The sequence below is a fragment of the Ursus arctos genome, unplaced genomic scaffold, assembly GCF_023065955.2.
Source record: "Ursus arctos isolate Adak ecotype North America unplaced genomic scaffold, UrsArc2.0 scaffold_19, whole genome shotgun sequence".
NCBI lineage: Eukaryota > Metazoa > Chordata > Mammalia > Carnivora > Ursidae > Ursus > Ursus arctos.
The window spans coordinates 26388165-26518616 of record NW_026622863.1 but is presented as its reverse complement, the minus strand read 5'-3'; the positions used below and the strand labels follow the sequence as shown (position 1 = coordinate 26518616).

At 43.4% G+C, this 130452-nt stretch overlaps 4 protein-coding genes across 5 annotated transcripts; 2 read left to right on the top strand and 2 right to left on the bottom strand.

The window, feature by feature from the left end:
* Positions 1-28504: 28504 nt before the first annotated feature.
* LOC113252448 (haptoglobin) lies at positions 28505-32854 on the top strand. The gene is made up of 5 exons (XM_026495138.4): positions 28505-28611; positions 29734-29816; positions 30122-30223; positions 30923-30997; positions 31947-32854. Exons 1-5 carry the CDS (start codon positions 28607-28609, stop codon positions 32723-32725), a joined length of 1044 nt encoding a protein of 347 aa, XP_026350923.1. The 5' UTR covers positions 28505-28606; the 3' UTR covers positions 32726-32854.
* Positions 32855-34660: 1806 nt separating this feature from the next.
* Positions 34661-42644, bottom strand: TXNL4B (thioredoxin like 4B). The gene is made up of 4 exons (XM_026495139.4): positions 42349-42644; positions 39538-39706; positions 38042-38193; positions 34661-36265 (listed from the first exon to the last, which is right to left on the bottom strand). The coding sequence occupies exons 2-4, from the start codon at positions 39667-39669 to the stop codon at positions 36100-36102; spliced, it is 450 nt and encodes a 149-aa protein (XP_026350924.1). The 5' UTR covers positions 39670-39706; positions 42349-42644; the 3' UTR covers positions 34661-36099.
* Positions 42645-42647: 3 nt separating this feature from the next.
* DHX38 (DEAH-box helicase 38) lies at positions 42648-60312 on the top strand. Of its 2 annotated transcripts, none has more exons than XM_044382474.3 (27): positions 42648-42867; positions 45027-45366; positions 45713-45900; positions 46553-46654; positions 47203-47350; positions 47509-47627; positions 47772-47848; positions 48293-48448; positions 48968-49129; positions 49319-49426; positions 49812-49924; positions 50908-51045; positions 51443-51629; positions 51765-51950; positions 52326-52466; positions 52815-52925; positions 53013-53129; positions 53314-53421; positions 53817-53929; positions 54293-54501; positions 54593-54747; positions 55181-55336; positions 55434-55568; positions 55751-55876; positions 56391-56486; positions 58325-58446; positions 59824-60312. In XM_044382474.3, exons 2-27 carry the CDS (start codon positions 45044-45046, stop codon positions 59906-59908), a joined length of 3681 nt encoding a protein of 1226 aa, XP_044238409.1. In that variant the 5' UTR covers positions 42648-42867; positions 45027-45043; the 3' UTR covers positions 59909-60312. The 2 variants fall into 2 exon arrangements, with proteins under 2 accessions (XP_044238409.1, XP_026350921.1); XM_026495136.4 differs by having other exon boundaries at positions 42697-42995.
* PMFBP1 (polyamine modulated factor 1 binding protein 1) lies at positions 59972-107253 on the bottom strand. Its single transcript, XM_026493706.1, has 21 exons — positions 107242-107253; positions 101976-102131; positions 93620-93862; positions 90460-90681; positions 84546-84716; positions 83441-83551; positions 80344-80470; positions 80085-80242; positions 78393-78633; positions 76224-76413; positions 75932-76085; positions 74737-74904; positions 74330-74467; positions 69934-70098; positions 69226-69393; positions 68740-68907; positions 67808-67911; positions 67179-67253; positions 64761-64999; positions 61405-61415; positions 59972-60127 (listed from the first exon to the last, which is right to left on the bottom strand). Exons 1-21 carry the CDS (start codon positions 107251-107253, stop codon positions 59972-59974), a joined length of 3177 nt encoding a protein of 1058 aa, XP_026349491.1.
* Positions 107254-130452: the final 23199 nt, after the last annotated feature.

Here is a 130452-nt window from a genome sequence, read left to right as displayed (position 1 = left end):
CATCACCTCAATGCAGATTTTATTCTAAATTCGATTTCTCGGGGGCGCCTGGGTGGCGCAGTCATTAAGCGTCTGCCTTCGGCTCAGGGCGTGATCCCAGGGTCCTGGGATTGAGCCCCGCATCAGGCTCCTCCACTGGGAGCCTGCTTCTTCCTCTCCCACTCCCCCTGCTTGTGTTCCCTCTCTCGCTGGCTGTCTCTGTCTCTGTCAAATAAATAAAATCTTTAAAAAAATAAATAAATAAAAATAAATTCGATTTCTCGGTCACTCTGTGAGAGGCCCAGGACGGTAACAGCGCTCATGTGTCCCGTTGTCTCAGCATTGAATCTTGGCCTCAGCCCGGCCCTTTGGTGTCCGCTCACTCTCTGCCATGAAACCAGCAGCCAGTCTCCTACTCTCCTTTTCAAAGACCTTTCTCCTGTTTTTTTCTTTTTTAAAAATAGCCCCCAAATAGAAGTTGTGGACCTCTTTTCCCCCTTAAATAACTCCATTTCCCAGAGGTAATCACAGGTAACTCTTGAATCTTTCTAGATTTTTCCAGATATTTTTCTTTTGATATACAAACGTGTCCATAGCTCTCTTTTTATCTCTCTGCGCAGACATGTATAGAATAATTTTAGGAAAATAATACAAAGAACTGTTTTTTAATACCGAGTCGTATGAGAGTAAATTGATTCTCCATCATCCTGAGTATTGTAGTGTGGATTTCTTGCAAACAAGTGCATTCTGCTACGCAACCACAACACAGCCATCCAAGTCAGGAGATGAGCACTGATGCGTCACTTCATCTACGGGCTGTGTGGTAGGCAGCACTTCTACCATGCCTCCCCCCTTCCCAATGCCCTGTCCTAATCTCTGGAACCTAACGGCGTGATGCGATATCCCTCCCGTGACTGTTAAGTTACATGGCTTAACGGAGGAGCCGCCTTGAAGATAGATTATTCAGGTGGGTCCAGTCTAATCACATGAGCCCAATTAAAAGGAAGCATTTTCTCTGGGGGAAGAAGATATCAGAGAGATTCGAAGCATCAGAAGGGATCAAAGTGTTGTTGCTTTGAAGACGGGTGGGGGGCATGAGAAGGAAGGTGCTGGCGCCTGGCTGGTAACCAGCAAGGAAATGGATCTCAGACCTACAGCCACAAAGAGCTGGATTTTGCCAAAGACTTGAGTGAGCACAGAAGCAGATTCCAAAGTGTCTGGGTAAGAACCCAGCCTGTCCAACACCTCGATCCTGGCTTTGTGATACCCTGAGCATAGAACCCAGCAGATGGGACACCTGGGAGGCTCAGTCTGTTAAGTAGTTGAGGCTCAGCTCAGGTCATGATCTCGGGGTCCTGGGATTGAGTGGGCTCCGTGCTCAGGGGGGAGTCTGCTCTAAAATTTCTCTCCCTCTGCCCCTCCTTCTGCTGGCGGGCTCTCTCTCTAAAATAAATAAATCTTAAAAAAAAAAAAAAAAAGAACCCAGCTGAGCTTCAACTACTGATACCAAGCTGTGAGCTGGAAGCGCCTGCGGGCTCAGTCGGTTGAGCCTCCGACTCTTAGTTTCAGCTCAGATCATGATCTTAGGGTCATGAGATCAAGTCCCACGTCAGTCTCTGTGCTCAGTGTGGGGTCAGCCTGGGGACTCTGTCCCTTCGCCCCTGCTCCACTCACACACACTCTCTCTCAAATAAATAAATAAATAAATAAATAAATCTTAAAATAAATAAATAAATAAAAAGGAACTGTGAGCTGATAGTGACTGTTTCAGACCACTGAGTTTGTGGACTGCAATACACACAAGAGAAAATTCCTCCAGGCCAGTGTTTTACCAGTTGTCCCAATCCGGTCCTTCATCGTGCAAGCGTCCAGCTCAGAAGCGCATGCTGCGCTTGCTTGTCCCGTCTCTTGAGTCTCCTGTGTGGAAAAGTTCCTGCCCGTCCTTGACTGCATGTCCTTGACGCGTTTGAAGAAGATAGGCCAGTTGTTGTGTAGAGTTTCCCTCACTTGGGTTCGCCTGGTGCTCTGCCGTGAGTGGACTCAGACTCTGCGGCTATGGCAGGAACGTCCGAGAAGCAGAGCCGTGTCCTTGCGTCCTGCCGGGGGACACGCAGCCGTCTGTCCCATTGCTGGTGATGTTCACGTGGGTCATTCAGAGGTGTGTCTGCCGGGCTTGCCCACTGCAGAGTGACTTATTTTTCTTGGTAATTAAGAAATATTTTATAGGGAGGTACTTTGAAACTATGCAATCATCAGTTCCTCATCCAACCGTCGTTTATATTAGTGTGGCCTCATAGGTTTCAATTTTATTGAGAGGCTCAAAATCTTTTTTTTTTTTAATATATTTTTTTTTAAGATTTTATTTTATTTATTTATTCGACAGGATAGAGACAGCCAGCTAGAGAGGGAACACAAGCAGGGGGAGTGGGAGAGGAAGAAGCAGGCTCATAGCGGAGGAGCCTGATGTGGGGCTCGATCCCAGAACGCCGGGATCACGCCCTGAGCTGAAGGCAGACGCTTAACCGCTGTACCACCCAGGCGCCCCGGGAGAGAGGCTCAAAATCTATTACTATCATATTTTGATGCCTAATTTGTCCTCTATTTGGGGCCAATGGATGTCTCTTCAGGTGGCTTGTGTGTCCTTTTTACATGTCATCAGTATTCTTTTAGCATCTCCTTGCTTTCTGGCCCAAGATACTCCAGGCTTATCAGATAATTTCCCTGTCCCAGCCCAGGAACCAGCTACTCCTCCAAGGAGCCCTGGTTCCTTCTATTGTAGAATGATTAGAAATCAAGCTCTGGGGGCGCCTGGGTGGCTCAGTCGGTTATGCGTCTGCCTTCGGCTCAGATCATGATCCCAGGGTGCTGGGATTGAGCCCCGAATCGGCCTCCCTGCTCACTGGGGAGGCTGCTTCTGACTCTCCCTCTGCCCCTCCCCCTGCTTGTGCTGTCTCTCTCTTTCAAATAAATCAAATCTTAAAAAAAAAAAAAGGAAATCAAGATCTGGATGCGGGGGGTGCTCAATGCCACTGGGGGGTTGCTGCTCCCAGGCCCTCTCAGTGGACAGAGTTAGGGAATATACACGTGTGTAAGTGCGTGCACACACATGCGCCCCCCCAAACACACGCACCCCCCCACGTTTCTATATATTGAAAACCATGAGTTCAGACTGATGCCTTCAATTCCAATCCCAAACCATAACGTTCATTCTAGTTTCTTCCCTTCCTTACATTTGTGACTTCCCTCTCTGACAATGGAAAACCTGGCTCTCTTAATGTTTACTCTGTTTCCTTATTTGGTCCGTCCTCTCCTATAGATCTTATTTCCAGTTCCTACCCTCTGCAGTGTGTGGGCATCCTTCCCCCTGCCTGGGACCAGCCACCCTCTGCCATCCCCCAGCCCTCCTGACATTGTGCAGCTCTGACACCGGCTCTGGGCTGCTCCCCGCAGAGACATCCTCCTCACACCTTTGAAGCTCCGATCCCTGCGTTGGCCTGTCCCCGCTCTGTGGTCACTTTCCTTATTGGCCGGGACTCTGATGCTCCACACCAAGTGCCCCCTCCACTTCCTTTGTGGACACCCTCCTCGTTCTGTGTGGGCTCGATACTCTGAGCCACCTGCTCATCTTTTGGCCCGTTGCAGGCACCTGCCTTGCTCTGTGCCACCTACTGGCTTTATGACTAACTGCTCTGAAAGGGAAGGGATCAGGAAGAGTTACCCTTCGGAAGGTTCTCTGTTGGAGACTGACATTCTGTTTCTTAGCACAGTTGCAACAGGCTGCTGCTTCTCCCTCGAGGACCAGAGTAAGTAGTTGGACTGCGTTCAGGGGCCACGTGGGATAAGGAGTAGCAATTCTTATTAATTCTCAAAATGATGCCAGGAGCCCAGAGAAGCCCACAGTGCTAGGAGACATAGACTGACGATGCCTGGGTAGCCAGCCCTTTGGGGCCCAGGATCGTTGAGTGGAATGGTGCGCAGAGTTGCTGATACCATTTGCTGATACATTGTTCACCCCTAGGTTTTGTGTTCCGTGCATAACTGGCCTGGCCAGTTTTACATTAGTTACATATAAGCAGTTAATAAGTTAAATCTTATTTTGCAACTTGCTTTTTTCACTTACCATCACGGATTTTTCCAGTGTTCTTCTCTTAGATCTGCCGTGCGTTTTTTAACAGAACTGAGGGTTTCCACAGCACAGACCCACCAATGATGACTGATGCTGGGTGCGTGTAGGCTGTCTTCACTCTTTCCATCACAGGCAGTGCTGTAGCGAGTCTCTTGGTTTATGCATCTTTTGCTCTTCTAGAATTTCTGTAAAATAGATTCCCAGAAGTGTTATCATTTGGGCAAAGGTTATATGCACTCAGATTGTTGGTAGTTAACTGCTAAAATGCCATTAGAGTGAGGTATGCCAATTCATACTTGCTCTCCAACTTTGTAAGGGAGGGTCCCCTCTCCTCTTATGTTGCTCCACATGGGAATTTCCGAGTATGGGTCAGGAGTAAGCTGCTCTTCTCTACTTTCTCCCTGGGGAATAGCTTACATTATGTCTCTTCCTTGTGGAAAAAGAAAACCGGAACTGTGGGTTTAGCAAGCCACTTTGGGCTGCAGCCAGGGTGACTGTCACATCCATTTCTCTCTGTCTCTGTCTCTGCGTGTGTGTGAGAAAGAGAGAGAGAGAGAGAGGGAGGGAGAGAAAGAGAGAAAGAGAGTCTTCTACTAGTCAGACCCCAGGGAAGGAAAACAGAAGGGGAATAGTTTTCCTGGGTTCTCCCATTTTCACCTGTTCAGGTCAGCCTCCCGCCGGTGAGGCCCACAAGTGGGCACAGCATTGTATCAGAAAGGGCTGGGGTTCCTTCTGGCCGTGGTTCTCCTCAAAGGGGTAGGTACATCAAGTCACACGCATCCAGTGTTTGGGAAAAAAGCCATTTCTCAGCCAACCTTCAGATAGGCTGCTCTGGTTTAGCTCTGTAGCCAGTCATTTTGTCCAGTTATCCATGAGGATGGGAGCAGGAATGTTGGGCAAGGATCCTACTTAAAAAAAAAAAAGTTCATCTTCTTTGAACAGGTAGACTGTACTGTGTACCATTAATTTTTTAAAAAGCCTTCAGACATACTTCTCCTGGGCACTTGATTGGTCTGAAATAAGGTGGTAGAATGGGGTATGGTGATCAAAGCTCAGAGCCTGGGAAAGGCGGGGAAACTTCTGTAGACACCTCGGTGCCGGCCAGGGCTGATCCTGAAGTTCTGGAATCCAGCAGCTTGACACACTTATCATTTATTATCCCACAAGGCGTCTCTGGGTGAGGAATTCAGGAGCAGCTTATAGGGTGGTTCTGGCTCAGCATCTCTCATGAGATTGCAACCAGGACACTGGCTGGGGCTTCAGTCAGCTGAGGCTTAACTGGGGCTAGAGGATCCACTTCCAGATGGTTCACTCCTGTGGCTCGGGAGTAGGTGCTGGCTGTCGGCAGGATATGTCAGTAGATCTCTCCGTAGGACTGCCCAAGGATCCTCAAACCATGGCATCTGGCTTCTCCCAGAGTGAGTAATGCAAGAGAGTAATGCAAGGTAGAAGCTACAGTGCCTTTTATGATACGGTTTTGGAGTCATATACTGTTACTTATGCCGCTTCAATCTGTTCATTAGGAGAGGGCTGTCAGTTTTAGCAAAACTAACAAACAAAACCAACAGGATGCCCAGTTTAATTTGAATTTCAGATAAACAATGAATACACTTTTAGTGTAAGTATAACCCATGCAATATTGGGATATACTTACACTAAAAATGATTTGTTGTTTATCTGAAATTCAAATTTAATTGGGTGTCATGTATTTTATCTGGCAACCCTATGTTAGAAGCAAGTCACTTAGTCCAGCCTGCACTCAAAGGGAAGGGAAATATGGTTACATTTTTGAAGGGAGGAGAACCAAAGAATTTGTGGAGATATTTCTTTTTTTTTTAATTATTTTTTTATTATATTATGTTAGTCACCATACAGTACATCCCCGGTTTCCGATGTAAGGCTCGATGATTCATTACTTGCGTATAACCCCTAGTGCACCATGCAATACGTGCCCTCCTTACTACCCATTACCGGTCTATCCCATTCCCCCACCCCCCTCCCCTCTGAGGCCCTCAGTTTGTTTCCCGTAGTCCATAGTTGTGGAGATATTTCTAAACCACTATAAGCAGAATTTTGAAAATGTCATTTGGTCCTGGTGTCTGTGGATAATTGCATGGGAGCCTAATGGGATGAAGGAGTCTGGACAAGAAGGTCACCTTCCTAATGATCTTGTACATGTGTAAGTTTACAGAAAATTACACACGATATCTTCTTTGGGCCTCCGACAGCCCTGTGAGGTAGGGGAAGCAGAGGTCACGCTACTCATTTTGCAGAGGACGAAGCTGAAATGCTCCACAGACGTTACGCGCAGAAACGGTGGAGGGAGGGTAGATTCTTCTAGTTTCGGGTCTAGCATTTGTTGTACTCTACCCAGTAGTGTCCTAATAGAAGACCGATGCCTTCACATTGTAAGATGATTTTATGTAGTGGATTCATTTTCTACCTTCTGCCACGTTGTTATCTCCCATGGGTGGTGGCATTCCTGGGTCCTTGCTGCCATGCTGTATCCTGGGTGATGGGGGAAGGCCCTTGGAGAAGCTGAGGGCCAAGATGTAGTCCTCTCTCTCCACACTCAAAAGCTCTGGAATGTACCCTGGCTGACTGTGGGGAACCAACCCACCAGTAGACCCTCTGAACTGAGTGACTCAAGAGGGCCCATAGGAACATCATTCCCTTTCTCCAAGAGGCAGCCAACCTCACGTGAAAGACCGTGGGATGGCCAAACCAAACAGGGAATTGCTCTCGCCTAATTTTTATCATAAGAAATTCAGACATACAGAAAAGTTGAAGAATAGTATAATAAATGTCCATACCTCCTCCACTTAGGCTCAGTAATTCTTACTATCTTTTCCATGTTTTCTCTATCGATATTTTTAGCTATTGATATATTGTATTTTGATGTACCATTCTGAAGGAAGTGGTAGATGTCAGGACATTTCATTCCTAAGTACTTCATAGCCTGCATCTTCTAAAAATAAGGACATGCTCCTGTGAAACCATAATTCTGTGATCATACCTAAGGAAACCAGCCATGATTCTCAAATATCATCTAACATATTCCATTTTTCTTCATTGTCTTCAAAATATCTCCCACAGTCAGTCAAGGCTCACCTATATGTCTCTTTTGTCTTTTAAAATCTAGAACAGTAACCTCTGAAGAGATCAGGTCAGTTGTCTTGTAAACAGGTCTATATTCTACAATTATTCACAAAATAAAGGTTATATTTCTTTCAGCCTTTGAGCTGCATTGCATCTGGGTGTGGATATGTGACCACATCCTACTGAAAGAGATATAAATGAAAGTATTGTGTGCAACTTCTGGGAAGTCTTCTGCTGCCTGGAACATGGGTATGATGGCTGGAGCTCTGGCAGCCATCTTACACCTGAGAATCAGGGTCACTTCAGAGGCAAAAGCTGAAAAGAGCTTCTTTGAACTATCAACATCAGCGTTGTCAGTTTACTTTCCCACTTCTTTTGAGAAAATAAAACCTTGCGTGCTTAAGTCTCTGTTAGTTGGGGTTTTCTTTCATATGTAGCCAAATTTAATCCCAGCTAAGGCCAGATGAAGGCCTACTGTAATCTTGAATTTGCCTGTCAGATATGTTATCTGATTTCTACTTGGCTAAGACACATTTCAAGATTTCTCTCTCCTCCAGGTGTAGATCGCTGGTGCCAGCACCCCTTGAGATTGTGCTCAGACTAACATGTTACCTAACCTCTAGTGTTGATTGAATCTTGGCAGTGAAATCTTCTGTAAGAGCCTTGTGGTTATAAATGTGAGAAATGGAGTTAGTGTGGCTTGTTACGTGTAAGAGAACGGCAGGGGACAAGTGTGGGTGTGCAGGAGCAGAGCAGGGATGACCTGAACTGGTCCACAGCAGGCTTGTGAAATACAAAGCTGAGCAGCAACTCGGGGCAAGGCTCCAAAGGTCAGGGCCTTAAGGAGAGGAAATGCAGTAAGCATGCCAAGTCCGCATTTTTGCCAGACCAGGACAGGTTTCCTGGGGGTTGAAAACTCCATTTGGGAAGTGTCCCAGGGGAAACAAAAGCAGTCCCAGCACGTGAAGGCAATCTGGTCGCACCACTTGATCTCCATTAATCGCTAGGGTTGACTTGGTGGGTCCAGGAGCAAAGCTGTGCCTGGAGGGTCAGAATGTTTCCTGGGTCAGCAAGACCCGCCCTTCTCCCCCAAGGCATGGGGAAGACGAGTAACGTTGGTGCTGCCATTTTGGTCCTTGGTTATTTGAGAAGCTGGCCAGCCTTTTGAGCTTTGACCATTCTGTTGGATGCTGAATTTATAGTCCTATAGTGAATGCAGTGACATCTTCCTACCTCAACAGAGCAAAAAGTATGGATCCCACGTCTGGGGACCCAAAAGAAATCATTCTGATTAGGGGAGAATTTCAACTATATCTGAGACTCTGATATAACCAAGGAAACACACACACACACGTGTGTGTGTGTGTGTGTGTGTGTGTGTGAGAGAGAGAGACAGAGACAGACAGAGATGGAAAGACACACACAGAGTAAGGCTGACCCACATTTATTTGCTCTTTCACTTACTTGTTCTCCGAACAATCATTTACTGAGATTCTGCCTCCCGCCAGTGGCTATGCTGCGTGCTGGGGATGAAGCTGAGTTTTCTGCCACTTCTCCTCATCTCAGAAGAGACAAATACAAACACAACCAACAGGAATCCAGTGGGACGCACTCTACAACAGCGGAAGGAGCCCAGTGCTCCCCTGGCAGAGAGGAGAGTCACTTGGGGGCATAGCCTCGGGCAGCTGCAGTGATTTCTCTCTGTGGGGCCGGAAGTAATTTCATACAATTTCCCGGGGCCATAATAATGCAAATCCTAATTTTTTGCAGCTCAAAGCAGAGTTTTAACAGCATTCCTTCTAGAGAGATCTGTCACGGGACCAGAATGGATGGCTCAACTCTTCCCAGAACCTGGCTGGCACTGTGGGGACACTGTTCCCAAATGCTTCGCTACGCAGTTTCCTTGGTGTATTTCCTAATGCGTTTTGCAGCCATGGTCCACGTGGTCTTTGCCTGCTTCCGGGAGGTGATGCCCCCAGGGCCTGGCAGGATTGGGTAGGTGTGCCAGGGTGTGGGAAGGCGTGGGGCTGGGGACTGCTCATGCTTAAAGGTAGCCTCCCATTTGTGGCACCAGGCTTCTCCTGCTTCGAGTGTCAATGCTTTACCGTCTTCCCTAAAAAACAGATGTGGAGCCTGTGCACCCCCTTTGGAGTTCAGTCTCTTTCCCACTGCTTCCATGGCAGTGAGTTCCTCTCTGTTTTGAGCTCCGATCTAATTGGCTTTCCAAGATGGGGTCAATCTAGACTTACTGAAGGCTCTAACCAAGTGCCAGTCCTTAGCCCTTGGTTCAGTCTTGCGTTTCCACGTTGAAATCCTGTCGACTGTTTTAGTCCACAGTCCCTATTTATTGCGGTTTGCTGGTGTCGTCCTTTCCCCAGTTCGGGTCTGCTGTCTCCGTTAATGGAGTTTGCTGACTTAGTCCATGCTGGGAATTTCTAGAGGTGCACACAAGGGGATTATTATGATTATAATAATGTTAGAAAAAGAAAAAATGAGCCCCAAATGGAATCATCCCCCTCCCATCCCCCACGACAGCAAACCAAGACTTAACTACAGTTTCAACCAATTCCAGGAATGTGACCTTTTAACCGTCAGCCTGAAATTTCCTGATCAGCCCTGGTGAGGTCATCTGCATGATGAAAACCTTGCCTCTTCCCTTCCTCCCCAAAAGAAGATGTCCTGGCCAGAAACGATCCCTTCCTCCCTCCCTCCATTCCTTCTTTGTCTTTCCTTCTTTCTTTTTGCCAATAACTTCCTTGCTCACCCTTCTTCTATAAAAACCTTGTTTTGTACAACTCCTCAGAGCATACTCTCTACTTGCTAGATGGGATGCTGCCGACTCATGAATCACTGAGTAAAGCTAATTAGATCCTCAAATTTATTTGGTTGAATTCTGTTCTTTAACAATATCCTCACACCTCTGACCTCTGACCAATTTCATACTGGCAGATTATAGTGGAAGTTTTGACAGACTCTTTGTCTGTAAGACAGCTCCGTCTGTCTTACTGATAGGAAGCCGGTTTGAGGATAATATTTGATTTAAAATCTTGGAACTTAGCAGTTCCTCATTTATAAAGTGTCAGGATTGATATTTTTTTGGAGGGGGGGTGTTGATGCTACTTTTGAGAACCTTTATAAAAAGCTCAGAACATCAGTATGTATGTCCGCCAGGGATGCAATTGTCAAGGGAATTGGTGGCACTAAGGAAACAATGTCCGTGTTCCAGGCACAGTGGGATCTCGTAGTTCCTAGTCCCTGGTGGCTGAGGGAAAGTGAGATAACCGAGATAACCTAGAAAGAGGAGGAATGGTGGGAACATGTTTAATTTTCTTATCGAGACAAACCGAAATTTTGAACATGTGCTGTTCTGAATCCAACTCTCAATTATTCATTCTGTTCTAAGGTCAAGTACGCTCCTGGGAAAATTTGGTGGTTCTCATCCCGTGGCTGCTCATGCACGTGTGTCCACAGTATTCCATCAATTCTGAAATGCTGATTATTTTGCCATTTTTTAACATCTCTGAAATTGAGATGCATCTTAAATTGATGGCATCTTAAGCATTCTGCCAGAGTTTAATTGGCAGGGTTTTCTCTTGCTTATAATTCATAGGATATTAAATTTGATGAAATGTGGCCTTGGTTCCTGATGTGCGCGGTCGAGTGCAATGGTCAAGAATTCTTGAGATGTTGTATGGTGCAAAAGCTGCTTTTATTATAGAATGGGGACGAGGCCTGTGGGCAGAAAGAGCTGCACCTGGCGACTGTGAGAAGTGACTGATTATATATTTTAAGTTTGTGGAGGAAGGGTGGGTAGAGATAACGTAAGTTTCTAAGGAATTTCTGTACGGTGAAAGGGGGGTCTACGGGACTTTGGAGGTCTCGCTTTTGTCAAGATAAGGTTGTTTTTAGTCTGTAATGAAACATCAGCACGAAGGCAGCCATGAGTTTCTTGAACAATGTCACGCTCTGCATGTCTCAGGTATTTATCAGTGGGTCACAAGCTGTAAGGAGATTTAATTTGAGCTATACTTCTCTTGTCTTTGTTCTCCTCATCAGTTTCCCCACTTTGGCTCTCTTAAAAACAAATCCTGATGACTGGTGCACACCGGCATGCATCTTTATGTAACAGATGCGGCATGACGGGGCATCAGGATTTTTAGGAACTCCCATGAGATTTTAAAGTTTGAGCAAACAGCAAAGTTTGAGAAATGTTAAAATACAGTATTAGTGCCTTATTCAGGCCTTTTTCCAACTCCTAGTTTTCATGGACGGCATCCTTACAGATTGTACTTACTACATATGGTGCACTCCTCTGTCTCAATTAATGATGTTCTTCCAACTCCATCCACTAATCATTCTTTATTTTCCCATTAGAATGTCAGCTCCAGGAGGGCAGGAATTTTGTTTGACTTGTTCTCTGTTATAGCCTCAGCACCTAGAACACCTAGACACATTGTAGACACTTGATAAAGATTTGAGGAATGAATGAATATGTCTTCTTTTATATTCAGTGCCCTGATAAACTCATTTCTTTTTTTTTTTTTTAAAGATTTTATTTATTTATTTGACAGAGAGAGAGGCAGCCAGCGAGAGAAGGAACACAAGCAGGGGGAGTGGGAGAGGAAGAAGCAGGCTCCCAGCAGAGGAGCCTGATGTGGGGCTCGATCCCAGGACTCTGGGATCACGCCCTGGGCCAAAGGGAGACGCTTAACGACTGAGGCACACAGGCGCCCCCTGATAAACTCATTTCTTACACAATTTCCAACAAAAGCAGTATTATATTTAGAGGATTTCCAAATCTGGTCGTGTTTCCAGACATGTCATCTTTTAGGCCCCAATTTCACATAAAACTCATTTTAAAACTTGAGCTCAATGCTTTTTCTTCCCACCCAAACCCTAACATCCCAGTCCCAGCCTGTCCGTATGTATCCATCAGTTTCCTCCCTGAGTCTCAAGTTTAACACCTTGAGTCATTTTCAAGCCTTGTCTTCCCCATATTTAGTTACTCACTGAGTTTTGCAATTTGCTTCTCTGAAAATTCTCTAGAATTTGTCCCTTTCCTTTTAAATTTCCACAACACTGAATTTGTCTTCTTGGCTTCTATTTATTCACATTTCAAATGACCTCACATCCACCTGCTAGCAACTGTTTTTTTTTAAATGCTTATGAGGGTTATAATATACAGATGTAAAGTATATGACAAAAATAACATAAAGGATGGGAGAAGGTAAAGAGAATTAAATTGTTGTAAAGTTCTTGCATTGTTTGGGAAGTGGTAAAGGCAGGAATTTACAGATTATAATTCAAGGATGCATATCTTGAAATCTTTGGGATAACCATGAGAAAAATAATACAAGAATATATAACAAAATAGGGGCGCCTGGGTGGCTCAGTCGTTAAGCATCTGCCTTCGGCTCAGGTCATGATCCCAGCGTTCTGGGATCGAGCTCTGCATCGGGCTCCCAGCTCGGTGGGAAGCCTGCTTCTTCCTCTCCCACTCCCCCTGCTTGTGTTCCCTCTCTCACTGCCTCTCTCTCTGTCAAATAAATAAATAAATTTTAAAAAAAGAATATATAACAAAATAATAGGGAGAAAAAAATTTAATAACTGAGTAATACAAAAAAGGCAGGAAACAAGAAACAAAAGAAGATGTATGGATTAAATATAAAACAAATAGCACAATGGTAGACTTGAAACCAGCTCTATTAGGAATTACATTAAATACAAAAAAACATTCCAATTAAAAGGCAAAGATCATCAGAATTGATTTAAAAAATTATCAGTATGCAAAGAAACATTCCTAAGACTGATGTCAAGGAGCCTACTGCCTATGTTTTTTTGTTGTTGTTGTTTTGTTTTTTTAAAATATTTTTTAATTATATTATGATAGTCACCATACAGTACATCCCTAGTTTTTGATGTAAAGTTCCATGACTCATTAGTTGCGTATAACACCCAGTGCACCATGCAATATGTGCCCTCCTTACTACCCATCATGAGCCTATCCCAGTCCCCCACCCTCCTGCCCTCTGATGCCTATGTTTTCTTTTAGGAGTTTTATTGTTTCAGGTCTTACACATTCAAGTGTTTAATCCATTTTGAGTTAATTGGTGTAAACGGTGTAAAGAAAGTGGTCCAGTCTCATTCTTTTGCATGTAGCTGTCCAGTTTTCCTAACACCGTTTACTGAAGAGACTGTCTTGTCCTGATTGTATATTCTTGCCTCCTTTGTTGTACATTTTCTGACCACACATCCATGAGTTTACTTCTGGGCTATCTAATTTGTTTCATTGATCTATGTGTCTGTTTTTATGACAGTACCATACAGTTTTGATTACGATAGCTTTATATAGTACAGTTGAAATCAGGGAACATGATACTTCCAGCTTTGTTCTTCTTAAGATTATTTTGTCTTTTTGGGGTCTTTTGAGGTTCCATTCAAATTTTAGAATTATTTGTTGTAGTTCGTGAAAAACGCCATTGGAATTTTTTGATAGGGATTGAATTCAATCTGTAGATCACTTTGGATATTATGGACATTTTAACAATGTAAATTCTTCCAGTCCATTAATATGGAATATCTTTCCATTTATTTGTGTCTTCTTCAATTTCTTTCATCAATGTCTTTTTTTAAAAAAAATGTTATTTATTTACTTGAAAGAGAGAGAGAGCAAGCACAAAGGGAGAGGGAGAAGCAGACCCCTGCTGAGAAGGGAGCCCAATGCAGGACTTGATCCCAGGATGCTGCGATCATGACCTGAACCAAAGACAGATGCTTAACCGACTAAGCCACCCAGGTACTCCCATCAATGACTTTATTAAAAAATGGTTTCCCTTCCTTCCCTCCTTCCTTTTCTTTTTTGACTACAGTTGACACACAATGTTACATTAGTTCCAGGTGTACAACATGGTCATTCGACAGGTTTATACACTGTGCTATGTTCATCACATGTGTAGCTACCATCTGTCATCATACATCACTACTATAATATCATTGACTATATTCCTTATGCTGTGCCTTTTATTTCTGTGACTTATTTGTTCTATAACTGGAAGCCTATATCTCCCACTCCCCTTCACCCGTTGGTCATCCCCCCATACCCTCCCCTGTGGCAACCATCAGTTTGTTGTCTGTGTTTACAGGTCTGATTCTACTTTTTGTTTGTTTATTCCTTTTTTTAAAAGATCCATATATGAGTGGAATCATATGACATTTGTCTTTCTCAATCTGACTTATTTCACTTAGCATAATACCCTTTACATTTTTCCATGTTGTCTCAAATAGCGTGATCTCATCCTTTTTATGGCTGCATAATATTCCATTGCATATAAATACACCACATCTTCCTTAACGATTTGTCTATCAATGGACACTTAGGTTGCTTCCATATCTTAGCTATTGTAAACAATGCTGCATAGGGGTGCATATATCTTTTCAAATTCATGTTTTTGTTTTTTAGGGGTAAGTACCCAATAGTGGAATTATTGGATCATATGTTATTTCTATTTTAAATACCTCCATACTCTTTTCCATAGAGGCTATAGCAGTTTACATTCCCATCAACAGTGTACAAGTGTTCCTTTTTTCCCACATCTTCGTCAACAATTGTTATTTCTTGTCTTTTTGATTTTAGTCATTCTGACAGGTGTAACATGTCTAACATGTCTTCCTTCATTTCTTATTTATTTCAGCCTTCTTTTCTTTTTTTTTTTTTTTGGTCTTGGTGAGTCTAGCCAAAGGTTTGTTGATTTTCTTTTTGAAGAACCAACTCTTAGTTTCATCAATTTTTTTTTTTTTTAGTTTTGTTGGTCTCTATTTCACTTATTTCTGCTATGATTTATTATCTCCTTCCTTCTACTAAATTTGGGGTTCATTTATTTTTTTTTAAGTCCCTTTAGGTGTAAAGTGAAATTGTTTATTTGTGATTTCTCTTATTTCTTGAGGTAGACCTGTATTGCTGTGAACTTCCCTCTTAGAACCGCTTTGCTGCACCCCATAGATTTGGTATGCCATATTTCTGGTTTCATTTGTCTCTAGGTATTTTTAAAATTTCTTCTTTGGGGGGTGCCTGGGTGGCTCAGTCAGTTAAGCATCTGCCTTTGGCTCAGGTCTTGATCCCAGGGTCCTGGGATTGAGTCTCGCATAGGACTCTGCTCAGCAGGGAGCCTGCTTCTCCCTCTGCCTGCAGCTCTCCCTGCTTGTGTGCGCTCTGTCTCTCTGACAAATAAATAAATAAAATCTTTATAAAAAATACATTTCTTTGATTTCTTCCTTGACCCAGTAGTTGTTCAGTAACATGTTGTTTAATCTCAATGTATTTGTAATTTTGCCAGTTTTCGTCTTGTAATTCATGCCTAGTTTTATACCATTGTAGTCAGAAAAGATACTTGATAAGATTTCAGTCTTCTCGAATTTACTGAAACTTCTTTCATCACCAAAAAGATGATCTATCGAGAATGTTCTGTGTGGACTTGAGAAGAATGTATATTCTGATGCTTTTTTTTCTTTTAAAGTAATCTCTATGCCCAATGTGGGGCTCAAATTCATGGCCCCAAGATCAAGAGTCACATGCTCTACTGACTGAGGCAGCCAGGAACCTTTATTCTGCTGCTTTTGGATGGAATGCTCTGCATATATTTATACATCATTTAAGGCTGATGGTTCCTTATTGATTTTCTGTCTGGATGATCAACCCATTGATGTAAGTAGGGTGTTAAAATCCCTTCTGTTACTGCACTGCTGTCAATTTCTCCCATTAGATCTGTTAATATTAGCTTTACATATTTTGGTCCTCCTATATTGGGTGCATATGTGTTTACACGTGTTATATTTTCTTACAGGATTGACCCCTTTATCATTATGTAGTGCCCTCTTTGTTTTTTCTTACCGTCTTTGCTTTAAAGTCTGTTTTGTCTGATATGAGTATAACCGCAACAGCTTTCCTTTTGTTGCCATTTGCATGGAATATTTTTTCCATCCCTTCACCTTCAGTTTTTGTGTGTCTTTACTTCTGAAGTGAGTCTCTTCTAGGTAGTATATAGATATGTCTTCGTTTTTTTAATCCTTTCATACACTCCACATTTTAGATTGGAGAATTCAGTTCATTTATATTTAAAGTAATTATGGATAGATACGTATTTATTGCCATTTTGTTAATTGTTTTCCAGCTGTTTTTTGTAGTTCCTCTTTTCCTCTCTTCTCTTACTCTCTTCTCTTGTAGTTTGATGATCTTCTTTTAGTGTTATGTTTAAATTCCTTTTTCATTTTCTTTTGCGTATTTACTTTGTGGACACTGTAAGGTTCACATATCTTATCCTATGTTTGTAACAGTCTATTTTAAGTTAATAGCAACTTAAATTTGAACACATCCAAAAGCTCTACATTTTTACTCCCCCTGATGTTTTATTTTTTATTTATTTATTTTTTAAGATTTTATTTATTTAAGAAGGGCATGTATCACATGGTGCACTGGGTGTTATACGCAAGTAACGAATCATGGAACTTTACATCAAAAACTTGGGATGTACTGTATGGTGACTAACATAACATAATAAAAAATTTTATTAAAAAAAAGATTTTATTTATTTATTTGAGAGAGAGAGCTCAAGCAGGGGGAGCAGCAGGCAGAGGCAGAGGGAGAAGCAGACTCCCTGCTGAGCAGGGAGCCCGACGTGGGGCTCAATCCCAGGACCCTGGGATCATGACCTGAGCCGAAGGCTGATGCTTAACTGACTGACCTACCCAGGAGCCCCTCCCCCTGATGTTTTATATTTTTGATGTCACTTTTTATATCTTTTAATTTTACATTATTGTTTTAGTTAATTTTACCATTTTTGTCTTCTAACCTTCTTAATAGCTTTATAAGTGATTAATCCAAACTTTACTATATATTTACTTTTTCCAGGACATTTTTACTTTCATATGTCTTATTATTAGTTAGTTCCATTTCTTTTCAACTTAAGTATGTCCCTTTAATATTTTATGAAAGGTTGGTTTAGTGCTAACAAACTCCTCCAGCTTTTGCTTGTCTGGAAAACTTCTCTCTCCTTTAAAAATGAATGATAATCTTGCTGGATAGAGTATTCTAGGTTGGAAGCTTTTTCCTTTCAGCACTTTGAATATGTCGTGCCACTCTCTTTTGGCTTGAAAAATTTCTGCGGAGAAATCTGCTGATAGCTTTATGGGTTTTCCCTTGTATATAACAATTTGTTTTTCTTTTGCTGCTTTTAAGAGTTTCTCTTTAATTTTAACTTTTGACATTTTAATTATAATGTGTCTTTGTGTAACTCTCTTTGGGGTCATCATTTTTGGAACTCTATGGATTCCTGGACCTAGATGTCTGTTTCTGTCCCGATGTTAGGGAAGTTTTCAGCTATTATATCTTCAAAGAAGTTTTCTGACACTTTCATTCTTCTCCTTCTGGAACACCTGTAATGCAAATGTTATTGTGCCTGATGTTGCCCCAGCGGTCACTTAAATTACCTTTATTTTTTAAAACTGTTTTTTCTTTTTGCTACTCTGTTTGGGTGAGTTTCATTGCTTTATCTTCCAGGTTGCTGATTCATTCTTCTGCTTTATTCAGTCTACTTGTTGAACCCCTCTAATGTATTTTTCAGTTCAATTTTGTATTCTTCAGCTCTGTGACTTCTATTTGGTACTCTCTTATGTTCTTTCTTTCTTTCTTTCTTTCTTTCTTTCTTTCTTTCTTTCTTTCTTTCCTCTCTTACGTTTTCTCTCTCTTTGTTGAAGTGTTCACTCATTTTTCTTCTGAGTTTGGTGAGTTTCTCTATGATCATTACTTTGAATTCCTCACCAGGTAGATTACTTATCTGCCTATCATTAAGGTCTTTTTCTGAGGTTTCATCTTATTCTTTCGTTTGGAACACATTTCTCTTCCTCCTCATTTTGCTTGACTCTCTGTGTTTGTTTCTGTGTATTAGGGGAAACGTCTACCTCTCTGTCTTGAAGGAGTGGCCTTGTTTAGGTGATTATCCTTCGCATTCAACATTGCCCTAGTTCTTGGTTGTCTCCTGAAGCTTTGTCTAAACTGCCTGATTTATTCTTGATATGATCCCATTGTGGAGGGTGTGCCAAGACTTGTCAGTGATCCAAGGGGATGAATTTCACTTAGTACCTAGTTTCAGTTTGATTGGAAGCCAGACCCTGAGGGCGCAGTTTTTAAATTATGCATATATACACAGTCCAGTGGGGCTGCGATTGTAATCTCTGCTGCCCTCCAGACCAGGAGATCTGGAGGTGTCCCCTGGGTGACAATTGCAAAAATCAGGGCTCCAGATAAGTGTATAAGCTTTCTGGGAAGTCTTGTTTAACTGTAGCAAGGCCAAGGGAGTACAGAAGGATGGTGTCTCCCTGCTTACATTCCCTGGGAGTGCCTCCTTACCCTCTAGATTTGTGGGAAACCTGAGGCCTGTCCCTCAGGCTGAAGTTCTAGGCTGAGGAAATAGGCTTTTTCACAGGAAGACTGGGATTATGTTTCAGTCTGCTGTCTGAGCAGCACCCTGGGGGTTGTGGCCTGCCAGTAACTGTTTTTCTGGTTGTTACAGTCCCATTGAACTCTGGAACACAAGTGTTCTTGGCCACCAGGGCCAGGCAATCAGGGGTGTCCCTGTGTGGGCTGAGAGTGCCTGTTGGCTTTGGCAAGGCTGCTGGAGAGTGTTGGGGGTGGGGCACACTAGTAGCTTCTGAGAGGCAGCAGGAAAGTCTTGACTCTGATCACCCATGGGCTTTAGAAATGCATTGGATAGTGACTAGTCTTTGCACAGATCTTGGCTTTAGGCTGAAAGCAGGAGAATGCCATGACCTCTTGCACTTGCCAGCCTGAGCCAGGGGGCAGCGGAGTGTCGCAACTACCTATGTTTGCAGACTTTAGCTATGGAGTGGGAGAGTGCTGCAACCACTGTGCCCTCTGACCTCAGCAAGTGTCATGACCACATGGCCCTGCCAATCTCAGCAAGGTGGCAGGACAGTGCTGCCTCTGAGCTTACCTGCCTGTGCCAGCAGGCCATGTGGAGAGAGTGCAACAATGGTGTCCTCCAGCACCTCCATCTCCAGAGACCATCTCAACTGACCCTGCCCCTGCCCCTGCAGGCAATGTCCCCAGATCAGCAAATACATTTCCCTCATGTACGGTATGGGTGCTTTTCAAACTGCTGTTTTTTGCTGGGTCTTGGGGTGAGAGAGACCTCCAAGAGGGGAATCTTAAGTTTCCTAAAGTACTTGGGAACCTCCGGATGTCAGCCCCATGGGTTTTCCCAGTCAGACATTCTGGGTCTTGTCTTTCTGGTGCAGATATGAGAGGTTGGAGTGTCTGATACGGAGCACCAACCCCTCGCTCCTCTGAGTGAAGTATCTGCCTGGTGTGGTCCCTCCCTATGGTGTTCCTGGGCTGGGGGTGGGCTTTTTTGATGGGATTGTGTCTCTGCCTCTCTTACCCATCTTGATGTGGTCTTTAATCCTTTGTTTTGGAGATTAGTTCACTTAGTTTTCAGAGGGAAATCATCCATATGTAGCTGCAGATTTGGTGTGTCTGTGGGAGGACGTGAGTTCAGGATCTTCCTGTGCCACCACCTTGGATCCTCCCCTTTCTGCCCCCTCCGATTTAAAATCTTTCAATAAGAGAACCACAGGCTTATATGGCTTCATTGGAAAATTCCTCCAAACAATTAAGAAAAATAATATCAATCTTACACAAACTCTTTGATGTAATAAAAAATTAGGGAACACTCCACATCTTGCATTAAGAGATCAACATAAACTTAATACTAAATCCTGATAAGGATATTACAAAAAAGGAAAATTATAGACTGATATTTCTTATGAAGTGAGATGGAAAAATCCTTAAAAAATGATCTCAGGATGGTGCTGGGATTGAGCCTGACATCGGGCTCCCTGCTCAGCAGGGAGCCTGCTTCTCCCTCTCCCTTTGTCCCTCCTCCCCCTGCTCGTGCTCTCTCTCTCAAATAAACAAATAAAATCTTTTTTTAAAGAAAGATTTTATTTGTTTATTTGACAGAGAGAGACAGCAGTGAGAGAGGGAACACAAGCAGGGGAAGCAGGAGAGTTTGAGAAGCAGGCTCCCCGCTGAGCAGGGAGTGTGATGCGGGGCTCCATCCCAGGACCCTGGGATCATGACCTGAGCCAAAGGCGGACACCTAACGACTAAGCCACCCAGGTGCCCCCACATAAAATATTTTTTAAAAAGGGACTTCCTTAATCTGGTAAAGAATAGCTACAAAAACAAACAAAAAACCCAGAAACATAACAGAAAAAGCCTACATAGTGAACATAATATTTAAGAGTGAAATTTTGAATGCTTTTTCCCTTCCTGAGTTTTGGAGTAGACAAGGATGCCTGCTCCCCACTTCTATTTAACATTGTAACAAAAATCCTAGTTAGTGCAATAATGTAAGAAAAATAAATAAAAGGTATAAAGATTAGAAAAAATGAGGTAAAAGAGCCATTATTTGCAGATGACATGATTGTGTACCTAAAACATTTATATTAATGAAACTATTAGATTTAATTAGTGAATCTACTAAGTTGCTAGATATAATGTCAATATACAAAAATCAAGTGTACTTTTCCATATTCATTATAAACAATTAGCAAGTTAAATGAAAATATCATTTATAATAGTCATATATATTGAACACTTAGGAGTAAATCTAATGAAAGAGGTGCAAGAGAGCTATCCTAAAATGTACAAGGCACTGAAGTTAATGACAACTTAAATAAATGAAGACATATACCATGTTAATGGATCGGACGACTCAATCTTGTTAAGATGTCAATTCTCCCCAAGTTCTTCTAGAGATTTCATGTACTCTCAGTCAAACTCCCAGCAGGACATTCTGTGAAAATTGAAAGTTGATTTCAGAATTTATATGAAATGTAAAGGACCTAGAATATAGAAAAGTCCATCAAGACAATTTTGAGGAAAAAGAATAAAGTTGCAACACTTATAATACCAGATAGCAAGATTTACGATAAAGTTCCTTATGAAGACAGAGTTGCATTGACTCAGGACAAGACAAATAGACTAATGGAACAGAATAAAGAATACAGAAAGAGACCAACACATATGGCCACCTAATTTCTAACAAAGGTACCACTGCAATTTAGGGGCAAAGGATGATGCTTTATATGGAAAAAGATGAACTTGAACTTTTATCTCACATCATATACAAACATTACTTCCACATGGATTCTACATCTAAATGAGAAAGGTAAAACAATAAGCTTCTAGAATAACATTTGGGAGAATTTTTAGGCAAAAAATCCTTAATCAGGACACAAAAATTACTAACCATAAAATTTTAAAAACTGAATAAGCTAGGACTTATTAGAAATAAGAACTTCTATACTTCCATTTATTTAAAATACATGATTAGGAGAGAGAAAAGATAAGCCATAGAATGGGAGAAGATGTTTACTATACATCTATGTAACAACGGACTAGTGTTCAGAAAAAAAAAAAAATAAAACACCAACTCCTGCAAATCAGTAAGTAAAAGACATTTCAAAGAGAGGTTATCTAAATGGACCAATAAGAATATAAAAATGCTCTATATGTCATTCAATATCTGGGAAATGCTAATTAAAGCCATCATTATATTTTACTGTGTATATACCCAAATGGCTAAAATTGAAATACACTGGCAAGGATACGGAGCAAGTGGAACTTTGTTATATTGCTGGTGGGAGTGTATACTGGAGAATTGTTTGGCAGCATCTATTAAAGCTAAACATTGCCTACCCCATGGCACAGCAAGATATTTAAAGACTTATTTATTTGAGAGAGAGAGTGTGTCTGTGCAAGAGAGAGCTCGAGAGGAGGGGGGCAGAGGGAGAGAGAGAACCTCAAGCACACTCCTCACTGAGCAGGAGCCCAATGAGGGGCTCAATCTCACAACCCTGAGATCGTGACCTGAGCTGAAATCAAGAGTTGGATGCCTAACCGACTGAGGCAGCCAGGTGCCCCAGCACAGCGAGATATTTATTCAAGAGAAATGAATGCATGTATCCATCAAAAGACATGTGCAAGAAAGTTCATGGCAGCTTTATTTATAATAGCCCCAAACTGGAATCAATTCAAACATCCATAAACAGAAGAATGAATAAATCAATTGTGGTTTATTCATACAATGGAATACTTCTCAGGAATAAAAAAGAAGCAAACTAATGTGACAATTTGGTTGATTCTCACAGACATAGTGATGGGCAAAAGAAACCAAAAAGAAGTGACTATTTGATTCTATTTATATGAAGTTCAAGAACAGGCGAAACTATTCTATCATGACAGAAGTCAGAATAGTGGTTACTTTTTGAGGTGGGGGGTTGACTGTAAGGAAACCAAAATAGTCATCTAAGGTGCTAGAAGTATTCTATATCTTTTTTTTTTTCTTTTGAGAGAGACAGAGAGTGCCTGAGTGGGGGCAGTGGGGGAGCAGAGGGAGAGGGAGAGAGAGAGAATCCCAAGCAGGCTCTACACCCAGCACGGAGCCTGAGGCAGGGCTCGATCTCTCAACCCCAATATCGTGACCTGATCCAAAATCAAGAGTTGGATGCCTAACCGACTGAGTCATCCAGATGCCCCAGAAATATTTTATATCTTGATCTGAGTGTCAATTACACAGTTGTTATACATATATATTCATTGAGCCGAACACTTAAGATGTGATGTTTATAGTAAATGATGCTGGATCAATTGTCTGTCCATGTGGAATAAAATTAGCCTGGCTTCCTACCTCACTTCCCTGAATTTATGGAAGATATTTATAACAAATTAGAATCATCTTAAAGTCCCAACAATGAGGGAATATCTAAAGTATATAGGAGGGCTGCCTCAACAGCTCAATTGGTTAAACTCAGACTCTTGATTTCAGTTCAGGTCATGATCTCAGGGTTGTGAGATCGAACCCTGCATAGGGCTCTGTGCTGGGCATGGAGCCTGCTTAAGATTCTCTCTCTCCCTCTCCCTCTGCCCCCTGTCCCCATGCTCTCTCTCTCTTAAAAAAAAAAGTATATATGACACATCCTTAAGTTAGGAATATGATGTGGCATTAAAAGTGTTTTAAAGTATTTGCCACAACACCTGTAACACCATGTAAAAAAGGCAGACCACAAAAATAATTCTTTATACAGATAAAGAATTATCAAAACTATGTAAAAATATGTACAGAGAAAAGTCTGAAAGGAAGTGACACCAAAGTGTTAGTAGTGGTTATTTGTTGTCTTGGGGTAGCAAAATAATGGGGCAGGTTTTTTCTTATTTGTATTTTTCTGCAGCGTGCAAAATTTCAAGACTTCAATAATGGCAGAACAAACTTTTAAAAAATATCTTTTTCCTTCCAAAATAAAAACTCTTCCCTTCACATTTCTCTGTCAACTGCTGTCCTGCTTTATTAATCCTTCAAGCTTTTCTGCTTTCTGTTCTCATCACAAAATGTGTTCACTACTTCCTGGGCCTGGCTACACTGAGGCTTCTCAGCTGTCACCTCCTTATCTTGTCCCACCCTAACTCCCAGTTAAGACAGGCCTTTGGGCAGGATACTCTTTATTGTCAAGTTGATAAAGGATGCCCAAGGAAGAGAGGCTGTGAACTCTCCCTTGCTGCCCAACAAAAGAGGTAGGTGTAATAGAGTTTGGGTTTTGTTCACAGGCAAATGCAAATTTTCATGCACCTGGTGGGTAAGCATTTGTTCTACAGTGGTGGTGAGAAATGTTTTATTTCTAGAAGGGGCACTTGCAGCCCCAACGGAAAACCTCCCCCTCCTACTTCATAGGACCACAGAGCTGCAGAGTCACGTTGCAGCATGTATGCAGGGATGGGAGAAGTTATGGCCACTTAAAATGTAGATGCTCAGACTCTGCTCAGACTCATTGGAGCCAATCTCTAGAAGGAGGGGCCTGGGCTTTGCCTCTTAATGTCTGTCAGGTGATTCCTACCCCTTTTATTTTTTAAACATTTTATATATATATTTAATATATATTTGATATATATTTAAATAAAGTATAATTATAAAATGTATATATCTGAACCTATCACCCAGCCCAAAGCTGGATCATTAACAATAATTTATTTGTATTTACCTACATGATTCTCTCTTATGCCTTCCTCTTGCCTCCCTATAAGAAGTAACACTTTACATTTTGTGTTTTCCATTCTACTAAAATATTAAAAAATATAGTTTTCATCTCCTTGGCATCTATGCCTGTAAAATACATTATTTAGTTTTGCTTGCTTTTTTTTTTAAAATTTTAGCATCAAGAGAAAGTTTATTTTTTTCATGAATTTTTTTATTGCGATAAAGTATATAAAACATAAATTTTCTCTTTTTACCAATTCTAAAGTGTACAATTCAATGGCATTAATTACATTTGTAATGTTGTGTAACCATCACCAGCCTTTCCAAAACTTTTTCATCACCCCAAACAGAAACTCTGTACCCATTAAGCAATAATACCCCATTCTCCCCTCCCCCAGCCCCTGGTAACCTCTTATCTACTTTGTGTCTATGAATATGCCTCTCCTAGATACTTCACATAAGTGGAACCATACAATATTCGTGTTTTTGTGTCTGGTTTATTTCAGTTAGCATAATCGTTTCCAAGTTTATTCATGTTGTAGCATGTGTCAGAACTTGTTATAGGTGCATTGTAGTCCATTGTATGTATATGCCACATTTTATTTATTCATCTGTCGAAGGACACTTGGGTTGTTTCTACCTTTTGGCTATTGTGAACAATGCTGCAATGAACGTTGGTGTACAAGCATCTGTTAAGAGTCCTTATCTTCAATTAGTTTGGGTACATACCTAGAAGTGGAATTGCCGGGTCATAGAACAGTTCTCTGTCTAGCTTTGTGAGGAACCATCATACTGTCTTCTACAGAGACTACACCATTTTACAGTTCCTCCAGCAATGCGTGGGAGTTCCAACTTCTCCACACTCTTGCCAACACCTAATGTATGTATATATTTAATTTTAATTTCTTAAAGCAATCTCTATACCCAATGTGGGGCTCAAACTCACAACCACAAGATCAAGAGCCACACACTCTGCACGCTCTTCAGACTGAGCCAGCCATTGCACCATATATATATATATATATGGGGTATATATGTATATGCGTATATAATAAATAAATAAATAAATAAATAAATATGTATATATATATTTTTTAGTTGTAGCCATCCTAGTAGGTGTGAGGTGGCATCCTGTGGTTTTTGAGTTACATTTCCCTCCCAACATTTCCAGTGACATTGAGCACCTTTTGTGCTTATCAGCCATTTGTGTATCTTCTTTGGAAAAACGTCTATTCATATCATTTGCCTGTATTTTAATTGGATTGTTTGTTGTTGTTGTTGCTTTAGTAGGAGTTCTTCATATATTCTGGATGTTGTTACCAGAGATATGATTTATAGGTATTTTCTCCCATCCATAGCTTGTCTTTTTACTTTCTTGACATTATCTTTTGATGCACAGAAGTTTCTAATTTTGATGGAGCCCAGTTTTCATTTTTCATTGTTCTATTTTTCATTGTTGTTGTTGTGATTTTGGTGTTACACAGAAGGATCCATTTCCAAGTACGTTTAGTTTTGAGCTCTATAAAAGTGGCATCTTTTTTTTTTTAAGATTTTATTTATTCATTTGAGAGTGCGAGAGAGCATGAGCCAGGCGGAGGACCAGAGGGAGAGAGAGAAGCAGACTCCCTGCCGAGCAGGGAGCCCAACTCAGGGCTCAACTTGGTACTCGATCCCAGGACTCCGAGATCATGACCTCAGCCGCAGGCAGATGCTTAACCAACTGAGCCACCCAGGTGCCCCAAAGTGGTATGATTCTTAACGTAATCTCCTGAAACTTGCCATTTTCTTTCAAAACTATAAGATTACCCATGTTCTTTCATAGTTCATTCATTCTCATAGCTGTATAATACAGATAGTCCCTGACTGGGGATAGTTTGACTTATGAGTTCTTGTCCTTTTTTAAAAATTAAAATATAGTTGACATACACCATTAGTTTCAGGTATACAACATAATGATTCAACATTTATATACACTACGAAAGGCTCATCATGATCGGTGTCGTTGCCACCTGTCAGCACAAGAAGTTATTCCAGTATTATTGAGTATATTCCCTGGGCTCAGGACTTATGCTTACATCCTTATCACTTATTAATTTTATAGCTGGAAGTTTGTACCTCCCTAATCCCATCACCGATTTCACCCATCTCTTCACCCTGACTTCTGACTTTTGACTTTATGATGATGCATTCAGTAGAACCATCCTTTGAATTTTGATCTTGTCCCAGGCTAGTGATACGCAGCATGCTATTCTCTTGTGAGGACGGCAGCCTCAGCTAGCCACAGCTCCCAGCCAGCCACACGGTCATGACGGTAAACAATCAATACGTTTAACCTCCATTCTTCACCCACACAACCATTTTATTTTTTATTTTCAGTATAGTATTCAATAAATTACATGAGATACTCAGCACTTCATTATAAAATAGACTTTGTATGAGATGATTTTGCCCAAATGTAGGCTAATGTAATTGTTCTGAGCACTCTTAAGGTAGGCCAGGGTAAACTCCGATGTTCAGTACGGTAGGTGTATTAAATGAATTTTTGACTTACAATATTTTCAGTGTAAGCTGGTTTATCAGGATGCAGCCCCATTACAAGCTGAGGAAGATCTGTACTCCATTATACAAATACACCATGTTATTTAGCCATTCCTCTATTAAAGATTTTTTTTTAAAGATTTTATTTATTTATTCGACAGAGATAGACAGCCAGCGAGAGAGGGAACACAAGCAGGGGGAGTGGGAGAGGAAGAAGCAGGCTCCTAGCGGAGGAGCCTGATGTGGGGCTCGATCTCATAACGCCGGGATCATGCCCTGAGCCGAAAGCAGATGCCTAACCGCTGTGCCACCCAGGCGCCCCTCTATTAAAGATTTTTTACTTGATTGTAGTTGACACACAATGTTACCTTAGTTTCAGGTGGACAACATAGTGCCTCAACATCTCTCTGTTATGCTGTGTTCACTGGAGTGCAGCTACCATCTGTCACCATACAACGCTAGTACGATATTATTGACTATAGTCCTTATGCTGTGCCTTTTATTCCCGTGACTTATTCTTTCCATACTGGAAGCCGTATCTCCCTCTTCCCTTCACCCATCTTGCCCGTTCCCCACCCCCAGCCATTTCCCTCCGCAGCCATCAGCTTGTTCTCAGTATTAATGGTCTGATTTCTGCTTTTTGCTTGTCTGTAGCCATTCCCCTATTGACGGACGTCTGTGATATTTCCAGTGATCTTGCTATTACATCAGTGCCACTATGAATATCCCAAAGTCATTCTTTTGTACATTCTAACCTAAGAACCACTGACCTTTTGTTTAATGAACAGAGCAGTATTTTACTAAGCTGCTATTAAGTATCAATTGAATAGTACTTGAGATATAGAGGTGGAGACATTTGACTAAAGCATATTGACTTTTCCCACCTGCTATTTGGATTAATTACTGGACTATATTTGGGGTGCCTGGGTGGTGCAGTTGGTTAAGCACCTGACTCTTGGTTTTGGTTCAGGTCGTGATCTCAGGGTTGTGAGATCGAGCCCCATGATGGGCTCTGCAATCAGCAAGGAGTTTGCTTGAAACACTTTCCCTCTGCCTCTGCCCCTCCCCCCTCAAATAAATAAATATATCTTAAAAAAATAATTACAGGACTATAATACCATGAGAACCACTGCCATGGAGTGTGGTTTGTGTCAGTCTACCCTATAGGTTGAACAATTCTGTGTGATTTCTTACAAAGAGCTATCAGAGAAGACACAATAAATACATTTTACAGATTTCAGGTTGGAGAACTTTTAAGCAATAGGAAGATGTCAACACTGGGTGGGGAAAATGATTGTGAAAAGGAAATGCTTTCTTTAGAGCCCTGTCTCAGCCAGGTTGCAGGAACGTCTATAATGGGTTTAAAACAACACACAGAAGGGCTTTGTTTTTCAGTGCTGAAAGCGCTCCAAAACAAAGACACAAATTGACGCTTCCTCCCCCAGTCCTGCACACATTGGTTGGTTTCGGGAAACCCTTTGGCAGCCACATGGGGTCATAGTGTGGCCAGGCTCCTTTGGGGTTTGTAAAGAAACACCAGGGGAAACTCAAGTGTGAAGCAAGAGCTCAACTCTTTACAGGGATGTTGTTTGTGGCTCTGTTACTGGAAAATGCAATGACCTTATTAACAAGGTCAAAGTTGTGTAGACACAGCAATTACAAAATCAAGAGGGGGTGGAGTGAGATATTGGGGGCATAAAAGCATCAGTAGGTGGCTGCCACAGCACTGCTCTTCCAGAGGCAGGACAAACCGAAGATGAGGTGAGTCCTCAGCTCTGCTGCTTCCCTCTTCCCCTAGATGACTCCGTCCTTCTCTGTATACATCCTTCACCTCCGGGACAGCCCGGTGTAGGAGAAACCAAAGGACAGGTGCAAAACAAAGCCAAAGAAATAGGGTAAATGAGTTAAATTATAGCAAATTAAGTGGTTTCGTGTGCTAAATCTTTTGCTTTTCTGCATCCATGAGAACGTGACTTACTCCAAGGGACAGCTCTTTCCTCGAAGTTACAAAATTTTCATGCTTGCAGGGGACGCCTGCCAGCAGCTCCCATGGTGGGTTTTCTGGCAATTTAAATAAATTTATTAGCAGATTTTTTTGCTTTTTAAAAAATGTATAGGACCAATAATAACACATTTAAATGACCCAATGATGGCACTGGAATTTTATCAAAATAACAGAAATGTTGCAATTGCAAGACTACAAATTTAACATAGCCAAGGTATCTCTGTAGAGCTGGGCTCAGTCAGCAAGATGGGGGGCTGGTGAGTGGGGCCTGGGCACTGATGCCCGTGTCCTCAGTCAGGCCTTCAAGAAGCCAGTTATCTGCCCGAGAACGTTTTTTGGCATTTTGGAGTTTCCCGAAGGCAAATTATCAGAAGATAGTAGGAAAACTATGTAAGTGTTTTAAATTCTGTATACTTAAAACATCTTATCATGGAAAAATTTAAAAAGTAGAGCGAATAGCGTAAGAAACCCGTTTTCCATCTTCCAGTTATCCACGTTTTATTAGCAGTACCCTGTAGCCCAGGACCTCAGGGGTGCCTGAGGGAGGCTTCTTTTTGCAGGGGAGCTCACCTATTATTGGCAATTTAATGTTTCCGAAATGCCGCCAGAAACTGAGGCCCACATATCTATGTGCCTTCCTGTCTTGGTGGCTCCTCTCTGAAGCTTAGGTAGAGTTCCCAGTGGCGCAGAGCACGGGGAACCCAGGTGTCCTGGGAAGCTGCACGAGTGTGTGTGTGGATGGTGGCAGCAGACTTCTTGGCACTAACACTTCCACAGAGCTTCTTCTCTGGCTGCCTAGCGGGAGGGGTGTGAGCGCTCACACGCGCATGTGAGGCAGGGAGACCAGTTGCTCACTCCTTCTCGTCTTCTCTTTGCAGAGCCCTGGGAGCTGTCGTTGCCCTCCTGCTCTGCGGGCAGCTTTCTGCGGCGGACACCGGCAGTGAGGCCACAGATCATGGAGGTGGGTGTCTGGTCTGGGCGGGAGCCTCAAGTCCCAGCACTGCTGTGTCCCCTTCTGACCCTATCAGATCTGAGCCCTCTTTGGTTAGAGCCGTTCCTCCTTCTGTGCTCATCTCTGGTATTTCAGTCCAGTGAAGAACACCGGGGAGCCAGCCAGGATGAAGGGGAGATGGCCTTCCATTTGGCTTCCGTTTGGGGTGGAGGGTGGCTGATGTGCACGGCAGCTTCTTCTCAACGGACTTTTCACGGTCTCTGGGATCAGTTTCTAAGTCTCAACCTCCACCTCCTATGACTTTTTCTTTGCAGAGGTCAGTGTCCCGAAGCCCCCCGAGATTGAAAATGGCTACGTGGAGCACTTGGTTCGCTACCAGTGTAAGCCCCTCTACAGACTGCGCACTGAAGGAGACGGTAAGACCTGGACACGTGTCCCCGTGCCCTCCCACCCCGGCCTTTCCACGATGAGCGGGGCCAGGGGTGATGGGCCAGAAAGCTGACACGTTCTCCTTGGACCAGAAGAGGTAGATTCTAATAAGGGTTTTGTCACCAGTGACCGGCCTTTTGGGCAAACTAACTTAGCCTCAAGTTTGCCCCTTTGTCAAGGGGAGGTGATGCCATGTAGCCTACTCATCCCAGAGGGAGATCTCCATCTCCCAGAGGAGGTAAAAGAACCAAGGGTGGCGCCAGTGATGACGGCAGGTGGCCCAGACCTAGAACTGTGCTCCCTGCACTAAGGGCTTCACATGTATCTGCTCACTGAGGTCTCATGACCCCCCCCCCCCGAAGAGATCCTGTTATTATTCTCATTGTGCTGACGAGGAAACTGAGGCACAGAGACACTGAGTAACTTGCTCCAGTTCAGGTGGCCTGTAAGAGAGTCAGAATTTGAACCGATTCCTATTCTGTACTGCGTCGCCACGACCACAGATCTGCCCTGTGGGGCTTCCCTGTTGCCCCCAGCACGTGGCTTCTAGCACAGCGCTCCTTCCTTTCCCCTCTTCCCTGCCCCTTCCTTCTCCTCTTTCTCTAATTCTCTTGAAACACCTTCCCTCCTCATGCTAGGTCCAGACTCAATTTCTCTTCCAACTCATTTCTTTCCGTTTGTTTCAGGAGTGTACACCTTGAACAGTGAGAAGCACTGGACAAACAAGGTCACTGGAGAGAAACTGCCTGAATGTGAAGCAGGTAGGAAGCCAGGGGCCCTGGGAAGCCGACCAAGGGAGGGTGTTGAGAGTCTCCTGCATGGGCGGGCATCTTGATCAAAATGTCCCAGACTGGTTTCCTCCGAGCGTATGAGAGCCAAGACGGGGAACCAGGGAGAGCCAGAGTCAGGCTGATAAGTGAACATTTAGGTGAGGACACTCCCCAGGAAAGTTCACTAAGGATCTTGCTCATTTGGACCTTCAGGATATTGGCTGAATCCACTGTCTACACTGCCCTCTAGGGTCAGGCCCTATATGTACACATAGGCCATCCAGGGAGCCCAGGGTCAAGTGTAAAGCGAGCTCCAGGAAGAATGAGTTGCGGGAGGACAGAACAAAACCAGATCCACAGAAGTGTGACGCAGGCTGGAGAGGGGTTAGCACTTCTGTTTCTTGTTATTAGGAAGAGATGTTGCTCTTTCTGTTTCCCTCCTGGGACCAGAGGATTTTGACTGCCCCCTTCTATTAGTGCTGCAGAACTACTAACCTGCCTTGAATTAACTGCAATATCTGAAATCTGATTTCCAGCCAGTGCTGCAACAGATCACTCTTTATTCAGAGAACGAACTATTACAGCTTCTCATCCTTACAAGGAATTTCAGGGAGTTGTGTTCTTTTTGTGATAAATTATTTAAACATACATCAGCCAGGGTTTGAAAATCTCAGCATTACTTTTTTTTTTTTTGAGTTAGAAAAGCAGGAACTAGAACTGTGTCTTAGTGATGTACACGACTTTATAAAAAAGAACCATTTTAAACTGTAAACAACGGAAATGAGAGGCGCAGGTGGTAAAGGCAAGGCCTGTCAATATTTCTAGCTGTGCAGAAATTAACACGACAGTTTAGACAGTAGCAACTGCCACCGCCGTCCCCCTCTTCCCCACATCGGGAGACTCACATTCCTGCTCACGACTTCCCTGCTCTCCTTGACAGTATGCGGGAAGCCCAAGAACCCGGTGGACCAGGTGCAGCGCATCATGGGCGGATCTGTGGACGCCAAAGGCAGCTTTCCCTGGCAGGCCAAGATGGTCTCCCACCACAACCTCACCTCGGGGGCCACACTGATCAACGAACAATGGCTGTTGACCACAGCTAAAAATCTCTTCCTGGGCCATACGGATGATGCGAAAGCGAAAGACATTGCCCCTACTTTAACACTCTATGTGGGGAAAAATCAGCGTGTGGAGATTGAAAAGGTGGTTCTCCACCCCGACTACTCCAATGTAGATATAGGGCTCATCAAACTCAAGCAGAAGGTGCCCGTCGATGAGAGGGTGATGCCCATCTGTCTACCTTCCAAAGATTATGCAGAAGTGGGGCGTATAGGCTATGTGTCTGGCTGGGGGCGAAACTCCAACTTTAATTTCACCGAGCTACTGAAGTATGTCATGCTGCCTGTGGCTGATCAAGACAACTGTGTAAAGCACTACGAAGGCAGCACGGTGCCCGAAAAGAAGTCACCCAAGAGCCCTGTGGGGGTGCAGCCCATACTGAACGAGCACACCTTCTGCGCCGGCTTGTCCAAGTTTCAGGAAGACACCTGCTACGGGGACGCTGGCAGCGCCTTCGCTGTGCACGACCAGGATGAGGACACCTGGTATGCGGCCGGAATCCTGAGCTTTGATAAGAGCTGTAGGGTGGCCGAGTACGGCGTGTACGTGAAGGTGCCCTCCATTCTGGCCTGGGTTCAGGAAACTGTTGCAGGCAATTAATGCTGACTGGCTGGCAGCCCTTGCCCGAGGGCAAGAACTCACGCTGGGGGAGGGGGAAGTGGATGGGAGCGGGGAGTAAAACATGGCGTGAAGCGGTGCTGAGCCAATAAAGCGCTCTCTTTTGATTCATTTCCGTGTGGTTTTCAGCCTCAGACCATTTTTGTTCTCATTTATGGTACAGCAACAGCTAGGTGGGACAGTGCTAATATACCGGGAGTGTGGCAGAAACCACCCCACCCCAACCGGAAACCCCTAAGGCGACATACAACCGTCCCGTACTGGGGTCGCCCTCAGTGACCCAGTGCCTACAAGACAGAGGCCTCAGAAAGGTCACGGTTATCCGTGTTTCACAGACAAGGAAACAGACTCGGAGAAGGCAGGTGATTGCTTAAGGCTACACAGCTGGTAAGCAGTGCGACTGAACTCCCCGTGCAGCCAGGCCGGTCTGAGCACGAGCCTCAGCTCCCTGCCCTGCACCCTCTGGCTTCTGTGCAGTGCAGTGAGCGAGGGACGCGTGTGGGCTGAGGAAGATGCTAGCTCAACGTGGGAAGAAGACGAGCGTTCTGACCCAGGCAGAATCTTACTATTTGTGCTCCCACACACCTGCCCTTCAGAAAACGAAGTAAGATGGGGTAAAGGCAGCAGTCCTGGACTTGCTGGGTCCAGATCGCAGGGTGGCCATACGTCGGCCAAGGGTCTTCAGTCCCTGCTTTCCTTCCTGAGCAGCTCGACCTGGATCATCTCTAACGTCCCTACCAACAGTCTGGAACTTGGTAAAGAGTTACAGGTCTCTTCCTCAATAGGGTAGGCTTTCCCTGGGGGGAGGAAACCTATCCTTTACCAGGAGCCAAATGCAAGCCATATGAGTCTTCCCTTTCACAAAGAGAGGCTCTTCTATTAAGGGTTTCCCAGAAGAATGGTTTCAGAACCCTTGTATAAGCAGGAAGCTCTCCTAACTTCTTCCACTCTTTCTGGCTGTTTAAGCCTTCAGAATACACTGACCTTTCACTAAGATACCTCTTGTCATATGGAGATGGGGCCTCTCCTTCTCACTGGTGTAAAATGCCCCCCGGTGTCAGTGTTCTTACACCAGGGCCCGCCCTGCACTGTGGAGCTGTCCTCACGTGCATGCTCCAGATCCATCAGTACCTTTCAACAGCTTAGAACTAGTGGACCAGTGGAGATCTTACGCCTCTATTCTAAAATCTGTGAAAGAGAGAAGAGCCAGAAATGGCAACATACTACACACACATAAACAGACTGCCTTTCAGAATAGTGTTACGGCTTTTTTTTTTTTTTTCTATCTTCAGCATTAAGTTTTCTTGAAGAAATAAACCACTCCACTTTTCTTGAAGAATTATCTGATTGCATTAAGTGGCTTCTGGCCACTGTTCAGGAGGAAAATAGCAAGAGGAAAAGCCTTTGACATTTTCTCAATTCACTTATCTTCTCTGGCTTGCTCCCCAGCAGCACCTCCTGCCCTCCTGGGCTAGCCCTTGGGTTTCAGTGACACTGAACTGCATGGAGCTCTCTGAACACGTCTGCTGTTTCCAGCATCGGGCCTTCTTCCTCCCGGCGCTCTCTCCCAAAACGCCTCCCCCCACTTTCCACACAAGCACCTCCTACCCTCCTTGGAGGCACAGGCCTTGTCTCCTCTGTGAAGTCTGTTCCGGCTCAGGAGTCACTTGTATTTCTGGAGCACCTGGCATAGTGCAGGGCATTCAGTAGGAACTAATCAGTACTCGAGGAATGGAAAGCCACTAAGGTAGGAACAAAAACACAAATCGGAACTTCAGAGAAACATTCCCTGAAGACCTCAGCAGAGGAGACAGGAGACTTTCACACATACAAGTTCTGAGTTTTTGCTGGTATTTGCACACTTACCCCATGTCAAATACCGTGTGATTAAGCTCTGACAGAAAGTCCAATGAACAGTGACAGGCAATGAAGATGTTTTATTCTGTCACAGGGGTCTGGAGGGAGGCAGGTCCAGAGCTCACTCAGTGGCTCAAAACATCATTAGGGACCCAGGTTCTTTTTATCGTTCTTCTCCGCACATTCACTTTTCACGCTGGTCCTCATGGTCCTAGGATGGCTGCTGCAGTCCCATGGATCAGGGTAACCAGAGCAGGAAGGGGGCAGAGAAGGTGGCGGCGGCTCTCTTCTTTCATCAGCGAAGGATGCAAAAGCCCCCAGCAGCCTTCCTTCTGTGCCCCATCAGTGGTCACCTCTTCCTGCCAACGAGACTCAGAAAGGAAGCAGGTGGTAAAGGAGGGACGCACTTGCAGCGACAGTGCTGGTGTGCACGGAGCTGGGCTTCTGTCAGCCAGGAGGCCCGAAACTGCCGAGCAGGTTGATGCTGCCTGGCCCACGGCCCTCCAGCTCTACATCTCCTTTCATGTTCTAGAAAGTCAGGATCCAGAGGCTCTGTGAGGTTTTGAGAGAAGCAGTGACTTGTCCAAGCAGTGGCAGGTTATGCCAGGGATGCCGGAAGAGTGAGAATTCTTCACAAAGTTATTAAAACAGGCAAATACCATAAAGACATTATTTCTAACAATTCTGACATCTCTTTCCAGTCTTGAGTCCTTGGAGTGAAATTCTCTGCCTCAGAGAGAGGCAGACTCTGACTTCTGGGAGAAACCTGCTCCTACTTAGTATAGGTAGTTAATTTTTTGTTTAGCTCAAATTGGGTGCTGGATCATAAAGGTTCAAGGTCTCACTTCTTAGGCTATCTGATAACATAAAAACTAGTAAAATGAGCAAACCAGGCTACTGTTTTAGAAGTCTAAGCCAGAAAGTTTCCAGAGTAAGACAAATTTGCCCACTATCCGTAGAGAATCATTTACCCAAGAGAAACAGGGGTAACAGGGACTGGACATGGGAAAGCACGCGATACATACCTGAGTGGAGGAATGGGCAAGGGCGGCATGCGTGTGTGTGTGTGTGTGTGTGTACACATCTAAGGTACAAAATAAGTATTTCTGTTCTTGTGGGAACGGATTTTCTATTTCACTTGTGTACCAAATAGACGTAGTTAAATTAAACTATACTAGGCAACGTTTAGAAGGATTCTGTATCATCTTAAGGAATAAAGAGAAGCACAATATAAATTTAAAAAATCACGCTGGGAAAACGGACTACGGTTGTCTTGACTGCTCTGAGGTTTGCAGGGAACAGACATTTTAGCAAAATCCTGCTCACCACGGTACCAGTGTGGCCTTCTACTCGGGGGCGGGGCATTTTCTGTCCGAGTCAGACCTCTTCTCCGCTGGAACGCTGAACACCTTTCTGAAGGAATCCAGGGAGACAGCGTAGCTGGATTCAGGAACTGCTTCAAGATGCGCCTTTGTCTTCAACTTTGAGTAGTAAATGTGCTAAATGTCTTGATAGAGAAGGTCATATTTGGGAATATTCTTGGGATCAATAGGACTTTGGACAATAAGTTTTCCCCTCATTGCTCCTCGATAAATTACTTCAATCAAATCTATGAAGTCCTGCTTGGTTTTGAAACTTCCCACAAACTTAGTGTGATCTGGAGACCTAGAGAGCATGGAAGAAAAACAACCTTGCTCAGAACTTTTGGCGATTACTCGCAGCAGAACTTCAGGATAAACAAAAGGAATCGTCGCTGTGACTTTCTTCTTGTCGGGGAGACTTAAGACATAAAGCCTGACATTGACTTCTCTGTTTGCAATTACTGGGCCCATTTGATACAGGACTAAAACCAGTGCTGTCAGCCACTGGGGTGGCATGTGGGCCCTATCATGTGAAGAGCCTCCACTTCAAAATCTATTTTAATCACTTCTTAGCTCCTTATCCGGTAGAACTCCCTGGATGCTGGCGTGGGCACAGTTTGCTGCTGCTGCTGTTGGCCACGCCGTGTAAAGCCCATTACCCGGTCATCATCTCTGAGTTCCCCTCACTTACACGTTTGAGTGGTGGGTATGAAATCTTTGTTTTTTATTTTTTTACTATTTCAAACTTCAAGTATGTTAATTGTAGAACTTTTTAAGGAAAAAAAAATTACCAGTGAGGCCAGAGGCTGCATTTCGGTACTTGTCCTTCCAATCTGTGTGTGTGCGGGTGCATATGCATTTCTTTTTTCCCAAGATCATGGCAATTATATCATGCAAACTATTCTGTAATGTGCTTTTTCAACTAACATATAACCTACTACTTTCAAAGTCATTAAACCTGCATCCACAACATTATATGAAATTGATATCTAGTATCCCTCTGTGGACATCTACGTTCTTTCCATGTATCTTGCTTTCTAAATAATGACAGGATGAATATTCATGCAGCCAATTTTGCACACTTTCATGATTATTTTTCCTTCAGAGAAATTCCTGGAAGTGCAATTGCTGGGTTAAAAATTTTACTTTTTTTTTTTTGAGAGAGAGATAGAGTGCATGAGTGGTGTACGGGGAGGAGGTGGGAGGAAAAAGGTCTTAAGCAGACTCCGTGCTGAGCCTAGAGTCTGACACAGGACTCGATCCCACAATGCAGAGATCATTAACTGAGCCGAAATCAAGAGATGGATGCTCAACTGAGCCACCCAGGTGCCCCCAAAATTTTACAGACTTTTAAGATGGTAAATAGTGTCATAAGTCACCCTTGAAAACACTGCACTGACATAATCCTTAGGTCAACTGTATCCTAGGAGAATAAAAAGCTTTAAAATACTTAAAACAGGTAATATTTAATGCACCTTCAGAAAGAAAAAAACAGGAACACAGATCTAGATAAGCAGACACCTCACCCACAGAAAGAAATGGTAAGAACTACGTACACACTGAAAATACACATTAAGTATTAAGATGCTGACTGGATGCGGCAGCAGGTGTTCAAGATTTCACAGTGCTCACTCTTGACAGAATTGGTTGAAGAATGACTTCTGAGTGGCAGAAGACAGGACAGTTGGCCAGAGAGAAGCATGTTTTAGTTTGCTGGAACTCCTTTTCCAAATGCAGTCAACCAGTCCCAGAAGTTTAAGTACAATGACATTATGTTTTAAATAAAATTCCTGGGAAACTTTTAAAAAATCTGTTATGTAGTTTCTACACTCAAGGAGGGTCAGTGCTTCCCAAATTGTACAATCTTTCACGCTTCAGTAGGAGGTTAAAATCTGCCAATCATACTGGAAACACTCTCTTTTTTGCACCCAAGTTTCACACAACAAAGGAGTGGATCGGCTGAGGGAACAGCAGCAACACAAGGCTCACAGAGCCACCAGCACAGGCAGGAGAGTTATCGCGACTACTGGAGTAAAAGAAACTCCCACCGCTATAGTAACTTCAAGTCAATCGAACTTACCCATAATCCACTTTCATATGCTGCCCATTGAAGAAAAACACAGTAGACGGAATATAACTGATGTCAAAATAGTGCGTATAAACGGGAGTTCGGTCCACATCTACCAGATATATGGCAGCCATTTTACTCAGGTCAGAGGAGGTCTTAGAAAGCTGCAAACAGAGAGAGAGACTTAGGTCACAATACGAGAGGCAGCTAAGGTTTCTCCTGTGAAACTTTTTGCTGGGATATTCTGTTTGAAAGAAATTCCTGGGGTGAGAATCTCTGCTGAGTTCCACATTAGACACAGTATAACCTTATCATTCAGAGTCTGAGTCTCTGTTGGTAGATGTGTGAGAGGGCCCTGGGTAAACTGTGTGAATACATTTCTCCCTTTAAAAAAAAAAAAATCTGTTTTTGGTTATAAAAAGTTTTTATAAGCTTTTTGTGGATTTATAAAATCCATGTTCATGTAAACAAGAACAACTCAGAACTATGTACTGTACACTGAAATTCCCCCAAATCTCTTTCCTTCCAATCCCCCCATGAATGATAATTGTAATAAAAATAGTGAAAACTTGCATGGCATTATTATGTGCTAAGTGTCGAAAGTGCTTTACACTTGTTAACGCATTCAATCTGTACAACATTCCTATGAGGTTATTATAGTCCCCATTTCTTAGATGAAGAAACTGAGGTAATCTGCCTCCAGTCACACAGATAGTAAGCAGTACAGCTAGGACTTGAACTCGGGCAGCCTGGCTCCGGGATATTCCCTCCTCTCTACTGCTGAGGGTATAATCCTCTGGCCCCTTTCCCCCTCAGGTTAACATGTCACACACTCATTTTTAATCACAGTAATAAAGATTATTATACAGGATCCACATTGTGGGTGGCAGCAACAGAGATGCTGGGAAGAGGTCTCAGTTCTGGGGTAAGTCTCTCTCCATAATAAACAGAGCCAGGAATAAACCCATTCTGTCTCATACTCCCCTCCTTAGTCATCAGAGTATGAAGATGTGTTATGAAATCGGAGATTATCATCAGGTACACACTGGAGGCAATACACTAGAAAAGCTTATCTGCAGGCAGAGAAAACGATGTTCAAACCCAGCTCTGCAGGTTAGTGGTTCTGTCCTGTGGGCAGTCACCTGACCACCCTGGCATTCATCTCCCCCCATGGGAAGAGTAATTATCCCACTGTTGTGAGCACCAGGTAAAATAATGTTCACAGACGCTTGTTAATAGTGTTTCTTCCTGGTCCTCCACGGCCTTGTTGGTAAAAGTGAACTTGGATGGCTGCTGCTGGAGAAGGACATCTAGGACAGGTTCAGCACAGTCAGAGATTTGGGGGCTCAGCTCAGGGAAGGCACATGACCAGCTCCTGGGGAAAGTGTGCCAACAAATGAAAAGCTGTTTCTCTGGGCCTGGCCACTCTCTTCCAAGCACTTTGTAGATACTGAAGTGAGAATATATAGATTTTTAATAAAAACCATTTATTTCAAAAATTCACTTACTATATCATCTAGCTGCAGACAGACAGGATCCTCATCTCTCCCAAACCTGAGGACCAACACCTTCTCTGCAGTACTTTTTATTGCTTGGTCTACTTCTTTTTTGCTAGTTAGCTTGGGCAATAGGAAGCTCATCTTGAAATAATCCAAACAGTAATCCTCACCGTCAGTCCTGAAATACAGTTGCAATATTTAAAAAAAGATGAAGTGCATGAGCCCTAATTAAAAAAAAAAAAAGCAACTTAATTTTTGGAGTAGGTAACATACACATATTTTATTCCCAGAGGAAAAAATGGAGGCATACAACACAGTATCAAAAAAAAGTAAAAGGAAAACACTAAATGCACAAACTGGTGGCAAGTCCACCAGCTTAAAAAGAAGCAATATAGAAAGGTACACTGTGAAAAATCTCCCTCCCCCTGTCTGCCCTCAACTGGCCCCATCTGCACTGGCCTATTTCTTCCCACGCACCACGCAGCTACTTTCATTCGCTTCTCATGTATCTCCCAGTTTTGTTATGCATTTACAGGAAAATATAAATATGCATTCCCATGTTTTTCCCTCTTTTACCCCAAAGATAGCCTACTCTATTGGCCAGTGTGCCAGCAGGAAAAAGATGACATTCCCAAATTTGCTAATTTGAAGAGATTTTCATGAAGGCAGGGTATAGGAAGAAAACAGGGTGCAGTGCTGTACTGGAGCTAGTATGGGCAGGGTGCTGTTCCCACCCCTAGGCCTGAAGGGGCCACGGGAGGGCGCAGTTAGCAGAAATGTGTAGTGGGGACTGCAGGGTGCAGAAGGCCCTTGTATAGGAGGTCAGCCTGCAGTGAAGGGATGCAGCCACTCTTCTCCCTCCCTCTGATCGTCTGCTAATGTGCCCACAGGCTGACTCAAACTGGAACCAGAGGGCAGGGGAGATGCAGAAGGCAGCCCAGTCTCCTGGTTCCACAGCAGTCTAGAGAAGGAGGAAGAGTGGAGCTGGAGAGGCAAATGACAGATGTCCGTACACATAATTTACCCACTCTTCTGCACTTCGTGGTGTTTTAACACACGAAGATCTTTCCATATCTCTACAAATATTGTCACAGTGACATACTATTTTGTGCATGGACCATACATTTTAAAAAAATTTTTAAAGATTTTATTTATTGAGAGACAGCCTGTGTGCACATGAGCAGGGGGGAGGTGCAGAGGGGGAGAGAGAAGCAGACTTCCCTGCTGAGCAGGGAGCCCGACAGGGGGCTCAATCCCAGGATCCTGGGATCAGGACCTGAGCAGGCGCTTAACTGACTGAGCCACCCAGCCATCCCATTATGCATGTATCATACTTTTTAAAGTCTTTTATTGATGGAGTATTATCCTGAGTCCTGGTTTAAAGATTCTTGGTGCATACCTTACTAGTTGCACCTCACCACACCGCAAACAGATCATTTAAGGGTGTGTGTGACAACCACACACAAAAAGTAAACAAGTCATAAAATACTGAGATAGAAGGGATCTAACTCAATCCCCTCGTTTTACAGAGTTGTTTGCTTACGGTTTTGGTTCTAGCTACAACAAGGACTAGAATACAAGTCACCAAATTTCTAGTGCAGTGTTCCTTCTGCTATACTAAATTCCTACTTTTATGGTTGAGAAACTCTTTGATCAAGGAGCTTTATTTTTGAGTCCATCCACAAGAAATTCCATTGAGATACCTGACATTTCCAATTTGGTCCCAAAGTTGGCTAATGCTATGAAAAGGGAGGATTTCTTTATTTTTGTGTGCGTGACAAGTCACATTTTAAGATACTAATAAAAATTCATATAGGAAATGAAATCGTTCCCATAATAAGTCCTACTTTAAACAGGCAAGCTGATTGCCAGAAGAGCTTTCATCAAATGTCAGTAGCAGAACAAATTATTGATGAAGGGGACAGTCAAAGAGAGGATGGATCTATCCCACAAGAATTCAAATAGCACCCCCAGTATGTTACTGATAAAGAGGAGGAAGTGAGGGGAGGGCAAAGCTGTTCACCGGGGTGAGGGGACTGGATAAATTTTGGAAGGAAGAGAGGAAAACCGATGCCACACCTAAGAATATGTTCATAGCAAAGGATACCAACAGAGACTTCACAAAAGAAGACGTACAAATGGACAAAAACATTTGGAAAGTTAAGCTTTACTAGTAAAGAAAGAAAAGCAAATTAGAAGATTTGACAAAGCCATTAAGTTGGTAAAGATGAAACAATAATGCGAGAGTGTGAACGAACACGCATTTCATTGTCCCCGCAGGAATGCAGGGAAGCAAAACTTTTCTAGGAAAAAAACCGTCTGAGCAACAATTCCATTTCTGAGAATTAATTCGACACGTCCACAAAGATTTATGTAGAAAAAAAATATTAACACATTCTTAGTGGTGAAAAACTGGAAAGCACCTAAATAGCTCAAAATAAGTGACTATAAACGATAGTGCAATCCTGCAACGTACTATTACACGGACACTAAATATTGTGTTACAAATGAATATTTCAGATACCGAAAAGTTCTCATGATAAGGAAATTATAAAACAGTATACAAAGTGTGATCCCACTGCTCTACAAAACCTAACTATAATACAAATGTATACTTTGCACAGAGAAACAACTGGAAATAAATAACCCCAAACACCATCAGTGATTATCTCTGCGAATGAGACAGGTGGTTTTTATTTACATCGGAGAGAGCGTTTTTCTTTTTCCAGGATATTCGAGATAAATAAATATACATATATTTAACGAAGCCTATGGCTGGGCTACTCCTGGCCTACAACTGCTAAGGAAAACCATACTTACTTTATTTGTACAAGTCACCTCCCTCTCTTCCACTTCGGGACTGTCCGCAACTCTTCTCCAAACAAGTCGGGACACGGGCGGCTCCTTCTACGCCAGGGATAACCCACAGTAGCCCAGCCGCTACCAGCAACTCTCGGTGACCACTTAAGGAAACGGAAACGGAAAAAGAAAACGCACAGGCGCAGTAGGTAAACTTGGGGGTCGATCTCCTCAGTAGTCCAACAAGTTGAAGTGGTTATTCTAGTCATAGCCCACTTTGCCAAGCTTCGGCCGGAAGCCGTAGAGTCACTTCCGCCCTTATTAAACATGACCGATCTCCTTCCCTCACCCTCCCTCTGTTCTCGCCTTTCAGACTAAGTGTGATTGGTTGCAACGAGACTCGGAAGTCTCTCTGATCAGAGTTCCAGAGGAGGACACTCTAGCCTTGAGTGCTTTCGGTCCCGCCCTTGGAGCGAGGAACCGGCTTTTTCCGGGCTGCACTCGATGGTATCTTTGGATGGATAGAGGGGATCGCCCAAGGTATTATGGGACAATAATGGCCGCGTTTAAGGTTTGGTACTGGATCTCTAAGGCCGTCTGAGTGAGGGGTGGTGGTGTCGGAGCCCCAAAATCAGGGACAGAAGGTCCTGAGAGTCGGGCTTGGTGAGGTAAGTGTCCCTGCTTCCTTCCTGACCTGCCCTTCCACAATCATGGCAGCTCCAAGCGGCGGATATCGGTCCTTCGCTCAGGTTCCTGCCCGGGTTTGCAAAGTCTTGTCCGTGCCACTCAACTTGCCTTTTTCACCTTAGGGATGCTGCGCTGGTCAGGCCTGGCCCATCCTTTCTCCTTGATCTGGTCAGATCCTGCTGCCTGGCGCGGCCTCACGGAGGTGCAGGGATGCTGTCCAGGGGTCACCCTGCACCCTTCCTTAGGTTTCTGCATTAGCCCCCTCCCAGGCAGAGGCCGAGCACAAGTAGGGATCCCCTGTCTTCCTTTTTTCTGTCATAGTGGTGTCTTTACTAGGTGATCTCCGCTACTAAAGGGCGAGGATTTTTATTTTGTTCTCTGTTCCATTCCTATTACCCAGAACAGCAGCTGGCTCATAGAAGGCAGTCAATGAAAAATTGTTGAATGAGTAAATCTAATTTTTATAAATTGTTGGGGTTTTTGTGTGTGTCTTCTCTGTGGCTTCTTTGTCTTTTATCATTATCCAGAATCCAGTCCTTTAACTCCTTATTTATAATCAGAGCTAATTAAGTATTGTCGGATGCCTTGTCCTGGGCTGTTGCTGTGTTCCTTTGCTGTCTCTAGAAATGTTTGGCTTCCCGTTCTCCATTCATCAGTTTAAATTCATTCATCCATTTAGTCATCAAACGTTTATTTGCCTGGGTACAGCAACAGCAAAGCAGACAAGTTTCTCTTTTTCCTATTATGGGAGTATATTTTCTAGTTCAGACTACTGCTGAGCAGAACATGTTTACCTTCTTATTTAGATTTCCTCACATGCACACAGATGTCACCAATATGTAGCTCTCCGTTTTCTCTTATGCCTGATGGCATTTTTTCAAAATGCAATTCTTGTATCTATGTTCATATTATGTGTCCAGTATGTTTGGCATTATTTCTCTATAGAGCCATGCATGTTAATTAGAGCTGGGCAAAACATTCTGGATTCCAGTGGTACCCAACATCTTGACAGTGCCTTTGCTTCACTGACTTGCTGAAAGAATTATCCAAGCACACAGAAATCAGTGTATGTTTATAAGTGGATGGTGTGTAATGGGGGGTAAAGAGGAATTTGTTACAAGTTGAGTGCCGGGAAATCTTACAATCACCCTAATACTTTTCGGGAACACCATTTCCTAACCTAATGTTTCTCATCAATATTTTTGGTGAACATGAATTGTTATTAAACAGATTTCAACTGCTGTGAGGTAATTTTTTTCTACAAAACACAACTGGTCCCCAAAAAGCCATTAATGTATGGATCACATGGATGGTAGCCTTATACCCCAGTGTGGCCTCTACTGTATCTGTAGTTTAAAGGGAGAGAGAGTTAGAAGAACTCAAGTAGAAAATGTTGAGCCCCAATTGGTATATGGGAGCACAGCAAATAAAATAATGTAACACCTTTACGTAACATTGTATGCTTACAGAGAGCTTTCACAAGCACTCTAGTGTTTGATTCTCACAATAACTCCATGGATTAGATAAAGCAAAAAGTATTTCTGTTTAGAAATCAGTATTTCTGATATAGAAATTATGCCTAACCATATATTATCTGCTTACAATCATACAAGTAGAAAATGTCAAAAGCTTGCATTCTAATTGAGGATTCTGACTTAAAATCTAGTGGTGTTTCCCCTCCAGTCCCTTTCTAGATGCTATGATGTTCTAGCAGGTGTCCCTTAGTGAGGTCTATTCTTGCGTGGATGATACCCTCTTGGATCCTGGTGTTTGGTGTGTGTGTGTGTGTGTGTGTGTGTGTGTGTCTATTTCTGATGTGTGTTGGGGTGGAAGTCGGAGGATCTTTTGAGATTGTCAGTAACTTAATGGAAAGGTCTTGGCAAGAGGTAGCTAAACAAAGCCTGGTCTTGATGGGGAGGTTAGCCCCCTGAATATACTTCTAACTACAGTTATCCTGGGTTATAGCAGTACATCTTACATCCAGTACAAAATGGGTTGTCTTCCTTCCACAGACATTCCAGAGCCTGTCATGGAGGACACCAGCGAGGATGCCTCGATCCATCGATTGGAAGGCACTGATCTGGACTCTCAGGTTGGCGGTCTTATTTGCAAGACCAAAAGTGCAGCCAGTGAGCAGCATGTTTTCAAGGCCCCTGCCCCCCGCCCTTCATTGCTGGGACTGGACTTGTTAGCTTCCCTGAAACGAAGGGAGCGAGAGGAGAAGGATGATGGGGAGGACAAGAAGAAGTCCAGAATCTCTTCCTACAAGGACTGGGAGGAGAGCAAGGATGACCAGAGGGATGCTGAGGAGGAGGGCAGTGACCAAGCTGGCCGACATAGCCGAAAAGACAGGTAAAGGCTCTAGGATGGGTTGACCCAAAGGGAACGAGAATGGAGACCAGAAAATAACATCTCGTGTTTATGTCTGTTTTCTTCTTGGACATGTAGACCTTTATGATTTTATTATGATTCTGTAATATTGAAGGTAGATAGGAATTGGTGTTTTCTTCAGATTTGTGGGGAACATTCAAAGGCAGCTAAAGAAGAGAGGATGGGGATTAGAAATGCTTTGGGTTGTTGCTGTAAGTAAGCCTGCAGGGAGATAAAGTGGAAAAGGACAGGTCAGCCAGCCAGAGGTCTGGGGGCAAGGTTTTTCTCCTATGGAAGGGCCTTTTACCAGTTGCCCTCCCTGTTTCAGACATTATCGATCTGCTCGGGTAGAGACTCCATCCCATCCTGGTGGTGTGAGTGAAGAGTTTTGGGAACGCAGTCGGCAGAGAGAGCGGGAGCGGCGGGAACATGGTGTCTATGCCTCGTCCAAAGAAGAAAAGGATCGGAAGAAAGAGAGATCACGGGATCGAGACTGTGACCGCAAGAGAGACAGAGGTAACTGGTCGGCATAGTTCCTATGGCTTGTTAAACATTTGAATTAACATGTCAGCCTCTTTCCTGTTGCAGGAGTTTTTCTAATGCCCAATAATTAGGGAGCCCTGTTGGCTTTGATTTTGTCGGGATTGGTAATAGCAGGCAGTTTAAGAACTGTTACTTGCAACAAAGCTGCTTTGCTTGAGTGTGTGGTCCTCATTTTATCACCACAATTGGTGGTAAAGTTGATAATGGGTAATACATCTAAGAAATCAGAATTTATAACAGTGTTGGTGATAGAGAAAGGACAGTGCTGTGGAGCAAAGCTACACATAAAAGCCAAAGCTGACTTTGCTCAGTATTGTTTTAAGTTTTATAGCTTATAGACTTGTAACTCTTAAACATCTATTCACTGTAGACTTGTAACTATTGTTTTTTGAATTCTTGCAGGAAAATAACTGTTACTGTGAGTTTGAAACTTTCTAGCCAGTTACTATTTTTTCCCCTTGAAAGAATGGGGATATGTGAGTTTCAGGAGCCCATGGATCGCATTAGAGCAGTGCAGGTTGCACCTGTGAGTGAGTGGGAAGGCCTGTCCTTTCTCTAGGGTGAAGACGGGTGGAAGTTAGGATGGGACACATATATCCTAAGCTCTGTGTGTGGCTCTTGACAGATGAGCGGGATAGAAGCAGACACAGCAGTAGATCTGAGCGAGATGGAGGCTCAGAGCGCAGCAGAAGAAATGAACCGGAGAGCCCGAGACACCGACCTAAAGGTAGACTGAGCTGTCACTTGTGGTGATTTGTGAGGGGTTGAGTGTAAAAGGCGGGGTAAGCGACTCCCGTCCTCAGTTGATTTGCTGTGGACAGAGTCAGAATTGCTGATTCTGCTATGAACTTCTTGGACTACTTGGTTCTGAGTCAGGTGGGGGGGCCCTGGCCTTGTCGAGATGCATCTGCTCCTTTAAGCTGATAGGCTGGTTGGCTGAATGGCCAGTTTGCCAAATGGCAGGAAAGAATAGGGAGCTGGGGAAGAGGATTTATTACAAATAATTATTTTTATCCAGGAGGAGTATGTTTGCTGAGAGAACTTGGCTGTTCCTTCAAATGTTGTAAATACACTTAAAAAAAAAAAAAGAAAAATGTTATAAACCCATGAAAACTGGACCATTAAAATCCAGGTATCTTTAAAAACTGTCCTAACCATCTTACCTGTTACAAATAGATACGAAGTTTATACGTCGGAAAAGAAAGAAATTTGGGGAATTGACTTTTGGCTGATAGCTCTAGATGTTTCTGGTGGTTGTGTTTTTTGTGGCCCCAGATGCTGCTACTCCTTCAAGGTCTACCTGGGAGGAAGAGGACAGTGGCTATGGCTCCTCCAGGCGCTCGCAGTGGGAATCGCCCTCCCCGACACCCTCCTATCGGGATTCTGAGCGGAGCCACCGACAGTCCAGTCGCGATCGGGATAGGTGATGTTCTGGGCAGGGCAGCCCGGTTTCCCTGGGTGGGTGGCAAAGGGTGGACGTGAGGAGGGATCTGGGGATCTGGGCTGGGCGAGCAGATGGCAGCTGGGGAACATGTCTCGGCTTAGTGACTGCTAAGTGATGCTGGCTATACTGTTGCCCAGGTCTGTGAGGAGCAGGTATTCAGATGACACACCTCTGCCAACCCCATCCTACAAATACAACGAGTGGGCCGATGACAGAAGACACCTGGGGTCCACGCCCCGTCTGTCCAGGGGCCGAGGTAAGGCAGGGAGGGAGGAAGAGACAGGAAAGTAGGATGGCTCGTCCTGGTGGGCCGAGCAAAGCAGTGCAGCTCTACAGGGATGGTGGCCCTAGGGGATGAGCTAGGGTCATTGGGACTGACCTGCTACGTGTTCTCCTTCAGGAAGACGCGAGGATGGTGAAGAGGGAATTTCGTTTGACACAGAAGAGGAACGACAGCAATGGGAGGATGACCAGAGGGTAAAAGCTGGACGTCTCTGAGGGACTGAACGAGGGGTGGTGGCCCTCTGTAGGCGAGTGGGCCATGAGTGACGCTCCAGCGGAGCTAGACTTTGATGATGGAGGTTAACACGGGGCAGTCTCGGGAGCGGAGTCCTATTCAGTCCCGAAGCCCTGGAATCTGTTTACAGAGGCACAGGCTCCCAGGGAAACTTCTCACCGGTTGCAGGGCCGACCTAACTTTCTAGTTAAGTGCTGGTGCCACCGTGTGGTAAATGTAAGATGTGCCGTCACTAGTCAGTCCTCGTAGTTCTCATCTAGGTGGCTCATCTTCCAGCAGGGCAGCCCTTCCCCGGCCCCGTCTGCACACCAGTGACTTCTTCCCAGACCTCTCCTCTCTGGCCTTGTCTTTCACGTAAACGCCATCTGTCCCTCGTTCTCATTGCTTTGCCCCCTGTGCTACAGCAAGCAGACCGGGATTGGTACATGATGGATGAGGGATACGATGAATTCCACAATCCCCTGGCCTACTCCTCGGAGGATTACGTGAGAAGGCGGGAGCAGCACCTGCATAAACAGAAGCAGAAGCGCATTTCGGCTCAGCGGAGGCAGATCAACGAGGTGGGCTGCCCACAGTCATTGGAGCTGACTCAGCTGGAGTCGGGGGCACGTGGTGGCAGCACAGCTCGCCTCCCTGTTGCTGGTGTACCGCGTGTCGCTGTACCTCTGGAGGCAGAGGAGGGGTGGGCGTGGAACTTTTCCGCAGCTTAAGATAAACTCCCAATTTGTAACTTCTTTCTTCGGCAGTCCTTCCTCCGGGGTGGCTGTGGATGGGAACTGATAGGGTGGGTCCTGGCTCTGTGTTCTTTGTGTCTCAGTGGGGCTGGGGACACTTGCCATGTGTCTGTCTGTATAAAGGTTCTGACTTAGATATAAAGGGCTGCTTCTTGGAAAAAATACTGTCTGTGATTTGGGATCAGCGACTCTGCTTTCTAAGGAGCTGCAGGGTACAGAGGCCCGGGACACCTCTGTGGCGTCCCCAGCCCCTTGGTCAGGACTCGATGGATGGACTTGCCCGGTGACCTTTCAGGATGCCTTTTGGTTGCAGTCTGAGCATGGTCTCCCTTTGTGTCATCGCAGGATAATGAGCGCTGGGAGACCAACCGCATGCTCACCAGTGGGGTGGTCCATCGGCTGGAGGTAGACGAGGACTTCGAGGAGGACAGCGCGGCCAAGGTGCATCTGATGGTGCATAACCTGGTTCCTCCCTTTCTTGATGGGCGCATCGTCTTCACCAAGCAGGTGAGGCTCCTGGGGCCCGAGAGGAGCCAGCTCAGATAGAACTAAAGTGAAAAAAGAAAGAGGGGGGAGAAAGGCCCCAGCCTGATAGGGTAGCAGTCTGTTCCGTTTACTGGGGCTGCTATGAAGTGGACCTTCCTGTTGAGTTCAACCATTAGTGGGGAACTTCTCTTCTTCCTCAACCTTCCGCAGCCAGAGCCTGTGATTCCAGTCAAGGATGCCACTTCTGACCTGGCCATTATTGCTCGGAAGGGCAGTCAAACAGTGCGGAAGCACAGGGAGCAGAAGGAACGCAAAAAGGTTGGTTTCATGTCATTTGGGGCTGGGGAGTCTCTGTTGTGAGTTTTTTGTTTTGTTTTGTTTTTGGTCTTTCTCTTTTCTTTTTAGAAATTGTATTAGATCTCACAGGTAGGGTTCCTGTTGGAAGTTCAAGAACACTCACAGAGCAAGAAAGAGCTGTTGGGGGAGGGGATTGTGTTCCTCCCCCGGGGCCTTACTGAAGACAACCGCAGGACCTGAGGCTTGGGGAGCTTGAGGTTGAAATGGGGAAGCAGGCTCAGTGCCACTGCTGCCTTGTGAGAATTTACCACCTGCTGGATGAAGCGTCTTGTCAAGTGGGATTGATTTTCCATTGACCACAGTGTGTTACACAATGGAGCCAACTTATGTTTTGTATTTTTTTCAGGCTCAACACAAACACTGGGAGCTGGCTGGAACCAAGCTAGGCGATATCATGGGTGTCAAAAAAGAGGAAGAGCCAGATAAAGCTCTGACAGAAGATGGTAAAGTGGACTATAGGTAGGAGTCTTGGTTAGCAATGGGCTGTCTCCAAAGACTGGGGCACTCAAGGACACTTGCTGGGGAACAGATAGAATTTCTGGTTCGTGAATAGGAAAATTGTGTCTTCTGGTCCCTTCTGGTCCCTTCCTGCTGGTCTTTCTCTCCTGCCATCTTTAGCTTTTCCTGAGTATTATTCCTACTGCCACCACCGCTACTGTTGTAGGCGCGACCCCTGCCTGCTGGCCTTAGTCTCGCACATGCTCTCTCCCTGCAGTCTCACGACAGTCCCATGGGGTAGGTGCTGTCCTTCCCATGTTCTGTGTGCGGAGGATGAGGCCCAGGGAGGTTAAGTAACTGGATTGAGGTCACCCAGCTAATAAGTGGTGGAGTGATGATGAGACCCAGACAGTGTCGCTTCGGAGCCCAGTACCTTAGCTGCTCTGTTTAAGTGCATTTCAGATGTTCAGTATTGGAAGGTGGGCTTTGCTCCCTTAGGTTTCAGTTTAATGGAAGGAGGAACTACTTTTAACGGTGGTTCGAAAATAGAAAGGATTGTCTTATCAGAGGGTGATATCCCTGTTCATGGAGGTATTTAAGCAGGTGGTAGCTAGCTGCTTTTTGGGGTTCCCACCTTGGGTAGGTGGCTGGACTCAAACATCTCTCGTGAGTCTCATCCTCTGAACATTCTGAAGTCTTGCTGAACTGGCATCCGAGTGAAGAGTCTCTGTACCTGTGAGAAATGACCCAAATGAGAAGTGGGTACTCCCGATCAGCCCTTGTTAGCTTGTAGTTAACCTAACCCTCTGGCATTGGTTGTTGGCTGTCCCGGGGTGACGGTGAGGAGCATCTCAGGTTACCTGGCTGCTCTGGGGTCTCAGAGATTTCTGTGTGTCTTGTTGAGGTAGTTCTCGTTCTTGGGTGTCGGAAGAAGGGCAGGAACCCAGTCAGGAAGAACAATGTGGGAAATTGTGCAGGGTGCTTAGGCTGCTGTGTGTTCTCAGGACAGAGCAGAAGTTTGCAGATCACATGAAGAAAAAGAGCGAAGCCAGCAGCGAATTTGCCAAAAAGAAGTCCATTCTGGAGCAGCGGCAGTACCTGCCCATCTTTGCTGTGCAGCAAGAACTACTGACTATCATCAGGTAATTCCTGCCCAGGGTCTGGGTGGGCCGTTGTTGAATCAGGTGTCCCCTTTGTCCCTCGTGTTTACTCGCTAGCTCTTTTGCTTTGGGGCATTGCATCTGATGGAGCAGACAAAGAATTTTTTCTTAATGTGACATGGGTGCCCTGGGCTACTTGCATGAAGCAGGCAGGACAGCACTGTTTTGTTATAGTTCACTTGTTTAACCCCCACCGTCTTCTAGACTTTCTAGGAAGTGTCTTGGTTCTGGGCTGTTTTCCCAGGGAAATCCACCTTTCTAAGCAGGCGTGCTCCTTGCATAGCCAGATGTGGGCATAGGAGGTGGCCCCATCTTTTCGGAGGCTCCCAGGTGGCCTTCCACTCAGCCCGATGGGCCCTTCGTCTTGTCTCCCTTGTAGAGATAACAGCATTGTGATCGTGGTTGGAGAGACAGGAAGTGGTAAGACCACTCAGCTGACACAGTACTTGCATGAAGACGGTTACACGGACTACGGGATGATCGGGTGCACCCAGCCTCGGCGTGTGGCTGCCATGTCTGTGGCCAAGAGAGTCAGTGAAGAAATGGGGGGAAACCTTGGTGAGGAGGTGAGTGGATGTGAGGGCTGAGCTGTGTGGCTTCCATCTGTCTGAGCTGATCTGCTAAGGCCTGGACCCAGCATGGGGTGTGCCAGCAGCGAGCTAGGGCCCAGGGCTTCTGAGCCCTTTCTCTCTGACTTTCAGGTGGGTTATGCGATCCGCTTCGAAGACTGCACGTCAGAAAACACCTTGATCAAATACATGACGGACGGGATCCTGCTCCGGGAGTCGCTCCGGGAAGCGGACTTGGATCACTACAGTGCCATCATCATGGATGAGGCCCACGAGCGCTCCCTCAACACGGATGTGCTCTTTGGGCTGCTCCGGGAGGTGAGGGCTGTAGGGTACAGTCTGTGTCCCCAGGGCTTTGAGCAGCGCGCTGTTGGTAGTTAGTGACCCAGGTGCTCCCTGGGCTAGGCTCTTGCCTAGGGAGGCTGACGGGTCTCTGACAGGCCAGAGCGTCCCCTGAGGCCTCCAGGTTGAGACCTGGTGTTGTAGTTTACTCTGTTCTTGCTCAGCGTAGTGACTTGTGGTTCTCTTGTCTGTGGCTCCCTGGCTTCAGTCTTCAGGATTCTTAAGAGTCTAATGTGCCAGTGCGTCAGCTTCGGTCTCCGTTTCATTTGGGAGTAATGTTGATGAGACTGGGCAGCAGGTGCCAAGGGTTCCAGATCTCTGGGGAAGCCTCAGACTGACCTCTTCTCTTAGGTGGTGGCTCGGCGCTCAGACCTGAAGCTCATTGTCACGTCAGCCACTATGGATGCAGAGAAATTTGCTGCCTTTTTTGGGAATGTTCCCATCTTCCACATCCCTGGTCGTACTTTTCCTGTTGACATTCTCTTCAGCAAGGTACCAAGGCCTCCTTTTTTGAACTGATCCTGACCTCTGATGGGAACCCAGCTGGAGGGCGTGGGTTAGGGTACTGAGCTGGGAAGAGTCTTGCGGGTACCATGGGGTAGATGGGGCAACCTGCAGCTAGCTCTAGGGCTCGGAGATAAAGGGCTGTACTCTGGGGGAGGTTTAGTTTTATTAGAGGAGAAGTGCAGGGCCCAGGGAGGGCAGGCAGGCCCATCTGTAGCCCTGGACGTCCACCCCCTCAGCCCCACACCAGTGACTAGCCACTGGTTCCCATAGGGGTGCCGGCCTGCATTTCCCTTGATAACTTCCCTCTGACTGTGTCCCTGGCCGGTGTTGCAGACCCCACAGGAGGACTACGTGGAGGCTGCAGTGAAGCAGTCCTTACAGGTGCACCTGTCAGGGGCCCCTGGGGACATCCTCATCTTCATGCCTGGACAAGAGGACATTGAGGTGTGTGCCTTGGTCATGACTGATGAACGGGTAGTGTCGTGCTTGTGAGGGGCTCTGGCAGCTCATGGCTCCTCTCTCTGCCCTCAGGTGACCTCAGACCAGATCGTGGAACATCTGGAGGAACTGGAAAATGCACCTGCTTTGGCCGTGTTGCCCATCTACTCCCAGCTGCCGTCTGACCTCCAGGCTAAAATCTTCCAGAAGGTGCGACAGCAAGAAAGTCTGTCCTGGGTCCCCACCTTTGGGTCTCCTTGGATTCTTCCCAGGAGGACGAGAGAGAGGGTGTTACTTTTCTGTTGGGGGAGGGGGTTGTGCTCTTTCCCCTGTGGAGTCTGTCCTACCTGCGGGCCTACAGCCTGCCCTCCCTGTATGTCCTGCCCGGCTCTAGGCTCCGGATGGCGTTCGGAAGTGTATCGTTGCCACCAACATTGCTGAGACGTCTCTGACTGTCGATGGCATCATGTTTGTTATTGACTCTGGTTATTGCAAATTAAAGGTAAGGGGAGACACGGGCACTGGGGCCGTGGGCCATCACCCACAGTAGGTCAGCAGGTGGGAGGGCAGGCCCCGGGTCCTCAGCGCATGAAGTAGGGATAGACTCCGAAGTGCTGGTGCTATTTCAGAGGCTAACATTTGAGTGCTGATTTTGCCATGCACTTGACTGATTCAGTCTTTGTGATAATACCACAAAGTAGACGATTTAATAACTCAATAAAGATCACAGAGCTGATATATGTGGGGGAGATTGCTTACGGTTCCTGGTCGCCTGCATTGCTAGAACACTGTGCTCCGTGATATGTAGCAGCCTAGGCTGGTCTGTGTTTGTCTCAGGGCTGCCTCCCCTTTGCCCCTTGCTGTCTCCTTCATCAGCTCTTTACTGTCCCCTCCAAGGTCTTCAACCCCAGGATTGGCATGGATGCTCTACAGATCTACCCCATCAGCCAGGCCAATGCCAACCAGAGGTCGGGGCGTGCTGGCAGGACGGGCCCAGGTCAGTGTTTCAGGTAGGAGCCCTGTGCTAGCCTGCTTTCTGGGGCAGTACCAGGATGGCGGACTGTGGAGCTGGGCGGTGGGCACTGGACTGTGAGCCTGCACATGGATGCTGGCCCCAGGATCCCTGAGGCTGGGCACTGGTGGCAGCACTGGCACGTGTTGGTCTTCTCACCATCTGCTGCTGAGCAGAAGCAGCAGCCTTTCCAGGCAGCTGTGGTCTGAGCGCCTTTGGGCTTCAGGCAGCCCGGTGCGGTAGGCCCCTGTGCTGGAGCACAGCACACTTCCCTTCAGGGTGCAGGGGACAGTTGAGGCAGCGTGGCTCCTCCACCTTGGCCTGCTGGAGATTCAGGAGGGCCCGGTGTTGTCCCCGGCAGGCTCTACACGCAGAGTGCCTACAAGAATGAGCTCCTGACCACCACGGTGCCGGAGATCCAAAGGACCAACCTGGCCAACGTGGTGCTGCTGCTCAAGTCCCTCGGCGTGCAGGACCTGCTGCAGTTCCACTTCATGGACCCGCCGCCCGAGGACAACATGCTTAACTCCATGTACCAGCTCTGGATCCTCGGGGCCCTGGACAACACCGGTGCGCGGGCCCGGCGGCCGGGGAAGACGTGGGCTTCTCTCTCTGTTGGCCTCACCGCGTCCCCTAATATCTGCACTTGCTCCTCTCCCAGGTGGTCTGACCTCGACGGGGCGGCTGATGGTGGAGTTCCCGCTGGACCCGGCACTGTCCAAGATGCTGATTGTGTCCTGTGACATGGGCTGCAGCTCGGAGATCCTGCTCATCGTGTCCATGCTCTCCGTGCCGGCCATCTTCTACAGGCCCAAGGTGGGGGCACGTCGGCCCATGCTTCTCCTACCCCAGTGGCCGCCGCGCAGGTTACGGGAGCTTGAGGGACTGGAGGGGACTGGTTTCTTTCTGTATCATTAACATGGGGTGGAGGGACAGGAGTCCCAAGTTTCCAAAGAATAATCTTGCTGTTTTCTGGTAAGCAGGTTGGGGTGAGGGAAAGCATGGGCTAGATCAGGGGTTTTCAGAGAGTGATTTGGAAATTGGCAAGAGCATTTTTTATCTTCTGATAACAGTTGTGCCTGAGCCCTCATGTTTTAGAGTAAATATTTTGTTGAAAGCTACGTAATTTCCCTGTGTTGTCAGGATAACATATCGACGTGTTTGAAGTTGTGTGTGCAGGTAGGGGCAGGGTCTTCTCAGCGGGCCTGGACTCCCTGTACTTGGAGTGAAGGTCCTTTTTCCTTCCTAGGGCCGAGAGGAAGAGAGTGATCAGATCCGGGAGAAGTTTGCTGTCCCCGAGAGTGATCATTTGACCTACCTGAATGTCTACCTGCAGTGGAAGAATAATAACTACTCCACCATCTGGTGTAATGATCATTTTATCCACGCCAAGGCCATGAGAAAGGTAGGGGCAGTAGCCCGGATGAGCAGGATGTTGGGGTGAGGGGTGGTAGGGAGGAAGAGGGGGGCTCCATCCTTCTCTGCTCCGTGTCCTGCTCTAGGTCCGGGAGGTGCGGGCTCAGCTCAAGGACATCATGGTGCAGCAGCGGATGAGCCTGGCCTCGTGTGGCACTGACTGGGACATTGTCAGGAAGTGTATCTGTGCCGCCTATTTCCACCAGGCAGCCAAGCTCAAGGTGAGCCCGGAGGAGCCCTTTCCTGGCCTGGTAATTGATCCAGGGCAAAGGTCTTTCTCATTGTCCAGTCCTGCAGATCTGGGCTTTCCCCACCAAGGCCTTTGTCAAGACGAGGGATGGAGTGGCTGCCCACGTGGGGCCGCGATTTTTTGATGTGGCTACCTGTTATGTCTCTTTCCTAGGGAATTGGGGAGTATGTGAATATCCGGACAGGGATGCCCTGCCACTTGCACCCCACCAGCTCCCTCTTTGGAATGGGCTACACCCCAGACTACATAGTGTATCACGAGCTGGTCATGACTACCAAGGTGAGTCTTTTCCGACAGAGCTGGTGTGATGTAGGATACCTGGCTGGGCCAGGCCTTTGTAACCCTTCATTGCCTTCCAGTATGAGCTTTGAGCTCGGGAGACTTGAGGCCACATGTGTTGCTTTGAGGGGAGTTGAGAGATTGGCTTTCAGTTGGGTTTGGGGGAAACTTATGTAGAGTTAACCTTTAGATGACAGTGGCCTCGGCGATCCCAGCGGGATTGTTTCCTGCTTCCTGCCTGGGATAATCAACCCCTCTTGGTGTCATTAGATGGGCCTTCTGAGGGGCTAGGCCTTTCCTCTTGGATACTAGGGGGCATGTTTTCGAGCATGGAGGAATTTGGGAGAAAGGATTAAAATTCCAATGTCTGGGGCTTGTGTCTGTCTTTTTCAGCCTCAGTGGGCTGGGGGTCAGGCCTTTCCCACATGGGTCCTAACTGTGGACTTGTATGGGAAGGACAGCCCAAAGCATTGGCTCTTCTGTGACCACCACTTTGTGATCCTTCTGCCTGCAGGAGTACATGCAGTGTGTGACCGCAGTGGATGGAGAGTGGCTAGCAGAGCTCGGCCCCATGTTCTACAGCGTGAAACAGGCAGGAAAGTCTCGGCAGGTAAGGATCCCACGCTTTCCATGGAGGTTCTCCTTGTGTGTGGGATCCATTTTCCCCTCACCCTAGTATTGAAGAAATGTCATCATCTCACCCCTACTCTCCTTACTTCTCTCTCAAACACAAAAACTGTGATCGGGCCAGGTTGGTCTGTTAGATTTCCACTATCTGCTCCAGTTGCTTGGTCTGCCCAGCATTCTTTTTTTTTTTTTTTTTTTTTTTAAGATTTTATTTACTTGGGGCGCCTGGATGGCTCAATTGTTAAGCATCTGCCTTCGGCTTGGGTCATGATCCCAGGGTTCTGGGATTGAGCCCTTCATTGGGCTCTCTGCTCCGCTGGGAGCCTGCTCTTCTTCTCCCACTCCCCCCTGCTTGTGTTCCCTCTCTTGCTGGCTATCTCTCTCTCTGTCAAATAAATAAAATCTTTAAAAAAAAAAAGATTTTATTTACTTATTTAGAGAGAGGGGGGGGGAGAGAGAGAGAATTTCAAGCAGACTCCACTCTGAGCACGGAGCCTGATGCAGGACTTGATCCCACAACCCTGAGACCATGACCTGAGCTGAAATCAAGAGTTGGACATTTAAGCAATTGAGAGTCCTTTAAAAAAAAACCTTATTACTGAAAAGTCCACATATTCATAAAAGTGTAAAAAACAGTATAGGGAGCCATCATGAATTCATCACCTAATTTCCATAATGATCAACATTGGTCAGTCTGGTTTGGCTTGTTCCCACCCTCTTCCACACACCATTTTTTTTTTTCTGGAAAAACTTTAAAGCATATTTCAGACACGTTATTTTGCCAATAAAAACTTGAATAAGCATCTCTAAAATGACTTAAACTTGTTTTCAAAATGTAACCTTTATGCCATTGTTGCTTAACAAAATTAATCCTTAATGTTATCTAAGTTTCCAGTCCTTATTCATATTTCTCCTTTTCTCCCAAAGATAACTTTTTATGATTGATCTGCTTGGATTAGGATCCAAACATTACAATTAGTTATTATGTTTGTTAAGTTTTTTATTCTAGAACATGCTCTGCCCCCATTCTTTATTATGGTATGATTTATTGGAGAAACCGGGTCACTTGTAGAATGTTCCACATTCTGTATTTGGCCGATTGCTTTTTCATGATGGTGTTTAACTTGTGCCTCTATCCCATGTTATTTCTACAAAATAGCAATTCATCTTAAGGCCTGGTAGGATTCAGGTTTAGCTGTTTGGGGCAAAGGTGCATAAATGCATGTGGTGTTGTGAATGTCCTTTTTGATCCTGTCAGGAAACATGTAAGGTCTGGTGGTCCTACTCTTGAGGATGCTGGGACTGATCAGTGGTTCTGCCTGATCCCTCCAGCAGTTCTCTAGCTGCTGCTCCGTCTCCTCATGGTCTTACTGTCCATGGACGGCCACTGCTCGGAGCTATGATTCAGGGCTGCAGTGTTGGCAGGGCTCTTGCTTCTCCTCTTGTCAGTACTCTCCACACTGGGCCCGCACACGTCTTCCTTACGTGTGTTCTTCCCAGCCAGGTGGTCATGTCTTCCCAGTTTCCTGTACCTCCTGGCATCACTGTGCGCTTGGTAAGAGAGTGAAAGTACTGACTGAGTTGAGTGGAGTGCTGAGACATGACAGGGTTAGGACTGAACTGTGTAGTGTCTGGCTTGAATCAATGAGGACAACAGGCTTCGGCCTCAAAAGACTAGGGAGCCTTGGTGTTGGGGCGGGAGCCATGTGGCCCCGGCTCTGAGAGCTGGCAGAGAACACAGCACCTGGCTTGCAGCAGGGAGAAGGGTGCGGACGAGGCCTCCTCACTGGTTGGTCCCCGGTATGTCTCTCTCTTTTCTAGGAGAACCGCCGACGGGCCAAAGAGGAAGCCTCTGCCATGGAGGAGGAGATGGCACTGGCTGAGGAGCAGCTGCGAGCCCGACGGCAGGAGCAGGAAAAGCGCAGCCCGTTGGGCAGTGTCAGGTGAGCTGGGATGGAGCCTGTCTGTGGGAGGCTCTGGAGGTGGAGCAGGCCCCGATGCAGGGTCACGATCTAAGTGAAGTTGACTGTAGGGCCGAATGGCGACAGAGGTTGACCGGTCCCACATGGAGGCATGGGGGGAGTTCTAGACACTGTCACGGGTGGTGAAACATCTGCAGCTCCTGGTCACTGTCACGCACTGAGGCCTGCGGTGGGCTGGAGAAGTTACAGCTTCACTGACAAGCAAGGACTTGGAAGTCACGGTGGGGACAGCAGGGGAGCCTTGGAGCCTTGGGCTTCTGTGTCTCTGCTGGTGCCCGGAGTTAGGTCAGACTTCACAGGTGAAGCGCACGGTTCTCCACAAGACTGCCTACAAGTCAGACACCAGCTGCAAGCTGGGGGGTTGCCAAAGGCCACTCTCACTTCTGACCAATTCGCTATAAATTTGGGGATCCCTGTGGACTCCCCCATTCACTAATTTGCTAGAATAACTCACAGAACTCAGGAAAGTACTGTATTTATGATTACGGTTTTATTATAGCCAAAGGATACAAATCAGAACCAGGCCAAAGGAGAGACGCAGAGAGTGAGGTCTGTGATAGTTCCTCACACGAAGCTTCCGTTGTCCTCAGGGCTGCATTACCCTCCTGGCATATTGGTGTGTGATAGATAGTATGCATGGAGCATTGCCAGCCAGGGAGGCTGCAGTGTCCAGAGCTTCAGTGTCCATGTTTATTGGGGTTTCATTCATGTGGATGAGGGGTTGAGTAAGCATCCATGTGATTGACTCACTTTCCAGTCTCCTTCTTTCCACAGAGGCTGGGCTGATACCATGAGGCTCAAAGGACAGCCCTCATCCTGAATCATTTCGTTAGGAGAAATTATCAGATGTGGTCTGAGGGCCCACCATGCGTAACAGAGACATTCAATTCCTTGGGAAATCCCAGGGGTTTAGAGATTACCTCCCTGGACCTGGGGACAGGTGCATGGGAGGTTCAGTGGTAGAAATCGTGCCTACTAGGACCTGGGGACAAAGGCCGGCTAGATTCTTTATTAGACAGATGGAGGGGCAGCCTGGTGAGGTGGCTGGGAGGCTACCTCCATAGCTCACTTGGGAGGTAGATTTTTTAACAATTCCTTTCGTACCTCCTAACAGTCCTTGGTGGATATCGGAATGAGGTGATATTTTATTCTGTTCCCCATTACAAATGAGGAAGGCAGCGGGGGGTGGAAATGTGCTGGAGGAGAAAACCCTCCAGTCCCAAAGCCTGCTCACATACCAGCTAGAAACAGCAAGACCTCAGGCGCCTCATTCTCCTGTGCTTCCTGGTTGGAGTGAGCAGCAGTGTGATTCCTCATCCCTCTTTTCTGTGTTTCCAGGTCTACAAAGATCTACACTCCAGGCCGGAAGGAGCAAGGGGAACCCATGACCCCTCGCCGCACGCCAGCCCGCTTTGGGCTCTGAGCTGAGGCTTTGCCTGCAGAGGATGCAGCTACGCATTGAGTCCTGAGCCCCTGAGCCCCGTGGCTAGAGCACCCGGGGCCTGCCATAAAACCCTTTCATCTGCGCGCTTTCATCTGTGTACATCATGGCCCCTGGGGGAAGCTCCTGCAGGGGCCAGCTCTGCAACAGAGGGAGGAGTTCCTCAGTGCAGGCCCAGGGTTGCAGAGCAGCTGAGAGCTGCTGGGGCCAGGAGAGGGGGCCAGACCCATTGTATCCGAATAAACCATTCCTGGGAGCTTGGTGTATAAATGACTTGGCCGTGACTATGGTTTTTTAAATTCTGTGTAAAGCAGCAAAATAGAGCTAGAGGGAATTGTAATTTGGTTATAATTCAGGATTTGGAAATAAATTTATTGTTTGTAAAATGTTATCGCATTTCAGACTGTTCCTTTTTGCCTCACTGCCCTAAATCATGTAATAAGTAAGAAGATGGGCAGGACTTCGACTTGACTTTCCTTGGATGGATCCTTCTAAAACCTCAGGTTGCCTTATTTCTATTCTCCAGGTAGCACCTCTTGGAGGAGGGTTAGCAAGGTGGGACACTACTGGAAGGGAAGGATAATGGCTTGGGGCCTGAGGGTACCTTGCTCTTTCCAAAGCTGGTGGGCAGGGCAAGGCTGGCCAGTGGCCCAAGTGGGAAGTTGGTGAGCAGCCGTGTACCCTCTGCCCTTCCCCAGGAGTGGGTTGGCTGCTCTATTGCTCAGAATGGCAGAAGTTTCTGCTCCGCACGTGGAAGGGTGACGTATTGGCAAAAACAGTATAAAATATTTCTTACTGATTTGCACATAAAAGATGATCCTTGCTGGATCATCTAGTCTTTTTTCTCTTATTAAGCAGCCCGTATCTGCTGAGGTGGCTTTTTGGGTATTTGGCCCTTTGCATCATCCGTGGCCCTTATTTTGTGATCCCCTGGGGTGGGGCTTCTCCCACGTGCTGGTTGCAAGATTCTGTGTTGGGGCTGAATCACTGGCAGGCTTGGCCTGGGGCTCAGAAGCACCTTGATCCCAGGCCAGCAGTGCTAAGCTCCAGCCTCTTGGGTCATACTCTTACTTCTATTCCCTTTCTCACTTTGTTCCTGGGATGTGAATTTAAAATTTAAGTGTTTTATGGATGAGTTTGGAAGCCTGGCTTCACCAGCCAGCACCAGCTACCACCTCTACTTCCATTCTTTTTACCTCTAACTGCCTTTATTGGGAATTCAGGTAGAAACTGACTTTTCATGGCTCTGGAGTGAAGACAGGGCTGCTGGCTGCTCATCTGGGAAGGCTTCTAATCTTGGCACCAGGTTGGAGGGCTAGCAGAACGTGTCTACCTGCTCTGTGGAAAGAAGTAAGCTGGGTATGTGATCTATTTACAGACTTGGGCTAGGGATGCAACAGAACAGGGCAAAAATTGAGGTTCCAGTGAATATAGCTTTGTCACTAACGAACAGGCTGTGACGTTGGTCATGAACTTACCTTCAAGTTCCCTAGGTCACAAAAATGAAGCCAGAGGTTAAGAAAACCATGGGTCAACCCCACCTTCTCATTTAAAAACAAGGAACACCTGGCAAGGACACCTGGCACATACAGGTGCCACAGGCTGTGTGTGGGGGTGCTCCCCACCCCCCAGAAGCGCTTCCTGAATGTTTTGGTGTTGGGACTTCAGCACAAGAGTCTGTCTGGACCTCTCTCTCTCATGTTTTCTTTAAATTATGGACGTTTTCCATTCAGATCCACCTTAAAGTTCCTTCCAGCTTTAATACTCTGATTCTTACCATTTCTTCCTCAGATAGTAACCAATTTCCACCCCCCTATAGATACAAAAGCATGTCTGTGACAATGGCCCTGAAGTGGGTTCTGGAGACTGGCTTTCAGGCTTCCTGATGTGAGGGAACAGCGAGGCCGCTGAGCCGGACGTCTTTCCGGGGCCCCTGTTGCTCTCAGTCACGTGCATCTCCCCTTAAATGCCTAGTTGATGGTAATGGTACTTTAGACACATGAAAGATGTCAGCAGTTGAGGGTCTCAGGCTGAGATGGGGGCTCATTCTAGGGACCCCAGAGCTTGCTTGCCAGGTCCTCTCTATGGCAGGAAGCTTCCTCCTCCACTGGGCTGTGTAGAGAAGGCTCAAAAGCCAAGAGCTTATGGGGCATCACGGTTGGTGCAGAGAGCTTCTCCTTCCCTTTTTTAGGGTGGCAGGTTGTGGTGGCTGATGTCTGCTCTGGGTTTCTTCAGCTCAGGGGAGGAAATTATACTCCAGGTGGGTAGAAGAGGATCTGCTGCAAAGGATTCTGTGGGCCCCAGGTATCAGAATCTGAGTGACATCTTCCCACTGGGTGGCTGAAGCACTTATTTTACTGACAATCCCCTTGGCTAAAGCCAGTCCTAGCTTCGTGACTCTTTCTTTCCTCTCTTTGGTTACTTCTTAGAGCAGTTTTAGGTGCACGGTAAAATTGAGCAGGAAGTACCAAGATTTCCCATTTACCTCCTGCCCCCACACAAGCACAGCCTCCCCACTATCAACATCCCCCACCTGAGTGGTTCATTTGTCACACTCGATGAACCTACATTGACACCTGATCCCACAGACCCCATAGTTTACGTGAGGGTTCACTCTTGGTGTTATATATTCCACAGGTTTGGGAAACGTATAATGACATGAATCCATCATTAATCTATCATACAAAGACCATTTCTATTATTAGCTCTTCAAACTACTTTTTTAGAAACCCCTTTGGTTATTTCTTACAGAATTATAGTTAGCTTTCTTGCCCTTTCTCTTATCTTTAGAGAAATTACATTTCCCTAAATTCAACGCCTCTACCTCATCAGATCTCCCTGGCTAGGCTTGCAAGGCCAGATGGCTGGATGACATATCTTTTTTTTTCAGCTCTGCTGCCCCTTCGCTCCACGTAACTCACTACCTGCCGTGCTCTGGTGTAATCACCCCACAGGAAGTGAAAGATAACTTTGAAAAAACATGCAACATTCAAAGTATCCAGCTACTATTGTCTTTGGCTAACATACATGATACATTTTCATAAATATAGAGACAGAATGCCTTTTTTTTTTTCAGTAGACTGTACTGGGGATTTTAATGACACTGAAATTTTGTTTGAATAAATGGGCCACAGGCTAGAAGCGGGAAATCGTTTCATTAGTACCAGGTTCTTGACTTCTTTTTTTCTTCTGGAAAATATATCCTTACTCTAAACCCGATGGAGGGGGGGTACATAGTCAAAAACAAGCATAAACAAGCAGACAACTGTCACAGCAGAGACTATCAGTGATGCCCGTCACTCCTGCCCCACGCTGCACTTTTGGTATTTGCCCTTGCCAAGTACTGGTGGGGCATGCTATGTAACATGTCTTGGCTTTTGTCTGGCTGGGGAGGGAGGCAAGAATATTTAAGAATCCTTACCAGCAAATGGGTTTCTTCACTCCTCCTGCCACCCTACCCTGAGATGCAAACTCTTTCATTTCTTTCTCTTACTTTACCTTAGTAGCTATTTCTCTCAATTTCCTACAGACCAGGAATATAAATTCCAGACATGTATTCAGTTTAACAAAATCCTACCACAATAACATAGTTTAACTGTCCTTGGAGTTTGTTGTAATGGAATTTTACTTGTATTGAGCTGGCTGGGGAGAAAAATAAAATTGTTAAAAGGAGAAATGCAATATGGCGGAAAGAAAGCAGATGGCTATCTCCCTCCTCCGTTCGGAAAATGTATCACTCATTTCTCTTCCTTTCTTTTGGATCTTGGGATTACTTTCCTTTTTGAGGTTGTTAAGATTTTTTTTCTTAAATACCAGACAGATGGAAAAAATAAAGGGGGAGCTAATTATCTCTTGTTGGTGTAAAAACTAATCCAGATAATCCAGAGGCTTGTTTTGGGAATTACAGCTCTCCCATATATATGAAAGAGACTATGTCTTTTAGAATCCAGAGAAAACAGGGATGAACATGTTGCTGGGGGCTGGAGGGGGCAGAGATGTCTGCAAGACGCCAAGAGCTCACTGAGACTGCTATGCTCATGTCTTTATTTTATAGTTTGGGTCTGGAGATGGTAGTATGGTTCCAATGCTCACTCCACGGGAGAAAGTGGGCAAAACTCAATAAAATGTTAACATCTTGCAAAATAGGCAGGGACCTTGACACATTCCTGTAAGAGCTGATCCAGGTCAAGAGAGAGGGACGGAAAATCATTGTCCTCTGAAAAACGTACGTGGAAATGATGCTCAGGGCAAGGTGCTGATTCTAGCAATATGAGGAACCTGAAGGAACAGGGAGGAAATGACAGTCTTGATTTGAGGAGAAATTAATGAGATGATTCCTCAAGGACTGGCCTCATGGCTGGGCAGCCATGGGGTGACTTCTTCCCTCTGGGATAATGTGGGGTCTACAGGTGACAGAAAAGGTATCTATGGATCCAGGCTGTACAAGGGAGCGGGATGCTCTTGTGCGGCTTTCAGAACACGTTACGGGAGGAAGATGTTTATTCTGTCTGTGCCTCTCTTGTCCCCACACTTTCCAAAAGGGACTGGGTCAGGGGAAGGGATAGGTCTGAGAGATGAGACACTTGGCTGTCATCAAAGAGTCTTAGATAAGAATGAGCCTTAATTCACTCACCTCTTCCCTCAACATACAAGGAAACAGTGATCTCTGGTCCAGAGTAGCTAAACAGAAGATCTGTCCCCCAGTTCCTACTTTGAATTCCCCATCCAGTGATCTCTTCTTGAGAAATAATATCAGGAGGTTGCTATTTCTTTGAACCATGGGACTAAGAAAGACGAGATCATATACATAGCAAAAGACAAATGGCAGACATACCTGAGCAGTGGGGTATCCCAACAAACTTGGTGATGTCCATTCTTTGGCTCACATCCTGGGTCGTCCCCCTCCAGCCCAAGGTGGCACACAATTTTCCCTTCTGTATGGGCTCTGTCTTGCTTGGACCTAGGGCTTTGGTGTATAGCCTTGGGTGCCCTGTTTTCAGCTTCTTCTCCTCTATCTCAGTCTTCAGTTTCTTGTTTTCCTGCTGCAGATGGACCATTACATTGTGGAGGTGGCTGGGGAAGGAGAGGGAAGGATAGGAGTTGTTTGGTCTGCTTCAGCATCTTGGTTTCCCACCAGAAAGGGCAGATAAAGGTGCCACAGGAAGGAGGGCCATGGACATCCAGGTCTTTTCAGAGCTGGTGCTCTCATACTCCAGAGAAATGGAGGCCTATGTGTATTTTCTGGAAGAAGCCGAGCCCAGGATTGAGGCGGACACAACACCGGTACTTCTGAGCCACTGCGTTAGGTCAGCTCAGGGCCCATTTTCATATCTGTCAGATGGGGACAGGTGACTCTGATCTGCCTTCTGCACTTCATCTAAAGCTTCAGTTTGACAAATGATAGAAATTTGATTTGAAGAGCTGGAAGGCTGTCATGAACAATCCCATGTGCCTGGGCTGTCCCGGCTGTGCCTGGGAAACACTTTCATCCAGTTCGGATGCCAAAGCCAAGTTCTTTCCCCTCCCTTTGCTGGAAGGTTGAGGGCACAGGGGATCCTAGCTCTGTTGAGAGCCTGGGCAAGTAACTTGTCCCCATCTTACGGATAAAGAAATGGTGGCAGTGATGTAGGTGAGGTGAAAGAACTTAGCATATCTCCTGTGGCTCCATAACTGGTCATATTTCTCCAAACCGATGTCGAAGGCAGTGGGTGACTGTGGGCTCTGGAACCAGACTTCCAAGTTGGAATTCTGGCTATTCATGAGGCCACGGGCAAGTTATTTAGCCTCTGGGTTCCTCTCTTTCTTCATCCATAAATGGAGACTTTAATGGTACTGAACTCATGAGTTCTTACAAAGATTAAATAAACTAATACATATAAAGCACTTAGAACCGTGCCTCGCACATGTAACAGATAAATATTATTTGTATCATTATTATTATTATAAAAAGATGGTCTTTCTTCAAACAGGTTCAAACTCAGGAACGAGTTCTTTGTGAAACAGAACCTGGAGTTTGGCACACTATAAGAAAAAGCCTGAAATGCTCTGTTACCTTCAGATTTTTACAATTTCTCTTTTAGCTAATCCCTTTCAGAAAATGCTTTTGTCCTAGTGGAAAATTTCATGGTCTTTTCTAGAGGGAAATAAAATAATTCATTCTGAACTTCTCTGGGCCTATGCTTTGCCCTCTTGCTCTCTATAAACCTGGCCAGTGTTGAAGACACCCCTGGAGCCTGTCGTGTCATCGCCACACTCCATATGCCACTAGGCCTGGAGGCGGGGTCCTCACCATGGCCTCATTCCCTGGTTCTCTGCTACTCTATCTGGTCCACTCCTGTCAGCATTCCCCATGCCTTCAACCTCCTGCACACGCTATCCAAGCCTCTCAATTCCTGACTTATGTATTCCAATGATCTTGTCTTCTCCTTAAACTCAGCCACCATCCTGTGGTCACAGCTCAGAACAGAGCTTTCCACCTGGGGCTGATGAATGAATTCTAGGTGTGCTGAGATGTGGACACCCTCAGCTCCTGGGGCAGCCACTGGTTGGTCAACTTCATCACGAACAACTCATCCCAAATTCTTCCACTGTGCCAAACAAATGTGGTTATTTTCTAAGTGTTCCCTAACAAAAGGTTGGGAGCTTGTCATTATCGGTGGCTATACCATCTCTGAAATCTTGGTTTTAGACATCCATACTTTCATCTCTGTTCCCAAACTTCCAACACTCCTCCCACACCACAGTCTGCTGACCCACCTTTGACCATGAGGATGACGCATGGCCACAGAGGAGGGTGGAGCAACAAGTAGAAGGAACTTAGGTCCCCAAATGACCATGTGGGGCAGAGGAACCTCACCAGCCTGGACCCTTCATCTCCCAGGAATGGTTCTTCCATGTTCTATGATCCTTCATTTGGAGGTCTCTTTGTTATAGCAGCTTAGCCTCTACCCTGCCTTTCAGTTCCTGTTTCCTTCTTAGTATTTTTGTCCTCTGAGAATCATAGCAGGTAACAGTGGGAAGGGGCATAGAAACTAGTAACCCCTTTCTGTATTGTTGGTGAGGGAAGGCCCAAAGAGGTGAAGTGATATGCCCAAGGTCTCATAAATGCAGATTCATAACCCGGAATCTTTCCACAGTCCCAGCCCTTTTCTGAGGTCAGATGTATGTATCTAATGATAAACCCAGCCCTGGCTCATGGCTGACCCTTCTCCTTAGGACCCAAGCAGCAGCCTGGGTGGTGTGGGTGACTTACTCTTTTTCACCAGTCAGCTTGGCAATATATTTGACCTGCTCACGGAGCTTGTTTCCTAGTTTCTCATTGGCGATCCTGTAATAAAATCCATAAGAGAAAGTTCCCAGACATGAGGAAGAGCACGAGCTGGCTGGTTGGGAGGCTGGTGTTCTCAGCAAGTCATCTGCTGAGCCCTAGACCCCAGCTCGTCACCTAATCTCCAGAGCTAGAGCCTCCCTAGCACCTGGCAATTGAGGGAAACTTCCATTCTCAATTACTATGCAAAATCACTGTGATCTCAGGTGAGTTCAAGGGATCCAGGCAGGGAAGCCAGATTTCAGGTTGGGAAGAGGAAATCTGACCCACAGCAAAGCATCCCTTTTATCTTGGAGCTGCCCTGTTTCCAAGTCAGCAGGTCTTCCTGATTCTGCCCGAAGAGTTGAGGCCCCTCCATCTTATTCCCAGTTCTTGAATGTGGGCTCTTACTGAGTTCATTTCCCTAGAGGGCAGTGTGTGTGTGTGTGTGTGTGTGTGTGTGTGTGTGTGTGTAAGAGAGAGAGACACACACACACTATTCTTTGGCACATGTGCAGTTTCTCAGCTCAGCCCAGGCCTTGGAACCCTGCCTTACTTTTTACTTCCGTACTTACTTCTGCTCTTTTGCCCATTGCTCCATGTTGGACATAATCTGATCATTCTCTCGGCGTAATCTGCAGGTGTCTTTAGCTGCAGACCTCTGGGGCACACAACAGGGCTTTGGTACAAGAAGAAAATGAGATTGGGGGGGGGGTATAGGCCTGTCACCTCCCTGCTCCCAAATCAGTTCTCTTCTCTCTTCCTGGAAGAAGAAACATTGGTTCTGCTGTTCAACCCTAGGCCAGAGTTGGACCTGCCACAGCAGGATCTCTACCTCCAGCAGTGCATGCACACAAAGGTGACATCTCTGAGCAGGGCACCGTTTATAGTAGAGACAAAGTAGATGTGTATACTTACAATAATGATTTTTGGGCAATGGCATTAAAACATCTTGCTTTTAAAAAGCAATATGTTAAGCCAATTTTTTAACAGATGAAAGAAAAAATATCTTGAGGAATGGATGCCTTTTTTTCTAATGCGAGCAAAGGCCCTGTGGCTACACCGAGATATCCTATGGCCTCCTGCCATGAACTTCACTGCTCAGAGACTGGGGCATAGGGCATACTCAAAGATCTCTTAGCAGATTCTGCTGCAGTGTAAGTGAAAGTGTCAGGATGGGCTCTGGAGGAGGACAGCTCAGGGGGTTATCTAAGTCAGGGATGGCTGGTATACCTGACAGAGATGGCACTCTCTTCTCTGGAGTGGGCCTTTGTTTTGCACACTATCTCTATCAACGAAGGCACAGGAAGACAGTTGGGTTGAGACAAACTGCTGTGGGCCTTAGAGCACCCGGACCCTACTTTGTACTGAATAGAGTGGCCTAGGGGGTGTCCATTCCTTGCTCTTAGGCACCCCCACCCCCGCCAAGGTCGGTTTAGTATCTAGGCAGTTGTGCATGTGCTGGGAGGATCTGGGAGGAAGTGACCGGAAGCTGAGGAGTGCCCACCTCCTTCTCGTCTGCCAGGAGGTTCTCTTTCAGGGCTGCCATTTCCTCCTGGAAGGCCTGGAGCTGCTCCTCTTTAGCTGCCAGCATCTTGAGGTCACTCTGGTGCTGCTTCTGCCACTGCAACACTTGGTTGCTCATCTCCTCCAGCTTCTTGTCGAAGGCTTGCACCTGCTCAGGGGCGCAAAGTAAGGAGGGAGAGTCCGGCCGGCCGGCAGGCTGCTCTGAGCCCAGAGCCTCTGTGACAAGGCAGAAGGGTGCTTTCTTGGCTTTGGGAGACTCCTTAGGGGGCGCTTTGCTTCCAGTACCAGCAGAGGGCGCCCCTGCTCTGATTGTTGCCGCCTTTACCTGAAGCTCCCTGAGCCAGCAAGTGGAGGCAACCGGTTAGCCAAAGGGAATGGCTCTGTACTAAAGAATTTCGGGGCAAGAGGAGACCGACCCTGGGGACCTGGAACAGGAAGGCAGCCTGAGCTCCTGGCTGCTTCTCACCTCTAGTTCGCTCTGCTGTTGGAAGCCCTGCAGTTTTTTTAATTCCATGTTGAGCTTTTTCATCCTCTCCTCGTAAGCAATGATTTCATCTTCCAGCTGAACTTTCCTCTCTTGGGCCTGTGCCAAGCTTCGGTGCAGGTTCTTGGTCTCTGAGGTTGTATGATTGAGCTTCCAAAAAGACAAAGGGGATGCGAATGGCCGTCACAGTTCCTCGGGCCATTCTATTGAGTGCTAAATGGAGAAGGGTTCTAGTCCCTCCCCATCCTCTGCTCAGGGTGGCACAGACACCTGGTCACTTGCCTAGTGTCCCAGAGAGGGGTGGGAGGTGACAGTGGTTGATTTGCTACATCCTCGTTCTACCCCATTTCCTCTTTTTCCAGTTCTCTGAACTGATCAGCTAGGCATGATCAACAATGGGTGGGGCACAAATTGCCCAGACAACCTAGATTTTGGGAAAACTTTGCCCCTGGGTCACCTGTGGGCAGAAAGACTCGTTAGATTTGGCCTCATTCTTTGCGTTTTGCCGCCCAAAAAGAAGACTCACTACGAGGAGGCAAGCCTTCCCTAGAAGGACATCCCAGCTCATGCAAGAGTTTGCAGATCGTCCTAGTGACAGCCAGTTGTGCAGGGGTTGACTCTTGCACTTCTTGTGCTACTCAGACATTTCTTTGCCCCAAACAGCCCTGGAGGTGAGAGGATATGGCTTACCTTCTCGAGAGTTTGTGTCAGGTCATCTTGGCAGGCGATTGACTTTCGGGACAATTCCTCATAGGCTTCTTTACTGACCATGTTCTGGAGATATTGCTTCTCCTTCTGCACAGCCTTCTCCAGCTGGATCTGCAGACTTTCTAAGGCCTCCTTCTGAAGGACTAGCTTTAGGAGGGGGAACATCACTATCAAGGTTCATGCCTATAGAGGCATTCTCTCTGTCTTCAGGAAATGGACAAGAGCTGGGCTCTCTTCTCTCTGCGCTAACATGCAGAGCAGTCTGTGATAAGGTCCCCACCCTCCCCTCACTGTTATAAAAAGAAGAGCTGCCTTTCCAGGCAGGTGCTCTTCTGCACCCCTCTCCCCACACTTCCCCTTCTAAGTTAGCAGTTCCCCCACATACAAGGGGTACTGGCAGTACTGGGCCATGATATATCAAGTACATGAATAATCCCTTTCACAGACTTTGTAGCCTCTAATAAAGATCTGGAATTCGGTTCTAGGTTAGGAACCATGATACAACATTTCATTTGTACATTTTATGGCTTCCTTAGTTCCTGACATAATCCACTGGACTTGATGCACCATGAAAGCAGGACTGTATGTGCTTCCTTCACTGCAGTATCCCCACTGCCTATAGCTTAGTGCATGGCACATAATATGTGCTCAGTAAGTACTAAATAATTGTTTTTGACTGAATGAAATATTTTGTATGGCAATGTTTAGAATTAGGGATGCACTGAACATGTAGTTCTGGTAAAGCATGTTTCAAAACTGAAGTCTGTGTCTTAAACTTAGTAATGAGTATTCATGCTATAGTTAAAAGGAATTGAGATCTGGAGTTAGAGGTTGTGGTTCTGTCATTTAATTAATCTCTCGGAGCCTCAGTTTCCTCTTCTGCAAACCAGTTACTTTCAACTGTTTCATAGAGTTTTGGTGATGATCAAATGAGATTATATAGGTGAAAAGGGCTTAGTAAGGTATAAATTACTATATAGCTGTGAGTATGGTCATGAACATGCTAAGTAACTGGACATATTATTAAATACTTTTAAGCACAGGGTAGAGATCTACTTCCAAATCTGGAAGCAGAAGGGAGACCTTAGAAATTCACATTCCCAACTTCTGTTCTTTGGTATTTTATCTGCTTTTGATATTTTAATAACCCACATTCTCTATGTGGCCATCTACACAGAAACACACTCCACTAGGTTTTCTTCAGTAACTGCTCCGTGCTTGAAGTTTATTTATTTTTTCAGATGGAATTTTGAGTATCTTCAACTCTAGGAATTGGTGAGATGAGAGAGTTAGATTGTACTTCTGACTCTATATTTACATGTCCCGGGAATGAAACCATTCCTAAAGATCAAATTATTTGGTCTTCTGCAAAAAGAAATGCATCTTTTTTTGGGGACTTCTGAAAACATGGAGTCAACTGGGTCTGCCCAATAAACCAGGGGAATCACTGAAGAGAAACTGCAATTCACTGTAAGCTCCTGATAATTAGTGGCCAAATCAGGAAATTCATCACAGAGGTAAGATAACAAAAAGAAGGGTGGTGACATAAATTACAGTGATGCTAGAAGCTAAAACTGAAGCTTAATTAATTGTGTATTATTATTTATATGTAATAAATATATATTATTTATTATTTGTACTATGTATTTATTGTTTTTACTTTTAAAAAATTACCAGCAGAAGATGGGTTTCTTTGGGAATGAAAGCGAATTGCAATCTGGGACAAAGAAGCTGTGGCAAAACCATAGAAAAATCTGGGGCAGGGAGGAGTGGTATTTTTTTTTTTTTTTTAAGGAGAAAAGAGGTAAGTTGGGAAGGCTGTTATGAACTAAAAGTCCATTGGAGTTTGGAGGCTTTATTTTAAATTTCTCTAACATCAGTGGTTTAGCTTGGAGAAAGATACTGAAAACCTATATATATCTATATCTATATATAGATATATGTAAATAATAAAATCAAAGAGTTTTAATAAAAATTATCATAAAGATGTACTCTCTCCCTTGCCAAAAGAGTTAGGCCTAAATAGATGGTTTTATAAGTGAGTTTCACTAAGTCATCCTTGATTCCTTGCTTCCTCTCACATTCAGTCCATCATTAGTCTGGTCAATTCTACTGCAAAAACACATCATGAATTTGCTAACTTCTGTCTTCACTGATGCCACTAACTTGAATGGCAATAGCGTCCTAACTGGATCACTCATTTCCCTCTCTGCAATATATTTCCATACATTAGTCAGAGTTCTATTTGAAAACCTAGCTCAAATCACCTCTCCAGCCCCTTTAAGGAAATTTCATCAATGTCTTTTCATTGCTCTTAGAATAAAACCCCAAACTGCTTAACAGAGCCCACAACGTCTACCACTACCTATCTTTCTACTCTCCTCCTATACCAATATCCCCCTTGATTACTACACTCCAGTCATACTGACCTTATTTTACTTTCTAGAACATTCCAAGTATTGTTTTAAAAGAGTAATACATGACACACAGTCAGGACTTGTACTGGGAATGTAAGGATGGGCCAAAATTAGGATCAATTAATTAATTTTATTCATCATATTACAAAGAACATCATACCAAAACAGATGGATTCCATTAATCTTAAAAGCAAGAAAAGGATGCTACTGTTGAACACCAAACTGTAGGTACTGTCCAATGCAATAAGACAAGAAAAAAAAAAAAAGAATAAATAGTCTGAAGGTTTAGAGAATTTTTGTTGCTTGCAAATGATATAATCATCTACCTAGAAAATCCTTGAGAAGCAACTGAAAAACTATTACTGCTTAGAAGTGAGTTCAACAAGAAGTCCAAACAGAATAAATATGTAAAATAAATTAGCTTTCTTATTAATAGCAATTAATTATAAAATGTAGTGGAAAAACGTCCTAGAATCAAAGAGATGAAAAAAATTTCAAGACCTCTTGCTTTCACATGGTAACTTTAAAAATTGAGATATGGAATATTGATGAAAGAAACTGCATTTTAGAATGCAAAACTAAGCCTCTTTCAATGACTGTTTCAACTGATAATACATATGAGGTACGCTTTTAAAAAGTTGAACATGCTTATACACACACACACACAAAACCCTCTCCTCTCCTGATTGCCATCAAAGGAATTCTGAAATGAATGCATTACTTCCACACTTACATGGCTATCTTTCTTTTGGCAAATATGACAACAGCCCATATTAAATACTCAGATAATATCCCTTACATTCAGTGAGGTTCCTTGTGGATTTCAGTGACTCAGAACTCAACTCTGGACCACAGCAAAGGAGAGATTTATATATCTGGAGGACAAAACTCCAGAAATGTCAATTTCTGTGCTATCTAATATGGTAGCCACTAGCCACACGAAGCTATTTACATTTTAATAAAACTAAAATTAGTTAATATTAAAATTAAAAATTCAGTTTCTTAGTCATACAAAGCCATATTCCAAGTAGTCAACAGCCACATATGGCTAGTAGATATTTTATATTAGAGAGCTCTCATATAGAACTTTTCCATCACCACAGAAATTTCCATCGGGCAGTGCTATTCTTATACTTTGCATAGTCCATAGTAATCTAAGATAACATTTTTTCTTCCTAAATTATAAAGGAATCAGAGCTTCTTTGTCTTTCATTTGTAACCCAAGAGACCACCTATCAAGATGCTATATTTGTTTCCTGCAGAAAGATGAAATATATTCAGTTAGGGAAAGTCTTGCCTTTCATGATGAAGTTCGGGAAAGAGGTTAGGTGTTAGAGCTAGATGATCCAGGTTCAAACACTGGTCCATCTTATTGCTTATTAATCAGTTACCTTGAGCCCCAGCCTTTTTTTCCTCTGTAAAATGAGGATCATAGTAATCTCTATCTTATTGGGAGTCAAGCAGATGGAAGGCATGTAAAGGCCGTAAGTAGACGGTTAATAAATGATGACTGACTTCAAGCATGGTGCCTTGTATATGCTAGATGCCATTTACTCTTTTCTGTCATCTTTATTTGCATAATGATAAATAGCTGTCTCCCTTTCCGTCCCTTTTTAGTGCTTTGGCACTATTTTTGGTAGTGTTCCCAAGCAAATTGCCCACAGTAGACTCACTCAACTCTGGTCTGAAATGTTGCTGTGGAAGATTGCTGCCAAAGCCCAAATAAGATAGTTTGGGAGCTCCAGCAGATATTAAATAAGACCCTCCACATGTGGGAGAAACATTTCCTTGGCTAAGCAAACGGGTGTGGAAGGGTTACCCCCACTTCAGGGAGACAAGTGGAACTATAGGCGCCACAGGATGCACATTGCATTTCTGTTGGAGGAGAGAGAAGTGCTCATTTCAGGTCAAGGGTCACAGGGTTCAAGTTTCTCACTCTCTCAGGGTTTCTGTCAACTCACCTCATTATTTAGCTCTTGGATGACTTGCTGGGAGGCGTTTTGTTTGCTGAGAGAGGATTCCAGTTGCGTGGAACATTGCATTAACTGTGCTTTGACATTCTCATTTTCCTCCTCCAACATCCTCAAATTTTCCTTTGTCTGCTCCCCCATTAGAGAACAAAGCCCAGAAAAGAGGTATTACCTCAGACTCCCTTAGAAGCCTGCTCCTCCTTCCCACGCCCACAGCTCCATTCTGCAGCCTGTGGTGTCTTGGGCCTTCTCTCTCCTTCTCACTTGCCTTTCTTACCTTCCCTCCCTTCTCTCCTGAGGTTTGAGCACCCATGGCCTCTGTATGCTGCCAGGCTCAGTGGGGCTCAAGACTTGCCCTGGATTCACGAACCCAGCTCTTCCTGGACTCTCCTTCTCACCATTTTTTCTTTCTTTTTTTCCTCCTGTCGGAATGTCTCAAGCTCTTGCTCCAGCAACTTCTCCTGTTCTTTGCTCTTTTTCAACTGCTCCCGTTTCTCCTCCAATAATCTTGTCACCTCTTGAAGCTCCTCTGTTAAACTGCTTTTGGCAGAGGCTTGCTCCCTGTGCTGAGAAATAAAGACTGGCCTGAAAGAGGGCGCCTGGGTGGCTCAGTCAGTTAAGTGTCTGTGTTTGGCTCAGGTCATGATCCTGGAGTCCTGGGATTGAGTCCTGTATCAGGCTAGGCTCCCTGCTCAGTGGGGAGCCTGCTTCTCCCTCTCCCTTGGCTCCTCCCCCTACTTGTGCTTGCTCTCTCTCTCTTTTGCTCTCTCAAATAAATTTTAAAAAACCCTATTTATTTTTATTTTTATTTTATTTTTTTAAAGATTTTATTTATTCATTCGACAGAGATAGAGACAGCCAGTGAGAGAGGGAACACAAGCAGGGGGAGTGGGAGAGGAAGAAGCAGGCTCATAGCGGAGGAGCCTGATGTGGGGCTCGATCCCAGAACGCTGGGATCACGCCCTGAGCCGAAGGCAGACGCTTAACCGCTGTGCCACCCAGGCACCCCCCCTATTTTTTTTTTTAAAGACTGGCCTGAAAGGCAGTCTTAGGCTATATATTTTTGAAAAAACAAAGCAAACAAAGAGAATGAGATAAATATGAGGGTGACTCCTTGGTTATTTAGCATAGGTAATAAAAAAAAAGTTTCCTCAGATGCTCAGCAATATTTTTTTTTGTTCAATTAGATATACCAACTTATTTTATTTATAGATCAAGTTCCCACAGCATCAACCTTCTCTCCCACTTACCAAATCTTTCCACGTAAAAACCTCTTTGAATAAAGTTAAAAAAAATCTTAGAAAAGCACACAAAGAATAATTCAGAGATCAAAGACTTTAAAATGACTGACAAGGATAGCTTTTGAATCATATAAAAAAACCCAACAATGTCCTCCGTTTTTAAGCTTAGCCCTTGAAAATGCTTGTTATCAGTCATGGGAACTAGGGCTGATAGGCTGGCTTAGCATTCTAACACAAATTCTGGACAATTAGTTTGAATGGATTGGTGGTGGCATCTTCCCAAATAAAGACTAATATATTTAGTCTCCAGCAGAGCAGATGCTTGGGCTGGCAGCCTAGTTGCCCTCTATACCTGGTGTTGAAGGAGTTTTAGACGATCTAGCAATTCATTCAGCTTCATTTCCTGCTCAGTCGTTGTCTTCTGAAACTGCCTCTTTTCTTTTTCTGAACTTTCAAGCTTCCTCCGGACCTCAGAGAGTTCTAATGTCAGCTCCTCTATCCGTTTCCTAAAGCAAAATGGCAACAACAGGAAGACAGACTCCAGTGTCTGTGCTGGCAGATTGTGAGCCGGCTGCATGGGGCTTGCTATCTCATTCCTGTGTCCAGACCCGCTCCCCAGAGACAGACCCTCTCTCTGGAGGTACCTGTTGGGTGCGAGTTCCTCTCCAGCCATCAAGGAATCCTTCTGCAGCTTCTGAAGTTCTCTCTGCAGCTCCTGGATGGTCTCTGTCTTCTGCTTCTCCAGGAAAAGGTAGCTTTGCAGTTTCCTCTGGGCATCCTCCAGGTTACTCTTTGCCAGAAGGGTCTCTTCTTTGTACTGGGTGGCTTGCTGAGCTACGGAACACAGCAGACAAGCCAGGCACATGTGCGTGGGAGAAGGGGGTGTGTGGGAAGATCAGACTGTCAAATAAGACCAGTTAAAAAGTCTGTTCCTTCATTTTGTGACCTACTTCAATTTCCAACCCGTCCTCATTTTTCTCCATCTCATTATCACTCCTCAGGAGCTCTGTTATCTGTCTTCAGCTACCCCCCAGCCGTAGACTGCTCCTGGACTAAAGTTAAAAAATCAATATAAATTGCTCAGTATCTCTTACGTGACTCATCCTGTCATTAGGGACAAATCCTGACCCTAATGGAGTTTAGAGTCTCGTGAGGAAGACATAACTGGCCCACACGACATAGAGAACACAGTCATGTGAAGTGTGCACTCACTGTGAACTTCTGTGAAGCAAGGTCAATGTGGATGAGAACAGTCGGGGATGGACTTAGGGAGAAACAGAGATGGCTGGGCCTGAGAATAAGGTGGAGGAAGGGAATTCCAGATGGGGGGAATGTTAGAGCAAATGCATGGGAATGGGATGGGGGAAGCAAGTAGGAAGAGGGTGGGAAGAGATTGGTTTGACTGGGAAGGAAAGTGGGAAGGAGTGCTGGGAGACTGCTGAGTGAGTGTATGGACAGGAGAGGGCTTTGGAGGATTTTGAAAGCCAGAGAGAAATGTTTAGAGTTAATTTAGTGGGTTCTTGAGCAGAGACCTGGCATAAAGAGTTTTTTAAGAAAATTGGAATGTATTAAATGGAGAAAGACTTCCTACAATATCCTTTTAGCCCATGCCCTTGCCCCTACTGGGTATAAAGGGAGAAACATCAAGTAAGTTGCTTACTGGAGTTTCTCTACACCAAATATGTTACTACATCCTAAAGTTTCTACTATAGTTTCTGTTTTAAACATCACCCTTGTCTCCATTTCTCAGCCTGGGATACTGGAAGAAAAATGGTGTCATTACAGAAATAATGATATACCTTGGAATAAGAAAGAGGGATTTCTTTTTTAAGCGGGGAAGAGAAAGTTCAGTTTAGGGAATGATGAATTAGATGGGAAGGTGGGTTGCCCAGGCGGAGCTACTCTCTAAAGACAAGAGTGACCACAGGTGCCAAGTCAGAGCTGGGGCTCTAGGTTTTGGAGTTGTCCCAAGAATGAGAGTAGAGGGAGGAGGGCAGAGTTTGAGGGATGGGTGACTACTGTCAGAGAAGGAGGGAAAAGAGGAAACAATGGTGAGATTTGTGAAAGAAGAAGGGACCTGCTACATCTTCAAAGCTGGGAAACAATTGTTGAGTGTGGAAAATCAACAGCACACACAGATGCACAGTTAAAGGAGGGTGGGGATGGAGGCCATACCAAGGACCTTTTACCCCCTAAATTGATATGACACTCACACAACAAAACATTTAACCCTTTAAAGCATACGGGTCAGTGGTTTCTGGAATACTCACAAAGGTGTGCAACCATAACCAGTACCTAATTTCTGATTGTTTTCATCCCCCCAGTGGAAAGTCCACACTTAGGGCAAGAAGTTATTGGTGACCTCTGAGAAAGCAGTTTCAGCAGAGGAGCAAGGACATGATCCGCTGCACAGGCTGTGAGGAAAAGAATGTGTTGGGGGGCAATAAAGGGGAGAGAAGATATCTAAAGTGGGGGATGAGTAAATGACGAAGGTCCTGGAGAAGATGGGGAGGAATGCCATGCACAGAAGCAAAGTCCTGTCCTCCCTGTGATGGGGAAAGGTGAACTTCAACGGATGCTGCTGAGAAAACAGTACACATATGCTTTCAGCAGTTCACCTTCCCAGTTAGGGGTGAGTGAAGGAGCTCACAAGGGCATTGTGATTCCTGTGAGATGTCCCATGAGATCACAAGAAGGTCTGGAGTGAAGAGTGGAGAAAGGAGTAGGAAGTGGCCATTCAGAGAAAGAGGGGGGACTGCTCTAGCCCCGAGGGTTTGAAATGTGGTTGGGACACCATCTGCTGGGGGCCTCACCAGCCAGCTTCTGTTGCTGTTGGGCATCTTCGAGACAGTCCTTCAGCTTTTGGATCTCAGCTCGCAGGGCCCCACACTCTGCCCTGGACTTATCCTGCTTCACTTCCTGGATGGTGATTTCAAGTTCTGCTGCCATTCGTTGCTGCTTCTCCAACTCCATCTCCTTTTTCATGAGGCTGTTCTGAACCTGTGCCAGTTCCTTCTCAAGCTCATGCAGCATTTCATCTTTCTCTTGGAGGAGCTGAGGAAAGCAAAGCGTGAATGCTGATAGAGGCCTGAGCAGTGACCCTGGGAAGCCAGGTACAGATTATCTTGAACCCTCTCCAGCCACCATCTTCTCTTTTCTGGATATCACATAGTCTCCTACCTCTGCTCCCTGCCTCAAGTCAGGCTGTTCCCAGTGCAGCAGCCAGAGTGGGGCCTCTGAAAGCATAAGTCAGATCTTGCTCTGCTTCTCCTCAAAACCCTCCACTGGCTCCATTTCTTTGGAAAAAGGCCACTGTCCTTACAGCAACCTCCTGGGATGCTCATGATCTGGTCTGACCTCAGCTCTTGCCACCCCTACCCCTCTTGGCTTCAGCTTGTCTCCTAGAATATTCTAAGCAGACTCCCACCTGAGGGCTTTTGCACTTGCTACTCCCTCTGCTTGGAATATTTTTCCTCAAGAACTCTGCCTGGGTGGCTCCCTCACTTCATTCAAATCTCTGTCCAAATGTCACCCTATCACAGAGGCCTTCCCTGACCATCCTGTGTGAAACAGCTACCAAGCTTTTGTAGGAATTTATCAGTACCTGGCATTACATTATATATTAGTTTTGTGATTTGTTTATTGTCTGTCTTTCTAGAATGTAAGGTCCAGGGGAGTAGGGATGTTGCATGTGTTATTATATTCTTAATGCCTAGAATGGTGCTCGGCATATCACAGGAGCTCAAAAATACTGGTTGAATGAATATATGAATGACTCAAAGCTGTTTACCCAGACTCCTGGCTGTGTGTGGTCATCTCTCCAGATACTTCCATTTTGACTAATGGATCCTCTCTGAACCTCCAAATACGGAGCCTGAATGATCAGCCAATTAGTTGGGTGATTTCTGCTAGCTCTGATAAAAGTGTAGTGTTGAACTGTGCTGACTACACAAACTTGCATTGGTTTTACAACCTTTCTTTCCTTACTTCCATTCCTAGGCTTTTCCAGACCTTGATTTATATTGGCAACTACAGATCTTCCAGGGCATAGTTCCATTAATATTTTCAAACTGTCTGATATGCATATTCATAAGATATTTGTAATTTTATACATCGAAATTCACTTGAAGTTCTTAATAAGGCTACACAATATTTAAAGCATTTCTTTCCACTATCAAGCATAAACGAAAGCATAAAAAAAACAATGCAAGTGTGTCCCAAACTCTCTACCATGTAGGGCTGGGGAAGAACCTCTTATAGAGTCAATATCTCTATTAAGGTCCCTGGATAATGGTATTTTATTTATTTATTATGTGCTATGAAGTCCCAAAGAAGTGCTTTCAGAACTGCCTCTGGACCTAAAGAACCTGCTGTCTCATTGCTCATGTGTTGATATTCCCCAAGCAATCACCGTGGGTGCACAGCTGCAGGACTGGCACTGGCCAAGGTCTGGCCTCACACCTATCCTGTTGGTGGTTCTAACCAGGGAGCTCCTCTTGCCTTACCTTGTCTTTCTTCAAACCCAGCTTCTGGGTCTCCGTGAACTGCATCTGTAGCTCCTGCAGCCGCCGTTGCAGGATGACGACCTCCTTATCCTTCCTCTCCATATGGGCGGATGTCTCCTCCCGCAGCCCGTGCAAGTCCAGCTCCAGCTTCATCATGTCTACGGCGGGAAGGGAGAGAGGGCTCCTTGCTCAGAGGAGGGCTCTGGCTCCCTTCTGCCTCTCCCCACTGTGTCCCATCCCCCTCTCCCTCCCGGTTTACCCTTCATGATATTTTTCTTCTGCTCTGACACGGCCTCTAGCTCCATGCGCAAGTCCTTCACCAGGTTCTGGTATTCCTCTACGTGCAGACACTGGCTGTCTTTCTGCTCCTGCAAGTGCTTCAGTATCTGGGCAGATAGGACAGGAGCAGGGCAGGATGAGAACATGAGGGAAGAATGCTTTCTAAAATGCTGAATGTCCAGAATTGGCAAGTCCAGAGAGACAGAGAGTGGAGTAGTAGGTGCCAGGGGCTGAGGGAGGGAGGACAGGGAATGACTGCTCACGCATACAGGGTTTCTTCTTGGAGTAGTGAAAATACTCTGGAATTAGTGGGGATGGTTGTCCAACCTTGTGACTATTTTAAAACCACTGAACTGTACACTTTACATAGTGAATTTTAGGGTATGTCAATTATATCTCAATTAAACAAATTAAAATAATAAAAAAAGGATATGGCAGACTATCACCCTTATGCAGAATGTGCACAAAAGCCACCACTCCTTCTGCCCTACAACAATTGACAGTCACTGATGGAACACCTACTATGCGCCAGGCACTGTCTTAGGTGCAGGAGACAGTGGAATAAGAACATAGAAACATATACTTGACCCCATGGAATTGACTTTATAGTGGGGTGAGACAGACAAAGAGCATAAGTAGTCACTTGTAGAAAATTTAATAGTTGATAGGTGCTATAGAAGAAACGGAACAGCAAAAGGACAATAGAAGTGTATAGGGGGAGAGGGTTGCCATTATAAATAGAATGGAGAGTTTGGCCCCACTGAGAAGGTGCCTCTGAGCAGGGACTTGCTGGATGTGAGGGAGTGAGCCATGTTGTAGTATCTGTAGGTATCTGCAGACAGGGGAGCTAGCCAGTGACCAGACTCTGGGGAGAGAACGTGGGGGAGGCCATGTGGTTAGAGGGGTGAGTGATGGAGAGAGTGGGGGACATGAGGTGAGAGGTTAGTGGGTGATCATATCATGGGGGGCTGGTAGTCCTTGGGCAAAGACTTTGGCTTCTACTCTGAAGGAGAAGGGAATGGGCTATAACTAAGAGAAGGTAGAACACATGGCTGAGGAGGAGCAGTTAGTCATCTGGGCATCAAGGGATAGTTATGTGATTTCAGAGTTGTCAATAAGGGAGGACTGCAGCATGAAGATGGAGGGACAGCTGGAGAAATATAGGATGGTCGCCATATGACCTAGGTGTGGGCACTGCAGGGGCTCAAAGTCTTACTCTATGCCAGGCCAGCTGAGATCTGGCATTAATTGTGACCTGGGTAGTTCCATTCCTAATAGAATATCCAGATACCATGAAAGCATTGGACAGGACACATAAAATGGCAGGGAAAAGCATATTCTGTTTCTTGGGGAAGTCTGCATCATTTAAAAAAAATGGAGTAGTAAAGAAGCATTAGTGTTTAGTCACTATAGAGTTTCAGTTTTGCAAGATGAAAGAGTTCTAGAGAACTGTTGCACAACAGTGTAAATATGACTTAACATGACTAAAATATACACTTAAATGTCATTAAGATGGCAAATTTAATGTTATGTGTTTTTGGCCACTATACAAAAAATAAAAGAGTATGGGAGAAATAAAGACATTTTTCAAACAAAAAAATAAAAGTGTTATGAGATCTTCCTGTAGGTCAGGACGTGAATAACATGGAACTGACCTTTAAAATAAATATTGACAGATGTCCAAGGAGGAACTCCAAAATTCAGTACTGATTCCTCATTCACTCAAACTTTCTGGCATCTGAAAGTCCTGGAAAGAGGAGTCTCTGTCCCTCCACTAAAGGACCGTTGGAACGCTTATATGTGTTGTTTACTCTCTCTGCCATACTCTCCTTTGCTGCTATTTCAGGATTAGCAAGCCTGACCATAGTATGGCCTCAGGTGGCTGGCTTTGTCTTGGACTTCAGGTTCAGGTATGACGAACTTAAGATAAGATCTCAACTAGGAAATGCAAATTGGTGCAGCCACTGTGGAAAACAGTATGGAGGTTCCTGCAGTCGCACTACAGGGTATTTACCCAAAGAATACAAGAACATGAATTCAAAGGGAAACATGCACCCCAATGTTTATTGCAGCATTATTTACAATAGCCAAAATATGAAAGCAGCCCACATGTCCATCAATTGATGAATGGATAAAGAAGATGTGATATATATATATAATGGAATATTATTCAGCCACAAAAAAGAATGAAATCTTGTCATTTGCAGCGATGTGGATAGAGCTAAAGAGCATTGTGCTAAGTGAAATAAGTCAGTCAGAGAAAGATAAATATCATATGATTTCACTCATATATGGAATTTAAGAAACAAAACAAATGAGCAAAGGGGGAAAAAAAGAGAGACAAATCAAGAAAGAGCTCTATATAATCTTAATTATATAGAACAAATTGAAGGTAACCAGAGGGAAGGTGGGTGGAGAATGGGTTAAATAGGTGATGGAGTTTAAGGAGTGCACTTGTCATGATGAGTACCGGGTGATTATGGAATTGTTGAATCATTATATTGTACACTTGAAACTAATATAATACTGTATGTCAACTAACTGGAATTAGCATAAAAATTAAAATAAAAAAAAGATCTCACCTAGGAGAGCACTGAACCTAGTTTTGACTATTGGTTGGTCAAATCTTGCTATTTGTTTACATGGTTTAAATGCTTATTCACTATTAGAATCAATTTTTGAGATGGCTTTGAATTTTGAAAACACCGAGTTTTGGAAGGACTGAATTTGAATAAATAGTCTTCCCTAAATTTGGTGCTTTTCAACTCCACTTGAAACTAGAAAGCTGGATGGTCCTCTTGAACCTAGCAAGCCAACTAGATTCTCTGTCTTGTTTGGGCATACTGCTGAAAGGGGGTTAAGAAGCTTGTGCAATTTCAAAATTTAGCTCTAAAATTGAATACTGCCAGACACATTCATTGGGGCTTGGCATACATTACAGTATCCTTGTAGCAGGACCAATTAAGTCCACACAAATATAAAAATATGATATAAAAATAAAAAATAAGCAAGAAAACCCAGAATCAAACCCAACTCAACTTGACCCCCCAGGCACAAATAAGCAAAAGTTCTCCTACCTTTTTAATGTCTTCACAATCTTCTGAGGAACTAGGAGGATGTCTGTGGGTGGCTGTATAGGAAGCAAAGTCCGCTTGTAGTTTTATCAAAGCCTCTTCACGCTCCAGGACCTGCAAATGAGTGTAGATCAGTTATGCTGAATGATCAATGTAATGTGATTATTACCAGTACTATTTTGGCAGGGTGTTTCTTTTTTCAGCCTAAGTTTGTTGTAATATTATGTAATTCACCACACACTTCCTGTGGGCTTGGAACTGAGAAAGAATTCGGTTCTCAATCTTACATCAAGGTTTGGTAAGGTATAGACAGTGGTTTGTCTGGAGTCTGCCAGTGGCCACATTTTGGATTCCCTCCTGAACCTCTGTGTGGTCCAGTTTATGAGGCAGAAGTTTCTTTAAAAGCTGTGATGCGAAGACATCTAATCTATCAGAGATGGGATTCAAAGCTCAAGAATTAAAGAAGGAAGTTTTTTATGGAGTGTGTGGATGTGTATGTACTTTTTAAAAAATTTAAAAATCATGAAATTTTTGTTCTTAGTTGAAAATAATTCAAACAAAACCCCAAGCATCAAAAATAAGTGAAATCTTTCCGCTTACTCTCTACTCTCTCATTTCCACTAGGGGGCAGTGGGCACTATAGGCAATAAACAGTATGTACTTGTATATTATAATCAAAGACTTTAAAAAACAGAAGTGGAATTGAACTATACATAGGATTTTGCAACTTTTCTCAACAATATATCACAAACATCCTTCCATTTAGTCCTTATAGTCTGCTTAATCCCTTTTCTTGGCTGCATATTATTCCACAATATGGATATTTCTTGAACCATCTTTTAAAAAAGTCTCTTCAACCATTTCCCTATTGATGAGCACTTAGGTTGTTGTGAGAGATTTTAAGTCTCTTTAGAATCCCACACTTAGTGTGGGTTGGGGGGATGCAACCATGGAGAATATGAACAAAAGGTTGGGGGGGGGCAAGTATATATAAAACATTTGAGGAATCTGGCTGACAGAAATTACTTTAGGTGATTCTTTTTCCCTCCTTTCTTTCCTCATGGCTTTATTTTTGGTCTCTCAGAAAAATATTCTAGAAGTCACTTACCAAAGCGTTACTGCAGGCTAGTTTATTTCGAAGTTCCTGGATTAGATCATCCTGTTCAGAGACCTTTTGCCAGACTTCAGACAGCCGTTTCAGGGTCTCCTGATGCTCTTGAATCATACAGGAAGAAGTGTATATACGCACTTTTGAATGATCACCCTTGTTCTCAGGCTCCTGGGATATTTGGAAATAATGAGTTGGTTTTGTTCATACTATTTGAGTTTACTTCAAAATGCCATGTGCACGGAAAATCTCTTATATCTGTATTCTGAAAGTTCATGTTCATATATGTGAATCATATCTTTTTTTTTTTTTAAAGATTTTATTTATTTATTTGACAGAGATAGAGACAGCCAGCGAGAGAGGGAACACAAGCAGGGGGAGTGGGAGAGGAAGAAGCAGGCTCATAGTGGAGGAGCCTGATGTGGGGCTCAATCCCGGAATGCCAGGATCACGCCCTGAGCCGAAGGCAGGCGCTTAACCGCTGTGCCACCCAGGCGCCCCGAATCATATCTTTCTTAATAAAAGAAAAAATTAACAAGTGCATGGTAAAAAGTTCAAACTGTTGATAAGTGAATACACTGAAAAGTTAGTCTTCCTCCATCTTGACCCTCCATGACTCAAGTCCCCTCCTCTGTGACAGTCTATATTATTAGTTTTGGGGGGTATCCTTCCAGGGATATTTTATGCATCTTTGTATATGCATATATGCACATGTATATAAGCCCCTATTTTTTTCCCTACACAAATGAAAGTCTTCTAAAATGCTATTCTAACATTGTTTTCACTTGACAATTTATTTAGGATATTTTCCATATTGTTACTTGTATATTTACCTGACTTTTTAAAAAAAATTAATTTCAAATTGCACAAGTATATATATATATATTCTTTCTAAAACATTATACCATTATAGGCAAGTCTAAATTTCTCTTTGACTGTACTACCTCTAACCCCATACTTGCTGTGTTCTCCAGAGATGACAATTTGTGCATATACTTCTAGAACTTTATCTATACACTTACATACATATAAAGGAATCTGTAGAATACAGATAATATTATGTTGTCCTTTTAAAATATAAAAATAGATTTTTTTCAGTCAAAAAGATGTCTTAGAAATTTATCTAGGTTAGTACATGTACTTCTGGCTCTTTTAAATTGCTTTTAATTGTGTTTATCCAATCTCCTATTGATGGGAATATAGATTGTTTCCAAGTTTTTTTCTAAAATGAAGCTGAAATGAATATTTTTGCACATAAGTCTTTGAGTGCCTATTCTAGTATAGTATGGATTAAATTCATGAAGTAGGATTGCTAACACATATTTAAAATTTTGATAGATATTACACAATTATCCTCCAAGAAATTATACCAATTAACACTGCCCTCAGCATGAGTATGTCCATTCTCCTATAACCATTTTTCTCTAGGTCATCAAAATCATGCATGAAGGTTACTACATGCACATGGGTCTGCACTAACAACGAAGTGAACTGATTTAGATAGCCAGAAAAGAGCAAAGAGCTCCAGTTTGGAGAGTAGATCTTTCCCCATTAAACTTGTTTCCCTAACTGGGCTTTTTCAGGCACAGTTAGAAATAGTTTATGTTCACTGAGCATGAAAGCTATCCATGAGCAAGCTGCAGTAGGGTCAGTGAGAAATCTAAAACTGACCATAAATAATATTCTTATAAATAAATTAGTGTGTAAGTGGGCAAAGGAATGGAAAACAATAGAAAAGTTAAGAAACAGGAAGATGATATCTACAGGTCCGATGTCTTAATACTACAGGATGAAAAATAGAAATTAATTTAAAAGTAATAGAAGAAAAATTCCCTGGATTAAAGAAATTGTAGATCTTCAGATTAAGAGTCAGTTAAATGTTGAGAGGCTTAATAAAAAATAAACTGAGAAACCTTGAGTCTAAAACCCTCTAGAATTCAAAGAGATAAAACTGGTGACTTCCAAAAAATGAGAAACAGACCAAAATCTAACAATTCCTCTATAATACTGGATGGTACAAGACAATGCAGCAATAATTTCAAAGACTTGAAGGAAGGTGTTTCTGAAAGTTTGTCTATCCAGCCACATGAAGACAGAATAATCTTGTTCAGACATGTGAACATTGAGAAATCTTACAACTCATAATTATTTCTGAAAGAATTAAGAAGGAAAAGTCCAAGAATTTAGAAGAGGTGGAATATACTGCTTAAGTAATGATTAAAAGTTGGTTTTATTTGTAATCTTAAAGAAATGCACATTTTATGTTGTATAAACAGTTCCAGAGATTAAAAGAGAGATGATGGGGGCGCTTGGGTGGCACAGCGGTTAAGCGTCTGCCTTCGGCTCAGGAAGTGATCCCAGCGTTCTGGGATCGAGCCCCACATCAGGCTCCTCCGCTAGGAGCCTGCTTCTTCCTCTCCCACTCCCCCTGCTTGTGTTCCCTCTCTCGCTGGCTGTCTGTCTCTGTCAAATAAATAAATAAAATCTTTAAAAAGAAAAAAAAAATAAAAGAGAGATGAAAACTTTCCAACTCATTTATATTAGGGTAGCATAATCCAGACATCAATATGAGATGAGAGCACAAGAATTTGAGTGATCAAACTAATCTCATTTCTGAAAATAGGTACAAAAAATAAAACTTTAAGAAATTTAGTATAGCAGTTTATTGTAATGATATAATAATTACATATAATGATATATAATTATTATTAAAATAAAGCAAAATAATAAATAATAAATAAAGTAAAATAATAATATATCATGATCAAGCAAGGTTTATTTCAGGAGCATAGAGATTTCCTATAAATGAATATCTATTAATGTAATTCACTTCATTAAAGAAAAGAAATCTATGATAACCTTGATAGCTGCTAACAAAAACATCTGATAAAGCTCAACATTCATTCCTGACAAAAATTCTCAATAAACTATATATAGATGGTCACACCTTCAACTTGAAAGAGAATATTAATAAGCAGCCAAAAATAAACATAATACTTAATAGAGAAATACTAGAATGAGTACTTTAGAACTCATTAAACTCTATTAAAATACTTTAAAATGAGAAGCAAGCCAAAGATGTTATAATTCTACATTGTTCTGGGGGTCCTGGTCAATGCAGTAAGATGGAAAATAAGTTGTATGAATATTGAAAAGGAAAGCAATTATGAAATACCAAGCAGTCCATTGAAAATCTGGTCAGAGAGTTTAATAAGGTGATGCAACAAGAGTTTTCCTATACATCAGTAATAGTTAATAAAATGAAATGTATAAGAGATCTCATTCACAAAATCAGTAACAACTGTAATATAGCTAGGGATAAACTTAGCAAGAAATATGTGAAATCTATAAAGAAAAGTATAAAGTCTTATTGAAGGGTGCATAAAAAAACTTAAATAAAAGTAGAAGCATGTCATGTCCCATAAAACATACTAATTTTCCCCAAATTAATATATAATTTGAAAGTAAGTCAGCATAAATCTAAATTTCACCAAGAGAAGATGTACAAAAATGGCCAAGAAGTATTTGGAAGTCAAGAACGGGGGGGAGAACCTGCTCTGAAGGAACTATCAAAACATATTATCAATTAAAGTTGCTAAAAAGCTGTAATCTTGGTGCAAAAACTGGCAAATAGATCAAAAGAACAGAGTTCAGAAAGAACCATGTGTACACAAGGATCAGTATATATACTGAGTTGGCAATTCAAATCAGTGGGGAAAGGGTTCAACAAATAGGGTTGGGACAGTTGGAGACCCTTTTTGGTAAACATAAAATTATGTGTATCTATAGCTATGTACCTACGTATATATGTAGATTATCTATCTATCTATCTATCTATCCATATCAATTCAAGATGGACTAAAGATAAAAATATAGAAATACAAAAATATAAAAGTGCTAAAAAAAATGAGGTAAACCTTTGTAATTTTGGGGGTAGAGAAGGCCTTCCTAAACAAGAAATAAAACCTAGGGACGCCTGGGAGCCTCAGCTGGTTGGGTGTCTGACTCTTGATTTTGGCTTGGGTCATGATCTTGGGGTCATGATATCTGGCCTCCAGGCTCTGTGCTCAGTGGGGAGCCTGCTTGGAATTCTCTCCCTCTCCTTCTGCCCCTCTCCCACTCTCTCACTCTCTCAAATAAATAAATAAATCTTTAAAAAAAGAAAGAAAATCTAGAATCTATAAAGGAGGACTGAGCAATTCAATTCCATAAAAGTTAAAAAATTTCTGTATGGTGACAAATATCATTAATAAATTAAAATGAAAAGTTACAAACTGGAAGAAGATATTTGTAACATATGTAGTAAAACATTATTACCTGTAATGTATTAATAAGCTCCTATAAGTCAATACAAAAAAGACTAAATACCTAATAAAAAATAGGTTAAGGATTTAAACAAGTAATCCATCAAATAGAAATCCACATGACCAATACGCTCATGAACAGTGCTCAGTACTTTGTTAGGGTGGTGGGCACTGTGTTGTGCCTCCAGACCCCCTTCAGCAATGAAGGACTTACTCCCCCAGCTGCTGAGAGTGCTGCCCCGAGACAGCCCTCAGCTGTCAGCCCTTTCTGGGCTGGTGAAAACTGCTCTGCTCCAAGTCATGCCTCTCCCTAGGGGCAGCTCACATCCATAACTGATCAACATGGAAGTAAAAGGCCAGCTCCCTTCCCCCTAATTTGGGACCCCTTTGTATGTCCATCCAGCCCCAGAGCTCCCACAGGGTTGGCTGAGGCCTTTGTTGGGACTGCATCACAGCTCAACTTCTCCCTCTGCTCAACCCTGCTTCCTTCTCCTTCCTTTCACAGGTGTTGACACCAAGGGCTCACTCTAACAAATGTACTGCATGCCAATCTGTCTCAGAGTCTGCTTCCTGGGGGAACCCAACCCACAACTGTTAGAATTAAAGGAAATGAAAACTGTAATGAGAAAACATTTTCCCCCCATGCATCAGTTGAGCACAACTTTAAAAGACTGAAAACATACCATGAGAGTGGGAAATAAGTTCCCTTAATTATTGCTGGTAAAATTGTAAACTGGTAGAAACATTCTAGGATTCAATTTGGAAGTATCTTTAAACATTAAAAATAAGCATATCCTTTGACCCAGCAATCCCACTTTAGGAAATTAGCCCATAGGAATAAGGATGTTCATTACAGCTTGTTTGTAATAGACAAAATAGGTCAGTAGATGGTATAGTCATACCACAGAATACAAGGTAGTTACTAACGTTGTCAAGATATACGTTTAAAAAGCAAGGTGTAGAACCACATTTATAAAATGACCCATTTATGTAAAAAGAAAACCCTAACCATTTATATATGTGACTGTGTAACAAAAGACTGAGGAAGATTCCCAACAGATTATTCAAGTGATTACCTAAGGCGAGAAGGGTAGGGTAGAGGAGGCTGAAAGCAGACTTTCACATTTAATCTCGTGATTCTGTCTAGGGAGCCTACATTGTTGTATTACTTGTGTAATTAAAAAAAGCAATTAAAAGAAAAAGAAAGATTCAGGCATTTTGGCTCTTGTTATCTTTCATGGGTTTCATCTCCTGTTTGATCCTGAAGTCATGGGTTGCATGAGTCCTGTGACCAAGAAGGGTCCCCCAGCCAGGCCCCCACGAGAATGTGGAAGATTTGAGAGCTCATTTGGTATTTTGATTTTTGCCTTATTTGAAGTGCTGGCACTTTATATTAATTAAGGAGCCTCAAAATTCCTAAGGAGGACTCTTAAAGGAGATGTGAAGGCTGGAAATTGAAAGCTGAGGGGTACAAAATTTAAGGGAAGGAATAACACTGGTTGAAGGTTTGGGTTTCCCTCAAAGAAAGCAGGGACTGTTACCTGGGGACCACCTGGGAGCATGCCCACTTGCTGGAGCTCCTAGGCTGAGTGGCCTGGTGGGGGTCCTACCTGACTGACGATCCCGCTGAGCTCCCCCTCCAACATCTTCACTTGGCACTCCAGTAACTCAATGTTGCTTAGGGAAGTCTGGTATTTATCCCTGTAGAGACTTAAGCTCCTTTCTAGGGAGACGATCTTGTCCCCGGCCAAAGCAAGTTGCTCCTGTGCCAAATGGAGCTTCTCCCCTGTGTTCTCATTATGATTTCCCATTTCCTCCTCATAGAGAATCACCTGTTGGTGTAGGAATGAAACCGCACTGAAGTCATGGAAGCATCTAATGAGGAAAGGGTATGGCCATAAGGACCCCATGCAGAGGAATCTTATGTCTTAACGAGAAACCCAGATGCATAGAATAGGCCCAGGACAGATTTAAAAGCTACAATATATGATACCAGAATGTTAATGATTAGAAATTAAAACAAAAAGATTGTCTTATTTGGATGGTAAGCTTCTTAAAGTCAGGGACCATTATCTTTTTTCCATTCTGTCTCACATGTAGTAAAAAGTCAATAAGGTCTTGTTAATTGATTAACGGGAATGAGTCTGTATAGCTCCATTTTTTTTTTAAGGGCTTGAAATGCCAGTATTCTTTCCTTCCTAGGTATTCTCTTAAGATCTAATTTAGAAAATGTGGAGCCCCTCCTGCACACAGCACATTTCCTGAGAGATTGAGGGGGAACAACCCCAAGTTCTTCTGGGACTTGGACAGTTCTTATTTAGATTGCTTCTCTTCCTAATCGATTCATTAGTTGACCAACTGACAGATATTTATTGAGTGCTCATAAACAATGTCTTGGGTACTGAGGGGATATATACCCATAAGACATAGGTTCCTCCCTCAAAGAGTTTACAAACTCTCACAATTTGGGGAAGATATCATTTATAATAACCGTATATAGCTGAGTATGCTCAACTGTATGGCTAGAGTTACATGTATTGAAGGAGTTAAGCGCAGGAGGGTCATCGAGGAAGGTTTTATTCTGGTTCAAATAGGTCAGTGTAGAATTTGGATAGAACCTGTCCTGTTGGTCTAAGCTAATTATGCTTGCTGCCTGCCATTTGAAGTTCCTCCTAGAAAAAGATCATTTAGTTTGAGATGTTGATCAGATAAGGGGAAGAGGGAAGGAGTATTTTATATTCAAATGTTTATAACAGAAGCTATCAGTGACTCCCCCGAGGCACTCACCATTCCTTTGGATGCTAAACCCATTCCAACCACAAGCATCTTCAACTCTTTGCCTGAGGGATGCTCTGGCCTCAGGAGCCCACTCCAGCAGAGAAGCAAGAAAAAGCAGGTTACAAGTATGGGGGGGGGGTTAACACCCTCAGGTGCAGCCTTCAACCAATGACTGGGTGGTGAGCAGGGATCACTCTGAGGCAATTCCACACTACCACCCCAGGTTCTCCGGAGGGATTGGATCTCAGGTGCCCAAGGCAGTGATCTTAATACTGATTTTCTTTATAGGCTTCCTGTCTTTCTTTGACTCACTTCTCTGCTCTCCCTCTGGGATCACAACTACTTTACATTCATCTCCTTGTTTTAGGCTCTGCTGCTGGGAAACCCAATCTTACATAGAAGTTTGATGCTACTGTGCAACAAAGTATTGGGGAAACTTGGCAGAATGCCTAGAGTAATTTTTTCCAATGTTTTCCCAGCTTGAGATCATTTTCAGTGACTGCTATTTACCAGATCCCACATCAATTGTCCCCCTCCTCCTTAGTAGTTGAGCCATGTCACTGAAATACATTTCCTTGGCTTCCTAGGAACTAGCTGTAGCCATGTGACTAACTCTGGCCAGTGATACATAAATGGAAGTGCTCCTTGGGGCTTCTGGAAAGTGTCCTTAAAAGAGTGTGTCTTTTTTTCCCCACCTCCTTCCCTGCCCCCATTCTGATTGTTTGGAACACAGATGTGATAGTTGGAGCTCCAGCGCCACCTCAGGAGATCTACAAAATGGAAGTTTTGAGCTGATGATGGTGGACCCAAAAGATAGGACCCTAGGTACTTGATGACACATGCAGTTCCCTTAACAGTCCTAAACCACCTATTTCCAGACTTCTTTTATATGTCAGAGAAATAAACTATCTGAAGTCACTATACCTTGGGGTTTTCTGTTAACATGCAGCCAAATAGAATTGCAACTAATTCAGGGTTGCTCTATCCAGGCTGGACTCTTGTTTAAGAACTGGCCAGTTTTAACACAGCCCTGCTTTAGTTTTATTAAACTATGGTTTGTGTGTACAGACTTTGTCCTCAATTATACTTTGTAGGATAGGCTTTCTCTGTTTCTCTACCTCGCAATCCTTTACAACAAATTCTCATAATATTCCCTTTTAAAAAATTCTACATTCTGCAAGTCCTCATAAAGCCCCTGGAATTAGTCCTTAAGCAACAGCACCATCCTAGACAGTGCTTGGAATTCTATCTCTAAAGGCGGAGGAAGAAAATGCTGGGGGAGGCTGTCTGCCTCATTACTCAGAACCCATAGTTTCACTGCTGCTAGCGCTACCACTGCTCAACTGGTTTAAATTCTATAGTTTTGGTTTTTGGAATTTACTCAGGATTCCACAAGGATGCTCTTTCTGGTTTAAAAAAATACTATCTTGGGACACAAATGGAAATGAATGTCCAGAATATACCTAAGTCTATATGATCTAAAACTCCAGCCTGAAAAAAATGACCGATCTGGTACTCTCAGTGATTGACTCAGACTCAACGTCTGGTTATCTTATCAGCCATCCAAGTGCTAGGAATTTTTATATTATCAAAATCTGATTTTTCTAAAAATGGTTCATTTAATGGACTTTATACCTTTTTTATAACCCTCAGAGACCTAGAGTCTTTTGCATTTAAATTGCAATGATAATAGGATGGAAATGACGGACCTATATGCATACCACACACACACACACACACACACACACACACACACATCACATGTCCCACGTATATTGATACTGGAGCTCTCACCCAATTATGCCATTCTCTTTAGTTCCCTCTGTTCAGCTTTAAAAAGATTAAGAATTGAAGAGGGAAAGTTGATAAAACCTGCTCAAGATGTTGAGAAGCTCTCCTCTGTAAGGCCAGTGTCTGCTTTCTAGTAGGTGTGGCCTGATTTCTGCAAGTACATGGGCATATGAGACATTGCCATAGTTATTCTATCTATACCTCATCTTCTTTCAGTTTGCAGTGATGGTGGAGAAGAACCAGGTCAGAAGTCTGCTTCTCTAGGACAGACTGATACTGCAGGAGGGAACAGTAAGAAGTCTGCAACTCCTCTGTGCGAAACTCCAGTTCTTGCTGAAGGGCTAGCAGTTTTTTCTTTAGTTGTTGGAGTTGTCTCAGATGGCACTGTTTACTGGGCTCAAACTCCATCCGGGACTCCTCGAATGCTAATGCTTGTTTCTTATTCTGCAGTTGAGATAGAATACATGGAAAAAAACTTTAGGTTGTCACTAAGTATGCATTCATTCTTTGATTTTTTTAATTTGTTCAACCATTGACATCCATCTATCCATCCCTTCATTCACAGAACACTTAGTAATTATTTCTCTCTATCCACAATGAAACACCATTTTGTATTTCCATCCTGTAAGGATGATTTGAAAGAAGAAAAATTCCTAGTTCTTTCCTACTAGTTAGATCTACCATTCATATTATTTAGGCCAGAAGAAAAAACATACACCTAAAGGACCTAGAAGGTAATATAAAGATACACACGATAATATGTTGTTTTTTTTTGTCTTCACATTTAAAGATAACCCAATTGATCTAGAACACAATGGATTTCTGGTCAGAATTCTTGGACTAAACTTGATTTAGGTAAAAGGGTAAACTCTTGGGAAAACAGCTTTCTGGAGTGCTGGGAAATGGGAGGCAGAAATTATCCAGGCACATCTGGGCACTGACTCTGTTGTCTCCTCCTGAAGGAAGATGTGACCTTGTAGATGCTGAGTGTGTGCATGTATGTGTATTTGTGTGTGTGAGAGAGGGAGTAAGAGAGAGAGAGAGAAAGAGAGAGAGAGAGGGAGAGAGATCTCTTCCTGATAATCCACAATCAGCTTGAAATGCTGCTAGACCTATCCTACATTTTCATTCATTCATTCAATAAACATGTTGAGCACCTACTTTGTATCAGATATGCTGCTGGTAGGACACATCCCTGAGTTGTTTATTTCAGTATAGGTGAGGCCTTTGCGCTGAAGTTTCTATATTTTCCTGCCCAACATCCCTGACGACATGTGAAAGAGAAGTGGATGAAGAGGGTAGCCCATGGGCATTCCCTAACTCCCATCTCTGCTTATTATCCTTCTACTTATTCTTTAAAATACTGTCCAGTTTTTGCTCTCCTTCCTGTTTTCCCTGCAAAGCCATCTTTGCACCAATATCATAGACTTTACTGGCATGTCTTCAATATGGCGTTTCACATTCTGCTTTGCATTGCAGTGACCTCTGTGTATCTTATCTTCTAATTAGATTATAAACTCCTAGAGGGCAGGGGCCATGTCTGCTTCTATAGGACCTAGACTAAAGGTTTATACACAGCTAGGTATGAAGGAAAGTAGGAAATTAAATAGAGAATAGGCAATCTCATTGGCTCCCCAAAATTTGAGCTTGTGGCCTTGGCCTCATTAACAGAGTACTTTCAAACTTTCCAAAAATTAACTTTTTTTAACAGTTTTATTGAAGTATACTTTATATATCATAAAATTTAACCACTATAAGTGTATAGTTCAATGATTTGTAGAAAATTTATGGAGTTGTGCAACCACTATTACAATCTGGTTTTAGAACATTTCCATCACCTCAAAAAATTCCCTCTTGCCCATTTGTCACTCTTGTTCCTACCCCAGCTCCAGGCAACCACTAATCTGCTTTCAGCCTCTATGGATTTGTCCTTTCCAGACATTTCATATAAATGGAATTGTATAATATGTTGTCTTTTGTGACTGGTTTCTTTCACTTAGCATAATGTTTTAAGGTTCATCCATGCTATAGCAAGAATCAGTATTTTGTTCTTTTTTATTGCTTAATATAATAGTATGACTATACCATATTTTGTTTATCTGTTCACCAATTGAGGGACATTTGAATTGCTTCAGTTTTTGGCTATCATGAATATTGCTGCTATGAGCATTAACATAGTAGCCATGGATGGATGTGATATTTTCCTTTAATTAGTTTGTTTAGCAAACATCATGGTGCACCTACTATGTGTCAAGCACTGTAGTAGGTAATGAGGATATAGCAGAGTATAAAACAGACAGAATCCCTGCCTTCATGCAGTTTGCACCATTGGGCGGGGGGAGGCAGCAAGTTAAATAAGTAAATTATGTAGTGTATTAAAAGGAAAAAGTGCTATGGAGGAGAGTAAAGCAGGGGAGAGAGATGAGGAATGCTTGCATGGAGGCAGCTGTAATATTGAATTAAGTATTTTCATGGAGGACCACATTGAGAAGATGACATTTGAGTGAAGACTTGAAGGAAGCAGGGAAGGAGCCTGGTGGTAATCTACAGGGGGAACACTTCAGGGAGAGATAATAACAGGTGCTAGGGCCTGGAGGTGGGAGGTGCCTGGTGGTGTCTGAGGAGCCACTTTGTTCTGGCGGGAGCAGAGAGAGTAAGGGGGAGAGTGGTACAAGATGAGGTGAGAAAGGAAAGAGAGATGAGCTCCCTTAGGGCCATGCAGGCCATTCTAAAGACCTTAACTATCCCTTTCAGTGAGATAAAAGGACATTGGAGGGTACTGAACAGACAAGTGAAATGATGTCCTTTAGCTGTTACAAAGGACACACTGGCTGTTCTTCTGCAAATCAACTGTAGGTGGGGGGCAATGATTAAAGCAGAGAGACCAGCAATGAGGCTGCTGCAAGAATCCAGGCAAGAAGGGATGGTGGCATAGACCAAGTTGGAAGTTGGGAGAAATGGTGGGATCATGGATACATTTTGAAAGTAGATCTCATGGGATTGGCTCCTGTGTTAGATGTGGGATGGTGAGATATGATGGTCATCCAAGGCAGGATGAATCCAAGGTTTTGGTCTGAGTAACTGAAGATGGAGAATGAGAGTAATTCTGCGAGAGCTGGGACTGAAAAGAGGGAAAATTTTCTCTAGTGATAGTGAGTGGGGATGGCTCAGGTAAGATAAGGGAGGCTCAGACCAGCTCAGAACCGTAAAGACAACAGCTGATTGCGTCAGTTCATTCTGAATGAGAAGACTGAAAATGGACCACTATGGTCACCAGCAAGAAATTTTAGGCAAGGAGAAGCTGAACTCTTGGCCTGGATATCTGGTGTATGTGGCTGGAGCAAAGTTAATGATATTTCTTTCTTAAGCCAAACAATGCTGAATTTTGTATTTACTCTGTGCAGCTGTAATTGCTAACATTTATATTAAATGTTTTTAGTTACATGCTCTCCCTCTTTTCAAGATAAGAACGTTGTTATTCTCACCACTCATCCATGAAGGGATTGGGAGTGGTGTGTGTGTGGGTGCTCACGCACACATACACATATAGGGGGATGTTCTCAACAGCCCAAGTCTTCTGTCTACACAGGTAGGCTGTGAGGTGGGAAGTTACTTGGAAAAAGACATGGTCAAGGATAAATACCTAATGTGGCTAGAACCAAAGCAAAGGAGTGAACATCCTGAGGTAGGGTTAATTCAGAGAACTTATTTTAGTGAAGCAGATATCCAACAAAATCCTTATCAAATTGGGGCCAAATTCTGTTTTTCTTGGCTTTGTTGAAGTTGACTTGATCTCTGACAATTAAGAAACTGGATTCCTGGTCCTTCAAGTGCTTGTGTGTAACTGTTGTTTCGGACCTGCCTTTCCACTGATGGATATATATGACCCAGTTGAAAACTAACTGTGGTCTCTACATTGTTCATTCTTTCTTAGCTTCCCCTTATTTTCATGTCTCTGTTTTCTCTTCATTATACAAAAGAATGGAAGAAGTGCATTTTTTTTTTAAGTCAAACCCTTTCTTTAGGACTTCCCCTTCTAGTATGTGGCACATCATCTATTCTTAAGTGTGTTTGTAATTGGCCTTTGGCTTAAAAGACACATGTCTTTTCCTATGTGTGTAAAGCTTAACAACCTGTCAGTGATACTGGTGAACTGTTAGTAATTTATTTTCCCCAGACATCATGTTGAATCTTTTGGGTTTAATTTTGCTTTGAGATAACATGATAGACCAACTACATGATGAGACTTCATCCAAATTTTCCAGTATAGGGCAAACATAGCACCTGACCAAATTTGTCTGGTTATAAAGATCCAAGAACTGCTCATATCTGCAGAGAAACTAGAGTTTCCTTGGATGAGAATTTTAAACATTTGTACACTCTAGATACCTATGGGTTTAGAGGAATCTAGTTTCAAAGTCTTGGAGAAATGCCTATGCTTATTTGAGACCTATTAAATTTCTACTTATTTATCCTTAAGTATTCAAAAGATTATTCTTCTTAATTCTAAATGAATAGAAAATGACATGCTATGGATTAAGCCTACATTTCACTCATATATGTGCCAGAGAACAGTGTGATAAGGTATCAATGCATTTCCTATTGCTTCTTTGTCTCCTTTTTTAAAGTTTTCTTTCTAGTGAAGACAGACATTTTATTGGATTCTGCTTTGACCTTTAAACTGAGATTTGGAGAAAATGAGCAAGTTGGAAGTAATCTTCCAGAAGTGAGATTAGTTCCTGAAGTAACCATCCAGAGTCGGACATGATTCTGGAGGCTGTCTTGTCCACCATGTTTCTCAGATAGATTTCTATCCAGGCCTCAGCTGTCTTAAAAGATGGAGAGCACTGGCCACCGGTAGGAACCTGGTCCCATATTTAGTCAATTTTTTAGCCCTACTTATGGTCAAAGAGATTATAGCTATTGCTCTTTCCTTGCCTATGTGGCTACTTGATCACAGAAGGAAATTAATTGGCTTGGCATGATTTGCCTTTTGAGAAGTCACTTTGGTTTCTACCCAATACTTTGTGCTTTTCAAGTTGATGCTAATTGATTGATGTTAAGTTCTATATTTTCCCTGATATTGAAGTTAAGCTGACAGGTCTATAATTACCAGGATTGTCCTTTTTCCCTTTTTAAAAAGATGAGCACTTCATTTACCCTTTTTCAGTCTACAGGGACTTTCTTTATCCTCTTGAGTTCTCAAAAATAATCGCTAGCAGCTATGTAATAACACCTGCCAATTCCTTAAGCACTCTTCAAAGTATGTCATCAGGTCCTGCTGATTTGCCTAAAGCCGGCTTTTCAAAATACTTTTTAACCATTTTATTCCCTATTCCAGTTTGCACTCTCTTCTGTCTCAGGTTGGCATTGCTCTGGTAACTAGATCCCTGCTGCTTTTTCCCCTTCATTTAGGAATTGAAAGTCTCATCTTCCCCCAGTCATTGTCATGAACTTCTTCCCCTATCTTCGAGGTGTTAAGTGAGATATTTTCCCTGTAACCCTGGTTTAGCCTTTTATCACTAGATAGGTTTATCAGTTACTTTTTATATCTTCCACAGAGTATGTTTCTTGTACTTCCTTGTATTGGTAGAGTGTAGAACTGGGTATTTAAGTGACATGCATTTGTTTTGGATACATCTTCATGGCTTAGACATTTTTCTCATCTGTGATCTCTGCTTACCAGAGAGTCCCTTTAAAGAAAAAAAAAACCCAACCTCTTCATTTTGGAATAATTTTAGATTTACAGAAAAATTGCAAAAGTAGTATACAGAGTTTCATATACTCTTCACCCTTCTTTCCCTAAGGTTAACATTTTACATAATCGTGGTACATTTGTCCCACTAGGAAATTAACATTGGTAGTTTACTATTACCTAAAGTACATCTTCATTTGGATTTTATCAGTTTTTCCACTAATGTTTGTTTGTTTTTTTCTGTTCTAGTATCCAATCTCAGATCCCACATGGCATTTAGCAGTTTCACTTAAAAAAATTTTTTTTTCATTCCCAATGACTCCAAGTGATATTTCTGTGTCATAAATTCCATCAAGAATGTATTAACCCATACTTGACTAGTGACTTTTATCTTCAGAAATCAAACTTCTTTACATAGTTTTATGCTAAGAACTGTGCCTTTTATCCACTTCAAAAATAAGTTTGATAATCTGGGCTGTACTAAATATCAGGGTATTCTCCCCATGCCATGACCAGGGCCAAAGGGGTTTGGGGAATTGCTTAGAGAGACCCTTCTTTTTCTGATTTGATCATCCTTTTATTATGATATCTCTGTTGTTCTTTTCTCCTTTCACTTTAATTGAGGCACTCTTCTGGTTCATCAACAGGGTCAGGACTACAATGGCGCAAGCGAGGTGCAAATTTTGGGGAGGCATTCCATCTCAAGGTGGGGCAAGCACAGAGTTGGCACCTGGGGAGTAAGTACCCTGTAAATGTTGCACCCTAGTACCTCATTTGCTTTGCCCTCATCCTATCTCTGTTTCTGGGTTTTGGAGCATAACATATTCTTGATTTACAAGGTTACTCACCTCCTGCCTGCCATCCCTGTACCTACACATAACATCTGATGTAGTATTTTAATTTTCTCTCCAGCAAAGTTCATATTCTGAACTATGACCTCTGGCTCACTTCTCCAGATCCTTGTTAGATATTAGTCAAAAATTCCAGAAAGTCTCAGGTTTCCCCTCTGTTCCCATATTACATTTCCTTGTAGAGGGCAGATCTTGCAGGGATTTTCTGAGTGGATGAGTATAAGTCTACATCTAATTGTGTATTTGTATGCGTAGTCTGCAATTTAAATTCTGCACTAAGTGCTAGGGAAAAAAGAGCCTGTTTTAAAGCTTATTTCAAGCTGTTAGACCTTCTTCTGGGCAATTAGAATAATAAAATGGGATTTAATACCTTTCTCCCTCCAAGTTGCTAGGTACCTTATAAGCCACATGGCTTTCCCTGACTGGGGGAATAAATAAACTTGGACAGCAATGGTGAAAATATACTAAAATGTTAATATTTAGAAAGAAGTAAATTATGATAATATTCTTCCTGAGATCCATTTAGGAAAACCAATGGATTTTTCTGTTTGTGACCTCCTGGGGCAAGGAGTAAGATCTTATCAGTAAGATAAGGTGGAATTGCTTTGTCGGTAACATTTTTAGGGCATTGCAGAAGACCAATCTGGGGTTTCTATAGGGAGGTGGTAAGTCCTGGAAGAACTCTAACAGACCCAAATAAGAGAGACCAGATCCTTTACCACAGATGTGGAGGACAGTGGAGTCTTACGCAGCAGCTAAGGCTAACTTGAGGGTCTGGAGACAGGTCTGTGCAGCCAGTACCTGCTTCGTGTTTGCCAAGGACTCAAGTCCCTAAAAGGAAATGAAGACTGCAAGTAAGGCATTCTTGCAAATCCAAAGTTTGGAGAGAGCTATGGGAAAATATTTCCCAGCTGGCTCCCCTGCTTATGGGGATACATTTAGAGACTGGTTTAAAGACCCTAGCACTAGAGTTTCCAAAGAGAGAAAACCTCAGGCTGAAATGAAGCTGCCTCAGCTGATGAACTGCCTAGCCTACAGGTCAGTATTAGCTCAAAAAAGATGATCATGCCAGAAGAGGATGATCGTGCCACTGTTTATACATGCGCAGCACAAGTGTTACTGAGTGTCTTGGTTTGCACACCTCTGGAAACAAGCCCTGTGGCAAGGGACAGTGTCAAGTAGGAGTTTATGAGGGAAGTGATCTCGGGAAACTCAGGTAGGCGGGTGGAGAAATGAGACAAGGGAAGGAAGAGAGCTGCGGAAGGGTGCGTTATCAAGCTGGTTCCCACGGTGGGCAGCTGGTGCAGGGTCCTGTTGAGGAACGTCAGGGCAGAGCAAAGAGTATGCCTGGAGTGTTCTATGACTGTGGGGCAAGAGTGATAAGTTAAAAAAAAAAAAAAGAGTGATAAGTTATTTAACCACCTCCCTTCCATTGGTAGAGGGCTGATTTTGGGGGCATTAGCCATTCCCCATTTAAGCGTGTCTGGTTGTTTGGGTTCCTGCATCCAGAAGGAAAGCTTGTAGGCAGAGAGCTGCCTAAGGGGCAACAAAGATCACCTGCTGCACTGATGAGCAGTGACACCTCTGAGCAAGTGGGACAGTTGTTATTTTCATGGTTGACTTAGAAGTTTGTCTAAAATCCATTAGGAGATGCTACTCTCCTTATATAACTATGATTTGGTCTTTTCAGGGCAAATGGACCTCAGATGCTGCAAATCCAGGTGTGAAAGGCCAGATAAGGAAAAGACAGGGCCTAAATGTAGATGACCTTGGCGATAGCTAAATGAAAAAATCCTGAGGGCAGGAATGGGGTTTTCGTGTGTGTGTGTGTGTGTGTGTGTGTGTGTGTGTGTGTGTGTTATTGGGTACATGTGTTTCATTCTCTCTCATTGCTTGCTCAATAATGCTCTTGAATGACTAGTGGAAGAATTTTCTATTATTGTTCCTGCCCAAGGGAACAGAGGGGGAAGTCGAGGGAGCAGAGATGGGTAGCAGCTGCTGAATCCCTTACGTGGTTGCTGCTCATCATCGCCTCCTCCACACAGAGCTGGTTCTCCTGCAAGGTCTTCCCCTGTCTCTTGCAGACATCATGCAGATTTTTGATGTCCACTTGTAGGCTCAAGAGCTTGTTGTTCAGGCTGCTCACTTCTCTGTCTCTCTCCCCCACCTAGACAGTCAGAAAAACAAAAGCATCAATTATAAACTATCAAGAAAATGCTTACTTTCGTTCACTTAACTGGTTGACAGAGACTTTAAATTTGCTGGAAATTTGTCCATCAACTCTTAGCTGTTATTACTCATCCAGTATAACATTTACACAGTATCCATTTGCGAGGTGTCTGAGTGCTCTGCATTATTCAGACAATTACTTATTTACATTAATTAATCTTCACCCACTGCTGTGGGTACATCACAGACACTTCCCCTGTTTTTCAAGAGGAAGTCAGTGCCTAGAATAATTCCAGGCACCTAGCAGACTGTCTATAAATATTAATGGCTCTGCCACTGATGAAATGAGCATAGTGAGATGTCAAATGAACTTGTCAGGACTATAGTGAATCAGTGAAGGAGCTGATGTGGATTCTGAAGTGCCTTAACTTTCTCTCTACCCACTAAACCAAAAGACCTCCCTTACCCGTGAACCTGTGTATCTCTGTGGAGATGTACATGAAGGAGAATAAAAGTAAAATCCCTGGGCTGATTGCATAAGATAATCTGTCTTTGATTACAAGTGAAAAAGATTAGCTAATTACAGGTAGGTCAGAATGGAAATTAATGATAGAGATCAAAATAGAGAGTGTGGAGCATACCAAGTTGGGTGGGGTTGGAGGTGTAGAGCTGTGGTAAGAAAGAGGGTGCCCAATCTCACTAGGACGCCACCTTCCACTCCCAGTGTTGTGAGTGGCCGCGGTATGAAAAGAGATTATGAGGAAGCCCTTTGTGAACCTGTCCAGTGCTTTAGTCCTATCACTGTGCAGACTCTTCATAACACTCAAGAGGACAGGTCCTACCACCTCTGAGTTTTAGATGCTGGAACTGAGGCTGCTGCTTTTATGGTAGATGCTTGCTTTAGATTAGATTATCCAGAGCAGGCTCTTTGGCCAGGATTCCCGGCATCTATTAAAGAAACGCTCCCAAGAGAAATTAACCAGGAAGTGGAGGAAGCAGGACAGGAAAGAGGGAGAAACCAACGAAGGGCATGATTTCAAACAAAGTCCTGCAGGCAGTAGCTTTAGCCTGATCCCACAGGGAACTCTGGAGTGTAAGCTACACCTCAGAGTTTGTCTTGATTAGTTGCAAAAGCTGGTCTGTCAGACTCATTATCAGTCAGTCAGTGGCTAAGGGCTGCCCCTTGGGATATAAGCTCTCAAGGACTTCCAGCTCTCTGCTCTTACGAGCAAAGTGACCCCAATAGCCCAAGGGCAATTCTTCTAAGAGAGTTTCAGGTGCAAAAGCACACAAGAAGCCATGGGTGCACAGAAATGGTAAAGTGATCCAAACGGTGGTGCCCAAGGTCTCGTAGCTGGTTAGCAGCAGAATGAGGAGAGTTCTGCTCTTCTGACCCTGTAGCCAGTGATCTGCCACCATATCCCACTGATTGCTTTGGCTTCTTAAATATATGAGCTACATAACACTCATTCCCAGGGGAGCTGAAGACCTGATATGGATATCGTAAATCAAGCCTTACTGGACAGGTCAGTTTAAGAGACCTCTGCACAAGGCCGAGGGGGGCCAGAGGATAACCATGAGAATCGGACACCGCAATGTCAGAGTATTCGGAATTCAGAAGGTTTCCCAGAAGTGCTGCTGTCTCAGCTGATTTATTTCTTCATTTCCATTTAGTACCTGGATTTTTTTTTTTACCACTTTACAGTTTAATTAGGTTAACGGCAGCTCTGTCATTAAAAGGATTTCATTATCTCAAAACTCTCTCTCTTCCTCTCTTGCTCCTGTCCCTTATTCCTTACTTTCAGAAAAATAACAGTGTATGTCAACTGCCCCAAGCATGTAATTACCATTACTACAATTTACCAGGGACTCTCTTAAGAGAATGTGTGTAGAGCAGCTTAAAAAAAAAAAAAAGGTGTATGGACACTGTTTTCTAACTAGAAAACAAAATCCTTGACCCAACAAGGAGCAGCAGTTTGATTCTAGTGCTTTAAATGCCTTTTCTCATTGCTGCCACACTGGAAATAGGGAATAGAGGCTCTCTGGGGATTGGGGACCCTAGGGATCTCCTCCCCTCTTGCCATAAGACTCTTTCTTTGGCATCTATGAGCAGATTAGGTGACAATACAATGCCTGGTCTATGGAAGTGTCAAATGCTCTATACTCTTGCCTTAATGCTGAATATATGCATCTTTTTTTTTTTTTTTTTTTAAAGATTTTATTTTATTTATGTGACAGAGAGACAGCCAGTGAGAGAGGGAACACAGCAAGGGGAGTGGGAGAGGAAGAAGCAGGCTCCCAGCCGAGGAGCCCGATGTGGGACTCGATCCCGGAACGCCGGGATCACGCCCTGAGCCAAAGGCAGACGCTTTAACGACTGCGCTACCCAGGCGCCCCCCTGAATATATGCATCTTAAAGTGAGGACCGTGTCACCAGATTGTTCCATATGGAGCCTGGCACACTGTAGACTCATTAACAAAGTAGCAATGATATACAACTTGAGCCTCTCCAACTTAAAAGCTAAATGCCCTCTCTCGTCAGGCCAATAAAAAACCCTTCTCCCTCTAGTTTTAGATGTCTTCTGAACAGAAGCCTGCCTGCCCCCATTCTAATGCACCAACAGGACTTCAGAATTGGATATTTAATGTAGATGATCTCATCTAATTTGGACATTAGCATTGACTCAGAGTCTCTGAGGCAATTTCTTCATTCAGAAAACAAGAGGCTTGGAATAAATAATTCTTTCTTTGAGGATTCCGTAAACCAATTGAATAACAAATGCGTTTTGTTGGATGTCAAAAGAAATTTGCTTTTGAAATCAAAACCTAACCATTCACTCCAAAAGTCCAAATCATACAGGGGTTTTTATTCATCAGAACAGGCTTGAAAATGCTGGGAGAGCAATGAAGTGATTCCCACGCACAACAAAATATTTTTTACTGTAAGAAGAGGATGTGCTCACCTCAGAAAGGCAAGTGTTTCTGAGGTTCCAGTAAACCTAATTTCTTGCTAATATCTTGCACAGAGGTCACTGTACCCTATTTCTAATCCTATCTACTTTATGAAGGCTAAATTCCAGGCAGATGTCTTTTGAGTATCAATATGCGGCAAAAATTGATTTAATCTGACATTTCATCAATCAAAGCTTTGTAACCAGTACTGGGGTGTGAGCGGAGCTGAGAGTCATAATGCTGACCCTCAGGCACCATCTGATCCTGTCCTCGATGTGAAGTCATTAACGATGGCTGAAATCACAAGCCTCTGCTGCTAGGTGAGTTTTCACTTATGTAAGTTATCCACTTAGGCACCCCAGTTTTTCTTATGTGAGGTTGGGACCTGGTCACTCCTTGAAGGACTGTGACATCAGCAGTAGCTACCAACCACAGGTAAAATGGTGACTGCTGCTACCACAGTTGCAATCATGATAGTTATTGGAAGATTGTTTACTGAAGCAAATTTTCTGTTCTGATTCAATGGATCTTTTTCAAAGAGCATGCCTTCTTGAACATACATTTCCAAAGATAGGAAGAAATTTTGCTCTAGACTTCAAAATATTGACAGATAGTCTTGTGCTTCTTGGAGGAAGCTGATGTTAAACTGAGGCTTAGGATTCAGAAGCACTCCCAGAAGTCAAGAGCGTTACAAGGATTTAAGATGGCAGCATTCCATCAAGGATTTGGCACTTGAACAAGCAAGCTTGGGTGGCGGTTTCCAGAGTAATTTTGGAGTCAACCAACAACACCATAAAAGTCATCATCTTTGGGAAATTATCTTTATCTGAGGCTAAAGACAAATCTTTAACAATGGAAAACCACTTTTAACCACTACTACCATTCAACCTGTATCAATTTCTTGTGAGAGGTATGTTTTAAAAAGCACAAAACCTTAAAAATTATCATTGGTTCAGGAATTTTTATATTTTACTTGTGTAATAAGAGTTTACAGTTATCTACAGTAATTTCAAGCAGTGTTATCAATATTACTAACTTGATTCCTGAGTTTACTTTTCCATCAATAGAAACATTGCAGTTTTTGATTACTTATAATGGGAATTAATGGGCATTTATACAAGGTTTTGCCCGTGAGCAAAAATTTTGGAACCAATTTTGTTCATCTAGTGAAGAATGAGTATATTTTATTGTGTTCTAAATTCTTTAAAAATTGGCACACTACATAAATATACAGTTCAGGATACACATGGCATGTGGCAGTGGTCAGCCACTTATGGAATATGGGCTGATTTTTATTGGCACTTGGGCAGTTGCTACATACTTTTCTCCATCATATCCTCGGGAGAAATTATTTTACTAGAAAGTAAGCTCCATAAGAACATGGATATTTCTCTGTTTTGTTCACTGCTTTATCCTCAGCCTCTAGAACAATGCCTGGCACATGGAAGGTGGTCCAAAGATATCAATTGAATGAAGAAATGCCCTTCTAGAAAACCCATACCAGATCCTTGTTCCCTGCAGAATATGCAGCAAATCCTGTACAGCTCCCTCCAGTAATCCAGCAGGAAAGGAGCTGAAACACCTCTTTTAGAAACAGTTCATCTCTTGATAGGAGGGCTGTTAAAAGCATATGTCACGTGGGACAATCCTATACTAACCTAAACATCCCCCTTAAATGCTTTCTGGAACGAGGCAGGGAATAGATAAATACAGTTTATATTAGTCTAATATCAAAATATTAGACTAATTAGAACACTTCATTTCCATAGCATTCCAGATAAAGAGACAATGTTGGCAACAATAGTTACTATCTTTTAAATGCTTCCTATGTCCCAAGAACTAGTGTTTTACATGTGGTATCTTACTTAATCCTCACGGCAAACCTTTGAAATGGGTGTTAATTATTCATATTTTCTAGGTAAGAGAAAGGAAGCTCAGAGAAATTAAGTAACATGCCCAATATTATACCTCCATTAGATATGGACCCCGACCAACCTAGCTCAAGTCTGGGCTCTTAAATGATATGGTCTGCTGCCCACCTCCCTTTGTGATATTCTGGGATGCTTATTACTAGAATTTTGAATCGTGAAACTTGAAAAGAAGTTCATTGTAACACAGGTTCAACTCCATGTATGTAGGAGAGTTAGGAGCCTTACCTCATCTTTCATTTCCTTGGCACCTCTTAATTCTCCTTTAAGCTTTAGCATTTTCTGAGCTTTGTTATAAACCTGCAAAAGTCCAAGAATTTAAAATGGTAAAAGTAGAAATGAGTCTGGCCCTTTAAAGGTTTTCTCATCTGGATGTTTGCTCTCAGCAGGGAGCTTGGAAAAATTTCCCGAACTGTTAGCGATAACTACTTGTCTGTCCATCTGTGTTTTCAAAAGTGTGTTAACACCTTCACCAGACAGACAGAACCAAGAATTTACATCTTTTCCCAAAAACCGACACTTGGTGGACTAAATTATTTCTGAATTCACAGTTTCTTGGAAAGCAAAAGTTCTGAGATGATCTTACTTTCTATTCTAAGTGTTCAATGGCTCAAATAGAGTTAACATTATGCACTAATTATGAACCAGACAGAATGTGCACAACCCACCTTCTTTCTCAGGATAACCCTGGGAAGTAGTTATTATTACTATCCTTGTTTTACAGAGGAGGAAACTGAAGTCCAGAGAGGCTAAGTGACTTACCCAAGGTCACACGGGCTGTCTTACTACTTCTTGAGCAGCTGCCATTAATTTATAACTGTTACTTTGGAAATACCTGATGATGTGGTTTTTTCAAAGCCTCAGGTTACTGTAATGTCGGTGCTTGTAAAGTTACGAAACTTGCAGAGTGCTGAGAATTATCCACATAAAAAGTCTCAAGGAAAACCAAGGATTTTTGCACATGAATGTGTGCAAGTATAAGATGATGCTTTTCAGGTCATAATGCACTGACTTACTAAAATAATCTAATTTATTATGTTTTTCACTCTACAACTAGAGGAAACTTCCGCCAGGCACTTACCTGCAGAATAGTTCCAAGAATGAGAAGCTATCAAAATACTCATTCTTTGTAATGAACCACATCCCCCACCCCTAATATAAGCCAAGAGGAAGAAAGAATGCTGGTGAGACATGGAATTTGGAATGTTTTGTGGGGTTGTGTTCTGATGTGTTGCATTGTTTACCCTCTTTAGTCTTTGTGCACAGAGACGCATCATGGGAATGGGAATGTAGCTCAGGCCTATTCAGTTGGGAGAGGCCAGGTGACGTTGCAGTAACAAACAACCCCCAAATCTCAGTGACTTAAAACCAAGAAAGTTTATTTCTTACTGTGCTACATGTCCTTTATGAGTCAGCTGGAGCTGCTCTTCAGCTGGTAGAACCTCATCTGGTATGTTGCCTGTTGCCATGGCAGCAGAGAGGGAACACACAGGTTCTTAAAGTGGAAGTGACACACTTCACTTCTACTTACATTTCATTGGCCAAAACAAGTCACATGGCTATGCCTGCCTTCTTCCTTTATGCTTTAAAGGAAATGTCGGTGAATGTCACAAATAGTGTCTTAGCCGGTCCTACTGCTATAACAAAATATCACAAACTGGGTAGCTTATAAACAACAGAAATTTCTCACAGTTCTGGAGGCTGAGAAATCCCTGACCAAGTTGCCAGAAAATTAGGTATTTGGTGAAGACCCACTTCAGAGACAGCTGTTTTGTTTTGTTTGTTTGTTTGTTTGCTTTTTGTTTTGTTTTGCTGTGACTTTACATGGTTGAAAGGTTAAGGGAGTGATCTGTAGTCTCTTTATAAGGGAACTAATCCCTTTCATGAGGATTCCCATCCTTGACCTAATCACCTCCCAAAGTCCCCGCTTCTTAATACCATCATTTTGGGGATTAGAATTTCAACACATGAATTTGGAGGGCGGGGCGGGGGGGGGGGGGGAACAAACATTTAATCTACAGCACTAGGCAAATGAGAAGATTAAAAATAGTGTGGCATAGAAACACTAAACTGGGCTCTAGGCCACCAAGCTTTTAAACCTGGTTTAGCACCTAAGTCAAGGAGTGGCCTTGGGAAAGAAAGCACTCATTTCTCCAAGGCTTTGTTTCCTGGTTCTAAAAACTGTGTGTTTGTGTGTGTGTGTGTGTGTGTGTGTGTGTGTGTGTATTAAATGACCATTGTCTTTTCTAGCACTAAGGCTTACTGATTCAATGTTCTACCTTGGTGTACATCTTTCTCTGGTTGGAACCATGAATTCAGCCCAAGCATCACACAAAAGTTGGAATGGAACAAATATATCCTTGAGAATAATATTCCTCTACAGGCAGACCTACAGGATGGTCAGGAGATGGCTCTTAAATCAAGTGAAATCTTATCTCAAAGACAGAAAAATGACTGTCTAGATTGTGATGACTTCATCAACTTCGGAATTACACAGCTACGGTTGCAAGGGCCAAAAGTGTTTGGAAGGAAAAATGGAAGGCAGAGGCTCTCATATTTGCATGAAAAGACATTGGGCTTTACTAACTAAAGTGAGTGATAGGAAAAAAGAGAGAACTAAGTTGTGTTCCATGAGGGAGACTTGGGAATCCTGTGAATCATTAACAACAGCAGTGGGCAATTTGGAAGTGCTTATGATGAAAAAAATGGAAGGGTTATATGATAAATTTTCAATGCATTTGACAGTAATGTTTACCAGATGGACAAGGAAGAGTGCTTTGAGGGAGCCTCAAACGCTTTATAAAATGGTCATGTGAGCCTTCACTATGCTCTCTGAGGAGTGTGGCAGGAGGAGAGAACTCATTACGGAGGGAGGGGCTCCCTACCTGATCCGTAGATACTGATCTCTGGGTCTAGCACTTGAATGTCTTCTCTCTTCTCAAACCCTTATTCTGTGTCTTCTGTGGCGCTGTCTCCTGCATCGCTTTTCAGACCTTCACTTCCTCATGCCCCATCTCTTCCATTGGCATATCCAATTCTGCTGCATCTGCCTAGGGAAATGCTTTCTTGTATTCAAAAGTTATGCTGCCTTTCCCCCCCAAGCAAGCCTTCCCTTGGTGACAGCTGTGACCAGAAAAACAAACAATTATAGTGAAAACAGAAACTTGGTCAGAGCATCTAGGTGATGTTTGTGCCTCCCAGTAGGTCTCAGCCCACACTCACAGCACCTTATAGATTCCCAAGAAACTTACCTTACGTGAGTGACTAGTTTAGTAGGTATGAACTCAGGTGTGCAAAGAAAAAGCAACTGTTTTTCTATTACTCCATCTGGTTACTGAGCCCCATTTTCACCAAATGGCAGAAAGCAGAATCTTAGTTTTTTCTGAGAAGGTGCCATCATTTTCAGGTTAAAAATAATTCATGATTCCTTCTACCTTTTTAAGGTCTCTTCAGAGTACACTTAAATTCTGGGGTTCTAGGTTGGATTCTGGCATCAGAGGTGGCTCTGGTCCATGGTTATGGGCATGTTTCCCAGCTGGAGTACACTGAGATGTCTGTGTCCTGGTCAACAGGTTGCATGTACTGCATCTTTCTCATACTGTGGGCTTTGGTGCTGCTGACCCTCTTTCATTCTCCAAGGACACTCCTAATGCAGAGAGAGAGACACACACATCAGATTGGTCTTAGGCCATCTCTTCTTAGGCCCGCCCTAACATCATTCTGTGTTTTGCCTGGAAAGGTGTTGAGAAGAAGGGTATAGAATCCTAAGATCTTGCTCACTTTCCTGTCCCCCATTCCTGGTATTGATCAAAAGTATTTTCTGCCCCTCATTTGCTAAGCCTATCTGGGATTCTATTGTTTCCCTGACTCTTGTCCACATCATCAATCTCACGAGGGTCTAATTCTCTTGCTTATGCTCAAATTCCCCTCTCTTTCCTTTTTCCTAACTCAGAGAGGCTTTGTTTAGTTTTTGGAAGATGAAGGAAAAAGAGTACATGTGAATGAATTCGATGAAGTACAGGTTGAGTGGGCAGGATGGTAAACACGTGTTAGTGTTTTATACATCATCTACCCACATGAGGTTACACTAATGCCATAACCACAGACTGCTGATACTAGCTCTCTCCCTAAGGAACTGGTAATTAACTGCCTGGGTGTAGGGATGGACTATTAGCTTTAGAAAAATAAACTTTGGTTATAAGAGAAGTAAGAACTGGGGATGTAATGTACGACATGATGTCTATAGTTATCACTGCTGTATTGTCTATTTGAAAGTTGAGAGTAAATCCTAAGTGTTTTCATCACAAGGAGAAAAGCATTTTTTTTTGGTTTTGTTTTGGTGTCTATATGAGATGTTAACTATGCTTATTATGGTAATCATTTCACAATATATGTAAATCAAGTCATTATGCTATACACGTTAAGCTTATACAGAGCTGTATGTCAGTTATATCTCAATAACACTGGAAAAAAATTACGAAATAAAGTTAAAGTAATCCCTGGGGGTTAATCAAAACCAATAGGTTTACTTACACTCAGCCATAAGTCTTTCCTTTATTCTTGCTGGGTTTTAGATTTTTCTCCAATGTTCCACAATCTACCAATGAAAAAAGTGTGATCAGTTCTAGGGCTCTTAATTATTGAAATAATGAGATGATGCTCAATGTTTCCTCTATTTTTAAAAATATGTGAGGACCATGAATTGATAGGGATGCTCCTTGTATAATAAATTATTTCTACCCAGAATGCATGGATGGAGCCATAGTATGCAGAAACTTGGCATGAACAGAGTCTACCTCTTTGGATCCAAATTCAGTTCCAAGAGAAAAATTCCCTGTTCATGTAGGGCATATCTGATAGGGGGAGGTGGTAGGAGGAGATGACATGGGAGATGGTTTTATCAGGGCTTGGGGTTCTGCACCATAACTCAGTGAATAGGAACTTGACACCAAGGTCACCGATTGGGTCATAGTTCAACACCAGGACCGAGGCTTTCCCAGAAAAGAAGCATGGCTACTTGGGTCTTCCCAGAAGGAATGTAATGGCAGAAGAAATGAAGGTCCAGAAGGAAAAAGAGAAGGGGTTCCAGGATTTATCAGCCTCACTGTCACAGATGAAATTCTCTCCCCATGGCTATCTTCTTTGGTACTTTTCAGAGAGGCTATCAATGGCCTATTCCAGCACCCATACTTCTTATCTCCCTTAGTAACAGAGCCCTAATTTTATTGGGGTGTCCATGTGCTCATCTAAAAGGCTATGAAATGAGCAAAGGGAAGAAAAGAGACAAACCAAAAAACAGACTCTTATCTATAGAGAACAAATAGATGGTTACTAGAGGGGAGGTGGGTGGGGAGATGGGTGAAATAGGCGAAAGGGATTAAGAGTGCACTATCTCGAAGCACCTGGGTTGATTGAACAACTGACTCTTGGTTTTGGCTCAGGTCATGATCTCATGGGTCCTGGGATAGGGCCCTGCATGGGGCCCCTGCCTCCACCCCATGCCGGGCCCCATGGGGCTCCCTGCTCAGCAGGATGTCTGCTTGAAAGATTGTCTCCCTCTACCCTCCCTTCCCTCTTGTGCACATGCTCTCTCTCTCTGATAAATAAATAAATCTTAAAAAAAGAGTACACTTATCTTGATTAACACTGAGTAATATATGGAGTTGTTGAATCACTATATTGTACACCCGAAACTAATATAACACTGTATGCTAACTACACTGGAATTAAAATAAAATAAAAATAAATAAATAGAAGACTACCTATCCCAGACTCTCCTATAGCTAGCTAGGTATGGCTGCATGTCTAAGTTTTGATCAATGAGATGGAAGAGGAAATACTGTGGGAACCTTCCAGAAAATCTTAATTAGTAGTAGTGCACAGCTCTTTGTTTCTTCCTCCTTCCTGATTGCTTGGAATGCTGATTTCACCCAGCAACCATTTGGAACAGGAGGAGATGCTCATAGAGACAGAACAGAAAGAGCCTCATCCCCTGAATAGTGTGGAACCACCGTTCCAGCCCTGGACAGAGAGAACAATTTCTATCTTAAGTCACTGTTATTTTGGATGTTTTGTTTCATGCAGCTGAATCTAATGGAAATAAATGGACAAAGTATCCTTATTTATGTTCTTCTCAGAGAGACCTTTCTACAACTCACTTCCCATTTTTAGCACCTCAACAGGCTGCTTCTACTGTACTTTTTAGAACCCCCATTTCATTATGGACCAACGCTTCACCCCACAGATATTTTTCTCAAATGCCTCTTCCTTTCCTTGACACTTGACTTGGTTTTCTCTTGATACATCAGCTCTTTGCTTTTACTCTTTCTTTTTCTCCACTTGATGTATGGAGTAGGGGGATCCAGAGTGGGCAAAAGAGTGACATATTCTATCCTCCTGCTGACACCATCAATATTTCCATGCCATTTAGTAAAATTTCCTCTGTTGAAGTATACACTCCTCTAATCTTTGTTGCCACTATGATTGACTGACATGGCAAAAACTCTCCCACCTGATTGTTCAGTATCTTTCCTTCTAAATGAGAAATCTTTTTTCTGCCTGTCCAAAAATCACACACCTTCAAGACCCAACTCAACTGCCATTTCTGTCATCTTCCCTCCAGCCACATGTACTACTAACATTTGTATGGCAACTACTATATGTCAGGCACAGTTATATACATAAAATAACAGAATTAATCCTCACAGCAGTTTTGCTGGGTAAGTAACCCCTCATACTCTTACAGGACTTTATATAATTCTTTTAACATAACACAACATGCCTTTATTATGGTTATTTGTGATTTGCTTTGTGTCTCCACACAGCTAGCAGTGGTCTACTCTCATGAAAGATCGGGAACATACAGACCTATCTGAAATAATTTTAGATTTCCAGAAAGGTTGCAAAATAGTCCAGAGAGTTCCAATATACCTTTTCTCCGGCTTTCCAATGTTAGCATCAATAAGACATAATGTCAATATGTCTTATTACTGATGATGTTAACATTGGTCATTTGGTGTCTACTGAGTTCATCCGCTGTACTGTTATACTATTTTCTTCATTATAATTAATAACTTCTTAAGATGGGGGAGATACTTTGAGAGTATATAAATATCCTGTTTTTTTCTGAAATCCTCAGCCACTATTTTTAGCAAGGTGGATCTCACTTGTGACAACTATTGCTGCAGTGTTGTAGCAGGGATTTTATATTTCCTTTATTCTTTCTACATTTATTCATTGGAATTCTTCCTAAGGAAGAGCTGCCCCTTCTCATTTATTATTTATTTATTTATTTATTTATTTATTTATTTATTTATTTATTTCTGTATGAACTCATGGCTATCTATTTTGTTCTATGGGTTATAATCTAATATCATTGTTTATTTTGTTGCTCAAATGTTCCAACTTTAGCCATTGGGAGCTCTTTTGGTTTGGCTGTTAATTTTTTTTTAATTAATGAATTTAATTAAAAATATTAACTTTATTAATATTATTATTAATATTACAGACAGAGAGAGAGATGGGGGAGGGGCAGCGAGAGAGGGAGAGAGAGAGAATCTGAAGCAGACTCCCTGTGGAGCATGGAACCAGACCAGGACCCTAAGATCATGACCTGAGCTAAAATTAAGAATTGGCCACCTACCGACAGCCACCCAGGTGCTGAGCCACCCAGGTGCCCCAGCTCCTGTGTCCTTTCAGTAAGTCCCGCTCTTTTCTTGAGTACTTCCTTACTTTATGGCACTTCAAGATGCTCCAGGCTCATCTTTTATCTTCCTTGCCCCAGGCACTTCTTAACCGAGTCATGGTTCACATTTTGAGTCATTATGTGACTTAGGGCAAGTTACCTTCTCTGAGTCTGTTTTCTCACTTGGAAAAAACTGGAGTAACTACCTACCTTACAGGGTTGTTTGGGGATTAAAAAAAATTATACATATGTAACAGGGGTAATATTAAAAAAAAAATGTAGTGGCCTGTTCTCCTTTGCCCTTTCTAGCATCCAATCTTCTTTTTGAGTTGCCCCAGGCTGCCTTCTTCCTGGTACTATCCAATAAGACTTTTCCCTTGAGAAAGGATTTTCTAGATTTCTTTACCTTCTCTCCCCCTGTTAGCCCTCTCTACCTTCTCCTAGATTTCAAAGCGTTCAATGAAAAAGCCAAGGCCTTTTGGAAGCAATGTTTTTAGCTGGCATTTGCTTGGATGCCTGCTCTCCAGCAGGAGAAGGGTTAAATACTTTGGGATAACTTCAGCATGGAACTGCCAAGTCTCTTAGGTTCAGCTCAGCAATCAAACTGCATAACCTAATAGAGCCCCTGGTGCTACGGGAAACACAAGACACTGATTTATATTTTAATATCAGTAATTTCCACAAGAGCAACATTTCTGAGTGTCATTTTACAATTTCTGTCAAATGCCAGCTCAGTTTTTCTTAATTCTGTTTATTGTGTCTGAATTTGCAACCTCATCCGCAATGCAGATTCTTGGCTCCCAGGAGAAAAGAGCATTTTCATTTTTCTCTGGAATGGGAGGGATGGGGATAGAAGCAGAAACAGGCCTATAAAATAATTGGAAATGTAAATGAAGTACTGTTTATTAAGAATGGTTATGAAGTACTTTTAGTTAAGAAGAAGCAGGGGGGGTGGTTTGTGGGAAAGTACTGAACAAAATGCAAAAAAAACGACACACAAAAGTTGTTGCTTGAGATCCAAACTGGAATCGTTCCTTCCAGAATGGAGAACTGTTCTGTACACTGCAAAACTGAGAAGAAGGAACCAATATGGGGAATATTTGACCACGTTTACTGTAAGTAAAATGGTTGCTATGGCCATTAGCACTGCAACAGGTTATAAAGTGCTTTGGGATCCTTAAGGATCAAAGGTGCATGGCTACATAAATGCCAGATGTTGCCATTAGGAAGAAGGAGCCTGGTTCTCTCCTGTGTTCTTTGAACATCTCATAAAAGTAAGAACAAAGCTGGTGCTGTTGGCACCAAACCACATCTCCTCAGTGTGCTGACGGGGTGGGAGTGCTTCCTGAGGCTCCTGGCTGCACATGTGTGCCCTTGAACAGCCAGTGTCGTGTCCACGCCCCCCCTTTCCCGTTCCCTGCGGGCCTGCAGCTCCAGTTTCTACATCAGTCCTTTTCCAGACGGTAATGAGCAACCTCTTGTAAGAGCACAACATAATGCTCCTCTTTGAGGCCTGAAATTTAGCTTTGGCTCGAGAGGATCTCTCCTTTTCTTGTTACAGAAAGCCAGCCAAGAGTCTGAAGCAGGGCACCGGTTAACCATGAAGCTCCTTGCGAGGCTGCTCAGGGCCCTTCCCAAGCAAGAATGTTGTTGCCTCTGTAACCCTTTTCTCCGAAGCCACAGCTCCTTTGAGGTCAGAGTGAGCCCAAAACAGTTTGCTAAGACCTCGTGCTTTTCACCAGCATCCTTCAGTTTCATACACTCCAAATCCAACATCATGTCTCATTGCCAAACCTCTGGCGGAAGCTGTGTTGAGTTTCTCAGTGGAGCTATCGACCACATTGACTGAAGCGGCAGCAACGTGTTTCTCCCGGTCCGAAAGGGTAAAAATAACAGGAACAAGTTGTCGGAAATGAAATTTCAATTCATCCACGCCCTTTCTACACTTCTGCTGCGACTCCCAAGCAGGGATCAATAGTGTTTAGACAGCCAAGGAGATTTTTTCCCCTCTTAAAGCACCAGATCAATAGTGGAAAAAAAAAAAAAAGAAAAAAAAAAAGAAACAAAATCCTCCAGTCCTCTGTATGTGTTGTAGTAAATGTGAACAAATCAGAGGCCTTCGGCTAAACGGATTGACTGAAGGCAGCGGCAGTCCGGCGCTTTGTAACTGAGAGCGCATCAACAGCACAAGCGGCAACAAGGGAGGAAAGCCGCCAGGCTCAGGTGAACCCCAGCGCTCCCACAGTTCCGGTAACAATGAGGCTGTAAAGGGAATTTCTGTCCCCAAAATGAAGGGAAGGAATGAAACTTTCCTGGGTGTGTTGCAGCATGTGTGCCTGACTTTTAAAAAAAATTAGAAATACCCAGTTGGGACCATTCATGGAAGTACATTTTGTGGGAAGACAGCTTGGGCCATGGAGTACTCCTCACATCCTCTCCATTTTGTCTTTTGCTTTTGATAATTAATTAATTAATTAATTAATTAATTTTTTGGGGGGGAGGGACAGAGGGAGAAAGAGAGAAAGAATTCTAAGCAGGCTCCATGCCCAGTCCCAGCCCAGTTGCAGGGCTCAAACCCACAACCCTGAGCTCATGATCTGAGTGGAAATCAAGAGTCCAAAGCTTAACCAGCTGAGGCACCCAGGCACCCCATCTTTTGCTTTTTAAATGTTTATTTATTTTTTTATTTAAAATGCTCAGCTATGTATGGCTTTTTCTTCTTACTTCATTCTGTTTATTCCCATAGGCTGGCCAGCTCTCAGACGTCCCCACCTGGAAAGATCCTGCAGGCTGAATTTCTGTCAAAGGTCATTTCTTCCACTCACCTGGTTTCCTCTTTTGTCCTCACTGATCTCTGAGGCCTATTTTAGTTCATCCTCTTAATCCCATTATTCATAAGAGAGAGAAACTGGGTCAATGCTCAGTTCTGCTTTTCCTCAAATGATTTACCCACAAGCAACTTCTCCTCCCACTATGACAATTTCTGTATTTTATTCCAACCCTTTCCCCTCAACCAGAGACAATACAGTATGCAGATATTCACATGGAGAGTCTAGTCATTAGAGGGACTTCCAAATCTGGTCCTTCTGCTTCCAGAAGCAGGCAACCAGTGGATTGAAGCTGTAATTATGGTGAGAGAAGCTGAAGACTTCTGAAATGGGTTGTCACGAAACAGTTCCTTAATTTCACCTAGCAAATCCAAGCCAAGGACTCAAAAGACTGCCATGTAGCTGGTACTACTTTATGGGATTAAAAATCATTCATGTTGCAAGACCCAAAGATGAACTGCTATGGACATGTGTCCATCAGCCTTTATTATAAAAGACTTGTTATTCTTATGCTTATTGCATCAATTTCTGCAATGAATTAAGATTCTGCTTGAAATAAAGCATTGGTTAAAGCTGGTATAGAAGCATATGAAAGCTATAGCAGGTTAACCTGTACTAGTTTAGATAATACGGTCTTTTGTAGTAGGTTTGGTTAAATAAATGTCTATAATCATAGATAAAAGAAGTGATTCTTACCGATTATGTTATAAACAGAAGCTTCTCTGGAGTCACTTCCTGTCTCTTAAGAGACCATATTTTAAACCAGACCTGTTCTGGTTACAGTTACACGTACTGGCATATCTCAAAGTATCCTAGGAAAGAGGTACACCTCAGTCACTTCAAATAGTCAAGAGATCAGGTGATAATAGAAAAATTCCCTCTCAACGGATATTTCCAAGAGAAATAGAAACTATAAATATTAATTTATTCAGTAATTAAAAAGTGCAAAGAACCTGGTGTGCATTAGGTGAAGCAGAAATGAACAATGACAAATGTAACTACAAGAGTACTGGTACCATAAAATAGCCCCCTTCCCTCCCGTAGGGGCTTCATGCAGTGAGTGGCCTAGTGACTGCAACCTCTCCCTTTCTAATGATTCTTCTTATTAGCATTTTAAAAGTTTAAGCATTTGAATATATAATGTAGTCAAGCGGTTCCAAAGTGTGAAAAGTCATTGGACTGGGTTTCCATTTGCCCCTCACTTCCTTTTTCTTTGAGAGGAAGGTTGGGAGGGGCAGAGGGCAAGGGAGAGAGAGAATCTTAAGCAGGCTTCCATGTGCAGTGCAGAGCCCGATCTCACAACCCTGAAATCATGACCTGGGCCGAAATCAAGACTTGGATACTTAACTTACTGAGCCATGCAGGCACCCCTGCCCCTCACTTCTAGTCTCTACGCATCCTGCCTCTGCTCCATGCCCCTGCCCCTGGAGGTGCACCTGTGGGCCTGTCAAGCAGCTCACTTGCCCTCTGGCCTCTGGTTGGTTTGGTGGATGTGGAGCACCAGCAGGAGATCAGAAGGAGGGAGGGCTGTGCCATATTTGCACATAGGCCTTCAGATCTGGCCCTGGCAGCTCCCTAGCAGTGACTGAGGCTGGGGTCCCACTTCTGTCAGGGGCCCTTCCAAAGCAGCTGCTCTGCTGTCCACTTCAGTTAGCTTTGCCTCCACCCCTGGCCCTTGAGGTCTGGGGATGGTCTTACTCTACCTGGGCATTGCATGATAACGTGTAGCTTCCTTACATGCTGCCCATGCCTTTATACCTGGTTCCTTGATAAAACATTCCACGAATTACTCAGCTTGAGCATGCCATCTCCTTCCTGCTGGGACCCTGATTAATTAGGTAAATGGTGGAAAGTCCCATTAGCTGGGGACTTAGTCGTATTGGTTTCCTAGGGCTGGTGTAACAAAGTACTACAAACAGGATGGTTAAACAGTAGAAATTTATTGTCTCATAGTTCTGAAGGCTGGGAGTCTGAGATCAAGGTGTGGCATGGTTGGTTCCTTCTGAGGAGGGTTGGGAGGGAGAATCTGTTCTGTGCCTCTCACCTAGCTTCTGGAGGTTTGCCTGCATGCCTCCCATCTCAGCCTTCATTTTCACGTGGCGTTCTCTTTGTGTGCATGTCTGTCTCCAAATTTGCCTTTTATAAGGACACCAGTCATATTGGATTAGGGACCCACCCTACTCCAGGATGACCTCATCTTAACTAATTACATCTGCAATGACCCTATTTCCAAATAAGGTCACATTCTCAGGTACCGGGGGGTTAGGACTTCAACATATGAATTTTGGGGGACACAATTCAACCCATAACAGCATTTAAATATCCTCAAGTATCTTCTATTATACTAAAAACAAAACAAAACAAAAAAAACCCCACGACTCCTGACCTCCACCTATCAGCTCCTCCCTCCTCCCCACTACTCTCTACTCACCTTGATGAATAAATTGTTTGCATTTGCTGTCTCTTTATTTTTCCTCCACTACCCTTCTCCTGCCTCCATCCGCACCCCCCACAACGCCCCACCCAGTGGCAGCAACTCTGATTGGCCGAGGTCAAACTTTTGTTGTCAGATCCAATGGGCTTTTTTTGGTCTTTATTGCATTTGACAAACTTGACACCAGTGGCTACTTCCACCTCTAGAAACACTTTCTGTCCTTGGTTTCTGAGAACTGCTCAGTTTTCCACCTGCTTTTCTGACTGCTCCTCAATTTCTTCGGCCAATAAAGTGCCTCTTCTGCCCTGAAATGGTCCCCTGGCTCTCCCTTGTCTTGTCCTTCTCTTTCTCAATCTACACCCTCTCTAATCTGTTCTATCCACTGTCCTGATTTCAATTATTGTTCACGTGAGGCTTCTCCCAGAACAAAATCTCTAGCACAGATATCCATTTGGAGCTTCAGATCTATATATGTGACTGCCCTCAAGACAGCTATTCTTGATTGTTCCACAGGTTTCTGTAGTTCAACATCTCCAAAACTAAACTTGGAATCCTCTACTCCAAACCTGTTACTCCTCCTGTGTCACCTATTTGATTTACTAAACAAACACATAAGGCATTTGTTATGTGACAGTATTCTGAGCACATCACTATTAATACATGTAATCTGCATAATGACTGTATGAAGAGGTATTCTGGTTATCTTCATCACAGATAAGAAAATGAGGCACAGAGAGATTAAATAACTTACCCAAGACTACACAGCAGTAAGGGGTAAAGCAGAGATTCAAACCCAGGTAGCCCCAACTCTACACTACCTGGAGTCTGTGCTCTGAACCACTATTATAAGTTGCCTTGGTGAAAGGTACCACAACTCATTCCATCTGTTCAAGCCCAGAATTGCAAGCACCATCTTGAATCTTTTCTCTTTCCTTCCCTCCTTCTCCCCCCCTTATCAACTCCCAGTCCTCTCATCCCACCACTCACCAAGTCCTACCTGTTGTATCTTTTAAATAAATCTTTCAATTGGCCCTCTTCTCTTCATCCCAAATGACCCTCCCTATTCTTCCAGCAATTAGAGATATGACCATGTCATTTACTTGCCTAAAACATTTCAATAATTCTCCACCATTCTCATGATAGGAGGATTCTTAAAATAGTTTATGAGGCCCTCCTTGACCTGTGTCCTGCTTTCCTGACCCTCCCTTCCCTTCTTCATATTCCCCATCATAGTTTTATTGAACTATGCTCAATTTCTCAGACACACCCTGAATCTTTTGCCCATGCTGCTTGAGCTACACGTATCATTTCATTTCCCTCCTCCCATCATCTTTGGGCTAACTCCAGCTGGTGCCTCAGGACTCAGGGTAAATAGAATTTTCTCCACAAAGCCTTCTTTGGTTCCCAAAGCCTGGGTGTTTCCTCCAAGCATGTGGTCCCACTCTTATCCCCTGAACATCCCTAACAAGGCAGTCATCACACATTAGAATTGTAAGTATACTTGTATTTCTCTCTACACTGTAAACTGCATGGGTCAAGAGACTATATTTTTCTTGTTTACCATCTTAACTCAAGTGAGTAGACAAATACCTGGCACATAGTAGATGCTCAGTAATATTTACTGAAAGAATAAAGAGCCAACTAGCTACTTTATAGTGAGAAATCACTGTCATGGGAGCTGGAATACTTGCAGTCCATAAATCCAACACCCTCTCTGACTAACATCAGAAACCAAGAGGTTTTGGGGGACAGAATCAGAACTAAGGACATTTAAAAAGTCTAGTGTTGAATGGCAACTGGCTAGGACAACGTCACGTAACTGTCTCAGATACCAATGGGGCTGGGGCTGTCAATCTGTTGGCCAAGATTCCCTCTCTCCTAGACATCCCTCCTAGACATCTGGAAGAGTCCAGAAATCATTCCCTCTGTGACTGTGTTTTTCTTCCCCCTCTGCATCATGAGATTGATAAGCTCTTAAGTAGGATACTCTGGTAGGGTCAGGTCATCAGATCTGAGAGCTAATCTGTTTCTCTAAGGCAACTCTGGGTATGGTTCAGCTCTCTTAGAACAATCTTTTTCTCATTTACAAGTTCCAGGGGAAGCTCCCGTGTAATCTACTATGAACTGGCAGACTATCCCAAAGGTTTGCTATAGTTCAGAGCTGTAGTGGATCACTTTCCTTTGGAACAATCAAAAAAGACTTTCTGGAGGTGGTTGCATTTGATCTTATCTTTGATTCTGATAAGGGCAGATGGGCTGTATTCTGGGATACTGGGGAGAAATGAGAACTTCCAACTAGAGCTAGAAGAGCAGGAGAGGCAGGACTGTGAAAAGCGTTAGATCCTAGAATGCAGAGTCTGGAATTTACCTAGAAACAATGCAGAGGCGACAAGGAGCAACAGGGAGGCAGTTTTAAGCGTGGGAATGACATCTCAAGAATTACTTCAAGCACATTAGTCTGGTCTCTGTGTAGAGGACACAGGGTAGACAAAGGTAGGAAGAAGAGAAGGCCCAGAGAGCTAGACAACAATTAGGAGATGACTATTCTCAAATTAAAACAGCCACGTGAACAGAGGTGACAGACAAGAAATCTGTTTCTATAATTTGTCACTACAATAATATAATATTATATCCAAATATATAAACACATCATACTGAAGTTTATTAAACACTGATAAAAGCAAACAAATAAAAGAACTTCATTTCTGAAGAAATATTTACTAAATGAAGCCTGGCCAGGGGTAAGATTTAAAATTGCCCCATTGGGACAATACTGTATTTCTTGAATGGTTTATTTTTTTCAGTCACTGGGTGAGTCTACAGATTAGATTTGCTTACGGTGGGCTCCAAGAACTGTCCACATTCAACTGGGTTAGGTTAAAGTAGTCTGAGATACGAGTCTAGTAATGAAGACTTGGAAAACTTTTCGATCTACACAACTACTGCTGTAGTGGGATCCACCCTATATCCTCTGGGATTATTTGCCCAACATTTCATTTACAACCCTAAAGGGTTGAGGTGAGGTGAAGGTAGGGCTGATTTTGGATGGGGATAGAGCGTGGGCAGGTAGACTACTTATATCAAACCCATTTGTATTTCGGTCTTTTTCCTGTAGCTGTTCTCCAGTGATCCAGTCACGGAGGGAAGGGAGAGTGAGGTGGTTACATATGGGCGCTGCTATTGTTATGTTGGAAAATACTTTTTGATGAACAGTCATTTCCTTCCACTGCCAGAGGGTGTTGATAATGAGCAAATTACCTTTTACTCCCTCTGGTGTGGATGTGAAATTGGCTGTTAATAGAGTTGCTAATGCTACCGGGTTAGCATGTGATTGTTCTATTTTAAGCCAATTTAAGGTATATTTGGGGAGTAGCCAATCAGACATCTTGCTAAGATATGGGCCCAACTGCAGCATTTAATATCAAGAAATCTGCCTCACCCACAGATGTGGCTGTGAGCGGAAAGTGCTGAACATGCCGTCATTAACGTGAAATGTTTTAATACAATGTCTTTTTTCCTTTGTAGGTACAAGAATGGTCTCATTAGGCAAATACCAAATGTTTGCAACATAGGATGGGACCCATTTCAAACCCCAATAATATAGAATGCTATCAGCCAATGATGTACTTTGTTTAATCTAACAATGGGTTAATATCGGTCATTTCATTACTGCTTGTTATGCAGTGAAAGCTTACTAGAAAATGAAATGTTCAGAAATTAGTTGAAAGGAGCAAAAAAGGTGAGAGATTTTACCGAGTTATATGCTCGATTGGGCTAATTAAAGGCACAGATGCATTAGTAGGTTATGGGAACCTCTTTGATTTCTAAAGATGCTTGCCTAGAGGGGGATGGTGTATTCTATCCTACATGGCATTGTGAGCCTCAAGGGAAGGGAGCATAGCTTTTCTTTCTTACATTCTCCCTGGCCCTCCCCCTACAGCATCTAGCACCACCTGGCACCTGGTGGCTGAATTGAGTGCATTACTTGGGGAAGTTTCTTGATTAAATAGGATATTCTTGAACAAAGCACTGTTGATTTGTGATTTTTGTGTTTTATTGGCTTTTCTTGTTTTAAATGTAAAGCTCATTAACTACACACAAAGGAGGAAACAGGTATGAAGGACGGAAAATAAAATTCAACTGATGTGATACAGAAAGGTACTGTGTGTGCCATTCTGGTTTGGATTAATTGGGCTTGGCACTACTATGGCTCCTGTCACCTGATCAGTTTACAGGGCTGAAGAAATTGCGGGAATGGAAAGTGCTGGTGCCTAATAATACCCTCCACCCCCAACCCGCTGCCAAAATGCCTCCCAAGGAAATTCTAGGCTCATGATCTCTGAGTTGCTATAAAGATCGGTGGCTGTGGAAAACTCATCCTTTATGATCTTCCGCTCATTCAACAAATGTTTGCTGAGAGCTGCCTTGTACCAGGCTGGAATCCAGAAGCGACTAGGACAGGGTCCCTGACCAAGGGAGCTCAGAGTGCAATGGGAGACACTTATCTAAAAACAATATACGGTGGTAAGTAGGCTGGTAAGGGGTGACTAAAAGCTTTAGCATTTGGAAAATACTTTCAGACTTGACTTTGTTATTTTTCCCCCTAAACAAACACACATGGTACTTACAATGTTTCAGGCACCGCTCTAAAGACTTTAAAAATATTAATTCATTGGAGCACCTGGGTGACTCAGTTGGTTAAGTGTCTGACTCTTGATTTGAGCTCAGGTCTCAGGGTGGTAGGATCAAACCCAGCCTTGGGCTCTGTGCCCAGCTGGGTGTCTGTTGAGATTCTCTCATTCCCTCTTCCTCTGCCCCTCCCCCTGCTCTCTCTCTCTTTCAAATAAATGAATAAATCTTTAAAAAAATTAATTCATTAATTCTCATAACAATTTTTGGAGGCAGATACTATTATTATCTTCATGCTATAGTTGAGGAAATTAGGGCACAGAGAGGTTAAGTAACTTGCCCAAGGTCACAGAGCTCATCAGTGCAGAGTCAGGATTTGAACCCCCACCATCTGGCTCCAGAGTCCATGCCCTCTGCCACTACATGCTGCCTTTCTTTTAAGCCAGTCCCTGGAAGATGAGTGGGATTTAAACAGATGAGAGGAGGGAAATGTGTGACATGAGTATTTCCAGGGTCAGCATTTCAGGCAAAGGGAAGAGCCTGTCCAAGAGTCTCCATGTCTGATTCTATGTGGCACACGAGAAGAACCCCCAGGGTCAGAGTAGCAGGATAAGTGGGGTGCTGTTTGGCATGTGGGGTGCCAACAATGGAGGGACGGGCAGAGTAGGGAGCTGGCTAGGAGGGCTGAGAAGGGTCTCACAAAAAGAAAGCCAATAAAGAGACCTCTCTAAAGGGGAGAAGGCGGAGAAATGATAGTGGGGTCCATGGTGTAGCTGCTACAGAAATTTAAGTAAGATGAGGAAAATCAGGCCATTATTTTGGAGATCAGGAAGCCACAGCTGACCTTTGTGACCTTGTGGCTAGAGCAAAGGAGTAAAATTACCCACAGTTGACCAGAAATTTCTAGGAGGAGAGAGTGGTGTGAATGTTTTTCTGTAAGTTTTATAGTAAAGCGAAGAGGGGAGAGAGAGAGAGGAAAGGGAGCAGAAGGGAAGCTAGCGAGCTTAGCTAAGGATCAGAAAAGGGGAAAGCAGAGAGTGAGGGGTGAGAGAGAGGTGGGGTGGAGGAAGCATCAGGGATGAGTAAGTTTGAGGTTTGGAATTTCTCCCCCCAAACCTCAACCTGAAATTGTCTCTGGAGAACAACTTACTCTATTACTATATTAATTAATTATTATTAAGTGCTATTTTGTTATTATTAATTATTATGATTTTTCAGGCAGTGGAACATAACATACAGAGGGTCAGATGCGATTTAATACAGGGAGCTTTATAAAACATCCTAGGCTACAAGGACTTTGAGAGAAGACTGTGTGTCCCCAGCAGAGTGCCAGGCAGAGAGCGGGTTCTCAGAATGTGTTTGTTGACTGAATAAATGGGTTTTATTTACATTTTTATTGTGAATATTATAAAAAAAGAATATGGCACTGATTTTAAAACACTCGGAAACACAGTCATAAAAACTAACATTTTATGGACTGCAAGTCATTTTATGGAAATGTTGCAAATACATATATCCATCCTGCCTGAGACCTTGAAGTAATAGGACCATTATAGGATTTCTCATTGGGTCATCAAAAAAGTTTCTGATCTCATATTCCTCCTACTTTGCAGACAGAATCTGTATTTTATTAAAGGTAGGAAAAATAAATTGTTCTTGAAGCATAGGGCATAGTTAAAGGTGTTAAGAAAATGTAAAACAATTTTACTAGTGTCTTGACTACTAATTTGGATAAATGTTTATTCTCAAAATGTTCTAGCATTGTCTTTCTTTTTCCAGAAAGGTCAGTCATATGCCACTAAAAATACATTTAGTACATTTGAGAATATTTTTCAAATGATTTATTGGGGTAATGTATGGACTATTTATTTAAATATATCCCTTATTTCCAGTAATGCCACAACCTCATTATAAGCGACTTGGCTCATTGCTTAAGCAAAATGATTTCGCTATTTAGGACTTCTCCTTTAAAAATAGGCTATTTTCCTCTCACCATTTACCAGAATTCGGGGTCTATTTTTAGAAAAGATGGGTAAGGTCATAGCCCTAAGCCTTAGGGAATTCCTCTAGAAGTTGTGTCTGTTGTACATTCTGGTTCATTTTTCTCCCTTCCTGATTCTCCAGAGTGGAGGGAATTCTCCACCTGAGGTGGGAAGGCACAGCCCCTTCTCTGGGGAATTGTGGAATCCTCGGGAGAGGCTCTGTTCTGTATTTTCAGTGGCAGGCACCTAGCCAGTAAAGTATGGGGCCTGGTGTTAGCAGTAAGAAATCGCTTTGCTCTTTGGGGATGTCAGAGCACTATTTGACATATTAGCAAATGAAATTTGCTAACTAGTGAGTGTGCAATGCATAATCATGTGGTTGATACATCCAGATGCTTCGAATACCTATGTAAGTTATGAAGCAGAACAATAAAATGATGACATGTGTGATCCCTTTGGGAGCTGAAACATTCCCGGTGTGGCATCCAAGAGTTCCCTCTGTTTCATTCTTCTGACCCTTTCTTCCTCCTCAGAGATAACCACCACCCTAAATTTCATGATTATTACTTATCTGATAAAAAATGCTTTTATCACATATGTAGGTATCTCCCCCCAGCAATATGTTTTTTGAGTTTACTTGCTTTTGAGCTTTATAAAAATTTTATCATACTGTACTTAACCTTCTGCAACTGGCTATTTTCATTCGAAAGTTGTTTGCCAGATTCATCCATGTGGTTGTATTGAGCTGTGGTTCACCTGTTTCACTGCCATATGACAGCCTATCGTGGGGATATGGCACAGTTTATCCACCATCCTGGAAATGTACAGTTAGGTTGTTGTCGGGTCCTTAGTTATGGCAGAGCGGGGCTGCTGTGTGCCTTCCTGGGCATTCTCAGGTGCTTATGCAAGTGTTTCTCCAATGTATATGCCTGGTTCATAGGCTTGTGAAAATTTTACTTTATAAGATAGTGCCGTGCTGTTATTCTCAATAGTGCTGTTTGAATTTCTTACCCAACTTCATGAAAAATATGTCAATGCAGCTATGATTCAAAAAGAAAGGGAGTTATAGGTGGGCAGGCAGGCAGGTAGGAAAGAAGGGAGGGGGAGAGAAAGGGAGAGAAAAGAGAATTCCTCCAAATTGTTGGAGGCCAGGACAGAAAATATATAAATTTCGTCAGGTGTTTTGTTCTATCTAATGATCCAAATTCAACTGTTATAAGATGTTTAAAATGTTATTGAATTGAAAGATGAAAATATTTGTTAAATCCAGGTGGTGTGCACATTGAGGAAACTGGTATTTTCATTTATTGTTTGTGAAGTGTTAATTGCCTTCTTTCTTGAAAGTAATTTAGCAATATGGAACAAAAGTCCTAAAAAAAAAAAAGAACAATTGACTTGGCAATTTCCCTGATGGGATTTTATTCTAACGGGAGAAAAGAATACATATATGAAGATATTTGCTTAAGGATGTTAACTGCAGAGTTACCGATAGCAAAAAGAAAAGAGAAATAATCTAAATGTCCAGAAGTTGTTGGTTAAACAACTATGCAGCAATTTAAAGTAATGGAAGGATGTGTATATTATAGTGTGTGGGAAAAAACCCAATTATATTTATACAGACCATTCTACATATATGACCCATCCAATTTTTATAAAAATAACTTCTGTATTGGGGTGCCTGGTTGGCTTAGTTGGTTGAGTGTTTGCCTCTTGACTTTGGCTTAGGTCATGATCTCAGGGTCGTGAGATCGAGCCTTGTGTTGGGCTCTGCACTGCGTATGGAGCCTGCTTGGGATTCTCTCTCCCTCCCCTCTGCACCCCCCGCCCCCCTTCCTTGCATGCTCTCACTCTCTCTAAAAAATAAAATAAAAAAAACCTCCTATATTCTACGGGAAAAATTATGGATGCAAGTACATCAAACTTTATAAGCAATGTCAGGATTTTAGGCAATTATTATTGCTTTTCTGTATTGTTTGTTTTTTCTACAAGAATAATGTATTAATTATTTTGATTAATTAAAGAATAATGTGTTACAGTCTATTTATTAAAGAGAAAGTGTGGAGACTTTTGATACTTCCTACACTCCATTATCCATCACTGGATTATCCTTAGAAATTAAAAAAAAATTTATTTATTTATTTGAGAGAGAGAGAGAGAGAGAGACAACGAGCACAAGCAGGGAGAGTGGGAGAAGGAGGAGCAGGCTCCCTACTGAGCAGGGACCATGAGGCAAGGCTTGATCCCAGGACCCCAGGATCATGACCTGAGCGGAAGGCAGATGCTCAGTCAGCTGAGCCACCCAGGTGCCCCTCCTTAGAAATTTTTGCATCATAGATGGGCAGCTAGTATGAAGGCTATCTTTCCCTTTCTCTCTGGAGATGTAAACTGATTTTATATCAGCTTAAAAATAAAAATGTAATTATATAATCTCCTACATGCATTCCATTGAACAAAAGGTCAAATATCTGTATTGCTCTTGATCATATGTCCCAGCTCCAGTCCATCAGCCTGGATCACACAAGCCAGCACCACTACCTCCCTTCCCCCAGGTTTTCCTCCGGGTAGTTTAATATTTCTAATCCCATTTGTCATTACAACATCCCCATGAGGTGGGGAGAGTATATAGCAGCAGGTATAATAATTATCAAGGCCTCTACTCCTGAAAACAACATTATACTATATATTAACTAACTAGAGTTTAAATAAAAATTTGAAAAAAAATTATGAAAGCCGCTTTTTTTTTTTTTTATTTGGTATAAGACCGGTCAGATATTTTCATTTTATAATCCCTGGTCTCTTGGAATCTTTGAAAATAATGATGGCCAGTAGTTCAGCAAGTTTATTAACTAATTCCCTTAAGATTGGGGAATGTGTGTTATGTGGACCTGCGGATTTACATATTGTACCATGTTTTCAAGTATTCCCTTACCTGGTTTATTTCAATGTCTATATTTAAAGTCTTCATTGCTTCCTAATTATGCTTCCTTCCTTTATTTTTCTTGTTAAAGACCAATTTAATAGAGCAGCTTGGTATCTCTGCCACTCAGAGTTAGCATTAATTTTCACTCGCCTTCTCATTCATTAGTCCAGCCACTTCATTGCCCGTGCATTTCCCTCCTCAGCCCGTTTTCCTTGCCTTTAACCTCTTTGGTGCTGTTAACTCATTCTCCTTTCTATGCTGCTCTTACCTTTCTTTTCTTGACAAGCCTCAGAAAGAGTTCGTGCATTCACTTTTTCTTTCTTTCTTTCTTTCTTTCTTTCTTTCTTTCTTTCTTTTGGCTCTTCCTCATCCTTTCTCTATTTCCACAGTGGGCATTCTTCCATCCTTAGATCTTTTCAAGATTCTTTGTCAAGCGGCTCCTTGCATTTTTTATTCAAGGCATTCTGGGCCTTTGTGGCTTAACTGTGATTTGAAAACTTTGTGCCCTTGCCTGTAGTGCTATCTGGGTTTCCTAATTCACCCAAATTGGATTTCTGAAAATCCTTGAACTTGAGCAAGTTCCTTAATGTTTTTAAATACAGAGATCAGGTCATATCACCAGGGCAGTGGTGTCTCACGGTCAACAGCATCAAAGACCATTTACAGGAGGGAGAGAGTCAGCACAGATGTGAGGTCATTGTTCATGCCTTGGGCAGGATATAGACATTTTCAGACCCAGATCCATCCTCAACAAAGAAGCTAAAGTGCTGTTGGTATTCCAGGTTGTTGACATTGATCTTGGTTTCCTGGGCAGAGAACACACCACGGATGGCAGGCAGCTTGCTGTTTAGAAAGGCAAGATTAATAAATGCTGCTAAGAGTTTCTCTTTCTAGTTGACATTAGTTAACAGAAAGAGAACAAGTGCTAGATTTTACACTCATCAATTTGGATGCATCATTCC

Excerpts from the sequence above, each read along its gene's own strand:
- LOC113252448 (XM_026495138.4), top strand. Across the intron at positions 29,817-30,121 it reads TGAGGCCACAGATCATGGAG|AGGTCAGTGTCCCGAAGCCC; the intron begins GTGGGTGTCTGG and ends TTTTCTTTGCAG. Across the intron at positions 30,224-30,922 it reads ACTGCGCACTGAAGGAGACG|GAGTGTACACCTTGAACAGT; the intron begins GTAAGACCTGGA and ends CGTTTGTTTCAG.
- TXNL4B (XM_026495139.4), bottom strand. The coding sequence starts at position 39,669 with ATGAGCTTCCTATTGCCCAAGCTAACTAGCAAAAAAGAAGTAGACCAA. Across the intron at positions 38,194-39,537 it reads GTCTGCAGCTAGATGATATA|CTTTCTAAGACCTCCTCTGA; the intron begins GTAAGTGAATTT and ends CTCTGTTTGCAG. Across the intron at positions 36,266-38,041 it reads CATATGAAAGTGGATTATGG|GTCTCCAGATCACACTAAGT; the intron begins GTAAGTTCGATT and ends CATGCTCTCTAG.
- DHX38 (XM_044382474.3), top strand. The coding sequence starts at position 45,044 with ATGGAGGACACCAGCGAGGATGCCTCGATCCATCGATTGGAAGGCACT. Across the intron at positions 51,630-51,764 it reads GGGGAAACCTTGGTGAGGAG|GTGGGTTATGCGATCCGCTT; the intron begins GTGAGTGGATGT and ends TCTGACTTTCAG. Across the intron at positions 56,487-58,324 it reads AGGCAGGAAAGTCTCGGCAG|GAGAACCGCCGACGGGCCAA; the intron begins GTAAGGATCCCA and ends TCTCTTTTCTAG.
- PMFBP1 (XM_026493706.1), bottom strand. Across the intron at positions 78,634-80,084 it reads TGGGTTTGAAGAAAGACAAG|CTCCTCCAAGAGAAAGATGA; the intron begins GTAAGGCAAGAG and ends TGCTTTCCTCAG. Across the intron at positions 65,000-67,178 it reads AAGCTGACTGGTGAAAAAGA|CCACCTCCACAATGTAATGG; the intron begins GTAAGTCACCCA and ends CTCCTTCCCCAG.